Here is a 118,512-nt window from a genome sequence, read left to right on the forward strand (position 1 = left end):
ACAAGCACTTAGTTACAGCATGTTTCATTGTATCCAGACACAGCTAGAGACACATCTACAGCAGCATCTCTGTGCAGGACAAACGACAGCTGACGAAGAAACATCGAAAACTTCACTTCACTCCTCTACAAAACGTTGGTTCCTTTGTTTAAAAGGCCAAAATGAATCAAGGGAGATCGAGAAGAGGATCGGCGAGTGCTTCACCTCACAATACAGTACAGCTGATTCATTTTAAATTTCAAATGATACAGGCTGAAAATGTCAAATTAAAAGAAGAGGCAGAAAAATCAAGAGGAGAAGCTAAAAATTCAAAGTTTGAAACTGAAGTAGTATTGCAGGAATTACTGGATGTGGGTCTCAAACTTAAAGGAGAGAAGATGAGAAAACAACAGGCAGAAAAGGAGAATGAAAACATGAAGAAAGAACTGTTGGGAGCTCAAAAAGCATTGGAGGAAGAGAAAAGCACAGCACAAGAAGCCAAAAATAAATATCAAACTGCAAAGAAGGAGGCAGGAAATGTGATGCAGGAATTACAGGAAGTGCAGGAAGCTTCTGGAGAGGAAAGAAGGAAAATGCAGTTGGCAACACAAGAAGCTGCAAATGTAATGGCTGAAGCTGAAACACTAAGGAAGGAATTACTGCATGTGAAGCAGCAACTTAAAGAGGAGAAAAAACGTAACCATGAGGCAGAAAATGAGATTGAAAATATGAAGAAAGAATTGTTGGAAGCTCAAAAAGTGTTGGAGGAAGAGAAAATTAAAATACAGGAAGCAAAGAAAGAAATGGAAAATACAAAGAGTTACACTCAAAACATGAAGAAGGAACTGATGAAAGTGCAAGAGGAACTTGCAGAAGAGAAAATTGAGGTGAAGGCGTTCAAGAAAGAAATGACGGTGACCAAGAAAGGCTGCAAAGCACTTAAAGAAATACGAAAGCACAAAAAGGAAGCTAAAGAGCTCCTCAAACAGAAAGTGAAACTGGCCAAACAGCAGCTGAAAGAAACATTTAAAGATGCCGAGGAGCAGCTCAATAAAACCGTAAAAGAGCTGAAGGCAAAAGAAAAGCAAGCCGAGGACAGGAGGGGATTCTGGAGCAGACTGCTGAGAAAGAACTGACCCAGCAGCATCAAGTTTGAGGACATCAATAGTTTCTTCCCCCTCTCTCCACCTTTCTTTCACCCCATCCTTCTTCTTGGGACGTTTGTTTGTTTTTTAAAAACTCTAATCTAAATACATGTACTGAAATACACAAATAAAATTGCCATAACTTGACCTCATGTTGCCTGCTTCTTTTCTTGTGTGTCTGTGGATGTAAAACAGTAACACACTTTCTGCTCTGTGTCTTTAACTGTAAATAAATGCAATATGTTTTCATTTTAAAATGCAGTGCAAAAAACTTCTGCTCTAAATCTTTTTTTTTAGAAAAAAGCTTTTTTTTGCCTGTTGTGGAAGTTTTCCATTTAAATAAAGCCTGCAGACGAGCGGTGAGCGGTAGCTAACATTCTTTAATCAAACACACAAAGAACAGACAAGCAAGCTTGATGAAGTCCCTGCATGACCGCGGGACAGACGGTCAGCAGAGTCTCCCTGAGCCTAGCATGGCTCTCAGTTAAATACCTTCTCCAGGAACAAAAGGCAGTACACAGCTGTTTCACACCTTAAGGTTCACACTCTCTTGCTACCTCCCAGAGTCCTCGAAGACACAAAAGACTCTTCCTGTGGAGTTGTCTGCTTCCCCCAACTTCCTTACTACACCCCCACCATTTGTCTTACTGTATGAGTGTGAGACATGTTAAAATCCAGTAGCACCAAGGCATCATACAATAAAATAATGTGATTAATACATAAGTAAAAGAAATTCCTATACATGTCCCTTCCTGATTTCTTATGTTTTAACATGTTTGTTACACTTACATGTTTCCAATTTCAAATGTTAACACAGATGTTCAGAGTAAATACAGATTGTAGTTTTTTAAATGATGATTTCATTTAGTTTGGGGAAACAGCTCCAACTTTATCTCATGTAGAAAAAGTCATTTCCTTCTAAACCTAATAAGTGGTTTTGTCATGTAGAAAGAACTGCAATCAAGCATTTGCAACAACTGGTGATGAGTGTGTTACAGCGCTGTGGAGGAAATTTGGTCCTCTCTTCTTTGCAGAATTGTTTTCATTCGGCCACTTTGGAGGGTTTTCCAGCATAGGCTGAGTTTTTAAGGTCATGCTAAACCATCTCAATCTGATTGCAGTCTGCACTTTGACCAGGTCCATGTTGTTTGTTGAGCCATTCAGAGATGATCTTGCTGCTGTGTTTTGCATTATTGTCCTGGTGCACTTGAGCTTCAGGGCACATTAAATGAGACAAGTGAGGCCTTCAGGTTTTCCACATTTTCTGGATTAAGGCCCTCATCGTGGTTCGATTCCTAGCTACGTTAATCTTACTGTAAAACAATAACACAAGGAACAACCTTTCCCATGCTCCTAGGATGTGGGGGTGAACGCCAGAACACCCTGGAATGTTACAGACCTCCTAGGATGAGACATTCTTTCAATATGCCACCAGCTATATACTTCTAAACACTAATGATTACATGCAGTATTCCACCATATGCAAACTTATATCATTAAAAGACTATACTGACTACTAAGTACAATTTTCCATTGACGTGGTCTTAAACCTTTGATCAGCTGTAAAACAGCCGTTTTCAGTTTAAGCGTTGTTTTCAATAAATTGCATGCTCAACAAAATGTTTTGTCTCACTCTCATTTCTTCTTGTTGCATGTTGAAGCTCTACGTGGAACCTTATTGAGATCCAACCATTTTTTGCCATTTTTCAAGTGGTTTAAACTTTTATCGGGACTGTAGTGATGGAAAAAAATCAAATGTGGTTTGTTTGTTTTTTCAATTACAAACACAAATTAATCTAAAACATCTTAACGCTGTCATGGTGATGACCCAGCTGGAATTAAGTTGTACTTGCACAGGTTTAAGATTAAACATATAAAAGGATTTTCTTTAGTACCAAAAAAGAGAGAAACAGAGCAGTTACTGACTCTGCTCTGAATATTTCTCCAGCTTTTCGTATTAATAGTTCCTCAGAACTTGCAAAAGGTTCTTGCAGTTTTTTATCAATAAGATAAACCGGCTTCGACCGGCTTGATACTGTTGGCCAAAGCATCTTGATCTCGCGATTGGAGCATTAGATTGGTTCAGGTCATACCTGCTTGACAGGACTTTCTCTGTGAGCTTCTGAGATTTTATGTTTCCCTTTAGCTCCCCTTACTTGTGGTGCTCCTCAGGGATCTATGCTGGGGCCAATTTTATTCTCTATTTATATGCTGCCTCTAGGTCTAATTTTTAGGAAATATAACATTTGTTTCCATTCATACACCGATTACACTCAGATCTACTGTCAAGTGAAGCGAGGCTGTCCTGCTCCACTAAAACCCTTACTTAAATGTCTCCGTGAAGTTAACGCCTGGATGTCTTGATGCATTCTCAATCATCCAGGTAAGTAAATCTCCAAAAGTTGATTCTGTTCATCTGGACGTTTTCAGTGGGAGAAACGTTTCCCCAACTCTCTGTCAATGGTACTCATGGCCATTGATCAGGGGTCTTTGATCAGTGGTTGTTGAATTTGCATAATTATGATGAAGGGGACCTCCCAGCCTTCCTTCAGTGGGCTGGTTTCAGTCATTATGCAAATGTCCTGTTTATAAGATTTGGGGAAACCTGCAGACAGCTGAGACTGAAGAAGTCACCTGGATGATCAGGAAACGTTTCTGAAAACGTCCAGATGAACAGAATCAACTTTTGGAGACTAACATCTGGATTTCCTCTAACTTCCTCAACTTTAATGAGAACAAAACTGAAATGTTTGGACCAAGTGGCAGCACTTATCATTTTAACCTGCACAGTCTTGAACCTTTTATGAAGTCGAACGTTAAATATTTGGGGGTTATAGTTGACAAAAATTGAAAAACAGATTAGCTCAGTTGTACAGCGGTTTTTTCTTTCAAACTGAGGCTTATATCAAAGGCGAGTTCATTTTTGTCTTTTAAAGTCTTTGAACGGGCAATCCAAGCTTTTATTACATCCCAGCTGAACTATTATAACTCCTTATATGTTGGAGTTAGTCGGACCTGCCTCGCAAGACTCCAATTGGTCGAAAATGCTGCAGCTCGTCTTCTGACACGAACTAAAAGACGTGAGCATATTTCCCCGATGCTCGCCGTTCACTTCAGAATTGATTTTAAAATACTATTGTAGACTTACAAAGCACTGAATGGACACGCTCCTGGGTATTTGTCTCTTGCAGCCTTATGCGCCCTCTAGATCTCTTAGATCAAATGATTTGTTGCTTTTAGCCGCACCAAGGTCGAGGCTGGTTCACAGAGGCCATCAAGGGTTCGTAGCCCCTAAATGTACCCCTACACATCAGACAGGCTCCTACTGTCAGTCTTTTCAAATCTAAAAACACATTTGTATTCACTGGCTTTTCATACAGTACAAGTTATTTGATACTATTTTGTATTTCTGTACAGGACTTTGGTCAGCGTTGCTGTTGTATTTAAATGTGTAAATAAGAACGATAATGATACAAAAGCAATCAATTATGATCCAATTAACAGCTGCTGTCTGTCGTGTTTTGTTTTATTCTTAAGCTGCTGTGTGTAATGTTTCTGCAACATCAGTTTGTCAGGAGTGTGTGAAGCTACACAGGGTGGCAGACCCACTGCACCCTGTGCATTTAAGGCCTTCATAATGACACATATTGTGTTCCATATATGAATGAAATATGAATAAAAATTCTTATTTGCCAGGTTCTAACACTGATTCTGAAGCAAACTGAGAAAACAGAGCAGCATGAACATGCATACAGTCATACATGAGGAGCATGCATTGCAAACAGTTTTATACAGTGGAAAAAAACACGTTTTGAAGGATGTGACCAGGGACGTGTTGTTTCACGGAGACGCAACAGAAACACAGAAGACAAAAATAGTTTATTTAAGACAAAGAAGAAGTTGGTGTTTGTAAAAAATAAAAAGGAAACACACAGCAGTCTCTGCATGCAGACCCACGTTGGTCCCTGTGTTTGTAAGCAGAGAATAGTTGGTTGTGCCATGAACTGTGTGGTAGAGCTGGAAAATAAAACAGCTGTAGCCGTTGTCTTCTTTAGAGTTCAATAATTTTACAGTTTCTGTTCATAACCGTCTTCATTACAAATCAATAAACATTACCAGCTGGAGCGTGTTCAGCAGTGCATGTGACTCGTCAGAGTAGCAGAGCCCTAAAACAACAACACATCATATAAAAATCTGCACGTAGAGCCTTAAACCACAAGCTCTGAATAAGAATAACTTTTTATTTTTCATGCTTTGCATTCACATAATTAGTTTTAAGGTTGAACTGGTGCAACATCCACAGAGTGCAACAAGAAAATGAACCCAAATCACTTTATATTAACATGTTTTCTAACATGCTTTGGTTGAACAGTAGAAAAAATCCATGCTCTTGTGAAGTGCAATAAAAATAATATAAATATAGTTAACAGGACGCTTCAGTTAGGTCTAGTTTAAAACATTTTCTAAATGCTTTTTAATTTTACAAATATCTCGAGGAATTATTTTATTTTTCTCAAATGGAAATGTTGATAAAAATATCAGTCAATTAGTATTTTGGTGTAACTTTGTTAAAACACATAAAAGCAGTCATGTGTGGCCGTCCCTGTCAGACAGCCGTGTGCAGCGGGGTTCCTGCGGTGTGTGTCGGGGAGTGGTCCGAGGAGGACGACAAGGAGTGGGATGAAGCCTCTCTTTGCAGCTCCTCCACCCTCCTCTGGAGCTCTGCTCTCAGGATCAGCAGATCCTTCAGAGTCTGGTGCACTGGTACCTGAAACACAATCACAGCGTGAGGAGCTACAGTCTTTCTCCAGCAGTCCTCAGTAGACTCAGCTCGGCACAGCTGAGACTCTTACTGTGAGCTCTGTCTGAGTGTCTGCTGTTTGTGAGTGAACTCCTACACCACCAGGAGATAAGCAGCCAGAACTGAATAAAAAAGAAGATGTTTTCTTCTCTGTATTATAAAAAATAAGCTCCTTCGTCTGGGATTATTTGATCAAAATTTTATCTTCCCTTCTCTCATCAGGTCCCGTGTCCTGTGTCCCGGCATGACCAGGTGACTGAGAGCAGCTGTGTGGCTCAGCGTCCCGTGAACCCACTGCTCCACCCTCCCCTGCAGCTGAGCCACAAAAATAACATCCACAACTGCACCAAAGAGTAAAACAGTGAAATATAGAACTTAGACATTAGTTCTCTATCATATCGAGACTCCACTCTCCAGAGATTCTTACTCAGAGAACCAAGGTCACAATGTAACCGTACGGTCTCTGTTGCTCGGTTAGTACATGAATCAATAATTGATCAGCCCGCAACCCTGACAAGGAGAAGCAGAAGCGGGTGGATGGATGACTAAATCCATCACGAGAGCTTTCTTGTAGATCTTGTTTCTGTTACCTGTTGTTTTCTGGTAACATTTATCTGTGGTGAACATCTCAGCCCTAACCAGACTCCTTCACCAGCTACCACCAGCGTACCTGTGGCCTCATGCGTGGGTTCCAGCGGGCATAGTAACTGGTCCAAAGCTCCAGGTGTCTGGGCGAAACCAGCGGGTAGAGAACGTGGTTTTCATAGTCCACGTAGAAGGGGTTGGTGAAGTCCTCGGGCTGGCTGTCAGGTAACAGCATCAACCAGTCAAAACCTTTCAGTAATCTTGTCCACTCACGCTTAACATAACCAGTGAGGTCATTAACGTACCTGTTGATGTACGACCAGAGAGACACAGTCTTGGCTGGAACCTCCTGCACAAAACAAAGTTAGACTTTGAGCTGAAACAGCTTCTATGACCCTGTTGCATCAGGACACGAACATACCTGGTTGGCCCGCTCCTGTTCACTGCTGTAGAGGAATGTACCAAACAGACAGCTGTACAGATGGTCCAGCACGGTGATCAGGAAGAGCTCATTGAACTCAAAGGCTGCTGGGAACTGCGCTCAGAACGAGTCAGAGAAATGATGTAAATACGTACACACAAAGACATACATGCCAACTCCTGAAATCAAGAAACGAACACGATGTGCTGTTGAAGCCGGAGTCCAGGACCGACCTGTCGAGTCATCTGCCAGACGCAGTCGATAAACTGGACGAACAGAGGCGAGCGCTCTGAGTTAGCATGGTTCTCATCACCGTGGCCCACGCGCTTTAACACAGGGGGAAAAAGTAGTTATAAGCATCTGTTCAGCCTGCCTGACGTCCTTTCAAATCTTCATATTTCTTACATCTGATATGTTTAATATGAAACTAGACTCCTGCATCATTTCTGAGCTTTTACACAGAAATATACAACGAGTCAAATGTATGGATGTTGTTCCTTTATTTTCATGAGTGTTTACACTGTAGATTCTCACTGAAGGCATCAGAACTATGAATGAACACATGACATTATGTAGTAAACAAGAAAAGTGTGAAATAACTCAGAACATGTTTGATATTTCAGGTTCTTCCAAACAGCCTTTGCTTTGAGTCCTGCTTTGCTCACTCTTGGCGTTCTCTCCATGAGCTTCATGAGGTCGTCTCCTGAAACGGTTTCCGACAGTCTTGAAGGAGTTCAGAGATGCTGAGCACTTGTTGGTCCTTTGCCTTCACTCTGAGCTCCATCTCATCCCAAACCATCCACACTGGGTTTAGGTCAGGTGACTGTGGAGGCCAGGACCCATCAGACCAAAGCACAGATGTCCTCTGGTCTAATGTCCACTCCTTGTGTTTCTCAGCAGCTGTTTGACCATAAAGGCCTGATCCACACAGTCTCCTCTGAACATGTAGAGATGTGTCTGCTACTGGAGCTCTGTGTGGCATCTATCTGGGCTCTGATCTGAGCTGCTGTTAACTTGTGATTTCTGAGGCTGGTGACTCGGATGAATGTGTCCTCAGCAGCAGAGGGGACTCCTGCTCTTCCTTTCCTGGGGCGTCCTCATGTCAGACAGTTTCATCGTGGTCTTGATGGTTTTGGTGACAGCACTTAGGGACACATTCAAAGCACAACACACCTGATGGTCCCAACCTCATTAAGAAGGCAAGAAATTCCACAAATGAGCCCTGACAGGCTCACCTGTGAGGGGAAACATGTCAGGTGACGACAGCATGAAGCTCACTGAGAGAAGGCCGAGGGTTTGCAGCGCTGCCAACAAAGCAAAGGCTGGAATCTAAAATATAAAACATATCAATTTTTCCTTTGCTCTGCATTTGCCGTTCAGTTTCCTGCCCTATTTTCAAATTATTAATTAGTATTATTAATTAATTTTGCAAACTATCGGACAGACTTCTAACTGTGGAGCTGGCGAGGTAAAGAATGCCTAATGTTGAGTCGTATCATTTGCTTTCTCATATACAACTAAAAGCTTCCTTAATAACAAGGAATGCATATTTAATATGGTGCAGATTTTTATGACAGATCTTCTCGTAAGTATTTCTCCTCCTGGACTCGGAATCTCTGCATGTGAAGCAAATGCATCACTGCACCTCTAACTTGTTTACATATGCAGCAACACTGGAGCGTGTACATGAAAAGCAAAGGCCCGTGAATGTACTTCATTCCAGGTAACTATGTAAATGACTGCATGTTGATGCCAGATTGTTATGTTGTTATGTAAAAAATAGGGACATAAAGCAAACCAACAAATAATATACGTAGCAGACTCTTACAGCAGCAAACTTGTGTCCAAAACTAATCCACTCCTTCTCCACTAAAACCTGCAAACACAAGCATATATATGTTTAGTACATTACTACATGCAAAGATGAGGTCTGGAGTGTGTACTTGGTGTGTGTAACCTGGAAGCCTCTCAGTGTGCGATAATAACTGTCCAGCATCAGCATGGCCAGAGAGGTAAGCTGGGCTGTCCTGTCCCAGCCGTCGCTGCAGTGAACCACCACCGACGTCTTCCCAGACTCCAGCTTATCAGCTACCTTTGCTGCTCCTGCTAATAACAGCTAAACACAGCAGGGCCGTGTGCTTAAGATCTATTCTTTGCATAAGGAAACAGCTTGTTCCTTCTTTTATGTGGCGTGCGTTTGTGCAGTTTACCCGTATGTACTCCAGCCAGTGCGTCTGGTCGATAAAGGAGTGCCAGTGAGCTTCGTCTATGGTAGGATAAACGACATCCTTCATCTTCCTGAGAGACTCCCTCATCACATGAATGTTTGGAATTTCCAGGAAGTTTAGCTCTACATTGGGGTAGAAACTCTCGCTTTCATATCCTCCATCCTTTCCCTGCATGTGATGGAGGCAGCGGAGGCCAGGGCGGAGGAGTCCAAAAGAAAAAGAGAGATTTCCGTGTTAATAAGTGATGTAAGGGTGAGCAGTGATGAAGAAGCATGTCTCTATAGCAGTGTGGTTAAAACGCTGTGTTGCACCTTGTTGGTGATGGCCACGCTGCTCTGTCGGGCATCAAAGATGGTGAGCTTGTGGGACTGAGCGTTGGCGTCCATGATGATTTGGAGAAAGCGTTCGTCTTCTTTACAGCGACGGTCTGACGGCCCAACTAGCGGCTGGCTACAGCGTACGATGGTGGCCTGAGACTCCGGGTGGATCCAGGACAAGACCTGCAAGCAGGAAGAGCAAGACCAGTTCAAGCGAGCCAAACACACTGAGCACAGCATGAGGAAACAGCTCGGACAGAATCTAAACTAACATTCATTTTGTGTGTTCCCATAAATACTAAAGTTACAAAGCAAGATGTATGGCTAACTGACAAGTCATCAGCCAATGAACCTGCGAACATCACGGGAAGCTTGCAGCAGCCTATTGCAGCGTAACATCAGGGAGGTTTAGGGTCAGCTAATCCAGCCCTAGCTATATCTTTAATCTTAAAAGTAGAGACGCTGTCTGTCCCTCGAATCCAAACTGGGAGCCGGAAGGCTCTGCCTCCCGTTCTACTCTGAGATAAAGAGCAAAGCCTCAGATCTGTGCTCAGACTGACCGGTATACGGTGCTTGGCTCTGAACACAGCCACTCGTTTGATGTCTTCATCTGTGATGTTGGTGGGGATGACCAGGATGGAAGGATACGTGTCACATAGCTCATAGGTGCTGTTTATCTTACTGATGGTCCAGCTCTCATTAGGAAGCCCCTGACAAAAGACATGCAAGCAGAGGACAGAAACAAAGTCTGGATAATGTAGAAAACAAATCTGATACACACGTAACTTGTTCACACATAAAATGTTCAGGATGCTGGAAAAGTAAGTGCTATTAAAAAAGAAACAGAAACATTTTGCAACAAATGAGGTTAACTGGCAACACGTCAGTCGTAGAGTAACGGCGCCCATGGAGTTACCTGACGTCTGTATTCTGCTGCTGGGTCATACACCTTCCAGCCGTCCACAGGAAACTGCTCTTTGTACAGGAAGGCAAACAAGGGCTGCCAGAGGAAGTCACAGTTACAGAATTAGTCATGCAGATGTGACAAACAGTAGTTTTTGCTATAACCGCCCTCACTCACGACCAGTTTGCCTTATGGGACCAACCAACAGCCTTCTACAGCTAACTGGCTAACTCCTCACTATCCTCCAACCTTTGCTCCTCTTTATCATTTTGTATGTTGGTGCATGCGTCTGCTATCTGTCACTGTATGTTGTGAGGCAGATCTGAGTGACACGTCAGTTAAAAGCAGTAAATACAGGACAAGAGAATCAAACTGACCAGACTGTGGGACAGAGGAAAGGCATGTTTGGTCAGCACCTCCACCACGTCCGGCTGGCTCTCCTCCATCTTATAGGCAAACCTGGGACTCCTCATGTCCTGAAGCATGAAGCAGGAAACTGCTCAATCAGCAGACTCGCCAAAATAAGACATTTGCACATTTTCTGGGTTTTTCTTTTATTGCTGTTAAATAAAAATGCCTATAAGATGTTAGATGACGTGTTTTAACACATGTAATCATGCATTTGTGTGACTGCTTGTGTATTAAAGCGGTACCTTGCAGACCAGCTCCAGTCCCTTGTTGTTCTCTCCTTGGTTGGGAACACTGATGGATTCGATCCTGCTGATGACTCCCAGGTTCACATCCAGAATGAAGGGAGAGTCCTGAATGGACACACTAACATGAACACACTGGTACAGATGGAGAGCGCTACAGCACTTCTAATAATCGAGCAGACCTTTTCCACACTGATGAAGTACAGCTTGTAGTCTGTGACGGTCAAAGTCCCAGTAACCAGACCGCTGAATGGACAAATGTACATCACATCCTTGACTGTAGGAAAAGGAAAGCGCCGATTACACAGGTGTATTTGTATGACTGGACAATACACATAGAGACTAGGAAGAATGAAGGTACCTGTAGTTTGGATGGTCTCTCCAGGGAGCAGAGGAACCTGGTTCTGGAACATTTTGACCTGTGCTCCGTATCTCAGACCTGGGAGGGTCTGCAAAGATCACAGATCACTCAGTGGGACCACTACACACCTGTTTTATGCTAGCTAGTACTTGCAGACACATCGTTATCAAGCCTGTAATGAAGAGGTATTTTGCTACTGTTGCAAAATAAACTCATCAGTGTTAGAACAATAATCCTTTTCTGCCGGAGGTTTTTCCTTCCCACTGTCGCCAAAGTGCTGCTCATAGGGGGTCATATGATTGTTCAACAATACTGGTTTTAATGTTTTGTCTGATTCTTAATCAGGACCTTGTCACAGGCTGGGTCTCTGACCCAGCGCTCTGAGTTCTTTTTGTATTTTTCTCATTTTTGATATGTTAGTAGTTTTGGTGTTATTTCTTATTTGCCTTAGTTTTGGACGATTATTGGTTATTGTTTTGGGGTTTTCTATGTTTTGGGTTCTTGTATTTATTCATCACGTATTAGGTCTGTTAAGTTGTGTTGTCATGTTTAGTTTTAGTATTTCCTGTTTTATTTTGACAATGTCATGTGTTCTTTGTTCATTGTATTTAGCTTTCCTCTCCTGGTCCTGTCATTAGGTTTATGTCTGTCAGCTGTTCCCCCATGTGTCCCCACTTCCCCTGATCACCTCATGTCTGTATTTAAGCCTTTTGTTTTCTTCATGCCATCGTCGGTTCGTCTGTTTACCTCAACCATAGTCCTAGTTTTCGTCTGTTTATTCCACGATAGTCTTAGTCTGTTTCTCTCGCCAGAATTACAGTTATAGTCTTAGTCTTTGCCTGTTATTTTCCACCTCAGTTATAGTTATAGTTTTTGGTCTTAGTACCTTATAGTGTTTTTGTTTCTTAGTGTTTTGACAGTTTGCTTTGGTTTCCTGGTTTTCCCTTGCCGTCATCATTAAAGGATCACTTTTCTGTTCACACTTACTACTCCTCGTCCGTCATCTGCTTTTGGGTCCTGTTTCCATACACATCGGCGTACCCCGCCGTGACAGAACGAACCGACCAGTATGGACCCAGCGGATGTCTGCGAGGATTTCTTTGAGTTCAGCGCTCGTGTGACCATCCTCCAGGGACAATGGAACATCTATTCTGTATGCAGACAGGAGAGTGAGGCGGAGTCAGTTAAAGTTCGGCTTCGCCAGATCCTGTCTGCTTACCCTGTCTACACGGCAGAATTGTCGGAGGATGTGCAGGATTTTGTTCGCACTATTTTTTCACTTCAACAACATCAGGACTGCGAACAGGAATCACTGCCGCTGCCTTGCGAGCCTGAGACAGTTCGTGTCGGCTCGCTGAGACTCGCTGCAGCGTCCCCACCTCACAGCTTACCAGTTACCACGCCCTCATCACAGTCTCGCCATACTCCTGCCACAGTTCAGCGCGAGGAAGCACCGGACACCATAGACTTGGACGACGACGAGCGCCAATCTATATTCTACACTCTCTTGGAGGAAGAGCTCCGGTGGAAGCCGTGGCTCATTCCGGAGCACGAGCCCTCTTTCCGGGGAACTCGACTGGCTCTCGGGGGACCTCGGAGTTACCAGGGACTTCCGCCCATCGCTCCTCCGTCTGCCACTTCAAAGAAAAAGCGGCGTGCGCGCCATCGACGCTCCACACCACGAACACAAGTGAGTGACTATATCTTGGCTCCTCATGTTTTTACTCCGGAGGTCATGGACACTGACACTGTTTTTCCGGTTCATGAGCCTGGCTGTAAAGAGACTGTTTGCACAGGAAATGCTAGCCATCAGGCTCAGCTAAGCTGTTGTGGGACTGCAGTCCAGGCCGTTTTGGAGCCGGGGACGGAGGTGCAGCTTGTGCAGCCTTTTTCAGTGTCAGCTGGAGGGCCCGGGGAGCCCGTCCGGCCTCACGTCTCATCTGCTGGAGGTTCAGGAGAACCCAGCCAGCCTCATGTTTCGTCTGCTGGAGGTTCAGGAGAACCCAGCCAGCCTCATGTTTCGTCTGCTGGAGGTTCAGGAGAACCCAGCCAGCCTCATGTTTCGTCTGCTGGAGGGCCCGAGGAGCCCGTCCGGCCTCAAGCCACGTCAGCCGGAGGGTCCGAGGGGCCCGTTCGGCCTCAAGCCACGTCAGCCGGAGGGTCCGAGGGGCCCGTTCAGCCACCCGTCTCCGCTGGAGGGTCCGAGGGGCCCGTTCAGCCACCCGTCTCCGCTGGAGGGTCCGAGGGGCCCGTTCAGTCACCCGTCTCCGCTGGAGGGTCCGAGGGGCCCGTTCAGCCTCATGCTTCGTCAGCTGGAGGGTCCGAGGGGCACGTCCAGTTTCATGCCTCATCAGCTGGTGGGCCCGAGGAGCCCGTCTGGCCACCTTTTGCTTCACCACCTGTGGCTGCAGCGCCATCACCTGCGGCTGCCGTACCGCCACCTGCAGGACCACCACCTGCTGCGCTACCGCCTGCTGCTTCTGCGCCTCAGCCTGAGGACGACGCCTCTCCTGCCGCAGCTTCATCATCCTCTCCTGCCGCAGCTTCATCATCCTCTCCTGCCGCAGCTTCATCATCCTCTCCTGCCGCAGCTTCATCATCCTCTCCTGCCGCAGCTTCATCATCCTCTCCTGCCGCAGCTTCATCATCCTCGCCTGCCGCAGCTTCATCATCCTCGTCTGGTCCGGCCTCATCAGAGTCTTCATCTTCAGCCTCGTCTGGTCCGGCCTCATCAGAGTCTTCATCTTCAGCCTCGTCTGGTCCGGCCTCATCAGAGTCTTCATCTTCAGCCTCGTCTGGTCCGGCCTCATCAGAGTCTTCATCTTCAGTCTGTGCTTCGCCTGGTCCGGCCTCATCAGAGTCTTCATCTTCAGCCTGTGCTTCGCCTGGTCCGGCCTCATCAGAGTCTTCATCTTCAGCCTCATCTGGTCCGGCCTCATCAGAGTCTTCATCTTCAGCCTCATCTGGTCCGGCCTCATCAGAGTCTTCATCTTCAGCCTGTGCTTCGCCTGGTCCGGCCTCATCAGAGTCTTCATCTTCAGCCTGTGCTTCGCCTGGTCCGGCCTCATCAGAGTCTTCATCTTCAGCCTGTGCTTCGCCTGGTCCGGTTATAGCCTGTGCTTCACCTGGTTCAGTTGCAACTTGTGCTTCGCCTGGTCCAGCCTCAGCCTCAGCTTCTGTTTTGCCTGGTCCAGCTTCAGTCTCAGCTTCTGCTTCGTCTGGTTCAGCCTCGGCGTCTGCTTCGTCTGGTCCGGCTTCAGCCTCGGCGTCTGCTTCGTCTGGTCCGGCTTCAGCCTCGGCGTCTGCTTCGTCTGGTCCAGCTTCAGCCTCTGTCTCGCCCGGTCCTGCTCCAGCCTCTGTCTCGCCCGGTCCAGCCTCTGCCTCTGTCTCGCCCGGTCCAGCCTCTGCTTCTGCCTCGCCTGGACCTGCTCCTGCTTCGCTTCCACCTGGTCCAGCCTCGGCTTCTGCTTATGGTTCGTCTGGCCCGGCTTCGGCCTCGACGCCTGTGTCGCTGTCGTCAGCTCCAGCCTCGGCCTCTGGTTCTGTGTCAGCCTCGCCTGGTTCTGCAGTTGTGATGCCGTCGCCCAAGCCTCGTTTTGCCCCTTGGGATCGCCGGCCGCTTTCCGGGCCGTTTGCTGGACATTATTGCCGTCCGGGTCGGCCCCCTGAACTGTTGTTCTCTGGCCTGCTGTGCTCTCGGCCTCCGGGTCGGCCCCCGGAACTCATGGATTTTGGCCTGCTGGACTGTTGGCCTCCTGGTCGGCCCCCTGAACTTTTGGTCTCTGGCATGCTGTGCTCTCGGCCTCCGGGTCGGCCCCCGGAACTCATGGATTTTGGCCTGCTGGACCGTTGGCCTCCTGGTCGGCCTCCCGAACTTTTGGACTCTGTTTTGTTTTGCTGTCAACCTCCGGGGTGGCCGCCTGAACCGCTTCGCTGCTCACTTCTGTTCTGCCGGTTTCATGGTCGCCCTCCTGAAGCTGGGTCTCGGACTCTTGTGCCCTTGTTGTTTTTGGCCTGTGTGCTTTTGGTGCTTTGTTTTTGGTTTTGTTTCTGGCCCTCCTTCCTGGTCCCCCTCCGCCCGCCCTGGGTGGGTTGTTGTGGTTTTGTTTTTGTTTTCTGATTGTTTTCGGGCGTCTGGAATCCGCCCTTAAGGGGGGGGCTCTGTCACAGGCTGGGTCTCTGACCCAGCGCTCTGAGTTCTTTTTGTATTTTTCTCATTTTTGATATGTTAGTAGTTTTGGTGTTATTTCTTATTTGCCTTAGTTTTGGACGATTATTGGTTATTGTTTTGGGGTTTTCTATGTTTTGGGTTCTTGTATTTATTCATCACGTATTAGGTCTGTTAAGTTGTGTTGTCATGTTTAGTTTTAGTATTTCCTGTTTTATTTTGACAATGTCATGTGTTCTTTGTTCATTGTATTTAGCTTTCCTCTCCTGGTCCTGTCATTAGGTTTATGTCTGTCAGCTGTTCCCCCATGTGTCCCCACTTCCCCTGATCACCTCATGTCTGTATTTAAGCCTTTTGTTTTCTTCATGCCATCGTCGGTTCGTCTGTTTACCTCAACCATAGTCCTAGTTTTCGTCTGTTTATTCCACGATAGTCTTAGTCTGTTTCTCTCGCCAGAATTACAGTTATAGTCTTAGTCTTTGCCTGTTATTTTCCACCTCAGTTATAGTTATAGTTTTTGGTCTTAGTACCTTATAGTGTTTTTGTTTCTTAGTGTTTTGACAGTTTGCTTTGGTTTCCTGGTTTTCCCTTGCCGTCATCATTAAAGGATCACTTTTCTGTTCACACTTACTACTCCTCGTCCGTCATCTGCTTTTGGGTCCTGTTTCCATACACATCGGCGTACCCCGCCGTGACAGACCTGGCTACCACACACATTCTACATTTCCAAGAATACAAATCAGTAACATCTTTTATAAGACCCTCCCTGACTGTTGTACATGTCATTTTGCCAGGATAGCACAGCAGCACTAAGGGAAAGAAGAGTGAACGGAAAGGATGAAGCAGGCAGACCAACAGAGCGAGGAGCAAGAAAACTGAAGAAAAGTAAGAGACAGACTTGCCAAAGCATTGGAAGGATGCTCAGAGTCAATGTCTCCATGGTAACAAAGCCCTTCATCCTGTGAATCCTGCTGCAGGGAAAAGCCAGCATGAAGACAGTGAGACAAAGAGACAGAGAGAGATTATATAGTAAAAGGACACGCTTATAGACTGAAAGATGTAGTTGTTATGTGTTTGAAGATGTGACGACACAAGTGCATCACTCCCTTTGAGAGGGCGGTACAAAACAAAGTCTAGCTCGTGTGAAACAGATGAGCACAGAATTATTGGGTCGTCTATGGAAAATGTTTAAAGTAGGTTTGTCAAGTTTGTCAAGTGTTGTTAAACAGCAGGGAGTTTTTAACAGGGTTCCCAAACATCTGAGGTTTATATGATGGATGTGCACACTATGTCCCCTTTCACATAGAAGCAAAATAATTTCACAAAACCTACCAGAGTCAAAAATATTAGCTCCCCTGATGCTAATGTGGACTCTACGTGAGCACTCAAAGCATCCCTCGTTCACCAATCACGTTTTACCTCTGACAGATGCAATAAAGAGCAAGTTGGGGTTTAATAACATCGATCATGTTAAGCCGGCCGCCTGGAATCATTTTGCTGTTTCAGCTGTAAAAGTGTCCTAAAATCATCTGAGAGTTTTTGTCCCCTTTGTCAGGACGACTATTTCTTTCAACATCTGGTAGTTGTGTTGCTCTCCTGTAAACTATAAGAGTGTTATCAGGGATAATAAGAGAAAAACACAAATATTTGACAATTTATATTGAACGAGGCACTCAGAATGTACATGAATAAAAGATTTAGAACAGCCAAAAAGTATGAACTGTTAAACACTGGAAAAACAACAAGTATGTGACCTTTGACCCTGTGGAGTGTATTTGGGCATCTCTTTTTTTCTAAATAATTCCAGGCATTTTGGGCCCTGGTAGAGCTCCAGGAAGCACTTCCTGTCAAGCTTGAACCCCAGGCCTAACGACCCCACTCTGCTCCACCTGCGTGGTGGATGCACTTCCACCAGAACTTCCCGACCACAATTCACATCTCAAAACTCATCTATTCAGAATTGCATACACCTAGCGAGTAGACTTAATACAGTAATAGATAAACTGGTGCACTCAGACCAAACAGGTTTTATACCAAACAGGAGTTCTTTTAATAACCTCCGACGTCTATTTAATATAATCTATTCCCCCAAGGTGCAACAGGACCTACTTATACTTAGCTTGGACGCCGAAAAGGCATTTGATCATGTGGAGTGGCCCTACCTTTTCGCAGTCCTAGAAAAATTTCAACTGGGACAAGATTTCATTTCTTGGATAAAACTACTTTATAAAAACCCTACAGCCAGAATTCTTACAAATCAGACATTATCAACTCAGTTTAAACTCAGCAGAGGCACAAGACAAGGATGTGCTCTTAGCCCACTACTATTTGCTCTGGCTCTGGAACCCTTAGCACAGACAATCCGCACCCATATGGATATACACGGTTATGACACAACATACACTTCGAATACTATATCGCTCTATGCTGATGACATATTATTATACATAACAAAACCATTAACATCTCTCCCAGCAATTCTCTCCGTTATTGACAAATTCAGTACTTTTGCAGGCTACAAGATCAACTGGGGAAAAAGTGAAATACTGCCCATTAAACTAGAAAATAAACAATGGCTTACATCTCTTCCATTTAAAATAACTTGTGAAAAAATTACTTACTTGGGCATTACAATAACAAAAAGATACAGTTCTCTAATGAAAGAGAACTTTTTTCCCCTACTGGAGAAACTTAAAAATAACATCCAGTACTGGAGGACACTCCCTATTTCCCTAATAGGGAGAGTGAATTCAATAAGAATGGTATTCCTCCCGCAATATTTGTATCTGGTCCAAAACATCCCAATCTTCTTGCCCAAATCTTTTTTTAAAAAAATGGACGCCATCATTATGCCATTTATATGGAATTATAAAACACATAGAATAAAAAAAGACCACCTATGCAAACATAGATTACTCGGTGGACTGACACCACCTAACTTCATGTATTATTATTGGGCATCAAATTTAAGAACAATTTCCCTCCTACTGGATGAGACAGCAATACTTCCTAATGGCCTACAGATGGAGCGGGAGGATTGCCTTCCTTACTGTGTTGGTGGAATATTACTTTCTCCTATCCTTCTGACAAACTCATATTACAATTCGAATCCAGTGATTCATAACACCGTACAAATTTGGAGACAAATAATTAAGCATTTCAAATTGAAAAAACTATCAATATGTATACCCATTACAGCTAATCCCTCCTTCCGTCCATCATGTGTAGACGGAGCTTTCAATATATGGCAGGAATTAGGAATTTGTAAATTAAAAGATTTATACCTAAATGACACCTCCATGTCATTTCAACAACTAAAAGATAGATTTGGATTGCCTCATAGTCATTTTTTCAGATACCTTCAACTAAGAAACTATATCCGTACACATCTGCCACAATTCGAAAACATAACGTCCGACCCTTTGGACAGATGTCTTAGTGATGGAAGGGGGTCTGAACAGAGAATTTCACTATTTTATAACTCATTACAGGAGATGAGTATACCTTCAACTACCTCAATCAAAGAGGAGTGGGAAAAGGATCTAGGGACCCTCCTATCAGAAGATTTCTGGCAAGAGGCCTTACGTAACGTAAATACGCCTTTTACTAATTCCCGGCACTGCCTAATTCAGTACAAAATTATACATAGATTACACTATTCAAGGGAAAAACTTCACAAAATATACCCAGATTGTTCACCCCTTTGTGAAAAATGTAAGATACATCATGGAAATCTGTTACACTGTTTTGCAACATGTCCAAGGCTTCAGGGTTTTTGGTATGACATTTTTACCTATATGTCTAACATCTTTAAAAGTAAGATTGAACCAAATCCGATAGTAATCATCTTTGGGATTTCCAAAGAAACACAAAATTTACAAGACTCTCAAAAAAGGTTTATGTCATATGCACTGACCATTGCAAAGAAACTGATCCTGCAGCTTTGGAAAGGCAACGAGATCCCTGTATTAAAAATGTGGCTTACAGAACTTATAAACATTCTTCACCTTGAAAAAATAAGATATAGTATGAATGATAATGTAAAAGATTTTGAATTAATTTGGCATCCTTTACTTACATACCTTGGGAAAATATAAAGTTCTGTCTCCTTTTCTTTCTCTTTCTTTTGTTGGCAGCCGGGGGATCGGGACCCATTACGGGCGACTGCGGGTTTTTTTTTTTTGGTTTTTTTTTGGTTTTTTTTTGCTGTTTGCTTGTTTTGTTGTTGTTGTTGTTTATTACTTGCTTTATTAGTTTAGAGAAAAAAAGGAGCATAAGTTATGTTATGTGAATTTACAATAACTATAATTATACTTGCTCTCAATAAAAGATATTTGAAAAAAAAAAAAAAGAATTGCATACAGCCGCTCTGTCTTAGTCCATTTTTACTTGCTCAGCTTTTATACTTGCATGCTTGTGTTTTTCTTATTTACTTTATGTCTAAATGTTATTTTGGCATGTTTTTTATATTGTATTGTTGCGATTGTTCTTGTGCTATTGTAAGGTGACCTTGAGCCTCTTAAAGACACCTATAGATAAAATGTATTATTATTGTTATTATAAAAAACCAGACCTAGGTTTGCTCAGAAGCTTCACAGATCCATTCAGGATTCCTTCCACCCACTGGCATGATTCCCAGTTCCAGAAACACTGAATTATTCCCACAGCTTGATGCTCCCACCACTGTGATGGCCTTCACATGCAAACACTGTTTGGTAACTTTAATGTCCCCAATGGGAAATTGATTTGCAGCCAGTCCACTCATCAAACAACATCGAGTTACAAAAAACCCCACTTTAATTAGATTTTCTTATTGAGGCGCTACAGTTTGTCTGGTTGGTTTCTTTCTCTGTTGCAGGGGAGTCAGTTTCATACTTAATTAAGAATGAAAAAAGAAAGCAGAGAGGGATAAACAGGAAGTACAGTGAGCAGAGAGGAGCAGCAGCTCTGGTCTGTCTGCAGCAGGAGGCTGATTTGGTTACACACAGTAACAAACTGCTCAAATTTGCATCACATGCAATATTTATTCAGAGCCGTTACAGGTATTCGTCTAATTTGAACATTTGCTGTATCACAAGAATCACAGTCAAGAGGCAGCTGTTGCTTTATCCCAGGCTACAGAACTCCTGTGTGTGTGCAGTACACTTGTGTTGTAAATGTGTTGAAAGGACAACAACTCTTACCCTGCGATTCAGCCTCTTGGACACCTGGAGGTTAAACACACCACATGGACATGAAATGGAAAGCACTAAGGTGACACTCTGGTTCAACCCAAAGGTTATCTTTAATGTGTGGCACATCAGTCTGTGTTTATAACAGAAGGATGCAAAGAGACAAGCGCGCAGAAGCAACCTCCAAACAATGAGCTTCAAAATTCAAGCAAAGACAACAAGTGACAAACAGCCGATACAAGTTCAGACAAGCTGCAGGAAAGCTGCGCTTCTAACTTTGTTCTAATGAAGTGAGCCTTAAATCGGAGGGTTTGATCTGACACAGTGGAGGTGAATTCACTACACACATTTCATTAGATGTGCACAGAGTGGTGTCTTTTTACATTCAGGAGCTATTTGTCATTTCACAGACAGTGTACATACCACAGTGGTGACAGTGAAGTCTGTGCTACTCTGGTTACATTTCTCAAAGTTCCTGGAAATGCAACTTTTCAAAGAAATAACACAACTAACACTGTTCAGCTCACAGTTCTCAGCAGCTATAAGCAGAGTTTGGTTCCAATCTGGATTTCGGGAAGGAAAACTCCAGTTGTAGAAGATGTGGTGACACTTTTACAACTGCTTTATCATGTTTTATTGTCAGCGTTTGCAAAGATCTAATGTTATACAACCAGGGGCCACAGTTTGGTCTCTCTCTGCAGGTCTAGTGTGATGTGTTACACTTGCAAACAATACAGCTAAACCCTGCTAAATAACAGATCTATATGAGCAGCATCGTCTAGTTAATAAAGCACATTGCATATAATGTGCAATACATAGAACATTACACCTCTGCCTGATCTGAGGTCTAACAGACAAAACTCAATATGAATGAGCCAAAATGCGCCTCACTACAGAGGTGGTTGCAGAGAGCAGGCCGCTGACAGACAGAAGCAGTCGATAACTTGCTCAGTAGCGTCCCTAAACATTGACAGCAGACTTTATCATTCATATGGACTTAACAGACAAAACTAGGCGCCCACACTCAAAGCAGCTCACATGGAGACGTCTCAGACTTACCATGAAGTCTGGTCTTCTCCCAGCCTATTAGTTACAGAATACACACGGATGAGAATCACTGCCAGCAGTGTGTGTGTCTGTGTGTGCTGTGTGTGTTATCTACCTTGATGTCCCTGCTCCCAATGTCTGGTTGGACTGATCCTGAGATCTGACTGGAGATTGTGGCTGCTATTAGCTGTTTACACCATTCTACGTGAGAACCTGTTGGACTGAACACAGAGTGAAACAGTGAACTGACGTATATTCGGCTATATTCACGTTTAACATCATCACTGTAAGATGCATGTGTTAAACAGATAAACATCCTCTGTCAGTGAGGACAATGTTCAGCTGACCACATGTTACAGATGAGAACGTTCCCCCAGCTCAAAGAGCAGAACCCCTGTGTAGTAACAATGTTATTAATGCATAACTAATATTATTTCAACTGCAAATGATGATTGCTAAGAAAACCAACACTGCCACTAAAAGCTGCCGGAAATGTTGCTGGACTGAGTCTGAGTGTGTCAGACTGACACCAGCCTGCAACTGTACGGGGTGCAGTTGCCAATTGTATGCAATCTGTCTCTGATATAAACTGCATTGTGACTTCAGTCAGTCCGAGTCAGACTTTTGTAGTATTCACAGAGTATTTTCATTTATTTAAAATGTTGATTTTTGGATGCAAAATTTGATGATACTTTGCTGTATGGATTTGTCTCCCACTCCTAAGCCAGACAGTACAACATCCTGTCCCTGAGCTTTGACAGCGGTTGTCTGAGTGATGGAGACATACGGTCGGTGTCCAGGACAGTCCTGAATATCAAGCCGAGAACAATATATCATATGAAGCTTGTCGGTGACAGAGGATAAGCCAGTGTCTCTGACAGACTCAGTCTGGATTGGAGCAGCTTTGTGGTGTGAATGTCTTGGAATGTTGAGGGGGAGGAGTTACGACTGTGTGACGCGTCCTCCAGTTTTAGTACTATAATGGGGGGATCAGCATAAAGACTACATAAAGAACATGGTTCCTACCCAGCACAACACAACCCCACGTTTCAGTGTCGGCATTGTTTTAACAGGAGCAACATTGTAACATTTCTGTCACCACGTCATCTCTCCCTCAGGTGGCTGCGCCGCACGTCGCTTCCTCTGAGCGGCAGATACGGATGCGTAACTCGGCTGGGTGGCCATATTCCGCCTCATTCCTGTGCATTTCCTATATGCTGTGTTAATCACGTGACCGTATTCTGTGTTGTATGTTGTGGTTCCAAATAACACTGAGATGAAATGCTAACACACTACATCCGTGATGAGTGTTTTGTCACGTTGGAAAGTTTGTCCCAAGCACTGGTCTGTGGATCGATGCCGAGATGAAGGTGTGATCTACTACTAATATTTCATGTTGCTGGTGTTCAGTGGGAAAGCGAGACGAGCATAAGTAACAAGCTGGGCATCGACGTCACGTTTTCTCGTTAGCGAGCCTGCTTACCTGTCCAGGGTATCACCGGCTGCCGCGCCGCAAGTCGGCGAGCCCCACGGCTTTCTGTTCGCCCCTGCACCGTCCCCAGCGCCGGCACCTCCGGCCTGTTTCTCCATCTGTCACACGACTGCTTCGTTTCTGGGTCACCGGGGGTGCAGATGGATGGTTTCCTCTGATACAGACAAGGGATGCGGATGAAACTAAAGCTCGGTGTAATTCCAGTGTCCGCTCCCAGCGGCTGTAATGGATCTTTAAGGACTCCGAACGGTGTAAAGAAGCTAATCAGCGGCTCGACAGCGGATCTCACATGCAGTGGTTTCCTCTGCTTTGGTTGTTTGCACTTCCTCTTAGTCGCATCATTACCCGCAGCATTGTTGTTCGCAAACAGTGACGTCGCCACGGCTTCTACCAGTGCTAAGGATGCTGTTGCACGGTCTGACCGACAGGCGTCGCCATTTAGACAAAACTGCCACATCAGCGCAAGAAGAAGAAGAAGTCAACACGGAACGAAGAAAAATGTAACGAGAGGATGTGGGTGTCAAACATGTTCATCAAATAATAACACAATACAAAAAACACACGAATAAATAAATAACCACATATTCTACCTTAAATTAACCTGTCTGAATTCACCACATTTAGGACTGCTGGTAGAAACGGGGGTAACTGCTTAAAGGATGTTTCATATAATCTTTAAATGCAGAAAAGTTGGAGCAACCGCAAAAAATCTACATCATTAAATAAAATATTAAATGGTAAATGGTCTGTATTTGCATAGTGCTTTACTTGGTCCTAAGGACCCCAAAGCGCTTTACACTATACACAATCATCCACCCATTCACACACACATTCACACACTGATCAAGATTCTATCACAGGTATTCTTCAAGACCAATAATAAGCATAGGATGCACTGATATAGCATGTATACAGCATATATATAAAGAAAATATCTTCTTGAGTTTATTTTTTTTATTTATTTATTTTTTACAAAAACTCTAAGCTTTACTAACATCAACCTGAAAACTTCATCACCCTGATAATTATCAGTAATTGTCTTAAAATGAACTACTTTCTTTATGGGTAATAAATGAAATGACAATTAATTGGTTTTCACTTTTTCTCCACACTTGAAAAATCTATGAAATGATATTTTTTCCTTTTTTACAGGAAGAGAAAAACATGCTTTTGTAACTGGTAATCTCGCGATTTTTTTAAACACCTGTGCTGTCTGGCAGGTTTAGCAGGTACAATCATGGTCTGAGTAGAGCAGTAGACAGACCAGGTCACCTACTAGCTCTATCTCCTGCTCTACATCCACTCCAAATATAATGTATTGAGCAGTTTGATGATGGCTGATGGATAAAAAAAAATCAGAGTGAAGGTTGGTGGTTCAATCTCTGGCAGATTTAATATGCATGCCAAAATCTCCTTGAGCGAGACACTAACCCCAAGTTGCTCTCTGATGCATCCATCAAAGTGTGAACATTAGATGAAGCAAGTTGTGTTTGAGTGCTCAGAGTAGAGAAGCGCTATAAAACAGACCACTGACCTTCCCTCAGTACGCAGTTAGTCAGAGAGCCTGCTGTGTTGTTGTTCTGACTGACGGTAGGGGGCAGTGTTTTCTCCAGTAGGCTACATTCTTTTTGAAATATTTAAGTTACATTAACATTGTGTGACGCTTTGCTGAATTGTTATTTCTTTTTGATCTTTGTGTCACATTGCTGAGACACTGATTTGTACAGTCAAGCACAATTATTCATAGCCCTGGCAAATTTTGACTTAAAGTTACTTTTATTCAACCAAGTATTTTTCTTCTTTTTTTGGGACCGGAAATGATGGTGTCTCCCAAAAGATAAGACTATGTACAAAATGCATCATTGTGGGGAAAAAAAATTATAGATCTCAGCTTTTATTTACATTTGAGCAAAAGGTATCAAGTCCAGAATTATTCATACCCCTCTCAATAATCAATAGAAAAGCCTTTATTGGGTATTACTGCAATCAAACGCTTCCTATAATTGCAGAGCAGCGTTTTGCACGTCTCCACAGCTATTTTTGCGCATGCACCTTTAGCAATGAGCTCCACATCTTTCAGATTGGAAGGTCTTCTTCTTTTCACCTCTCTCACTGTCCTCCTGGCCAGCACAGGTGTCACTTTGGGCTTCCGACCGCGTCCTCTGAGATTTTCCACAGTGTGGAACATTTTGTACTTTTTAATAATTCTTTGCACTGTAGCTGCTGGTCCTTTAAAACATTGAGATATAATGCCCCTGTAGCCTTTTCCTGACTTGTGAGCAGCCACAATGTGCATCTGCAGGTCCTCACTGAGCTCCTTCTGTTAACCATGACTGTCCACAAACCCACTGCAGAGAGCTGCTGCTTTTCACCTGCTGAGTTGATTAAAACAGCTGTTCCCAGTTAATCAGGGTAATTAGGATGCTTTAGAACAGCTTGGACTATTTGGTAGTGATGGCCAAATGAAGCTTTCTGAAGCTTGTGTTGAAAAACGGTTCATTACTCGAAGCTTTTCAACAGTCCTCTCTGGTGACACCTGGTGGCCAAAAATATGAAGAGCAGCTTGAATCCACAAAATAAAACCAACCGCTTCATTATGATTGCCCACTCTGCAGAGAGGAGTTCTGTCTGATATTGGGCCTCCGTTGTGTTGCTTTGAACGTGTATTTTGGGGGGTGGGGGTTAAAAACGTGGTTTATTTGTTTAATAAATAGTTTTGACCAGTAAACTCTCCTTGTTTAAACATGCACCATGGTGTGGTCTTTCTTTGTCTGTGACTTCTTGATGTTGGTAAATACAATAATTGAAAAATACCACATTACATATAATATACATATAATAATGTACAACACATTATGGAGTATGCTTCTGCTGTGAGGTCCCGCCTCTTTGCACTTGTGCACAAACTATCAGCTAAAGAGAATAAATAGATTCAATTGCTGCACATTTGGCAGACTAACATTTTCAGATTAATTAAACAATAAAATATATATTTTTACAACATTACATGTAAAGAGTCAAGTGGAAGTTTTTCTAAAGTTATTTAATGATATTTATATTATCGAAGCAGATTTTTGACATTTTAAGTTTTTTCCTATTATAAGATAAAATAAACACGCACAAAACAAAAGCAAACGGCCAAACACAAAGCTGGAAAACCCACCCAACTGACCAAAACCAACTCAAAATACTCCCACACAACAGAACCTCCTCTATTCCTCGCTGGCTTCAAGTCTCTCAGTGGAATGATCAGTGTTTCGCTATCTGTCACCATCAAAACACCACAAATCAACTTACTTATAAACCATTGAATCAGACACCGAAGCAGTTAGGCTCTAAATGAAGCTTCGGGCGTCACTGATCACGTGACTCTGGCCAAACGAGTCAAGCTTCGACACAGAGCTTCTGAAGCAGTGTGTTGATTTTTCTGACACACGCACCGGAGCGTCAGCTTCAAGCGGGCCATCACTACTATTTGGACTGGTCCACAACTTTGGATTTTCCCAGAGACGACAGTTTAATAATTCTGGACGTGACACTTTTTGCTCAAATGTAAATAAAAGCGGAGAAATGTTTTTTTCCACAAGAATGCCTTTTGTACATCATCTTGCTATCTTTTGGGAGACACTCGTGTCATTTCCAGTCAAAGAAGAACTTGCTGGTTAAATAATAGTAACTTTAAGTCAAAATGTGAATAATTATGGGCTTGACTGTGCATCCAAATGTAGCACAGCAAGCTGGAAGAACTTCTTTGGTTCAAACTGAAGACAAAGCCTGTCTGTGATTGTCCAGCTCAGCTGAAACAAACAACCCTACATTTCTTTATTTCTACTCGTAATGCTTTTCTATGCTAGACTGTCACTGACTGTAAACACTGCAGAACAGCCTGAAGGATCTGGATGGATACAAATCTTTTTCTGTTATAGATAATATTTAGTATTTGTTGATGTAAACTGAACACACTGCAGTCACTGAATGAACACACAGCACTCAGCCAGAACACTTTAAATTAATTTAATCAGAATTATTTACAGAAAATGAGCCTTTCAACAAACCAATTAAAAGAAACACGTGAAATGTTTTCAGATTTCACCTTTTGTTTAGTACACATTTTGTGTGTATTCATTACAAAGCTGGCTATAATATGACACAAGCCCCTCAAACTACAATCCCCTACATAAATGAAAGCGTCTAACTGAAATGAACAATGGCAGAGGACGTCTCACAGACCAGAGTCAAGGATCCACACGGAGCTGACGGGCTGACGCCGCCGCTCCTCCTCCTCCTCCTCCTCCTCCTGGGTTCGCACATACAAAGCAAAAAATGCCCTCAGAGATAAAACCAAACACTTTGAACCGCTGGAGCAGAAATCCAAAATTTATACCAACAATTTCTGAACCAATATTACTTTCCTTTTTATAAAACTGTAAGGTTTTACACTACATAAAATATTTGTATTTTACAACAATAGAACTTTAGACAGTAAAATAGGTTTTGATTGAGGTAATTACATTACATCATGGTGCTTATACAAAGTAAAAAAAAAAATAGATTCTCATTTGTTTTTCCCAAAATACAACCAAGAGCCCAACACACACACTTCTGTCTCTTTCTGCCTCCGTGGTCACCAAATACTTCGGGTCACGTTGCACCTCTTTGCACACAGCAATCAGCTTGCACTGCCTCGCTTTTCCAGAAAAGGTTCAACTTTGGAATTTGTCACACATGCAGGTAGTTTATTCTCTTTTATCCTGACAGTTGCTGTATGTTCTCCCTTCTTACGTTAGAGCTACTTTTAGAAAAACAGTAAAACCACAAGACAAGTTCTCCAAGCTTATTACAGGAAACTGATGTGAGAACTCGCCGTGTCCTACAGCTGTCACACAATGTGCATTTACAGGCTGGACACTCTAAAGGTTTATCACCGATTCGCTCCAGGTGCTTTCAGTAACTCTGATTTTTTTGCCATATTGTGGACACGCTGGGGAAACAGAGGGGCTAAATAAAGCTGATGCAGGAAAGTGCTTTGCACTGACAAGCTAAAGGTTGGCTATGAAGTCAAAGCACAAAAGCAGCAGAGTTAGCTGAACACAAAGAGTCAGTGAGGTTTGCAGACTTTAGAATAAAACTGTGTGAGTCTTTGTTGGACTGATGATCAGCCTGTTTTGTAGTAAACTGGCATAAACATGTTGTTGTATAAAGCTCAGGTAGAATAAAACAGCATCAGCCCATTTATCGTTTACCAAGCATGGCTGAAAGATTCCTTAAAATCAAACAAGGAAAACAATTTACACGCTGCAACATGAGCTGGTTAAGCATGAGGGGAAGTTAACTTGGTCAGTCGAGGAAGGGTTAACTAGCAGAGACCCTGTTCGCCTCTAAAAGCATCTCAAATAAGATACAGCGCAGCTAAAGTCTCTCTGTAGAGGTGAAGGTGATCCAAGGCAGAATCTGGACATGAATCGACGCGTGTTAAAAAAGACGATCGTAACAGAAATCTGCAGAATGGGCACAAAATCCAATTTTGAAGACATCAGACAATCGACTTTAGAGCGTAAAGAAACAAAAAGGAGAACATGACCTGTGCAGGGTTTGTGGGTCTGTGTGACGTGGAAGAAAACACAGTCAGTTTTTCCATGAATCCATAATTTCATCGATGATGGATGAGCACTGTAGTGAGAATCCTGATAACAGTAACATTTATATGTTTGTGATTGTTAAATGTAACTGTTTGTAGGAAAGAACTTATAGGACTATGTTGCTAAAGGTATCGTCGCGAGGCGTCATCTACTTCTGCTTCCTGCATCCCTCTCAAAGACTTCCACCAGTTTCCCCTCCCACAATGCAACACTGCCAGGCTGAGATCTGCATCCAGTGCTGAGTGAAGTGACTGGTTTCAAACCCCACAGCTGGCACTGCCAAAGTAACACAACGTGATTGACGTGTTACGTTTTCCTGGCAACAAGAAGGACAGCGCTCCAGAATCGATGCGTCACCGCGGTTGGATGATTGGAATAAAGTGGAGGAGTCACTGCGATTGTAACAAACTACCATTCATCACAGTTTGTGTTAACTGTGATAAAGACGTCATATCAAATAGTTAGAATCAGTTGATGTGAATAAGAAAAACATTGCCAACATTCCCACACGTCCGAGTTGGACACTGACGGCACCTGAACATGCTGCTTGGACAGTTTTCATTCGTATCCCAGGTAGAAATTTTAAACTCGCCTGAAACAACGAAAAACGATCATGATGAGCAAAGTAACCTTTTTTTAATGATTCGATGTAATTGGAATGAGTTGATCTTTGCTGGAGAAAAGAAACCAAAACAAAAAATGACAAAACGGTGAAACAGGCGTCCAAAGGCACAGGTGATCACTCACCCTGCTCTCGAGTTGGTGACCAGCATGTTAGCACGCTGAGACCACGATGGGCCAGGACTGTACTCTGTGTGTTTAGTGAAAACGTTTAAATACAGGAAGTGATCGGGATCAGAGGCCAGCACCACGTGACTTTCCTTTACTCTCTCGAGCACCTGAAATATATCCTGTATCAAAGTTGCATTCATACGTGTTGAATGCTAATTAATTCCAACCAAAGTCATTGGCTAGAACTACATTTGCTTTCAGTGATGTAGCATATAGCAGTGGCAAACATACGTGGCTCCAGATTTCCTCCTTAGCTATTAAAAAACCCCAAATGCCCCAAAACAAGACGCAATATTTACATGTAGCTGGAAACTAAACCGCCGTCGCCTTGAGAACTCTACGTCTGCTGCGCTTCGGATCACCGTACGCCTTCAGGATAGAGAACTCAGCAGCAGGAAGTGTAAAAAGTGTTGTTGTTTGTTGGTACAGGACACAAACAGCTGTGACGCAGGCAGGAGCCAGCTGACAGACAGCAGCTTTCTCACGTCTCTCTGTCAAATGCACATCAGTTTATTTCTGACGCTAAATCTGAATCGAACAAACAGGAAGTCTCCTGATTTTGCTCAACTGACCTTGACTCGTGACAGCTTAGTCTTTGGCTACGCCTGCAACCTGTAACCTGTCTTTACCTTGATTCATTTATTTTGCCCTGCATGCTGACCTCTGTAAACTGGGTGTGGCTGGAGCTCATTAAACTCTCCTAAGAAGACCTGAGGTAAAATTTCTTGTGTAATCACGACAGGATAAAACTGAACTTCAGCTCTGCTCATCTGCCTGAATGAACACAACGGTGTGTGTCCTGTGTGTGTGTGTGTGTTCGAGCCCTTGGACTGAAAGCTGCTCAGTGTGTTTAAGGCTTCACTGTCTGAAAAGTGTGTTTAGAAAAGTCTCGAGACAAGGCTGTACTGTGACATATTGCATAAATCACCATCACGTGGTATTAGAGTTAGACAACACTAGCGCCATCAAATCTAAAACCTATTCGCAATTTTCTGTTGTTCAACAGTTAGGGCTGCACAAAACTAATTAATTCCCTGCATGTGCAAGACACAAATCAAACTGAAGAAGGTGTAAGTGCAAGTTAGCAAGTATTTCTGATATCTGTGCATGCGCGAGTGCGTCACCAGCCCTCAGAGAGGAGTCTGTAGGTGTGTGTATTGCTGTGATGGGGTGGAGGTGGAGGAGGAGGTGGTGTTGGGGGTGGGGCTGTTAGCCAGATGAGAGGAAGTGGACGAGTCGGACAGCTGCAGCTGCTCCAGCTTCTTCAAGTATTCGTCTCTGAGGGCCAGCAGCTCCTTGTAGCGCTGCTCCACTGGACTCTGCTGCTGGAACACACAGACACACACATGCACGCACACGCACAAACGCACGCACACGCATGCAAAGTCACAGGTTGTACACGGGAAACTCCATATTGCAGCATTTGCTTTGAATATTGATTCTCAGAACAGGAGAGTTTCTATAAAGTCAGTTACAGAGTTTCTATAATGAACCACATTTATAAAAGAATCATTCGTCAGGTCTTTCTGTCTGTAAATGTAAACGATGCCTTCTGATGATGCTGTAAACAGAAGTGGTCCTAGCACCGAACCCTGTGGAACTCCATAATTAACCTCAGTGTGTGAAGGAGACTCGAACGCTGCGCTGGGGTCTAACACAGAGGGGAGTCCACCGTCAGAGGCCATAAGACGATCATTTGTAACTAAAGCTGTTTCTGTGCTGTGATCTCAGAGTTCTGAGGTTGATATATCCAGATATCCATTATCTGGCAAGTGAATCCAAATAACAGATATACAGTATTTGGAGTCCTGTGCAGCCGGCCACATGTTTATCCAGGCAAGCTTACAGCATATTATAGCAAACACAAGAGCAGTCCTACCTGCTGTCGTATGCGTGGGTTCCAGCGGATGTAGTACGCTACCCAGAGCTCTAGGTGGCGCATGCTGGCAACAGGGTAGAGAACCCTGCCAGATTCTGGGGTGTAGAAGGGGTTTAAATACATATCCACCTTGCTGTTGACCAGAGACCACAGAGACACCGTCTTGGACCTCACCTCCTGCACCACAGAAGAGTTTCAGTGTCAAACATTTGCAGCTGAAGCACACAACATAAGTATGTGGACAGTGACACAGTTTTGTCTGTGTAATTTTAACTTTCTTAGGGATTTTCTTTTGTAATACTGTGTTTATTTTGTTGCATTGATTTCCATGCTTTGTAATACACTAACTTCCCAACTTTGAGTGTAAATAAAGTATTTCTAATCACATTAACAGCAGGAACTGCAGACATTTTTATACGTAGTTCCTTATTTTCAACTTAACCTTCCAGACAGACAGCAAAACCTCGAGGAGTTGCCAAATCCATGACCTGGACATGGACTACTACTAAATGAACAGCACTGTATATCCTGGAAGACCATGGATGACAGTGAAAGACTGCAGGACCTCTCTATTTCACAACATCTAGCCAGGTCAAGAACACTTCTGAGCTGACACGTGTATCACTGACAGTCTCTACAGTTAGGAGGCACCTTTATAAATATAAACACAGTACAATGTAACAAGAAGACCGGATTAGGCCAGAAAACAACTAAAAGAGTCAGTTGTGGGAAAACATCTTTGAATGAAATGAAACCAAAATAAAGTTGCAGTAGGATGAATGAAAGAGGAAAACAGGAAAAGGAAAGTTCTAGATTTTAAATGCAAACATGGTGATGGCTGGGAAGGTGACCCAAGTCACTGCTGTTAACGGCTGACATGGATGCTGACAGAAGCAGGACGATGGATTCAGCCAAATACTGAAAACCTGATTGGTGATGCTTCACCATGGAAACGGATAATGAGCCAAAGCATTCTTCAAAGGACACCCGAGAGTTTCACAAGGCAAAGAAATTCTGTATTTTACAACAGCCAAGTCAGTCACCTGACCCGAACACAACAAAACATGTGATTCAGCTGCTGAAGACAAAACTGACGGCAGCATCCAGTCAGCCTTAAAGTCTGAGAGGCAGTAAAAACTCTCATTGGGCCAAACTCTGTATTACAAGGACACAATTTTCACATTTTGCATGCATGTACATGTTATATGTGCAGGTGTTCTTACATGCTGGTCTCGTACGCTCTCGCAGTTGTACAGGAAGGTCCCGAAGCGACAGCTGTAGAGGTGATCCAGGATCGTCAGCAGGAGATGCTCGTTAAACTCGAAGGCCGTAGGGAACTAAGAGGTGAGAGTTACAATTCAAAGACTGAGTCAGTAATCTGAGACGTTAGTGAACATACAAACATTTAGCAGTGTCCCTGTCTTTTTGTTGGGATGTTTCCTTCTCTTTTGTCAAATGCATGAAGTCAAACAGCATTTTGAGTATTTTTGAGCCTAACCAGAGAGCAGAGTGGGGGAGCGTGTGCCTGAACCAGCAGGCGGCTGGTTGGTCTGTGCAGCTGGACTGAGAAGAGTTCACAGTGTGCTGAAATAAAGTGAAATCCAGAGCGTAGCAGCCAAACAGCCGAGGAGGTGAACGTGGGGTTTCACAGTGCTGTTTACCACCTTTGTTGGTTTGATCTATACAGACAGTCCCACTGAGACGTGAGAGGCAGACAAACATTCAACTTACAACAGGAACGAGCTCTCAGTGACGATCGATGATGATTTTAGCTCAACGAAGCCAAAATTCATTTTGAATCTTCTTCTTCTGTAACGAGCTGTTATGCTGTTTGTTGCACTCTTTGTTTATTTGTTTATTCTCATTCATATTTAAACTATACAACAATCTGTAATGAAATTCATCCGAAATATTTGTTTTGTCCAAACGTCTTCAAGAAATGCTGCCTCTGCTGCTGATGCAGACGAGCCTCCTGGGGCTCCGGTTTCAAACTAAGCATGAACAGAGTTAACTGACACGCTCTGTTCTCAAGTTATCGGCTCTTCACGAGGTGTCGGGTTCAGGGGTCTGCTCTATATTATTGGAAATATGGTGCCGCTAGCTTCATCGGGTGACAGCTCCAGCTCCAGTATGCAGACTGGGAGTTGGAAATGAGTGGCGTGCCCACGTGAGGAAGGGAATGCATGCCGGCCTAAATGGAGGCTTTAAAGTATTTGTGGGTCTTGTTCATTAGTGACAAAAGTAGATGAGTGATAGAAGTAGGGAGTGGTAGCTTAACAAAGTGTCTGCTGGGTCTGCAGTAATGGTGATACTCGATACCAGTCTGCAGTGGTGGAAAGAGAAGAGGTCCGTTTAGTGAATTTACTCTCCCGTTCTTGTCAGTGGCCACAGACGATGGGTAGGGGCTGAGATGAGAAGGAGAATGATGAATGAGGCAGATAAGAGTGCCTGAAATGCCCGTCGGAGGGCATCTGGGATCTCTCTCAGCGATATGTTTAGGAGCTCAGTCGGGCTCTGGGTAGAGCCAGGATTCTAAATAAAAAGGCAGAAGATTACACCGACTCCTGGCTCCTCCTAACTGAGCTATTTTTGGCACGTCCAACTGGGAGGAGGCCCCAAGTTAAACCCCGGTCACACTTGATTATTGACTAGCTTGGAAGACCTGTTATGCCAAAAGAAGAGCTGGAAGAGGAAGCTGTGGCATCTCTGTTCAAGCTTCTTCTGCTCTTCCGTGAGTACCTACCTACTTTAGTCTATGTTGATTCAGGAGCCTGCTCCTGTGTTGACAAACTCAGTGTTGCTACGACTGTGACAGGAAACCAGCCACAGAGGGTGTCGGGTTGAGGGGTCATCTACAAACTGCTAGCTGCTGTTTAACTACAAAGTGCAACATTGTTACGTTCCTACATTCACGCAGTGAGACGACTGAAGCGCTGCACGTACCTGTTTAGTCATCTGCCACACACAGTCGATGAACTGAACAAAGATGGGTGATCGGTCCTGATCGGCATGGTTTTTGTCACCATGTCCTATCCTCTGAACACACACACACACACACACACACACACACACACACACACACACACACACACACACACACACACACACACACACAGATCAGAAACGTTTCCTCCTGATCAGTCGTCTTAACTCATGCGATTGAATGTATTTCAGAAACTAGATGGTGAAAAACTTACGGAGGCAAATTTGTGGCCGAAGCTGATCCATTCCTTTTCAATCAAAACCTAAAAAAGACACAGATGAAAAAAATCACAACTTTTAAATATCAAACAGGCATCATGATGAAATGCTGTGCTCCTCATATCCTCTGTGAATGTCTAAGCTCATGTTCACGAGGGTGAGACGACTGACCTGGAATCCTCTGAGAGTGCGATAGTGGCTGTCCAGCATCAGCATAGCCAGAGAGGTGAGCTGTGCAGTTCGGTCCCAGCCGTCACTACAGTGAACTACTACTGAGTTCCCACTGGACACTTTGTCTGCAACTTGGATGGCTCCTGACAACACCAGCTGAGTACAAGGATTGGCACAATGCAATAAAAATACATTATTATAACAAGGTAATGTAAATGGACTGAGCGCAGTTATCAAATGCACGTAGAAACCTCTCACCTTGACATGTTCCAACCAGTGTGTAGACTCTAGGCTGGACAGCCAGTGGGATTCCTCCACGTTGGGGTAGACGATATCTTTGAGTTTCTTCTGGGATTCCCTCATGACGTGGATATTCTGGATGTCCAAGAAGATGAGCTCTGCGTTTTGGTACTCATCACCCTCGTAGCCTCCTCCGGTGGCCTGAGGATTGCACAAACAGTGGGCATGCATCTCTACACAGATGTGTATAATAGTATCAGTGGAATTAACTGGGTAAGAGACTTTTGTTAATGTTTGGGACTAATGATGACAGAGCTCTTTAACTCTTTTAGGGATCATCCTCCAACATAATAAATATTTATTATCCCAATAACCTGTCGCTGGTTATATTAGACTCATTAGCATTGTGTCGCAGCAGGTTCAGGTAGACAAAGGTTAAGTGTGTGATGGAAGTATCCACAAAAATGGCGTTTTATAGGACGTTTGGTTGTTTTTTAAATGTTTTATTGTTGTTTCATTTTGGCTGAGTGTTTTTTTTGCCCCACTATATCACAGATCACCCAGCATCATACATACAGGGGCTCATCCCTCTTCTAATACCTGAGCAGGTGGGACTCACAGATATGAGCAGAGCAGAGCTGGTGTGCCATAATAGCATAAAAGTGAGCGTGTCAGCAGTGCAGTGTAGGCCTTCGCTACAACCTCCTCTGTGCAGATCCAGCTGCAGGTTCAGGTATTTGAGAGTTTGCTGACTGAATGGCTTACTGGTGTTGAGGCCCTTGGACCTAGGACGCTGGGAGGCAGACACACCCAGGACCAGAAGGACTAGAGGTGAGGTGGTGGTGTGGGGTCCTCCTCCCTGCAGCTCTGCACTGGCCCAGGTCTCCTGGGTCCACCTGTGGCAGTCTGTTGTTGCAGACCTCTGTTTAATCTTGTAACTGATGTTTGTTTTGTGAGTCTTTTGTTACAGATGCAGCAGATGGAGATTTCTCCACTTTTATCCCCCCAGCCCACCTTTCTCTATTTCTCCACCACTGCTCCACCTTCACAGCGTCTGCTCCAGCATCCACAATAATGTGAATAATAACAGAGTCTCCAGTGCTCAAAGCAAGTGTCTTTGGCACAACAAAGCATCCGCCCATCACCACCATCAGACCCTGATTCTGTTGCTAAAACTGTCAGAAAGAACAAGTTAGAAAATCCTACATGTGACTGTGATGACTCAACGAGGAAAACCTGAGTGTCGGCGCCTGCAGCCAGGCTAACGACAGCATTAGTAGTTCTCTGTTTTATGTTGTGGTTTGAATCTTATTTGTACTGTGTCACTTTTTAAATATATCACCTTACTGCCATAGGCAACCAGTCAAACTGTATGACACACATTTAATGGTTCCTCTTTATTTTCATGAATGTTTACACTGTAGATTCTCACTGAAGCCATCAGAACTATGAATGAACACATGACATTATGTAGTAAACAACTCAGAACATGTTTGATATTTCAGGTTCTTCCAAACAGCCTTTGCTTTGATTCCTGCTTTGCTCACTCTTGGCGTTCTCTCCATGAGCTTCATGAGGTCGTCTCCTGAAACGGTTTCCAACAGTCTTGAAGGAGTTCAGAGATGCTGAGCACTTGTTGGTCCTTTGCCTTCACTCTGAGCTCCATCTCATCCCAAACCATCTCCACTGGGTTTAGGTCAGGTGACTGTGGAGGCCAGGACTCATCAGACCAAAGCACAGATGTCCTCTGGTCTAATGTCCACTCCTTGTGTTTCTCAGCAGCTGTTTGACCATAAAGGCCTGATTCCCACAGTCTCCTCTGAACATGTAGAGATGTGTCTGCTACTGGAGCTCTGTGTGGCATCTATCTGGGCTCTGATCTGAGCTGCTGTTAACTTGTGATTTCTGAGGCTGGTGACTCGGATGAATGTGTCCTCAGCAGCAGAGGGGACTCCTGCTCTTCCTTTCCTGGGGCGTCCTCGTGTGAGACAGTCTCATCGTGGTCTTGATGGTTTTGGTGACAGCACTTAGGGACACATTCAAAGCACAACACACCTGATGGTCCCAACCTCATTAAGAAGGCAAGAAATTCCACAAATGAGCCCTGACAGGCTCACCTGTGAGGGGAAACATGTCAGGTGACGACAGCATGAAGCTCACTGAGAGAAGGCCGAGGGTTTGCAGCGCTGCCAACAAAGCAAAGGCTGGAACCTAAATTATAAGACATATTTATCAGTTTTGTCTTTACTACATAATCCCATAGATCTTGCTTCATATATTTGACGTCTTCAGTTTGTATCTACAATGTAGAAAGTAGTAAAAATAAAGAAAAACTATTAAATGAGAAGGTGTGTCCAAACCTTTGACTGGCAGTGTATATATGGTGTACACAGGTGAAGTGCTATGAATAGTTTTTGGATGTACCGTCTTAAGTTTTTTCTGTTTCATTTCTGATTAAATTAGTAGTTCACAGATAAATGTTGCAAATGATGCCCGTGGATTGTGCTGATGTTTTCTTTTCCTTCTGACCTTGTTGGCAACTGCGTTGACATTGGGACGGGCGTCGTATATGGTGAGCTTGGTGGTATCATTTGCCTCCCTAATCAGCTCCAGGTAGCGTTCATCGTCCTTGTTCCTTTTACCAGACATGCCAACGAGAGGCTGACTGCAGCGGGCGATCACTGCTTGGTTCTCTCTGTGGATCCATGACAGGACCTAAGACAGAACAACACTTTATGATGCAGCGTCAATGTTAAGAACATCTGTCTGTGAAGGTTCTCAGTCAACCAGGTCATTGAAGTCTAAGGAGCTTGGGAAGAAAAGCATCTGGACTGTCTGCCATCTATAATCCAGTTCTGAGACGCCTTAACGTCCACTCACATCCTGGGCCCTTTGACCTCAATAAGTCACATGATAGGGTGGGGCCAGGTTTCACGATGGGTTCACCTGAAACCTTGGCTGATTGTGACCTACACCTGTTTTCACACCTTGGCTCGTTGGATTAGGCAGAGGATCAATAGGGGGTCCATGACCCTCTTGGGGACACACCCACAGGGCTTAAAATCTGGGACTCTCCACCATTTGACCCTAGAACTGAAGAAGCTTCTCAGATGAAACGTCTTCAAGAAACTTCAAGAAATCCAGAAGCTTTTCTCCTCAAACATCTGAATAGCCACAAACTATGTCAACACGTCAAACCCATTATGTTCAGTCTGAAACAATCCCTTTGTTTTTTCAAGCTCTAGTTGTGTTTAGAATCTGCAGCATGTCACAAAATACCCGTCTGGACTTCCACTGCACATCTGGATGTTTTTAGCCTGCAAGCTTCCAGTACAAAAACAAACAGGTCATTTCTGTATTGGCTGTCTTGGGTTCTGCTTCCTGCATCAAACTGTAACTGAACCAAATCTGGAGCTAATGTGTGCAAACCAGGTTAAACCTTTAAATGTTATTGGATGGTCAGTCAATGGAAGTTCTCAAACAGGTCAGTAATGACAACCAAGAAAATGCAGAAATTACAGTACAGCGGTCCCTCGTTTATCGCCGGAGTTACGTTCTAAAAACAACCCGCGATAGGTGAAATCTGCAAAGTAGCCAACTTTATTTTTTACAATTATTACAGATGTTTTAAGGCTGTAAAACCCCTCATTATACACTTTATAGACTTTTCTCAGACAGGCATGAATATTTGTTTTAACACTCTCAAAGTTCAAACCTTGGTAGAAACATAAGTCCAGTATTAAAGAATGAAACCAAAGATCAAACCCTGTTTTCAGGTCCAGAACAAGTGAATAGAGCAGCTGCCAGAGAATTCAACATTAATGAATCATTAATGAATCACTGGTACGGAAGCAGAGGAAGCAAGACGAATGAGTTGAGTAAAGTTTGACTGTTTTGTTTCGCTTAATGCGCCTTATAATCCGGGAAATACAATAATTCTACCTTCCTTTAGCATGTCCAGAAGTTCAACTTTCTGTGTGATGGTTAGCATCTTTCTCTGCCTTCTGGATGCTACCGCAGCTGCAAAATGTTTCATGGACATTGTTGTGTTTGTTGGGGAGAAAACTTACAGATATACAGCACAGCACGGAGTCACACTGCTAGGATCGAAGATTTATGTAAATGTGACAAGCTGAACTCACTCTGGACTGTACAGGAGACACGGCACCGAGGAGATTGAGTGACAATGGTCTACAGCCAATCAGGATGCAGAACACAGTACGCAGTAAAAGAAAAAAAAAAAAGTATGCAAAACTGTCCCAAAAAAATCTGCAAAAAGTGAACCGTGTTATAGCCAGGCCCCACTGAATATAGTCAGGCCCATCAGCTAACACGCATCACTTAAGCAATGCTGTGGTGGGTATCTATAGCTGCCAGTGTAATCTGGCCACCAGTGATTACTGATAATGTGACTGCTAACAAGAGTAGCAGGATGAATTCTGGGATGTACACAGCTATACTTTCTGCTCAGATTGAGCCAAATGCTGCAAAAATGATAGGAAAGTACTTCACAGTGCAAATTTATAATGAGTAAAAGCAGACTGCTAAAGCCAGAGAAGTGGGTTATTCTTTAGTGACACGATTCGCCCCTTAATCTCAACCCAATAGAGCAGCAGCTGCAGGAGGCTACAGTAACAGCCAAGCTGGAAACACAGCATCAGGCTCTGCAAAGTATTTTCATTCAAGTATTAAACAACAATAGTGATGTGCAGAGCTTTGGTAATAGACGGGGTGACAGATGAGGCGGGAGGTTCCACACACTGTGATATTTACAGACCACAGTGTGACTTGTAGTGGGAGCAGGGAGGTGTGACAGTGAAGCTGCAAGAAAAAGAGCTAGTGAAGGTCGACAAGTTTAAATACCAGAGGTCAACCATCAATGAACTGTGCAGGCAAATTCAATTTACTGTATATAGCACCAACTACAGCAGCTGTTGTTGGGATTTTCTTGCACCTCAAGGTCAAAAAAGCTTTTAGCATGCAGTCAGAGTGAAGCGAAAGATGGCAGCGTAACTGAAAGTGAAGATTTAGGATGGTAGTGAGACCTGCTGTGACATAAAAGAGAAAAAAGACAGGAGGACAAGCTGGAGTTACAGGTGCCTTTGGAGTGACCACAATGGACAGGATTAGGAATGAGTATATTAGAAGGACAGCTCAGGTTGAGGTTCGGTGGTCTGGAAACAAAGTTCAAGAGGGAAGATTAAGAAGCTTCAGACACTGCAGAAAAGAAGTAAAACAGAAAGACCACAAAAAAGGAGGACGTGGACAGGACAGACTGTGAAAGCATAGGAATAACTAATAATTAAATGCAGAGTGAGGGAAAAAGAAACACTGCATGCATCATGGGAGTCCCCGGCAGTCTACGTCTATTGCAGCATAACTAAGGGAGGATTCAGGGTCACCTGGTCCAGCCCTAACTATATGCTTTAGCAAAAAGGAAAGTTTGAAGCCTTAAAAGTAGAGATAGTGTCTGTCTCCTGAATCCAAACTGGGAGCTGGTTCCACAGAAGAGGGGCCTGAAAACTGAAGGCTCTGCCTCCCATTCTACTTTTAAATACTCTAGGAACAAAAAGTAGGCCTGCAGAGCGAGAGCGGAGCGCTCTAATAGGGTGATATGGTACTACAAGGTCATTAAGATAAGATGGGGCCTGATTATTTAAGACCTTGTATGTGAGGAGCAGGGTTTTGAATTCTGGATTTAACAGGAAGCCAATGAAGGGAAGCCGACAGAGGAGAAACACACATGAATACATGTCTTCTGCCTGCTTCATTATGACTGAATGTCAGATAGCAGCCCTGTCACGGTGAAGAACCAAGTCCAGTTTGACTCCTAACACTAGCTTTGGTAATTTTACACACCAACTGTCAATGCAAATGTTTTTAAAATGCAAACTTAAACTAATCAGCTCATCCTGTTCAGAAACACAGTACAAGTGTGTAACAGTATCTACAGCACCATGAGGAAGTACAGCACTGTATGCGTTCAAAGAGCTGGTCTAACTCAAAAAGTCTTTCCTATACTTGACAGCTTAGTCTTGCCCTCACCGGTATTCGTCCTCTTGACCGGAAGGCAGCCACTTTTCGGAGGTCCTCCTCTTTACTCTTGTAGGGTACGGCCAGCACAGTGGGGTAGGTGTCACACAGATCATAGCTCTTATTGATGAATGATATACGCCACTTGTTGTTAGGTAAACCCTGGAAGAGATAATGATCATTACTGACTCATTTCTTTGAAACTCAAACTCAGCTCTGACTGTTCAGAAGCATCAGACCTCACAGGTCATCAGGTTTTTAACATCAAGGCTTCTGAGGGTGCGTTCGCTTACTGTGGTTCAATAAAAACAGATTATCAGCCCTTATAGAAAACACTGCCATTCCTATTGTCCTGAGCATTTGTCCTGGGACCCCGATACTGCGCACGTTGTCTTTCTTACCTGCCGTCTGAACTCCTCTACAGGTTTGTAGATGGTCCAGCCAGTCTCAGCATACTTCTCTTGACTCAAATACGCAAAAAGAGGCTGGACAGAAGCAAAAGAGAGAAACATGTCAGACGTTACTGTATACAGTGGCCTTATAGAAACCGCAGCACATGCATTAGAACAGCCATTGTAACAGTAAAGCACACGAGCAGGGAGCGTTTTTCAATATTAAGCCCCATCGATGTTATAATACTCTTGGTTTGGACAGCAGGCAGTTAGCAGAACGAATGAAGGGGCTTTATTGGTTTAGTTTTTACCAGAAACATAAAAAGTCAGTTCAAAGTTGAACGAAAATTCTGCTTTTTTTTTCGCGTTCAAGCTTTAATATCTGTGAAAAGAAATATTACAGGCTTGTATAAAAGCTATCAGACGCCTAACAAACTGTGGTTTCCAACAGCCTCCAAATCAGCTCAGACCTAAAGCCGTCATCACTGTAAGTGTTTGTGCCAAAGAAGAACCTGCTGTAGTTTTACTAGATGATGCAATTTGAAAATAGAGCCTCAGAAATGCTGGAACAACATTTTTAAAAACAGCACCAAATCACAACAACAGTCACCTCAAGGCACTTTATACTGTAAGGCAGACCCAGCAATCACATGACCCCCTATGAGCAAGACTTTGGTGACAGTGGGAAGGAAAAACTCCCTTTTAACAGGAAGAAACCTCCGACAGGCTCAGGGAGGGGCGGGGCCATCTGCTGTGATTGGTTGGGGTGAGCAGAAGCCATATGCTCTATTTAAAACCCATAATGTTTATTAGGCTCTGTCAAAATAATGTGTTCTTCTTTTTCCACATACCAAGTAAAGCAGCAGCAGACGTTAGAAGGTTTCTTACCAGACCGTGTGACAGAGGAAAGGCGTATCTGAAGAGAACCTCAAAAATATCTCTTCTGCTGTGGCCTTCCTGCTTCAGGGCAAACCTCAAATTCCTCATGTCCTGGTGACAGAACAGATCAAACACTTCACTGTCAACACACAACATGTAAGACCTGCAAAACAGACACAACTAAAAGAAAGTGTTGCTGTGACAGTTTAAGCTACCAGCACATGTATGCGATGGCAGAGATGAGACTTTGTTCTTTTTAAATAAAAATCCAGTAACTGTAAAAAAGCAAATGACTTCTGAACATTAAACACACACCTTGCAAGTAATATCCAGGCCGTAGGAGTTTTCTCCTCTGCTTGACGCCCCACCCATCTTCTCCACTCGACTGATGGCACCCAATGGAACGTCCAGCGTCACCGTCACATCCTGCAACACAAAGTATCATGTGACCTCAGCAACAGGAAGCTGTTCTGTTACGCAAGGTCCAGCGTGTATTAAAAACAATGCACGACACACACACAGCTCTTATTTAAGAGCATGCAGTGGAATAAACTTTAGGACCCACCCAGCTCGTCCCCGTGAAGGCAGTGAAACACTGGCACAGAGAAACACTGGCACCCAGTCAAACTGATGAACATTTTAGGATCCTGAAAACAAGCTCCAGGTACGAGCCTTTAGCAGAGGTAAAAAATGCTCCGCCTCAGGTATGACCACGGAAATGCAAATGTAACGATCCCACTTCACACGTCACCCACTCGGCTGATTTATTGTATCAAGTACTTTGATCTTATTCATGCCTCGCAGTTTTTCCAGTCTTACCATAAAAGTGTGATCGTGTGTGATGAGTGATCGTGTCACCAAACATGATACCTGCCCTGACGGCCTGCTCTGCTAAATTAATGGTGAATAATGCATGCTGTGCCAACAGCTCATTTATTATAAATGACTTGTTCTGTAAAACTGGACTTTATAATAATCTGAGATGTGACGGCGTGAGCAGGAAGTCATACATCGTTTAACGGTGTCGCAGGAATTGTTCAGTTTTCTGTCCACCACAGAACGGTTCCTGGTACTAATGCTGTGAGTTTCATATGATCTCTGTAAGCTTCAAGACTTTATCTTCTCCAAGGATAAAGTAGTTTTTCACAGTGTTGATTACTAACATTCATGCTGATGATTAGCAGACAGTGTTGCTGCCTCACCACCTCCGCCTGCCACACTCTCACCCATCTACTCTAAGGACACTCCCAGATCATGGGCCCCGTCTACACACTGATCTTCATCATTGGCTCCTTCCTGTTTCAGACATTCAACAATCACTCCAGTAACCAAGAAGCCCTCTGTGATACCTGCAGGACACCACCTGTAGGCTGTGTGCAGACAGGTCGGGGACAATGCTGTCGACATAGAACTGCGCTTCATCCCTAAAGTACTCCGCTCCCTGTTTCAGCTTCATCTGTTATATCCTCACAAACTTTTGACGGACAGAAAGTTGAAGTCTGGGGAGAATCACATCTAAATCACTAGCACCCCTCAGTCCTCGACCGTCTGCCCTTCTACACAAATAACTTCACTGTTAAAACTTAAAGTTTGCAGACGACATAACGGTCACTGGACTCACCGAGGACAGTGATGAGTCCAGTGACTCTTATTGTAAAGCTATTAACTCTCTCTCATCTTTATTATCACTCAGTGTCAATTTGGTGTTTTACTCGACAGCTGGGAGAGGCTCCAGCGTGACGCTAAACTGGCTCAGCAGGAGAAACAACGATAACTGGAAAATAAACACATTTACTGTAAACACACAATTACAAAATTAGCAACGGACACTCGTGTTATAAATATAGACTCGAGAACAACACACAATAATGCCTATATTTACCTGGTAACATGTCACACATTCAAATTCACCATGTAAAACTAGCAAAACGACTCACAGCGTCCACAAAAAGCATCCACACTGGTCCCAAAATCAAAACTCAAATAAGTATTTTTGCCCATTAAATAACATTCAACTCAAGACTCATTCCAAGCATTTATATAAAAACAAATTAAGGTGCGACGTCGGGCGTATCTCACGTATCTCACACTGTGATGTAAGGAGCGGTCGCGGTCACATGGCTTCCCGTTGCCCTGGAGGTCCGCCCTCCTGTAGTCATGGCTACAGAAGCGCCCGGGACAGCTCAGCCATAACTTTAGACTTTGCTGCTCATACATGCTTGGACAATATTGTCACTGAAGTGTGCGCGACAGGATGTCCAATCGTGGCCTCACGTCTGCATCAGACTGGGCAGCAAAGGCAGCTCAAACGCAGATATCAGCGGTTGTTGTGCAGCCTTCATCTTAGCTCCTGTCCCATCAGGGTGACGTCATGAGCCGCCCGGCGTGTTGCCAGGCTCATGAGGCTTCCTCGTGCCGCACCGTCGACAGACTGTGGCGCTCTTATCCAGCCTTTTGAACGTTTTACATTTTAATAAGACAAACACAGAAGTGATGGCTGGGTATGATGTTGGCTCCCTATGTCATCACAGTGAAAACGGATGCAGACGTTAAACTTGAAAGCAACGTCACAGCTGCTGCTTTTTTTTTCCATTTAAGGCGGCCCGCCAAAATAAAGCCTTTTATCAAAGCAGCTTTTTCAGGCAGTAACCACAGCTTTGTTACATCCAGGCTGGATTACAGCCACACACTTTATGATGGAGTTAGTGGCACGTCTGCAGGTAGTTTCCAAAAGCTGCAGCGCATCTTTTAACTGGAACAAAAAGTCTGAGCTCATCAGCCCATTTTCATTTCACTCCACCTTTGATCCTTTTTAAACTTCTTTTATGTGTTTTTAAACCTCCTGCTGGCCCGTGACCGTGCTTCACTGTAGCTGCTCCAAAGCTGCCTCTTCTCTTTATGCTCTTTGTATGTGTGCAGCACTTTGTGAACCCTGTTTTTTTAAGGTGCTTATAAATAAATGTGGTAAATGCTAAACTTAGTCTGTAACAGCTGAACAAAGCAAAAGTGCAATAACAAGAAAACGCAGAAAAAACTCAGCGATGCTTCACAGCGATGGTGTTAGATACGGTGTCTAATCTAAATGAGTTGTCACACACACACACACACACACACACACACACACACACACACACACACACACACACACACACACACACACACACACACACACTTACAGCATCTGAGCTCTTGAAGTAAAGTCTGAAGTTGGTGATCAACACTTTGCCTTTCACGGCTCCACTGAACGGACAGATGTAGATTATGTCTTTATCTGGAAAGACAGGAGAAGAGTCAGAATATGAGAAACTTGTGGAGCAAACAGTCTTATTCATCAGCTGCACAGGACTCACCAGTAATCCTTTCCTCTCCAGGCAGCAGGGACACGTCAGATAACAATTCCATCTTCAGAGACTCTTTGCGGGTCTGCAAACACCAATATCAACATACATGACTGTATGCAATGTTTAAAATAACAAAAGATTTTTAGCTTTTATTGCAATTTAGCCCCGCCCTCATTTATTAACATTCAGTCAATCACCTGATGAGTTTGTAAGTTTGCTCATTGTTTAAATACAAACACTGTTTGACAATATTGTGAAACGTTTTTGATCGTTTCAGATTTTTCACAGATTTTCTCGCCATGTTTGCACCATCACTCTACTTCCTGCAGTACAACAATGTTCAGCTGATGCTGACGAGGCTTTGGTACCACAGTGTGTCCAGCACTGCTTACTGCAGACAGAGGGGGCTGGAGCTGTAGGAGCAGCAGCAGCTTCTGCACAGCTGCAGAGCAGCTTTAAACTGTTAGCCCATGTTGTCCCTGAGAAAGACCTTTTGTATCAGTCTGTTTGTGTAAACTTACCTTTTTTAACCTTTGTACCATCTTAAACTGTTCATGTGACTTGAATGACTTCAATTGTACCAAATAACTGGAATAATTGTTCTAAAACTTTTCAGCGGTAGTTACAGTTAAATGTGTTATTCGTCTAACTGGCAGTTAGTTATCACAGTAATAGAAGCTCAGAAAAAAAGAAAGCAGGAACAGAGATTTGGCTTCTTCTGTGTCACACTGAACTCGACATCTTTTAAGAAGCGCCTTTGACACAATCAAATGCACAACACAGACACACAAACGCATACTTACAGGGGGCGTGTGTGACTCTAAGATGTTGTACACTGAAACAGGTGAAGCCATTGCTGAGGGAGGGAGTTTCCACAGGCTGAGGAAGAGAGACAGGACTGTGAGGGCTCTCTGTTCATGATGCCAAAATATGAGATGCTAGCAACCTTGATCACAGCTCCAGGACCTGAACAGGACTTTCACAAATACTGCTCCTGCAGTAAAATTGATATATCCTAATAACTGTTCAATAAAATGAAATGTTGTTTTTCTAACACCAATTTACAACAACGATCGTCTCAGGACTTGTAATTGGACGGTAAAGACTCGACTTGGTGACAGTGGAAAGGACGAACGCTCCAAACGCAAAGACATCTGCAGCAGAGGGTCAGCAGTCTGCCACGACCGGGCAGCAGGTGAAGTGAAGGACAAACCAAACACTGAAGGGCTGAGATGGTTCAACACAGATTCTTTGCTTTCACACAAGGCTCTGTGGCGCCACTGTTACCATGGAAACGCCAACGCGAGCGACTAGAAACAGACTGTCCAAGAAGACAGAGCACCTGTCTTTTATTTGGCTTTGAATCTACTTGAGATTATTTCTATATTTTTGCATTTATAAAAAAAATAAAATGTTTGATGAAACAAACGTTGCAATTTCTAAAATAGAAGCCAATCCCAGTTTGTTTTTAAACACCAGCCTTTACTTTGAGTATTTATTATTGCTCATTAATAAGGAAAATTTAAATAACTCATTAAAACAGTCGATAGCTGCAGCCCTACTTAGCATAATCCAAAAGCTTAGCCTAACTGTATGGGGAGAGCATTCTAGATTACAGTGAACCTATTGGGTAAACACTGACTACTAAAATGTTAATGTTCAGGTGATATCCTGTATAATATGTTGTTTAAGAGACAGGCCTGTAGCTTAGGATGGAGAGCAGGTCACCTATGAACTGGAAGGTTGGTGGTTCAACCCCTGCTCCATTTCCTCGGGCGAGTTTCTAACCCCCAGGTGCTCTCGGATGCATCCATCAGAGTAGGAATGTGTGAGCGTTAGATGGAAAGATAGAGAGCACAGAAAACATGGTTGTGTAAAGCGCTTTGAGTGCTCAGAGTAAGAAAGCACCATATAAGAACCAGTCCATGTACCATTTACAAAGCAGTAAGCTAAAGTGCATTAGCTGAATTGCTGGGTCTTGTCACTCAGCAGCACTTCCTGTTATCAGGTCACTCACTGATCCAATCTAAATGTTAGAAAAAACATTTTGTTAAACTCTTTGCACTGCAGAGCTACGTCACTTACGTCCAACAAACAATCAGCCTGCGTCAAAAACATGTTTCCACAAAGGCAGGAAGACATGACGCCAGAGAGCACAGTAAAAATGTCAGATTTAAGCAGCTGATTAAAGTAACTGAGCCTCTCTACCAACATTTCTCTCAGTGCCGTGTTCAGTCGCATTGGACTGGTAGCTACACAAGTTGCACATTTCTGGGACGCCAAACAAAAGCGTGAGCAAAGATACCATCTATCCACTGCACTGCATGACAACACACAAGGGAAGATTTTATTATTTAACAATAGTGTGAAATGAATTAAACACAAGTAAAATACTTGTAATTACATAAGTATAAATTACTTATAGGCTGGTTCACAGGTTTGAAGTCTGTCAGTTGCCTAAATCAGAACTAGAATCATATAAATGCATCACATGCAGCATTTAAAATGTGAGCATTATTTATCACCTCTGTTAAAGAAATCTATTTCAAGTTTCCCCTAAAGTAAAACTTCAGTTGTTAAATGAGTCAAATCCGACTGATCGTCTGCAAACACAGAAACAAAGAAAGTGAACTCTAAAGTCGCTGCTTCTACATCCTCCTCTGACACTGTGGACCACAGGGTCCTTCTACCTCAGCTCTACACGAAACTGGATTAGAGGCACAGTTCTGACCTGGTTTGAATCAGACCTGACAAACACAAGTTGTTTTGTACAGGTGGGAGCATCGCTCACTTGTGGAGTACCTCAAGGGTCCATTCTGGGCCCACTCCTCTTTTCACTGTATGTGTTGCCTCTAATTTCTATCTTTAGAAAAGATCGGCTTTCTTTGCCGTGACATCCAGGTGTTTATGCCCATTCAGCTGAAATTGTCTTAGTGACTTTAAGTCCTGGATGAGGATAAATTTCCTACATTTTAATGAAAGAAGGACCGATTTCATACGCTTTGGTAAATATGACTCTTGTGAGTCTTTTGGCTCGTTACAGTCATGTTGCTGTAAAAAAATCTGGGCGTGACTTTTAACAGGTTTCTTAAAATGGACCAACAAATAACAGTCATCACGACAGTTTGTTTTTATCAACTCAGAGTCACTAAAGAAGTAACAGAAGGAACTGAAAATAAAGTTCTTCATGCTTCTAGCACTTGCCGCCTGGGCTACTTTAACTTTGGTGTTGAACAGTTATCTTTATCTTTAGTCCAGAATGTGGCAGCTCGCCTCTTAACAGGCGTTAGAAAGCATGCACACATCACCGCGGTCTGAGGTCATCTAACCAGATGCTCTTAAGTAATCCTGAAACCAGATTAAAACAGAGGTGATCGAGCTCCTGCATCTACAGCACCAGATCTACAGAATCAATACCACGCCACAGCTGCACAGCTCAGACACTGCACACATGTAAATCTTTATTAAAACACTTATTCTCTCGCTGTGACATCATCATAGACGGTTGCATTTTGTCCAAAATAAATTTTTAAATTGTTTTTTTCTACTTTTTTATGTTAATGTTAAGTATTGTGTTACATTTTTCTGAATTTTTTTGTGCAGACTTTTTAGAACTACATCATTTCAGTGTACAGCAACTTTGTTGTTTTAAATGTGCTACATATATAAATTTGACCTCGAGTACATCAAAACCACCTTTTTGCTGTCAGGCGTCATCGAATGGTTGCAAGCGTCAGACCTGCAAGACTCAAGGATGCTGCATCCAAGGATGCAACAACGTGCATTAATGTAGGTGGAAACAGTGACATCGCACCGCTGTGAGGCTTAGTTTAACACCCAGACTGATAATATGCAGTACAGCCATTAAAACTATGTGCAAGACTTATGATATAAATAACGATTACAGCAAACTAGCATAAGATATAAATAACTGGTGTCGTCTAGTTGAGGAGCTCTAGTCTTAGCATGATTACGACCTCACAGACTGTTTCCTCTTGTACTCCTCTGGCTCTTTCCTTTATCTTGAGTCTGACATATGTGTTTTATGTGTTTGAGTCACATACAAATGATGTAATGGCACCTTAACAGCAGGTTTAAATACAACTGACTGTGAGTCTGCACCGGCAGGCAAAGAGACTGATGCAGTGGGCAGACTGGGACCATAAGTGTCTCTTTTGTCCCAGCTCCCTCCCCTCAACCCTCACTGGTTGCAGACTGGTCCTGCTGGAGGTTCCTTCCTGTGCTCACCGGGGGTCATTTAATTGTTGGAATTGTCTCTATTATTGTCTTTACTCTACAATATAAAGTGCCTTGAGCACGTTGTTGTTGTGATTTGGTGCCAGATAATTACAACTGAACTGAATTGAACTGAGTGACGAGCAGCCTTAATTTGATAACGAGCGTGTGTCGAGAGCAGGGTTATTATCCTTACTACAACTGAAACTAAAGAAAAACCTCAAACTAGATACAATCATGCCCGAAAGACTAAAACTAGCACCGAGACTTCTTTCTTTTCTCTTTTTAGATAAAAACTGAACCGAAAATCGACTCAGGAAACCAACTGAGACCAAATTCAACTCAAAACCAAAAGTCAAAATGAAAAATGTAATAACACTGATTGTGAATCAAGATAGTAAAGAAACTCTCCCTTCTTAATCCAGCGACTTCAAAAAACAATCATGTGAATAAGTTTCAACAAATGCGTTCAAAGAAAACAACAAGACTTGAAGTTAAAATCTTAAACCCCACTATTAGAGACACGCCACCTTCTCTGTTACACTGAGTCACTGACAGCTGTGTTACAGAGACAGAATGTAACTAAACTCATCATCATCTGTGTGTCCAGGGTTGTTTGTTTGTTTTGTGAAACTATCAGTTTGGGCACTTTAGCACAGACAGAGACTTGTCCTCAGGACTCAGTGTTGCTGTTTTATTTGACGAGATGAAATCGTGCCGCGGACTCGAGTCTCAGCACCGCTGAGCTATTCTTCCTCTCTGTGTGTTTGTGGATGCTCTTCCTCCTTTCTGCTGTGTGCAGCCTCACAGCGTGATGATGCCACCACCAAGCCCAGCTTTGCCTGGTATTAACGAGCAGTGAGCAGGCCCTGATGCTCGGAGCTCTGCCAAAAACAGCCCAGCTCATCAAAACAATGAACAATTTCCCTCTTGCTCTCAGACTGTGAAATGGAGTTTGATGAAAGGGCTAAACAAGGTCCTTCACTGTGCACTGCCTAAGTGCAGCAACAATACAGGAATGTCTGTGATCTCTGCCACGGCGCTCCTGGACATACCAGAACCTTTAGGACTTTTTCAGGACGTTTCACAGACGCAGCAACTGAAAAGTCATGTTTCACTTACACTTAATCTTCACTAAATAAACCACAAAGTGTTCAAACCATTCTAAACCAGGTTTTAAAGCAAAACAGTAAGTGGACTCGAAAACATTCTGACTCAAATGTACATGAAACCAGCAGCAGTGAATGCTTCCTCATTTTGTGAAACGCCAGGACAGCAGGGTGGAGTAACAAGTAAAAACCTATGAAAAAATATAGTGTGTCATCAGTAGGTTTGAGAAAATGAGAATAGCTGCTGTGGTACGATATGTTTCAAGTGTTTTATAGCAATACATGTGAAATACTCTGCATAGGACTGAAAGTGTTAACACTACTCATTCATTTCATATTAGGTTAGTCCGTCTTTGATTCGACAGCCGGTAAGTCGGTATTTTGGGTGTGAATCTTCCCAGTCACACACTAAACAGCACCATATTTAAGGTGTTAATGATTCTAATATTAAGACAATGAACAATATTTAAAGTTGTAACCACAAACAATCCCTTTAGTTCCTAAATCTCTGTGTACTGAGAGTTTTTGCAGTGTAATAATAAACTCTGCTGCGTCCTTTAGGATCAACACCTGTGTAATTGAAACACTTGTAAAGGAGACATTAAACACTAAATGCAGAGGCTAACTGACACAATGGAGCCGTGCTCTCACAGCCTGATGCAGGTATAGCACTGTTTGTTAGCTGGATTTAACAAATAACAGCTTAAAGTCTGTTTTAGAAACATGTGGAGCTCCGTCTTCACTGGGATGATTTGTTATAACCACATATATGCTGTTCACGTTCACTCTGTGTCTCTTTAGCAGTGATTCGCTCGTCGTTGTTCGGCTGGCTGCACTGACAGCAGGAAATCCACCTGTTGGCTGGTTGGTTGAATAAATGAGAACAGAGAGGAGCCTGTTTGACTCAGGTGACAGGTGGATGACCGCTGCATCCGGCCTATCATGGAAAAACTCGAGTGTCAGACTGCAGCTTGTGGGTCTGGTGACTCAGACAGCATCTTCTCCTCCACACTGTCCTCATTTATAAACCTGAACATTACGGCTAACAGCGTGTCAGTGCAGCTAGCCAAACAACGAGGAACCCCTGCTCAAGAGACAGACAGTAAAGGTGGACAGTGTAGCCTTGGTTTTAACATAAAACTCGTTGTTGCTGCCCGGGGAAGAACAAAAGCTCTCCTTGAACTGATTTTTAGTTTCAGGCTTCTTAAATCCCCTGAGCTATTGGGTCTATTACAAGTTAGCTAACATAAGCTAATGTAAGTCTAGATCTAAGTGCACGCTCAGTCACCAAGGTAAGTAAATCTGTTCATCTGGACGTTAGCACTGGGAGAAATGTTTGATCAGTGGTTGTTGATCAATGGTTGTGACAATTTGCATATTCAATGAACAGCCCATTGTTCCTTCAGTGGGCTGGTTTCAGTCACTGTGCAAATGTCCTGTTTATAAGGTTGGAAACCTGCAGTCAGCTGAGACTGAAGAAGGACGAAACGTTTCTCCCGCTGAAAACATCCAGATGAACAGATGCAACCTTTTGGTCTGCTGATGGAAACCAACCAACCGGTGACTTAAGGATCCGCACAGACAGAAGATGGCGCTAAATATGCTTTTAAAACTTGAAGCACTTACTTCTTATTTCCAGCTACACTGATGGTTATATCTGTGTCGGTTTTTGAGAGCAGAGCTCAAGGGTGTAAACTTATGCATTTAGTGTTTCATATCCCTTTAAAGAACAAAAGAAAGGACACTTTATAAAACAAAACATGACGATATTGTTGTTTTTAAGATTTTAATAACCTAAACGACTCGCTGATGTGGGCAGTGATCCCTCTAAACAGGCCGGCGCAGTAGGTCGAGCCCACAGTCACAACAGCAAAGTTTCTCTGTCTAAATATGGCTGCTCGTTTAGATCTACAGCCATGTTTCTCCTCCAATGATTTCTGTGCACAAAGCTGTTAATTCCACGCGTGACGTGCCTGAACGTGGTCAACACTGAAGCTGCTTCTGACTTTTTAGAAACTCGGCAACTAATGATGATTAACATAACCAACAGAAACATTTTACTTAGTAAAAGCAGTCTGCATCTGCAAGTATTTTGTTTTATGTGGGAGCAGGGCGACATGAAGCAGCATTGTCGCGTAATAACGGGTTAATAAACCTGCTTTCACTCCTGCCTTGGTCAGCTGCTGTGAAACAGAACAACACACAAGGAGCCGCTTTCGGTGCCCGAAACCAGCTCAAATATTCCCAGCACAGGCAAAGTGTGGCTTCCAGTCTTTTTACAATTCAGCGCCACAACTGGGAAGCGTTCATGGAAAAATCTGAGCACTGCAGGAAGCGGAGTGAGAAACAGACAAAGCTACGCCGAAACGCCTTAAATGAACTTTTTTAACTCAGCCATTCCAACAGACACAGATGTGCACCAGGAAATAGAGCAGGCCTACACGGGAAGACAGCTCGTTCCCCCCGAGATTCACGCGTTCCTGATTAACAGAGCGCGGAAACCTGCGACAACGCCCTCCGAATAACACTTCATATATACTCAGGTGACCTCGTTCCGGCCAGATGTCTCGACTTACCCGCAAATTGCGATTCTCCCGTGGCTGAAAGTCGGCCTGTTTCCCTCAAGCTACAACAGGAACTCACTCTAGGTCACGTGCCGGCCTGTCATGGCACGGATTGGCTGGTTGTCAAACTACAGCTCGCAAAGGCTCGAGGGAAATGTAGTTTTCGGACGGCTTGGCCTACACGCCTGTTTTTTATGTTGACATGTACATACATGTTTTATACTAACGTAGATATGGTTCCTCCAGCTGAAATCAGTTAGTTTTAAACGTTATAAGCTAACTATTGTGCTGATGTCTAATTCTTTGCTTTGTTTTCTTGGACTCTACTAGATTAGCTCTATTTCACATTATCGCTTATTTATTTTACCAATTTTTCCGGTATGAATCAGCCATTTCAGCTCCCATCTCCTCCCTTTAATAGAGACACAGTGGTTCTTAACGTTGAGCGATTGTCCCTGAGTTAAATAAGCTGTTAAGAAAATGGTTCAGTTCTTGTAAATTATCACAGTGTATATACAATTAATTAGATGTGTTAATTCATTTTGGCAATAGTACGCACGTGATTAGCAGTCTCCTTGTATATGCCAGTTTAGTAAAACATGTATTAATTACTCCTGTCTCAGAGAAGCCACACACTGGACTTGGATCCTGCAAGGTGAGTACTAGTCATGAGCAGCAACGGTCACATTGCTGCTTCAGTCGGGCTGGGCACGCCTCCAACCTGCTTCTCCAGCTTAGCCAGCCAATCCTGTATATGCAGAAAAAGAAACGGCAGGATTCACTGTTTACTTTCAAAAACTCAAATACTCCACAGTCCATGGTAACTGCCACACGGGATCTTATCTTAAGCTTTTTAACCATAAATCATCCTTGAAATTTTAGCTATGACTTAAAAAGAGCTAAAAGTTCTATTGACTATAATTAAAGTTAAAGAAAAGTTACTTTTATTTACTGGGATTTAAAAAAATTTGAGGCAAACTTGCCCACTATGAGTGAATATAAATGATGGAAAACCATCTTGGTCCTGGGTTTTTGGCCCAGTTTTTGAGGTTATTGTGGTTTTGTGGTTCAGTCTTTTGGAATTCAGGTCTCAGTGTGTGTTGTTTCCTGTTTTATTTTGATAGTCTCGTCTCTCCTGTGTATCATGCTGAGTTTGATTCCTTTGTCAGGAGTGTGTGGTGCGAACTTTAGAAGTATTTGGAATTGGAGTATTCGGTTTTTGATTAACTATAGCAAGTGGACTTGATCTGCATAACAGATACTGTATTTGATAAACTGTGTAGAAGGATAAGAGGAGTGGTGTGCAGGTTTCAGCCTGTACAGGCCCAGTAAGTTGAAAACTTGCAGGCTACCTCTGAGCTTCTGTATTGCCCAAGAGAAAAACCATAAAAAGCAGCCACTGCCAGCATCATGTTAGGCTGGTTAATCACAAACTTCTGGGTGTACTATTGGAGCCAGACCCATCCGTGCAGGTGGAGAGTGTGATGGGGGAGGGTGGAATACAGCAGCGATGGGAATAATGGCGTTACTAACGGTGTCACGTAAAACCAGAGTCATGATAAATAATATATACGCGTGTTTTTCCTCAATCGTTTCGTCACGTTTACTGTCTAAGGACAGCGCAGCGAGCACTCTCTGCTTACAAGCAAACAAAATTCAGCCCTTTCGTGTTGGTGGAAAAATGCACCATGTCGACCAATAAAAAATGATATGGCAACATGACATTTGGTTCTTTAGAAAGAGGGGAAGTTTTAGGAGTGACGGCGAGTGACGGCGAGTGACGGCGAGTGACGGCGAGAGAGAGTGAGAGAGAGAGAGAGAGAGAGAGAGAGAGAGAGTTTTGAGATGTGAGAGATTTGTGACGTTTAGCATGTTTGGAGTGTGTAGTTAGTGTGTTGTCTTGTGTAGTTAGTGTGTAGTGTTGTGGATAGTTTTGTGTTGTGTGTCAGAACAATGAGGCGACTGCTGTCTCCAGGTAGAAACAGCAGTGATACACCTGCTGCTGTCAGACCTGCAGGTATCAGGCTGTGATGTTTCCTTTATAGTGGACAGAAATATTTGTGTGGCATCTTATTGAAGAACAGCTGATTGTTCTGTAAATAGTTTGAAATGGTTATTTAAAAAATCAAGGTAAAAGGTAAATGGCTGCAAATAACTTTGTTGTTTGCAAAACTTGTGCATAGGATTTTAAAATTGACAATTTATTTTTGCATTTAAAGTTCTGAAATATGATTCAATAAACATGTTTGTGGTTGTTACAGTAAAAATATAACTTTTTCTACTTGGATTTTATGTTTTCTGTCTGATTTTAGATCAATTGTGTTAATACAGTTTGTCAAAATGAAAACATGACTGTAAATTCAGACATGTGAGGTTGTGCTGAAAAGGATGAGACCAAACAAGGCAAAGGAAATAGCTTTTAACGGCGAAATGTGGAGGAAAATCAAAAGTAGTCAAAAATGGCCAATTATACCCTGGACCCCAGAGGGTTAAACGTTTTCTTCAAAGTAACGCAATAGTTACTTTTCAAGTAATTAATTACTTTTAGAGTCTTGTAACTTAGTTACTAACGCAGTTACTTTTTTGAAAAACTAACTAGTATTAATTACTTTTTCAAAGTAACTTGCCCAACACTGGAATACAGCCGGCAAAAGTAAAAGCAAAAGGAAAACCCTGTCCTGAGATGGTGACATGGATGAGCTTTCCTTTGGCTTCAAATCAAAGTGATAGGACAGGACCAAAATAGAGAGGAGGGGTTTAACGTGTTTGTTAAAGCACTGAAGATTAATAATTTGTTGGGTAAGAGTGTAAAAGTGTCCACACCAGTTAGTGGTTAAAGGAGTAAATTAAAAGGAGTAATATATAATGCATCACTTCCCGTGATGCATTGAGTTTTTCCTTTCCAGTCACCTTTCTCACTCACTATGTATAGATAGACGTCTCTACATTGAATCATATCTGTTATTAATCTCTGTCTCTCTTCCACAGCATGTCTTTATCCTGTCTTCCTTCTCTCACCCCAACCAATCACAGCAGATGGCCCCGCCCCTCCCTGAGCCTGGTTCTGCCAGAGGTTTCTTCCTGTTAAAAGGGAGTTTTTCCTTCCCACTGTCGCCAAAGTGCTGCTCATAGGGGGTCATATGATTGTTGGGTTTTTCTCTGTATCTATGAAGGCGACTTATGTTGTGATTTGGCGCTATATAAATAAAATTGAATTGAATTGAATCGAGTTATCAGAGTTATCAAACCCGTGGACAATGTGAGTGGAGCCAGACAAGTTTATGCTGAACATATAAACATATAAACTGCTAGTGATGATTCAGTGGTGGTAAGTGCAAAGTAACTACTGGTGTTTATGGTTGAAGCAATGTGGAAATCAAAAATGGCCGAAAAAAATCAAATAATAATAATTCAGATGTGGCAGGAAATCGCTTCTGCTGCAGAAAGGCTGCAAGGATGCAAGGAGATCAATCACAAGGGTTTGAATGAAAGTCACCATTTAGAATGAGACGACACAGACACAGAGGACTCGTTCTACAGAGGTTCTAATGATGACAACTAGCATTGTTTGCATAATGCTATTTGTTATGCAATGAATGCAGTAGCTGAGTGCCAGAAGGAGGACAGAAACGGTAGAGTTGCAGAGGAATCTATAGACTAACACAACTTGGTTGTTTTAAATGATGACCCATGCCCTGATGGTTCTGGACAAATCAAACAGTCTCATCATCTACTGACGTGACATTTGCATCAGCAGAACTGTTGATAAATGGGATGTACTGCATCAAAATACAAGATTCTGTTAAAAAATGTCAGTATGGTCAGCTGCAGCTCAGGTTATACCACAGAAGAAACCCGTCCAAACAACTATTACGATCCCACAGTAGGATCTGAAATGTAATCTCGCTGTGAAAGCACGAAACATGGAACCTGGTGCTAACCGTGTTAGTTTAGCAGTTTCACAAGGTACACAGTAAAGAAAGGTAAGTGCAGAGAAAAGGAGGAGAGACTAGAGCAACAACAAGGAAACTCAGGTGCTATCAATGTGATCTTAATGTTAGATAAATAGAGCCACAACGAAAGGAAAAGACACATCTCCAGGCAGGGGTGGAAAAGGATTCCAGCTATTTAAACAGTCAGGAAAGCTACTCTTTAAAAAGCTGTTAGCTGTATTTAATAATGTGTGGGGGAATGGGGGTCTTCCAAAAGAATGGAAACGTGCAATGATTATTCCTGTTGTAAAACCTGGAAAGGAGCCTAAGTCTAGCTTGTACAGGCCTACGGCCCTCACCTCTTTAATATGCAAGACAATAGAGTGAATGTTAACGGATTAGTAAAGAATTTGGAAAAGTGGGTTTTTGTACTGCACCAGAGCGGTTTGAGGTGGGGTCACTCAGCTATGGGTGCAAGTAGAAGTCTTCTTAGATACTGAAAAAGCAAATGACCGGCTGTGGAAGGAGGGCTTGCTAACAACATGTCATGATGCTGGAGGAGAAAGAATGCTAAGTGGGATCCAGAATTTCTTATGTAACCGGGCAACACAAATGAGAGCTGGCAGTGAACTGTGTGAGGAGCTGGAGGTGGAAAATGGTACTGCTCAAGGAAGTGCCATTAGTCCTTCTCTGTTCAACTGCTGAATGACATGTTTAATCGGCTGGGAAAAGAGTTTGGTGTCTCTCTGCTTGCAGATGATGGTGTCGTCTGGAAACAGGGAAGAAACCTTTATTCTCTCTCAGATTCAGAGCATCCGAGCTTTGGAGGATGTGGTTACACGGGCTAATGATTCAGGCTTTAAAATATCTGTTGATAAAACTAAGTATGTGATATTTGGACATAAAAGGAAAGTAGCAACTAAATACCTGCAAGTATCAGGAAAGTACCTTGAGAGTCAAGCAGTTAAATTTTTGGAACGTGGTTGGATGAGAGAATGACTCGGAAAATATCTGCATAAGGTGTGAAAAGATCATTAATGTGTTTAACGATAAAAAGTTTACTTTTCAATAAAGTACTGTTACATTACTCACACAGTACTAACCTGTATAAGAGAGCATAGAGGCCTGAGACTGACAGTGCTTGTGTCTGGCCTGTTTATTCTGAAGAAGACTTGTAAGTAACAAACAGCAGATGGCAGCATAGAGCATCGTTGCATCTAGCCTCCCAAACCCGAAGAAGAAGCTGTGTCCCCACCTGTGGCCTGTGCCTTCACTGTACCCCTGTGTGTGTATACATGTCGCCAGAGTCTCGCTCTGTTCCTTATCAGGTTAGCCCTCCTTGTGCTTCCATCTAACTTACTGCACTTTTCTGCTCAACTTGAGAACTCAAAGCACTTTATACAACATGCCTCATTCACCCATTCATAAAATCCTTTTTTTCAATGCTTTTTCTACCTAAGTGCTTTCTCGGTTAATCTCACTCTCTTATGAACACTTCAGAGAGTAACTTGAAGTTCACTCTGTTGCCTAAAGATACTCTGGCAGACTGGAGCAGCCAAGGATTGAAACAGGGATCGAAATCATGTAAATCTAGTTGAAATTTAGTGACATAAAATAATATACCACTCATATAAAAAGTCCAAGTATTGTTGCAAAATTAGTAACAGGGTTTACAATTTTTAAAAAAGAGTACTGTTAATTTTTTCAAATCAAATGGGTTGTTTTACATGTAACTTTTGTGTACATTTCTTATACATTACTGATTTTATACTGATTATACTGATTTTCTAACACTGGAAAATAACAACATGTTAGAAATATTCCAGTGTTAGAAGATCAGCACTGCCCAGTGTTAGCCATTGTTAATCTTCAAAACTGACTAGGTTACTTTTAAACATATAACACTGTCAAAAGTGTTAATTTAACACTCAACAGTGTTGTATTTAACACTCAGAGGAGTGGCCCCATATAGACACGCTGTAGTGTTAATTTAACACTGGAGATCTTGCTGTGTAGAGAGGTTTTGGAAGTAGGCTGTTACTCTGACACTAGCAGACACACGACTGGGAGCCTTCACAGGAATGGGGCCTCGGTCATAAATCTGCTCTTATGGAATGCACCCTTTATGCAGGTCCCAGGAGGGTCAGAGGTGGTTGCCATAGTGAAGTGGCCAGAAAGCTGGAGAAGAAGAAACCTGAGCTGACATCAGACTTGAGGTCACTCTAAACTGTTTTTGTGTTTATCGCACATAATATAAAGCACTTATTGTCTGGGTGTGGGCTTTCTGTTTGTTTGGGTCTCCTCCGTGAGCAGAGACACGGCAGCCTTTTTTTTTTAACTTGAACCTTCAACTGCTTAATACATGTAAGAAAATGCACTTTGAGCATATTTGTCTTTCCTCTCTCATAAAATGAACCCAACATTATCCTCAGTTACGTTAACACAAAGGCATCTGCTGTGATGCTCACACCTCTGATGTTTGCTGATTGTTTTTATGCACAGATATAAAAATATGGATATGTACTGAGAATGATCATAATAATAATGATTCTGACTGACTGAGTAAAAACTGAATTGAACCGGGACCTTTTGAATCAGAAATGGAATCAAATTGATTATAGAAACTGAAATCAGTACCCAGCGCTAGTTGTTTAGCTCTGTATGCCAGCTTGATGCTTGAATAGAGCTGATCCGGTGTGTTAGCTCCTCTGTTAGCGTACTTGGTGTGCTGGTGAAGTTTAGGAGACGCTGCTTTTAATTCTTGCGTCAGTAAAGTCACCTGCAATGATGAGCACAGCGTCAGGATAGTGGTTCTGCTGGTTGCTAATGCTACTGCACAGGTGTCTAAGGCCCGAGTTAGCATTAGAGGAACGTAAACAACAGTGATCATCACTACAGTGGACTCCAAGTGTTGTTCAAGAAATGCACTTCATTATCTGAACATCTGCAAGTGGTGCGACACCACATCTATAAAAATAGGTTGTGGCAGTTTGTTGAATTATTCTATTGTGTGTTGGCACACTGCCCCAGTCAATTAGACTCAGAAAAAAGACTCCCAAGAGTTAATTTCAGACATTACAGGCCACATGAAGCAAATTAATTGTGAAAAATAATGACAGTACAATTAGAAAACGGCTGAAAAAGTATGGCTTGTTTAAAAGGGCTATCAAAGAAAGCCTTTTCTCTCCAAGAAGAGCGTGTTCACATGGCTTAGTCACACCTGAACAACCCACCAGCACGTGAACAAGGCAAACGTGGCTCTATTACACAGAAATGTCTATAAACATGCTCATTTACTCCAAATATCGATGCAGTTACTTCCGACCCTCCCGTCTTTGGACAGTCAACAATGAACCAGCTAAAGAACAACAACAGATAGATATAACATGATGTCAGCTAATGTTAGGCTAGAGTGTCCTAAAAACAGTCTCCTGCTGACAGTTTGTTTACATTCTCACATAATATGACAGCTTATCTGCAATTCAACAATTTTACATTTATTTAGGTATTTATTTTATTTATTGTCATTGTCAAAGAACAATGAAATTGCGTTTGGGGCTTCCGTACAACCCGTAAAAAAAAACAAAAAAAAAACAAATACCCCTTAAAACCCAAGTGTAAATATTTAACCCAGTGTGACTTCAGTGCAATGAGACAATCCTTAGCAACAACATGAGAACAAGACAGGTAATGTTCATAGGACATTCAGACAAAGACCTGAGAAACATGACAAAATGCAACAATGCAACCCGTTCAATATTATTGTACTGTGAGATATGATGGTTGTCTATTTAAGAAAGAGGGGGGGGGGGCAGGGGGGGAAGAGAATAAAGATATAATGCACCAATGCAAACCAGTTCAGTGCTATTAAGAAGTTGGATATGGTTATTGTCCGTGAGAGGGGGGCAGAGAGGGGAGGGGGGCAGAATTCAGGAGCCTCACAGCCTGTGGCTGTTGGCCAGTCTGGATGTTCTGGCCTGTATAGACCTGTACCTGAAATCCCCTTCAAAGAAAGTCGTACTAATGCTCGCTAAGTTTGAGAGCCTGATCCAGAGTAAATACTGACAGCTGAGCCTTCACTCATCACAGATGAATGACGATCCGAGTTTCTGAGGTGACTCAGGGGTAAAAATTTAATTGCAACACATTTAATTTACACTTTTGATTGCTAAACTGATTGTTAAATGTTGATATCATTAAAACATTTTAAAATAAAGTGTGTACAAAATGGTTTTATACATAAACAGTGCTAGAACACACCATCCATAGCAGGGCCGCAGTCTTTGATGCATCTTGGTTGACTAAACTATGCGATCGTGGCTCAAGAGTTGGGAGTTCGCCTTGTAATCGGAAGGTTGCCGGTTCGAGCCCCGGCTTGGACAGTCTCTGTCGTTGTGTCCTTGGGCAAGACACTTCACCCGTTGCCTACTGGTGGTGGTCAGAGGGCCTGGTGGCGCCTCGCCTCTGTCAGTGCGCCCCAGGGCAGCCGTGGCTACAATGTAGCTGCCATCACCAGTGTGTGAATGTGTGAATGACTGAATGTGTAAAGCGCTTTGGGGTCCTTAGGAACTAGTAAAGCGCTATACAAATACAGGCCATTTACCATAAGCTTGTCCTACAGCAGCAACGTTATAAACTAGGAGGAGTAAGAAAACAGAATTCAGTTAACTGCAGTCTGCAATACAAATACCAAGGAATAAAATATCCATTGAGATTATAAAATGTCTTTTACATGGATGTTCTGATGAGAAGCAGCACAGAATCAAACCAAACAAACTGGGTGTGGTTAGTTAAGCTCTGACTGGCTGCACTTTCATGAACTTAGATTTAAATAATAACTGGACTTTGATTTTCAAACACCTGCAATGCTCATTTTAAGATTTGGAAGTCAGTTAGAAGGCTACAAAATCCATCTGCTTCCAGTCTTCCTCACAAGTTGAAATATGGTAACACTTTTATTGTTGATATAAAGGATATGTCAACTCTACTTAATGTCTAAGGAGCTTGGTAAGAAAAGTTTCTGGACTACTTTAAGTTTCCTTAAAGAAGCTGTTTCAGCTCTAGGATCAACTGTTGGAGAGTCCCAGATTAAAGCCCTGTGGGAGTGTCCCCTCAAGAGGGTCATGGACCCCCTGTTGATCCTCTACCTAATCACATGAGCCTAGGTGTGAAAACAGGTGTGGGTCCCAATCAGCAAAGCATTTGGGTGAGCTCACTGTGAGACCTAGCCCCACCCCCACCCACCCACTTGGTCATTTGTTGCTGAGAACAAATGACCAAGCATGTGAGTGGGCGCTAAGGCGTCTGGGAAGTGTCTCAAAACATGGATTATAGACAGATGGTGTCGTAGGCTCTGTTCAAAGATGGTCGCTCACAGTGGACATAGATGCTTCTTTCACTCCTCTGTCCTCTCTGTCCAAAATGTGAACATTGGCATCCTCAAAGAGTGACCTTTGACCTTTAGATGCAGATGAACAGCTGAGTCTTGTCCCGTGGAGGTGGCTCTTCCATGTTGTGCGTTTATGAAGTGGCTGTTTGGTCTGAGCATTCCTCTACACTGTGCAGCAAACACCACATTGTTAAGTTTGTGTTCAGGAGTTTTGTCTTTGTGATGAACCAGTTTGTGTGTGAGTGTGTTGCTGGGATGTTTCTCTGATAAACCTGCTACATGGTGATAACAGTGTTGTTCTGTTTGTCCTTCTGATTCTCTGTAACACTTGAAAATAAACATTTTTGCTTGGCTGTTTATTGACCTAACAAGGTGTTTGGATCAATGTTATATTATCAGTATTATACAAAAGCTTGGCTTTAGTACAGATCAGATTAGTTGGATTAAAAGCTACTTAACTAACCACACCCAGTTTGTTTGGTTTGATTCTGTGCTGCTTCTCATCAGAACATCCATGTAAAAGACATTTTATAATCTCAATGGATATTTTATTCCTGGTTAAATAAAGATTAAAATAATTGAAATAACAAAAATAAAAATCTACTCAAAGTGATCTAATGTCATGGTCTGAGTGAGCAGACGGGCATTTCCATCAGTGCCGGAGCACCCTTGGCTCCGCCCGTGGGCAGGACTTCCTCAGCTTCACGCATCTGGAGCTAACTGGGACCATCAGGCCAAAGGGGATTTAAGCTCTGCGCTGCCATCTCCTCTCTGCCAGTTCGTCAGCTACCTGATGGTGGTAACCGGCTCTCACGGTCATGCTGCTATTCTCAAGTAGATTGACTCACGCTGTTTCTTGTGCTTCAGGACCTTTTCTCCAGTGTCGACTGCTGCTCACCACTTGGATCTCGGCTCCTGTCCACCTCACTGGGAAATATTTCCAAACCTGACCTGCCTGTCCTCCTGCTCACTCACCACTTTGGATCCAACAAACCCCAGGTCAGCCGTTTCACCTTTTTCAAATTCCGAGGAAGTGCCTCACCTCCCCCCTCATTACCACACCTCCACCTCCTGCAAGTAAGCTGGAAAAACTGTTATACTTACCCTCTCTGGTTATCCACTTTAACCCAGCTCTAACCCTGCTCTCCCCATGTGATTTAACCAGTCAAGGACAAACGTACAGAAAATGCTGCATCAAGCCTTGTAATCATAGCTTTCCTAGTTTTGTTAAGCCTGGATTGACAGCTTGGTGTGATGGTTAGTGCTGTTGCCTCACAGCAAGAAGGGTCTGGGTTCAAATCCACAACCTGGCTGGTTTGCAGTGTGTAATTGTGTGGATGCCCTCAAAGGCATCCACACTATTGAGTTCCTGTTTCTCTTTATTATTCTTCATCTGCAAGTTGCTTCCGTACGTTTTTCGGCGCTTAACTACTCCCTCAGTTTTTGTGCTATTTTCACCGTTCAAATCTTAAGAAATTCTGCTCTTTCCTGCTATGACTTTGGTGCTCATAACTTCTATGCTTTTTGAGATATTGAATTTTTTATGCAATATTTTTTGCCCATTTCTTCCACATTATCATTCTGGTCACTGGTTTTCCTTGCCCGGTTGAGCTGTGTTTTAGCTCAGTGAGATGAGCAGCCGTTCTCAGACTGGGAGGCCTGGGTTGAAATCCCGCTTATGGCAACATTTCTTTCAGTTAACAGTTGAACTTTTTTAACTCTTTTCAGCAAAATTTTCAGTTTTTTCTGCTGTTTTCAGAAAAAAAAAACTCTTTTCAGCAGAAATTCTGCTTATTCACCTCATTTCTGCAAAAATTTTCAGCCTTTTCACCTCTTATCAGCACACTTCTCAGCTGTTTTTAGAAAAACTCTTTTCTGCAGAATTTTCAGCCTGATTCACCTCATTTCTGTAGAATATTGAGCCATTTCACCTCTCATCAGCACACTTCTCAGCAGCTGTTGTGGATAGGCGTAGCTTTGGGTCACGTGTTGTCGGTAATAGTGATTGTTATATCACCTGTTCACGGCCCGAGGGGAATTTTTGTGAATGAGTGGGTGATGGGGGAAGTCGACTTTTGCTGACCGCTCAAGCTTAGGTTGTGTTTGATCACTGTTTTTCTACGGATTTTAAGGATTTGATAACAAATAAAGGAGTTTTAACCTGGAACTTTGACTTACGTTTTAAACAGCGGGCGCGTCAACATTATTCCCCTATTCAGCTGCTTGGCAACTCAAAGGCTTGACAGTCGCCAATAGCAGCTTCTGCTCATTTGAGCAGAATTGTCAGTCTCTCCACTTCTTTGTAAGAATGAGTTTGGCTCAGTGGAGGGCCAGGTTTGAATCTTGTACAGGGCAACATTTTTTTCACCTGTTTTCAGCAGAAATGTAAGTTTCTTCACCGCCATACAACTTTTTGCAAGTTTTCAACTTTTTCAGCTTTTTCAGCAGACAGCTTCAGCTTTAAAGCGTCTGAAGGAAACGGTTTCCAGGGCCTACTCCGTGGATCGGCTTCCTCCTATCAGCAGAGAATGTCCCTTAGTCTGTAACACAGTCAAATATATTCTCAAGTAATATTCAAGCATGCCATTCAGCGTGTTAGTACGAGCTCGGGAGCAGCTTGGGAGAACAAGAAAACAGAGACTGCTTCAGGTTGTCTTCCCAAATTGACTCAACTTTATTCACAAGTAAAATTCATGAGACAGCAGATTATCAGTTTAAACCAGTACAGACCAAGATAAGGCAGCGTCTTCCTGCCCATGGGTGAAGAAGCATCCTTTGTGTAGTTTATCAGTTCAGCTACAATTGTGATTATCTCAGCGACATATTTTCAAGGCACAAAACAAAGAGTTCTTACATTAGTGAAATATGAAACAAACCATTTGGCCTTCAACAGGCGTCTAAAAGATTAAGAAACTAATGTAGCTGAGGGAGTGATCTCTGTGGTATTTCAACCTTGTACCAGCCTGTGATTCTCACACATCAATTCTTGGGTCAAAGAGAAAAATAACTGAAACAAAGGGGCCTTATTGAATGACAGAGTTTTCCTGTATAATGTCACTATAAAACAATATCCAGTAAATGCTACCATGGTACTAAAATACCTAACAGCGTCCACACTGCATTTTCGCAGGAAATGCAATTTTTTTTCTAGTTAGAGTTAAGTTGGTCATTCTAAATTACCCATGAATATAAGTGCAAATGGTTGTTTGTCTCTATGAAATCATCAACCCCCATATTGGTTCATTAAGGAAGACCAGCAGTAATTGCCTTGATTAACAAAGTAGTTGTTCGAACAACAAGATTTCATTGTGTTTTCCTAAAGTTGTTAACTTGTGTAGAATGAATTAAAACAAATTTCACTCTGCATATTTAAATAAATCACTTCAAGTCAATGTATGTATACTACGTTGAGCCAACGTGATCTGATTACATCAAACCACCAAATGTGTTGGTTTTACATGGTCAGAAATCAGTTACTGTACTTGGTTAAAACACGTGGAAAAAGGTGCCATGATTAAATTGTGTTTATCCAACAACGGATGTAAATCGAAATGTGGTTTTCATTAAACTTTACCATCATTACAATCATTAGTTCTCAAATCAAATTAGTAGTTTGAACTCAGCTAATCTCATGTTAAGTGGTCATAACTGGCTATTTAAGATTCAGTAAGGAAGGAGCCGTTTATTTAACATTTTGCCAAGAAACAAGTTTGAAGTGGTTTGAGTTCAAACATGGGCTCATTTATGTGTCTGCTTCTTCTGGCTGTCTCCCCAAAAGCTGTCAGAAAGAAGCTTTATGCCAAGAGTAAAGGTAAGTGAAGGAAACGGTTTCCAGGGCCTAATCCATGGATCGGCTTCCTTCGAGGCGTGGACGTCTATCAGCAGAGAATGTACCTTCACCTATCAGCAGAGAATGTCCCTTAGTCTGTAACACAGTCAAATATATTCTCAAGTAATATTCAAGCATGCCATTCAGCGTGTTAGTACGAGCTCGGGAGCAGCTTGGGAGAACAAGAAAACAGAGACTGCTTCAGGTTGTCTTCCCAAAGTGACTCAACTTTATTCACAAGTACAACAGTTTATATAGAGGGTAAAATTCATGAGACAGCAGATTTATCAGTTTAAACCAGTACAGACCAAGATAAGGCAGCGTCTTCCTGCCCTTGGGTGAAGAAGCATCCTTTGTGTAGTTTATTAGTTCAGCTACAATTGTGATTATCTCAGCGACATATTTTCAAGGCACAAAACAAAGAGTTCTTTCATTAGTGAAATCTGAAACAAACCATTTGGCCTTCAACAGGCGTCTAAAAGATTAAGAAACTAATGTAGCTGAGGGAGTGATCTCTGTGGTATTTCAACCTTGTACCAGCCTGTGATTCTCACACATCAATTCTTGGGTCAAAGAGAAAAATAACTAAAACAAAGGGGCCTTATTGAATGACAGAGTTTTCCTGCATAATGTCACTATAAAACAATATCCAGTAAATGCTACCATGGTACTAAAATACCTAACAGTAAGTGTGGTGTCTTTTTGGGAAAACGTATTACAACACACAAAGTGAGTTAAATAGTGGCTGTGCTTGTGATGCTAACACACTCTTATAACTGTTGGAAGACGTTAACTTAGAGATCAAAACTGTGTTTTTAAGGTCACACATGAGGGATTTGTTGCTTTTACAGCAGTAACTCGGTAAACTTTATAAAAGATGAGGTCGGTGGTCTTTAGCTGAGACTTCAGCCTCCTCTGATAGGACTGAGGCACAGAAGCTGCTGCTTTTTGTTTTCTTTTTCTCATTCAGAGTTTTAAAGAGAATACTGAGAAGTAAAAGCTGCACAACTGATCTACAGAAACACTTGAATCTCCAATCAGTCATATTATGGTACACAGCACAGATGCTGCTTCTAGGGTTAGGGCGAGGCAACGGGAATCACATTTTTATGAGTCGTTTGTATTTAGGTTGTTTCTGATAGTATCACTTCTATATATTGCATGTGTAAAAGAAAGCAACACCTTATCTTATAGTGAAGAACCATCATTAAACACTGGAATTCAAAGTTAAATCGAATAAATATTCTATAAATATTATTTTAAGAATTACTGTCATGTAGATGAAAAAAAGAGACAGCTCCATTCATTCATATCAGCACAGAGAGAGATAGGTGCACTGTGCTGCATTAAAATTCAAACTGAGGGCAGATTTTTCAGCTCTGACACGGTTTGCTCTTCAGTTGAGTTGAGTTTTCTATTTTTAAAAGAAAACGTTATTTGCTGCACAAAGTGACTTCGTCCTTATTCATCCATCCACAGCTCTGACGTATAGAATATATTTATACTGCCAAAATAAAAGCTAGAAAAATACATCCAGTAATTACAAACAATATGATTCTTAACAAGTTTTTTAACATGTTTTTTCCTTTACGTTACCTTTTTTTTCTCTTTTTTGTTATTTCCTCAGAAATAAACCTGAACCTGTATCTGTGAGTGTTGTGACTGTCCTGCTAATCGGACCTTTTGTGTGTAGATCTTTCCTAAATCCTGGTTACGGACTACGAGAGGAGCTGGAGTTGTACAGAAAGTATGGAGCACCTCTTACCGACCCCTGTTCCCCCATGGACCTTGGAGACCCGGACCCCTTTCCCCTGCACATTGCATATATCCACTTGGTGTTTGTTGTTCACTGTAAATAAACGCACTGTCTTTCGCCTAAGCAAAGTCCCTTTAACAAACCTTATGAACAGTGTTCTTCATTTTCTTTCAATTTCACAATTATGCACCACTTTGTGTTGCATTGTGTTTGTATCACATAAAATCCTGTTGAAATACATATAATTTATGGTCTGATAGTTATGCTAATGTTGCTGTCACTATTATTACAGAGATTCAAAGAGTGAAGAACTCACATATGGCACGCACAGTCCTCAGCTGGTACAGGACTGCACTCAAAGGACTTATGATGCTTGAAGACAGGATAATAATAATACACAGAATAAAAATAAATATCAAACATAAAGAAAGAAAATCTTGGCTGCTTGTAAGTTATTTCATTCATACTGTTTGTGCATTCTTCTTCATAGCATGCAGGTAAACGCACACAGGACTGATTATTCAGTGACTTTGTCCTCAAACTGTGGAACCCGGTTTTATTCTAATCCAGTATTAATGTTCTCAAGGATATAATTTCTGGTTTTGTTGTTTTTCAATAACACATTTCGATGATACACTGAATGTTCTGTTAGAAATAAAAAGATTCTTTTAGTTTTGATATAGTGTTTTTAACACAGTCATTACTCAAAATTACAAAAAAAATACTAATTAGTAAATAATTTTTTTTATAATTAAGTGTTAAATAACCACAATGATTTTTTTATATATAATGAATGAAACTCCAGAAAATAAAAACTCGAAATAAATCAGCAAGTTATAAAAACTGAAACGGAAAATCTAATTGATTTGTTAACATTTGTGTGACTTTAATGATCCTTTGATGTCGCCTGTTTTCATGAATTGAATGAATGGCGGTGTTTTATTCCACGCTGCAGGAGGCGAACATGACTGGATGTCCTGTCCGAGAAACTAAACAGTTCTTATGGCCGCCAACCGGATCCTTCCGGGTCACTGTCCTTAGTGAGGACCCTTCAGACCGGGAAAGGTCTGAAACACTAACAGACTTAAACATTTAAGGGGATCTGTAGTGATACACTGTTACAAAAGTCCTCTAATTGTCGCACACTGGGGAATGCGAACATTTCTGCAGCGTGAGAAGAGAAATCACAGCTCGCACCTGATTATCTGCAGCGCATCTTGACCTGAGTTCATTTTTGAGCCAGCAAAGGACAAACATGTCCGCTACACTGATGCAAAATGGCTCACTGCTGCTCCTGCTTGGAATTCTCTGCACGTCCCTGATGGTGTCAAACTCACGCAAACGGACACACAGAAATAGCGGAGGGGGAGGGGGATGCTGAGCCGCTCCAGTGAACCCAGTATGGATGCTGACGTAGGAAACTGGGATGGGCGGAGCTTGGGGTTCGTATTGAATCTCCGGGGACACCGGCTGGTCTGTGTCGTTCATTCATCGGTGGAATTATTCTGCTCCGAAATTAGCCGTTCCACCATCAGCCATCCTGACTCCTCCGAACACCGACTCTAAGGACGCTACTCCTGGCCATCCTCTGTGGTAAGACCCGAACAGCGTAGGGCTGGAGGCTCGGCAGCAGATGCTGGCTCAGCGCTGTCCTATATGTTGTCTAAAGGAAAATTACCAGCTTATACTACCATCCTATACGGGCTGCGGGGCGCGCGGTGCTCAGCAGGCCGGCTCGCTTCGTGATGACGTTTTGATGGATGCGAGTTATTTTAATGGGCAGTATTGCAGTATTCTATTTTTGGTAGTATTGTTGCAAAACAGACAACTGCATCGTGTTCTGCGTTATTATTCTTATTCTTATTGTTATTGTTGTCCCTCCACGCATATGTCCTCCCGTTAATCGGTAATACCACTGTTATTACTGTGATTACGTTTTTCTCTTTTGGAATTTCGTAATAATTTGTCCGCATGATTTAAGGCCAGGGTTTACTTATTAATCCACAGCGTCACATAAGCAGAAAAATGTATTATGCTGTAACGCGCTGAACATTTCAAAATAAAAGCCCGTATAGTTAATTTTAGAAAATTCATCTGATTTTGAGAAATTGCCACATTTCAAACATAAAACGATCTTTAGGACTTCGTTAGTGTCAACCTGCTATCTCTACTCACATCTTTTAGACGACCTATTCAATTTTTTCACAGCGAGGAACAGAGAAGTTCTGACAGTAACACAATCTGCGTCCTTAAAAAGGACAGTGAGTGACTTCATGTAGACCTTTTTGGGCGTTTCTTGCTAATATTCTTGAACATTTTTTGTTTTATTACCTACCAGCTCATTAAGGTCTAGTCTAATTCTTCTGTGGTTTAATAGATGATTGATTCAAACTGAATCAATTCAACATTCATAAAAGGTGAAAGCCTTTCTACTCTTCATCACTCTGGAAAGGATGAAGAGTGGAAGGTGGTTGATCCAGATCGTGATGCCCAGGAGAGTGGGCATTGGACCTTTTGACCACATTGTTAAGCATAGTCTTAGAGAGGGTCAGGATGCCTGAGGAATGGAGAATATCTTTCCTGGTACCAATTTTCAAAAACAAGGATGTTGTACCGTGGGATAAAGCTTATGACTCATCGCATCGAGGAAAAAGTTGTTGAGGCTATGCTAAGAAGAGAGGTGATGAGCAGTAATTAGCAGTGCGGCTTTATGCCCAGACAGAGCCCCACAAATGTGATAATTGCTTTGAGTGTTGAAGTGTAGAGATGGTCCGAAGGAGTTGCACGGTGTCTTTGTAGCTGTGAGAAATCACTCCAAGACAGGCATGTGGGAACGAGAAGTGTCAGAGACATATGTCTGGCTGGTGCAGGACACGTATATGAGGACAAGGAGAAAGCGATGAGGTGTATGTAGAAGCGACAGTTGGGTTCAAGGCGGAGGTGGGATTACATCAAGGATCTGCTCTGAGCCCCTTCTGGTTCACAGTGGTGATACAGAAGAGGCCAGGCTGGACTCTTTGTGGACTAGGATGGTTTTTAGAGATGGTGGGACTAACATAAACCAGAGGCTGAACTGGAGCTGTCAGGGGTATGACCAATGGGAATGACCAGAATGGACAGGATTAGAAATGAGCATATCAGAGGGACAGCTCAGGTCAAGCATTTTGGAGAGGCAAGGCTGAGGTGGTTCAGACATGTGCAGAGACGTAGTGGACATGTAAGGATGCTGAAGATGGAGGCAGAAGAAAGAGAAGTTTATGATTCATAGATGCAGTGAAAGAGAATATGCAGAGGGCTGGTGTGACAGAAGAGGGTGGTAGGAATAGGATGAGATGGAGATGCAGATGATCTGCTCTGGGAACTCCTAAAGAGAGAAGCCAGAAGGAGGGGAAGTTTGAATAATTATAACAGAAGGACCTTAGTAAACAGCAGGATGAGGGCTCAGTCTGCATTTTCAACCCAGCTCATCTACCGTCACACATCTCAGAGAGGGATCCACGCTTAGTTTTTGGGATTGGGTTTTTCTCTTACCCAAATTAAGGCTTCCACTGAAAAGGTGTGGCCTTTCGTTACTGAGTAATATATAGCAGCACAGTTACTTCATGACTCAGTTACGTAGTATTGATTTGTCACCAGGTTTTGGTCATCTTTCAAAAGGTTTGTTTTCTTGCTTTTTCTATTCTTTCAGGAGTAAAGGAAGAGTGTTGATGTGATAACAGTGAACCAAACTGCCGAAGTGTACATTTAACAAACATTCTTTTTTCCTCATTAAATATTTAAAAGCATTTTGCATACTGAGTCAAATAACCCTTAAAAAATAAATGAAATAAAACTGACCGAGTGTGCACAGCTCCACTGTTCCTCAAAATCAGCATTATGGCAGGTTGAAATTCATCATTAAATGTCATAGCATTTTTTTCTGTTCCTTTTTAATCTAGCACATTGTTAAGAATGATATGTTTACCATTCATTGAGTGTCTTGGTATTCAAACAATTTTCTAATGCTTAACTATAAATGAGTTGAAATTCTTGAGTAAACATGAAAAACATTCAGAGACTAGTACAAACAGCCATCACTTCACCCAGCATTCTCAGCCTGTTATAGGCCAATCTCCAACCTTCCTTTTATCAAACAAATCTCCAAAGAATTGTTAAACAGCTAACAGATCGTCTGCAGAGGAAGAGTTTCATCAGGATTCAGCTTTAGTGAAGGTTACTAATGATCTCGGCCTCTGACAGTGGACTCAGCTCTGCGCTTGTCCTGCTAGACTTCAGTGCATCGTTCGATACTGTAGACCAAAGTATGTTAGTATATAAAGTAGTGCATGCCATAGGAAGTAAAGGTGCAGTGGTTTGAATCATATGCAATAGACTCCTTTTAATTTTTCCAAGTAAAGTCACACACCAAGTTAAATTCCACAGGATCCCGTGATGGGACCAGTTCTGATTACATTATGCGTAAGAACTCGATGACCTCTAATTTCCTGCTTCTACATTTAGATAAACTGAGGTCATTGTGTCTGACCAGATACTTATTGTGCCTGGAATTAACTTCACTGCCAATAACACTGAGGAATCCTGGAGTCGTGTTCGGATCACCCTAGTGGAGCTAGGTTGCTCTAAGACTTACTTGTGGCCCCTTACTTATGAGTTTTCAGCTTTCATGACACTGTTCTGTGAAATAAGCTTGGAGTTAAGAGATAAACACGTTCTCGAGTTTCACAATTAGGCTTAAAACGTTCCTTTTCGAGTTGGGGCTGGATCAGATGATCGAGAATCCTCCCGTTGTTACGCTGCAATGGGCCTAGGCTGCTGGCTTCCCAGGTGTTTGTTGCCCATACATTTTTGACTCTCTGTGAGCTTATGAACCACTCTGCATTTAATCATTAGTGTTTAATCATCTTTGGCTCTCTTCTTCAGTTTGTCCACCAAAGATTTCTTCCAGTTAAAAAGGGAGTTTTTCCTTCCCACTGTTGCCAAGTCCTGTATTGTTGGTTTTCTCTGCATTATTGTAGGGTCGTCACATTACAATAGAAAGTGTCTTGAGGTATATAAGCTATATAAAGATAATTGAATTAAATTGAACTGAATACATTCCAGGGCTCCAAAATACAAGCTAGCTGAAAGGTTTATGTAATTATTCTGGACAGTAAAAATCACACGATGGTCATTAAAACGGGTTCAGACTTGATGATGATTCATCTCCCATATCATGACCGCATAAGATGGCTGAACAAGTATTGGTATCATCATCAGTATATTGATCCTGAATTTACATGGTATTAAATTAATACTAAAACGTCCATGATCACTAATGCTAATGCTCCCCACTTCAATCACAGATGATAATAATAAAACGGTAATAACTATTCAAAAACATAAAAAAAGGGTAAAATCCGAAACTGCTGCACATGAGATTAATGCTGCAGAAAATCGTTTACTAGCACGATTTGTGAAATAAATATTTCAGTTAAATTAATTATTTTAACGCTGCCTGCGCTATCAGTGTTATTCCCAATGAGGGAGGCTCTACTTTAACTTTAAAATGCATGCTTTTAAAAATTAACGGTGTGTGTTCTGTGCTCCAGAGGCTGCACAAGCGCCAAAGAGACTGAAGGTTAGAAACATCTATAAAAACACTTTTACATTGTCTGCATCACCAAATACAAACACACCCTGTGACGAATCAGCAGAGTGTGCATGTCATGCAGTGGTTTTAGTAAAATATGGCTCAACACTCGTACATATAAAACACCCATCAGCGATGACATGTTCCACTTAACACATGCAGAATAAAAGGATCAGTGACAACACGGCGCCTCCAGCTGATTTGAATAGAGAGAGAGCTTCTGATATGAGCTGATCTCTTTTGACAGTTTGGTATTTGGAGTTGAAAGAGAGGAGGCATTATTGTATTAATCATGCAAGTGAGAGAAAACACAACACGGACATCCTTCTCTGTCCACTTTTGTCAACAATCTTTTTAACACTGTTTCTCTGACAAAGGCAGTGGACGTCAACACGGGACGGTTATGTGGACAGAGATCCGCTCATAGTCTGCTACCCTGGGTTCAGATGGTTGAGCGTGAGCCTAACAGGTGATTAAGTCAGCGTGCACAGCTCGTTACAGTGATAGGCTTTATACTTCATGCTTGTGCTGCTTCCTCACCAACTCATCACCAATGATTCCAATCTAGTGTCTGATTGTGTGCTTGTTGTATGTTTCATAACGAATCATGTGACTATGTACATGGCTCTTGCGTAATTGGGCTAAGTGGATTTGTGCTTGTTTTAAAGGACTTTGAGACCTCTATAATATTAGCCGACAGAGACCTCATGCATAACAGTGTTTACACATTATTGATGTTCGAAGTCTTTATGTCTATACTGAGCTGAGCAGCTCACAAAGATGCAACTAAAAAGTGCAGGTGGAGGCTGCACTATACAGTGCTGTGAAAAAGCATTTCCCCCCTTACTTGCATTTTTCAGATCATCAAATAATTTGTAATTTTAAACAAAGATAACCAGAGCAAATAGAAAATGCAGTTTATTAATGGAAAAAGCTAAAAACTGAACTGTGAGAAGTCATAAAGTAAACCTATAAACTGGTTGCATTGCTCTTGGCTGTCAAGCAGTTGCTATAACTGGCAATTGATATTTCACGTGTCTGAATGAATTTTGTCCCACTATAGTTATCACAGTTATTTTAATCCAGCTGCAGTGGATTCTACATCCTGTGTAAGGTGATGTCAAAACATCTCAATCAGATGTTTCTGGGTTTCGGATTTGACTAGGACTCTCCCCAACCTTTGTCCCTTTGGTTTTTTTTCGTTTTCAGTGGTTTTGAGTAGACTTACTGTTGGGTTTTGGATCATTGTCCTGCTGCAGGTGTTTAAGCAGAAAGACAGCCCAGGAAAACAAATAAACAAACAAAAACCCATCACAGAACATCCAGCCTGTTCTCACTCCCGAGGTGTTACATCCCGATGATTTGTCACGTCCCGAGGCGTTCCTGAGAAACGCGAAAGGTGACCTTCCACGTTCTTATGCTACACGCCGGGTTATGGATGAAATCCAGTTGACTGATGCTCCCGTGGTAAAACACGTTCCAGCCATGTATTCCAGCCCAAACTCTAACCTTAACCAGCACATTAATGATGTTAGACAGTGTTTTCCCAAGACATTTAAGTAAAATGAACGTACATATTTAGATTCATTCCAAACAGTTCTCATGTTTCCTCGTTTTTCCGATCTCGTGATTGAGGGACATGTTGGGTACCCAGAAGCGTAAGATGTTGACGGTTTGTCACCCAGCGTATGTAAATGTTACACTTTGGGAGACAGAACGTGTTGGAACATCACACGACGCCTGACTGTTGTATTTTGGCTGCTGTGTACTATTGGCTCTCTTCATTAGTTCCCTTTGTGTTGCTTGGTGTCCTAGTCTTTTCTGCGTTTGTCCATTGTTTTTCCATGTTCCCCTGTGTAGCAATGTTGGCTCATCAATAGAGGGCGCTAGGACGCCACTCCCATAAAAATATCGTGAGAAACAACTATAAAAATAAGTTTTCAATGGATGAGATTGCTCGTACGTCATGTTGCCTGCCCTATTGGCCAAACATGATTACATTCTGATGATTATGTGACAGCCAAATGGGAGTCTGTGGACAGACTGCAGTTTTTTCCAGTCACAGGGGTCTGAGCCTGAGTGTCTGTTGGAGCTTTGAATTTGCCCCTCGGGCTGCAATTTTGTGCATCCCTGACCAGTTGGCATGGACTGCCTATCTTGTTTAAGAATTTGATTGGACAATTCAATGTTATTCACACATCATCACAGCAGGGGCACTCACTCGTTCGCTACTGCTTGCCTGAGGATGGCGACTTCAAGCGCTCCAGCAAGTGAAGTTGGTTAGCTGGATGTGGTGTGAGCAATGCCTTCTTTTGCATTATGTGTCTGCTGTTGATTTGTCCTGGTGCCAAATTGTTTTGGACCACTACAGGTGTACGGGGCTTAAAGCACTTAACAGAAAACTGCAAAAGACACAAAAGTAGCCACTTGGACAATTGCATAAGGCTACACCTCTTTGGCGGGTTTAGAACAGTCGAACAGCTGCATGAAAGCTGTTGAACTGGCAGAAGAAAGTACGATGAAGAGGTGACAAGAAATCAGCATATTTCTGTCTAGAGTCATAAGCTATGCAGAGCCTATGAGTTGTGTTAAGGTTCAAAATATTGGGGATGGAGACAAGAGAAAAACCACAATAACAACACTGGTCCGGTCGGGTTGAGTCAAACGATGATTTAATGATCACACACGTGGGAGATGGACACTGATGCAGACAGCCTCAAATCTCAAAGTGGTGGAGCATTGCTCAAACTCTTATAGCCTCTGGTTCTCCCATCTTATCATAAAAGCCTAAACATTCACATGCTTTCTCTCACACGGCGCCTAAGCTACGACCTTGGCTCCCTGTTTATCTGCTCGTGCTGAGATGGGGCAGAAAACTCCAGCATGTTCTGTTCTCTTCTAATCAGACAAATAAGGCGATGACTTTCTGCGAACAGTATTCCTTATAACTCAACAGTATAATGCATCATAAACAATATCATTCATTCACAATAAATCAGCAGTCTAATGCAATGCAAATCAGTTTAAATACTGCAATAGTTATCACCTTCTTCTAATTCAGGAGAATAATGCAAACTAAAACTACATAATAATTCACAATCTTTATTTCGGGGTCTAACATGGCATAAAATAATATCATAATTTTACAGTTGGCTTAGATATTAGTGTAGATATTTGTGTTTGCAAAACTGTGTTGATTTTAGATTTGTGTGTTTTCTCCTGACCTTTTGGCTGTTTTACACCTTTTGTTTCACCCGTCGGCGGGAATTGATTCGAGTTTAGTGATTCTGATTCCTTGTCGATTCTCTTGTCACCACCGTCGCTAATCAGCAATAAAGACATTACATTCATGCAAATTAAATGCATGCTGTGGGTCAAATTTTTGTGCATGATTGTTGAGGTGTTTCCCCTCTATGTTGTGATCACTGTTGGAGTCATTACTCACAATTATTACACGTATTGCACAGAACACGCTCCTTAAATGTAATGCAGTACTTTACTGAATTACTTAGAGACGCTGTCTCATAATCACCATTTAACAATATAAACCTGAGGCTACAACTCCACACAACAACACAAATCCTTAATGAGGACTCTAAGATATTTCTCTTAGTAGAATACAAAGCTGACCGCACAAAGCAAAGATAAAAGCTGTCGCCGCGGTGATTCTGCTTTAGAAAGGTGAACAGGTAGAAATGGAGGCTGCAGCCTGACTGGGTAAGGACCTGGCTGCTGGGGTCAGCTTTCACTCAGCTTTCACTCTGGGTTCTTGGCTAGCTTAGCGTTAGCATGCTGTCTTGGCAGATGCTTGCAAAGAACCAAAGTTGTGTCAGGAACATAATGCAGCTGTTTCTGCCCTGGATGCAGTTTTCCACCTTACCATGTATCTCGTTTTTTTTATGGAATAAAAATAAATGCCCTGCGACAGCCTGGGGACCTGTCCAGGGTGCACCCTGCCTTCACCCTGAGACAGCTGGGATGGGCTCCAGCACCCCCTGCGACCCTGTAAAGGATAAGCGGAAGTGAATGGATGGATGGATAAAAATAAATGTCCATATCCATGCTCTAGACTGCGTCGCTATATCCTCCTCTGACACGATAAGCGGGATTGATAGGCAGGCAGACTCATAATTCCAAGGAATTGGACTATCAGGAACCAGCTTTCTACAAGAACCAGTTCTTGATTCTCATCCCTAAGTTAGGTATGTTTCCTGTTCAGTTGTTTCTTCCTGTTTTATTGTTGTAATGTTGTTTTCTGCGTCTTGTGTTGTTACTTCCCCCCACTTCATTATGTCTATAGTTTCCAGCTGTGCTCCCACCTGCTTCCTCTTCCCGCATTATCTTATGTGTACTTATACCTATCTTTTCCCCGTTTTCTCATCTTGTTTCTGTGGTTCTTTTTTCCCTTTTCTCCTCAGCCTCCTCTGTGTATACCTGTGCATACTATTTCTTAGCTCCGTGTTCCCTACTGTACCTGTCAGGGCCATCGCACACGCAGTCACGCGCAGCGTTGTCCTTGGAAATTAATGACTGCACATGTGCTGCAGTGCAGCTTGGTCAAACAGAGAGGAAAGATGAGAGGGGGTGAAAGAGGAGAGAAGTAAAAAAAGAGAGGGGGGTAGGATTGCAAGAAGGAAGAGGAGTGGAGGTTCTTTTTTAAAGAAGCTAAACAGATGGTTCAGGGAAAGCTGAGGTTTGACAGAGTATGAACTTCAGATAAGCATTAAGACTTACACAGAAAGAAAAGAGGTTTTCATTGCTTGCAGATAGCCCTCAGTCGAGATGTACTACTGTGAAACAGTGCTTATTAAAACCGTGTGTAACTGAGCAAACTGCTTAACTCACGCCTTTACTCTTATCTGAAAATGGACAGAGCAGACCAGAAATACAAAACACAAAGCTGTCATTCCTGCAGTTTTCTCACCTTCTAGTGTTTCATCGTATTTATAACACCCACTGAAAGCTGCGGCAGTAATGACACAGATAATCCAAGCCCATCCCCCACACCAATCGCTGCCTCCCCTTGACCCTCATTCATTTTATAGACAGGCAGTTCTTCATTATTAGTCAAAAGGATTCGTTTTGTTCACGAGGTTTTCTGATTGCTTTGAAGGTTTTGCTAATGTGAGGTTATGGAGAGGTTATGATCACCCTCAAGACAAAGAATAGTGACAGAGGGATTTGCTTAGTGCTGTGTGTACATCAGACATATAATCCACTAAGGAAAGAGTAATACATTTGTTAGCAATATGGGTGGTGGTTTCCTCCATGCCAAAATATCCATGCATACTTCAGAAAACAGAAAACAATTCAAATGTAGCTAATTACTGTGACTCTGTGTAATAGCTTATCATAGGTACTTAATGGTGATGCCGGTCTTGTGCCAAAAAACGTTCTCAGTTTATAAAATTGTTCTTGAGTGGATTCTGTCGCTGGCTGATTCTGCAGGCATGTAATAAACTGAAGGGGTTAGTTAGGGGTGAGGTGAGAAGAAGAACGCACAGGAATATAGGACAAAAGATACACCGTGGAAGAGAGCCAGAGTTGAACAGTGAAGGTTTTAAGCCTAATCTTAAAAGCAGAGAGTCTGTCTCCCAAATCGAAACTGGAAACTGGTTCTACAGAAGAGAGCTGGTCTTCCTCTTCTTCTACTTTTAAATGTCCTGGGAACCACAAGTGAGCCTGCAGTCTGAGAGCCACGTGCTCTATTGGGGTGCAGGTAGCAGAGAAGAGAGGTCAATATGGGGAAATATCCTCTCCTTCTGTTACATTTGAGTCATTTGAGTCATAAAATGTTTCTTCCACTGAAAATGTCCAGACGAACATTTCTTCTTACCTGGATGACTAAACATTCATCCAGATGTATATAATGTAAATAGAATGAGTCTCAGCACTGGAACGCCATAATTAACCTCAGGGTGTGACGGCAACACTCAGCTGTCCATCTGCATCTAGAGGTCAAAGGTCACTCTTTCAAGGATGCCAATGTTCACATTTTGGACAGAGAAGACAGATGGTTTGAAAGAGGAGTGGAAGAAGCCATTTAGTGAGCGACCATCTTTGAACAGAGGGCGGGGCTTACGACACCAACTGTCTGCCATCTATAGTCCAGATGCCTTAACGCCCGCTCTCATCCTGGGCCATTTGACCTCAGTAAATCACATGATAGGGTGAGTTCAAGTTTCACAGTGGGCTCACCCGAAACCTTGGCTGATCCAGACGTCTTCAAGGAAACTTAAAGAAGTCCAGACGCTTTTCTTTCAGAGCTTGATTGTTGTCATTGGTACTGAGGTGCAGAGACAGAACACTTCTGGGTGCCAACGAGGGCAGCAGGGGGCACCTTCTGGCGATTTGGCATTAGGCTGGTGTTGTTGAAGGTGACCCACAGAAAGATGACATAGACAGACTTTATTTAATCCCACACTGGGGAAATTTTACCCTTTACAGCAGCACAAGGGACAGGAGGAAATGGGGAATTAGAGATATGTTAGAAAAATAATAAACATAATAATAGTAGTATCCTGTGTTTGTATTATACAGCTTGATTGCTGTGGGATGAAGGATCTACGGTAGCGCTCAGTCCTACAATGGGGCTGTAACGATTTACTGCTGTAGGAGCGTCTCAGGGCCTCCACGGTCTCATGCAGAGGTTGAATGTTGTTGTCCATGACGGACATTAGCTTGGCTAACATCCCCCTCTCACCCACCTTCTCTATGGAGTCTAGGGGACTGTCCAGGACATAGCTGCTCCTCTTCATCAGTCTATTAAGCTGTTTCCTGTCCCTCTTCGTGCTACCACCTCCCTAACAGACAACCACATAAAAGATAGTAGAAGTAATCAAAGTGGCATTAAAGGTCCTTAGTGGTGTTCTTCACACCCCGAATGTCCTCAGCCTGCCCAGCAGATAGAGCCACGTTTGGCCCAGAGCATGAACATTGTGTAGCCAGTCCAGTTTATTGTTATGGTGAACAGCTGGGAATTTGTACATGTCGACTACCTCGATGTCCAAACCATGGATGGTCATCAGTGTGATGGGGGCTGGTTTTCAGTTAACCACCATCTCCTTTGTCTTATTGGTGTTTATGTGCAGGTGGCTGAGTTCATACCAGATGACGAGGTCGGTGATGACCTTCCTATACTCCAGGTTGTGCTGTATACCAGTTGGCAGACAGCATGGACTGTCAAATGTCCATGCAGTCATTTGACAGTCAACCCCTGCTGATTCCAGCTTCTCCCTCAGCAGTGCTGGTTGGATTGTATTGAAGGCACTGAAGAACTCCAAAATCATGGCCCTCACAGTGCTTCTAATAATCCAACGGTAAAAGTGGTCTGTGCAGGAGGAAGATGACTGCATCATCTACATGAAACAAACTGCAGGTGGTCCAGCAGCATGCGCACCAGAGGTTGGATGTGATCTTGAACAATCTTCTCCTGGGTCTTCTTCAGGTGGGAAGTTAAGACCACAGGTCTGAAGTGGTTAGTCACCCTGGGGCATACAGTCTATGGCACTGGGACCACACAGGAAGTCTTCCACAGGACTGGGACTTTCTCCAGAATAAGGCTCAGCACCGTCAGGCCTGTTGCCTTTCTGGTTCTGAACTTCTTAAGTTTCTTCCTCACCTTGTCAGCACTCAAGGAGGGGGTGGGGTGCTATTGGCGAGGGAGTAAAGTGGTGAGTGATTAGGCGTAGAAGTGACATATGGAGTGGAGTGTTCAGGGAGGGGGTGGGGTGGTGTGATTGGTCACAGGGAGAGGGGGAAAGTGTGTAGCAGCCTTGGGTGGTGTTAAGAGGGGGCAGAGCGGAGTCTCTGAGTCAAATGTATGAATGAATATCTCATAACTGACGGATTGTTAGGGCCCGGTCTGTGTTTGTTTAGTTGTTTGTCCTACCACACTCCAGTGAAAAAGGAAAGTTTAAAGTCCTGCAGGTATCTGTCCCACCATCAGAATCAGGGTCGTGTTTATTGGCCAAGTATATGTGCAGACACATACAAGGAATTTGGTTCCGGTAGATGGAGGCTCTCAAGCACAGCAATCACACACACACACACACACACACACACACATACGTCTATATATACATTACACATGCATAGACATACATACACAAAGCTGTGTAAACCAACTATAAATAACTAATCTAAACTTCTACATAGAGCTGGGCGATAGACCTCGCCGCTCTTGTCCTCTTAAAAAAAAAAAAAAAGAACAGCCAATCCAAATTGAGTACTGCAGAGCTGAACCAGCGGCACGTCACGTGACTTGTTACGTACAGCACAAGTGCCAAGCCGCACCTGTATGTGTTTGGGAAGCAGCCAGTCACCGTGCCGCCCGGGTAATGGAGGAAATGAGTGTGCCGACTAGAGAAAAATCAACCGAGCGTGACCGAAGAGAAAACAGATGATGGTTCCAATGCCGGAGAGATTGTCGAACGGAAGAGCCACAGAAGCTCCGTAGTGTGAAGGTATTTCGGCTATTTCAAGTCTGACAAAAAGCAGAGTAGCGTGCACTGTAAATTGTGCCGAAAGCAAGTCTGGAAATACAATAAAGCGGTGCATGCTCAATCTCTGACTGGATGCGCTGATTCGTCATTCAGCTTTTGTCAGACTACAGTAACTGTTAAAACTGTTTGAAAAGCTAAGCTATACAACAAGGAGAGATTGAGAATTTCCTTTTAGTTCTCAGTTTATTTGATACTGACAAAAGTTAGTCAGTTTTGTCTGTTCTTCTGTAAAACAAACTAAGATTTATTTTTAGAATTAATATTTTGTTTCTAAGTGGAATTGACAATTTAGTCTGTTTCGTTTGTTCTATTTTGAAACTTAAACGCTTTAGCGGCTGCCTTTTGTGTAGTTTGCAATATTTGCCTTTATTTATCTGAAAAAGTCTCATGTTCCTTAAGTACATCTACCCTGTTGAACTTATTATGGGAAATAAATATTTAAATAAAAACAAGCTGCTGATTATTTCACATTTTACTTGTGAGCAACGGCACATTTAAATCTTACAAATATAATTATTTGGCTTATATCGTGATAGATATCGTTATCGCCTGAAATGAAAAAAACATATCGTGATATGAAAAAATCTCATATCGCCCAGCTCTACTGTCATCTCTACAGTCTTAAGAGTGTTCAGCTCCAGATTGTGCTGACTGCACCAGAGTACCAGCCGCTCAACTTCCTGCCGGTATGCAGACTCATCACCATCCTGAATGAGGCCAATGACAGTGGTGTCATCTGCAAACTTTAGGAGTTTAACAGCCGAGTTCTTGGAGGTGCAGTCGTTAGTGTAGAGGGAGAACAGTAGTGGTGAGAGGACACATCCTTGAGGGGCACCAATACTGAGGGACCGGGTTTCAGAGGTGATCTCCCCCAGCCTCACTTGCTACTTTCTGTCTGTCATGGAAACAAAGCTCTGCCTTCAATAAAGCAGTCTTACCCACTCTTGAAGTGGCTTGCCATGCAGTTAGCTGGACGTATGGAATCACTACTCTTCAGTGGAGGCCTGCTTCAGACTGCTTCATCCGTTGAGTCATTGTTTTACCAGATGGAAAAAAACCTGACCTATAAACAGGTCACAGGATCCATCTAGTCACATATACAGTTGTGATACAGTCTCATGTACTCAGAACATTCAGAGTGAACAATCAGTATCCGTGTAACCTTTATCTTAATTCAACTAGCTCTGCTGTACAACAAAATAAATCACTGCAGCATCATATCCTTCTATGTGAGCTGTAATTCTATCAACTTGAAGGCCTGACGATGTTCACAACTCCTAGCAGAGGTGGGACCAAGTCATTGTTTTGCAAGTCTCAAGTAAGTCTCAAGTCTTTATCCTCAAGTCTCAAGTCAAGTCTCAAGTAATGTCAGGCAAGTCAGAGTCGAGTCTCAAGTCACTGGTGTAAAAGTCCGAGTCAAGTCACAAGTCTGAAACTTTGAATTTCAAGTCCTTTCGAGTCTTTAAAAAAAAAAAAACAACGAAAAAATAATGTTGCAGTTATGCTAAATGTAAATATTAGACCATGTAATTTTAAAATCTGTGTTTTTCTCAACACATGACAAAATAGTGAACTCAGAAAATATACACAAATTGTGAAATTGCACCTCTTTAAAATGCAGCTCAATTAAACCTAGCTCCAAGAATAATTTTCACCGACAGTTCTGAGATAAGCTGCATGTTATTCTTGGATGCGGTTGTAGGACCCGCTTTAAAATCGCATGACAAAAATATCATACACATTAAAAAAACTGTATCACCAACGTAGCCTGGACAACATTTGCTAGTTAGATGAAGTCAGCTATCTCATCGTAGCATATTTATATGCATATTTATAATTATACGGTTCTTGGAGTGAGTGCATACACTCATGAAGTTTAGTAACTTCAGGTCACTGCAACAAGCCCAGGTACAGTTTACCGACGGATGGGTGCAGGACCTTGAACTGCACCGTGTAGAACGAAAGACCATCGTACGTATCATAAGTTTACCAGTCTCACAAATCGTCGTCATAAATACACATTCGTTAACCGTTTATTAATAGGACCTTTGAGCTCAACGGTAATTAATTAGTAGTGGAAATAATTTCTGGTAGCATCACAGAAATGTAGCAGTGACAATAATACTGTATGCTGTAATCGTACTGGACAATTAGTGATACAAAAAACCTGTTTTATCCTGTGAATAAAAGTATGTGTTTTTGTCAATGTACCATAATAACAGAGGCGAAACGCAATATTGTGTCAGGACAATTCACTATTTATGCACAATAAACACAATAAATAAAGGAGCATAGCGCGACAATTTCTGTTCAGCGCCAGACTTGCTTGTAACCTATATCACCAGTTATGTTATGAAAGTGACGTATTAACTACAACAACAGACTGACCTTTGTGGAAATGCTTGGAGCAGACTAACCTGTGAGCTGGAGTGTTCTGGGATGTTATATTTGACCTTTGAATGGCTGCAATCCAGGCCATCCGTCGCGTCTTTGTTACTTCGGAAACATGGCTCGAACAATTTCTCTTCAACGACGTAATCCGATAACAACCGATCTCTTTACCCGTCGGCTTCCCGTGGCTGTCATGCGACCGGCTATTGCAGTTAATAATACAACGGCTTCTTGTGTTTCTTTTTATCGCTGTATAACTGATTTCAATTGAAAGCCTGCGTGCGCTAGTACCGCTTGCCACGAGTTCCCAGAATCCTTTGCGGTTCTACCCGTGAATGACGTCACATTTTCAATCTCTATATAATATGCATGTTAAATTTTATATTTGGGGTAAAATATCAAGTCTTTTCAAGTAAACCGGTTCAAGTCCAATTCAAGTCCCAAGTCATTGGTGTAAAAGTCCAAGTCAAGTCACAAGTCTTAGAACATTTTTTCAAGTCAAGTCTAAAGTCATAAAATTAATGACTCGAGTCTGACTCGAGTCCAAGTCATGTGACTCGAGTCCACACCTCTGACTCCTAGATTTAACACTTAGCTGCATTTGGCAACTCACTGTAGCTCACTGGACTTGCACATTATGAAGATCTCAAAGAAAATAATGACTAACATGACTAAATTATTTTTCTGTTTTTCTAGCTGGGCTACAACCTCCACCATTGAACTCATGCATGCCACGTTGCATGGCAATGGTTGAGTAATTACTATCTGATGGGACTAAACATGCCAATCAAATGAATGATAACCTTCATCCAAAATATATGTAAAAACTGTGGTTAAACCCTGAAACAGAGACTATAACATTGCGGACCCCCATAACGCGCCAGCTGCAGGCCCAAGGCTGGAGCCGAACAATCACTCTCTGATAACGACTGTGTTACGGCTATTCTTCCCATCCCATGCAAGGACACCTGGGTTGGCTGGAGGACTGTTTACTTAGCCTGATAGGGCGAAGGACACTGTCTCAGCTGAACTATGGACACGCACACACACACACTTACACTGATAGGCACTCACTCATCCCCCTCCCCTTCCAACGCCTTCGATGCTTGTTTCCTGCGAGGGAACGCAGCGGCTGTGTGCCGCGCTGGAATGGTAGCGCTGTGCAGGGCGGCTGCTGTGTTCGCTTCGGATTACTCCTCACCCCCCACCCACCCCTGTGGCTTGTCATGTCTTCACAATGTTGTGCTGTGGACATTTATGTGCTTTTTGTGCAAAGGAGTTTTTTTGTTTCCTGTTCTCATGCTGTCCTACCATGGAAGCACAGCATGAGTAGGGGTCTCTTTTTTCCTCTTGTACTTTCCCCACTGTAGTGTACATTTCAATGTTTTTTTTCTCTGATTCTACCAATCTCCGACCTGTATCCCCATGTAATGTTTGTGCTATATGTGTAAGGTCGGGGGGGGGGCAACCATTTCACTGCAGGGCAACCTGCATGTGACGAATAAAGCTTTGATTGATTGATTGATATACCACAGCTATTAGTGAGTGCCCAGGTTTCTCATACTGAACGCGTTTCGGCTGTTCTCAATCCCTAGTTGAACTCAAACTCCAGGCCTCAAGGGCCGGCTGCAGGTTTTAGATCTCATCCTGGGTCAACACACCTGAATCACACGATTAGTTCGATATCAGGCCTCTGGAGAACTTCAAGAAATCTTGAGGAGGTCATTTAACCATTTAAATCAGCTGTGTTGGATCAAGGACACATCTGAAACTTTAAAATACAACTCTTTCAGTCTGCAGCTCTGCTGGTGGATTTTGGTCTGCAATGACGATTTCTGTGTCACGACGATGGCTGTCAGATACTGGAAGAGTTACTAAATCTGGACTGTCAACAGGGAAGTTACATGACTGGTCAGTCTGTGAGATTTGGTCTGGATATTATTGATCAGAGTCTGAGACACGTTGCTGGCTTAAGTCCTTGTGTCTGCCTCACAGGCTTGTCACTACTCTCTGTGGATAGATAGCCTCAGGGGAGTAGTCCTGATGCAGTCTCAGGAGTGGAGTGGAGGTAACAACCAAAGATAAGTTTGCAAACCCAGTTATTTAAGTCTTGGTGGAATTGTATGTGCTGGGTTTTTGATTGTACGTTGCTATGGCAATTGCATACTTAGTAAAGTGATCAGCAATTAAAAGGATGTCTTTAGTTCCACTTTCGTCTGGTTTGAGAGAGATGAAATCCATACAGAGAGTTCAAGTGGCCTTGTAGTACTGATGTTGCCTAACAGTGTGGCTTTGTCAGGGAACGCCTTTCTGCGCACACATCTACCACAGGTCTTTATTTCCCTCTCTGCATCATAGGCCATTCTGGCAACTAAAATGCCTGCTGGCAAGCTAATGTCCAGCGGATCCCAAAAAGCCCTTTGGGAGGGTGATATTGGTCTTGGCTGTCTCTTGATCTAAACCTTTTGGTAGATTGAGGATAACCATGAATCAGATCATTGAGGGACTTCACAATGCTGGAATAGTCTTTTAGAGACCTTCGATAATATCCAGCAAATCCAAGAAAAGATCACAATTCTCTGAGATCTCGAAGGACTTTCCAAGAACAAAGGGCAGAGATTTTCTCTGGATGTGTCAGCTCCATTTTGGGACACTACGTGCCCCTGGTACCGCACTGAGGTCTGGAGAAACACACACTTTTCAGGTGATAACTTTAATTTGAACTCTCTGAAATGAGTGAGGATCTCCAACAATCTTGCTTCATGATCTTCCAGGGTTTTAGAGAACACAATCAATTTGAGAAAAAAACTAGCACCCCTTTCAAATGCATATCCTTCATGCACTTCTCCATTAGTCTTCAGAATGTGTTTGGCGCATTTTATGAATGTGCGTGAATGTAGTTAGAAAGCACTACATACAGAGAAAGTGCTTGTGGGAATGGGTGTGATTGGGTAAATGAGTCATGTTGTATACAACGCTTTGAGTAGAAAAGCGCTGTATAAGAATCAGACAATTTACAATAAGTAGCCAGGGAGAGGGAGGTCTGGGCTCCTCTGCTTAGCCTGCTACCCGTGTGACCCAGTGCTGGATAAGAGGAAGAAAATGGGTGGAAGGGTGGATCATTTAGCCCAGAAAAAAGTTTGTTGCCCTATAAAAAAAGCCTCCGTAAAACCCATCACAGCACAGAAACAGCTTTAGTGAAGGTTCCAAATGATGTTGACCTCTGACAGTGGACTCATCTCTGTGCTTGTCCTGCTAGACCTCAGTGCAGCGCTCAGTACTATTGACTACGGATGTTCCCGGCGACTAACTTCTTAGCCGACTTATTGAGAAAAACAATTAGACTAACTGACTAATCTGAAGCTAAGAAACACTCAGATATTCTGTTACATTTAAGAACAATTAAATGGAAAATGTCTAAAATTAATAACAAAGGCATTTTATCCCATTCATCACATTCTTCAAAAATGAATCTTTCCAATTAATCGCGTGGCACCTCGCATCGTGCTAAATATAATTTGAAAGCATGTTACTGCAAAAGATGTTCACGTGTTAGTAAAATATGACAATATGCTCAAAAATTGTAAATAAACAGTGTAGTACACTCTGCTGTGCATTATGAAGGATGCCGCTGTTTGAAAATCCATAACCACTTCAATAAAAGTTACAATTTAAAATAGCAAAACAAAAAGTCATGCAGCCAAGTCAGGTCACGGGTGCAGCAGCAGAGAAGCTCAGACCTGCCTCTCACCACCTACTCCTGAGATGTAATCTCTCCAACATGTCCCGGGGGTTACTGTGCTTTCTGATACCAGCATTACATTTTGGGGGAATTTGAACCACAGTAGCACATCTGTTGAAATGGGTGACGCAGGCCAGCCTTTGTTCCCCACGTGAATAATTAAGCCGTATGCACCCACGACACTTTTAATAGTTCATCACTGCCCTTCTTTGGACTACTTTGGATTGCAAACCAGGAACATCCCACAGGAGCTGCAGTTTTGGAGAGTTTTGCATTCACAATGGGACATGTAAGGGGAGGGGGTGTGGCTATATGCTGCTGACACAGTGTTCACCATAGCATGTCTTATGTTTTATTATGCAGGTTTAATTGTGTGAAGATTATTCGGTGTTCTTGCCATGATGATCCTCTCATTTTTGGCACGTGGCGATCACATTAACCGGTCTCTGACACAGTTTATTACAAGAAAGCTAATCAGAGATTCCTTCTTATCAGGAGGCTTTGGAACCACAACGTGCTGGAAAGAGTTTAAGTGAGCTAGGTCAGAAGCATCCTTATGTTCAGTATTTCAGTCTGGTAACCCAACTGTGGCAAGTAAGAACTAAACAGGATTATCAGAGCTGCTGGAAAAATTACTGGCGGACAACAAACTTCGCTGGATAAGCTGCATCATAAGGCTGTTCTCAGGGAAGCTCGGTCTATTGTTGCTGACTGTGAACACCCTCTTTATTCTGACTTTGAATTAGCACCCACAGGATGACCTTATAGGGGTCAGTTGTGCAAAGAGCAATCGGTATACTGAATAATGAGATGCTGCGATGTGTTTTTATTGTTGTTGTATGTGTTGTATGTGTGCTTGTGTGGAAGTGTGAATGCAGGTTGATGTGAAGTTATTTGCTTGATTTGTTTATGGCTTCATGAACTGAAGACAATTTTCCACTGATGTGGATAATAAAGTTAATCTATTCAACTCTATTTTTTCTGTTTGATGAGAGATAAAAACAAAAAAAGTAAAACCCTACATATTCTGGTCTAATTAAATTACTTAACACTAGAACACCAATTGTCAATTTATCAGCACTTGAACAAATCATTTAATAAAAGTGAAGTTATGAAGCACAGAAACAAGAAGTAGAAAAATATTCTTTACTGTTGTGTTTTGTAACTCAGAAAAATAAGTGATGTTTCATCTAAACGAATCAGGTTGTAGAGCCCAAGAAAACCTTTTCTGAATTATCGATGCCGTCTTAAATATCCCATTATTCATAACCAGTGCTTTGTTGTACAGGTAGTGGGCTTAAACCATTAATCGCACATGCTAGATGGATTCAGTGAAAGCTTAGAGGAATGGTGTTTTCTCTGATGCTGGTTAAAGGCTTCTGCAGTCCTTGCCCAGGTAAGGGAACATTCAGTAAAGTGCATGTTTTACTTTTATATGTGGTAACTACTTGATCACAAAAGTCAAAATTTGTAGCATAATATGTGTTTCTATATTTCCAGAAAAAAACAGGGGCAACTGCTTTTCCATTCAAGCATGGATCCAGATGACAGAGACAGCACGGCTGCATTGTTAATGAGCCCCTAAAACCTTGCACATAATAAAAGCTGCTGCTCTATTTTCTGTTACCAAAATCAATTAAAAAAAAAACCCTTTTAAACACAAAATGTTTTGGAGTCTTTTATACTTTTCTCACATTTATTTAAGCAATTCAAAAAGCATACATAACATTCATTCACCATTTCATTCATGGCCAGGAGCCCTCAGAGTCATTTACTCTGATTTTAAAAGAATAAATATGAGTCAACTATTGTAATTTGCCCTCTTTCTGCTAACAGGCTCCAAGCTATCCCATATGGAAAAGAAATAGTAAAAACTTATGTGATTTACTCATGAAAGCGGCCACTTTCTCATTACTTTCATATATTGTTTTAGGAAGTATCCAAAACATACAAGTTTCATTATATAATTTTTCAAGGGATCTTATATCTGTTTTCACTCTTGTATGCTTTTCATACAAGTTTCACACAAGACAGATACAAACTTTATAAGATTTATATATATCTTTTCCATATGGGATGGCCCTGTGATAGTGTAAGGAACTACTGCCACTGGAACTCCAAGATGTAGTCCACCAGCATTTTAAACAATGTGTTGCAGACCAAATCGAATCTGTTAGAAAAATTACATTTATTTGAACATTTTTGAGGTTTCTTTTCAATTCTGTTTTATTTATAAAAAAATAAATAAAATCACAATAAAAGTCGCCTCAAGGTATATTATATATTGTAAGGTAGACCCTACAATAATATGGACAAATATTAGGAATCATATGACCCATATGAGCAAACACTTGGCAACAGTGGGAAGGAAAAACTCTCTTTCAACAGGAAGAAACCTCCGGCAGAGCCAGGCTCAGGGAGGGGCGGGGCCATCTGCCTGAACCAGTTGGGTGAGGAAGAAAGAGCAAAAGATGTGTCTATTTGTTCTTACCACTGACCATCAGTGATATACTTCCACATAAACATTAAAACGTTACCCAGCTGGAGGTGAAGCCCTAACTTTTGTCACATCAGCAAACAAATTAAGTTTGCTAAACGAAGTGTATTAGAGCCTAATCACTTTTAATAATGACCACTAGCCACAACATTAAAACCACCTGCTTAAAATTGCACAGACCTGCTTGTGTTGTCAAAGCAGTCAGAGCATGGGTGCAACAGATGTTGGGGGTGTTTGTTGTGTCTGGAACGTCTTCTGCTGTAGCCTGCAGATCCTTGATTAGATCAGGATCTGGGGAGTCTTTGTTGCATTTTCTTCCAGCGGAGGTGCATCGTGAATAAGCTGAATGAGACAGCTGCCATCAGGGGGCACTGTTGCTATGTGGAGGTGTGTTTGATCTGCAATAGTCTTAAGGTGCATTGTACATGTCAAAGTCACATCCACAACACTGCCAGAAACCAAGGTTTTTTAGCAGAACATAACAACATTACGGTGAGATGTTCAATTATTTTTTACTTTACCTCTCAGTGGTTTTAATATTGTGGCTAGTTTGTGTAACCCCAAACCACTGCATGGAAAGAGTGCTTCAGCGATGCGTGTGACATGGAACACACACAGACATATCTGAGCAGACTGAAGGACGAAGAATGCTCAAAGTTTTTGCATGTGTTCATATCAAACTGTTTTCCTGATCCTTTTGCATGAGGTTGCTGAATATTTAAATACGCTTTGCAAATTTGGGGCTTGTTTACTCCCCAGTCAAGCCTACAGAGCCTGCATGATTCTAAACTCTCCAAAGTTTTTTGGAACAAATAGCTTAAATTCATCAGATGCAATCTTTTTCAAAAGAATAATTTATTGGGTAAGTGTAAGAACTGCAATTTGGTTTTGATATTATGTTCATATAGGTAGTTATTTGAGGAAATTTCCAAATTAAAAAGACATTTTTTTAGGATTGGAGTAAACTTTTTTCTTGTTACAGTTGTTCAACCTCTGTGTGGTTAACATGAACAAAGTCACAGGCAGTGTGAGTACTTGTTTAATCAAGAGAACTATATTAAAAAAAAGACACTAAGCACATTCTGGTTAATTACAATTTGTCCATATATTGGTATGTCACCAGAATCAGAATCAGAATCAGAATGGGGTTTATTGCCAAATGTTGAGCAGGTTTACAACATTAGGAAACTGATATGTTTCAGTGTACTTAATTTCTGCATTATATACAGTTGTGAATTTTACATACAATTATGATGGGCATGAATTTCATAGTAGTTGTGCTTTTAATGATTTCTTTGAACTTTTATATTTCCTTGCTGGAATGATTATAGCATACACCTTTAAAAGCTAAATTAAAAATTATTTAAAAAAAATAATTGGGGCAAAAGTTAGAATTTATTTAGTACATATATATTACTCAACACTCTGAAGAAATGGTGCTAAAGGTTTTACGATGTCTTTCTGTCAATCCATTCTGTTTCGCTTATCCTTGTCAGGGTGGCGGCGGGGGGGGGTGGGGTGGGGGGGGGGGTGGGGGGGGGGGGCTCGAGCCTATCCCAGCTACTATAGGGCGAGAGAAAAAACCCTGTCCAGGTGCACCTTGGACAGGGTTTTTTAGAATTGCCAGTTAACCCAACTCCACTAACTGCATGTCTTTGGACTGTGGGAGGAAGCTGAACCCACACAAACATGGGGAGAACATGCAAACAACATGGAGAACACGCAAACTCCACACAGAAAGGCCCCGTCCAGGGCAACAGTGCTGTGAAGCAACAGTGCTAACCACCGTGCCACCGTGCTGCAACTTTATTTGGACTAGACAAGGCCAATTAACTTCTCATTAGTGATCATGATTAACCACTACTGGTAGATTAACTACTGCTTCTCTTTGCCAACATAAAGAAGGATTTTTTGACAGTACTTACTGGTTGACCAATGCTCAGATCAAAGGGAAACTCCAAATAATTCAGTAAAGATGCAAGAAGCACGATTGTAGATGTACACAAGCTTTGAAGACCTCTTGGAGCCATTTCTAAACAACTGGAGATTCCAAGACCATAATTCCAAAATTAAAATAAAAAACTGTAGTAGTTATTCAGGTGTGTCACCACTTTGCTGGGTCTGGATGAAGACCCAGACTGCCACCATAAGATGTGAAGAAATGTTTGGATGGTTCGGAACAATCCAGGAAAAAAACAGGGCTCAACACTGCTATTAACTGGAAGCTGCTGGACAACCAGTGTCATTGTGTAGGGAAGCAGGTTTTAGATTCCCAGAGACTGAGAGGGTACCAACCAAGGAAGAAGATCCTGCTCCAAAAGACATCGACACATTCTTGATTGATTAAAATTTGAAGCTGCCAGTTTTTACCAGCTGTGTCAACCAGTCTCCTCTGGCAATGCCTTGGAACCACCTGCACCACCACACCTTGCCACAAACCCCATCGCCAGTGTGGGCATGATGAGCGAGCATCCGAGGAGTTAATAGCAAAGGAAGTCAACTACCCACTGGATTGTCTGTGACTGTACTGTGTTTCCCATTATGACAGTTTCTGGGTGAAACCCCCCTCACCTGCTGGGAGAAAATGTCCCATAGCCCAGGTGCTCGAGGGATTGATCTGCAGCACGAAAGGGAGGGAGCATCAGCATTAATCAACAGCTAGCTGGTGGGAACTCGGACACAGCTGGGAGTTCCAACAGGACAATGAATGGATAAAACAGACTAACATTGGGCTTATGGAATACCTGGAAAGCCCTGAGCTCAGCGTTGGTGAAAATTTTTTGGACCATTCTTAAAAACCAAACCAGTGCTAGGAAACCAACCAACAAACTTCATGAGCTAGTCCACTGAAATAAACTGAAACTTCCAATTCTCCCATGAAGAGTCATCAAATATCCATCCAGAATTAAGCCAGAAGCTTCTTGATGACTACCAAAAACATCTGGTTGAACTAAGGGACATTTAACCAAATATTAGGTGTTTATATGAAACTGTATGTAAACTAACTCATTAAAGATGCACGCTGTACCATTCCATCCAAACAAAAAGAACAGTTCAAATAAATAATTAACAGATCTAATGCTACGATATTCATGCCAATGATAACTGCATGAAAACTTCTGACCGTATCTCTGGTCAGCACCTTGAGTGCTCTGTCTCTGCACACACACAGTGGTCCTCAGTGTCACTACAAAAAGAGGAGCATTAATTAATTGAATCCCCTCTACCTGGTCCTCAGCCTCCTTGGCACTGCAGCCCAGTGCACCACTGCAGCAGACCCAGAGAACACCCCCCCCTCACTGCCCGACTCACGTCAGAGCTGCATCGAGCCAAACCCGGGGGTGTCTGGCTTTACAACTAGATACCACCGGGCATTGAGACCCTCTAGCTCCATGAGGCACTGGAAAGTGGCCGGGGCTCTGAACAAGCCGAACAAAGTGTGACAAATTGGAACAAACCGTATGGAGTGGAGAAGACAGTGTTTTCCTTCGACTCTGGTTGGTTAAATCAAGTGTTGTGAAAAATCAAGCATTACCTAATCGGTCCAGGAGCTCATCGACCCAGGGCATGGGGTAGGCATCAAACCGTGACACTTTTTTCACCCTGTGGTAGTGACACAGAACTGTATAGACCCCTCTTTCTTCATACCAGAACTATGGGGCTACACTAAGTGCTGTGTGACTCTTCTCTCACTCCCATTTTCAGCATTTCAGCCAATTCTTTCTGAATTGGCTGAAATGTTGCTTATGTTCAGGCAACCTGAAGGGCTGTGAACTCCCGGTGACGCCAAGCTGCGTTTCAAAATGGTGCTCTATGAGCATCGTAAAGGCGGAGATCACATCTGCAAAACTCTGTTGCAATACAGCAACATCCGAACATCTGAATCACGGTCTTATTCAAGTCTTATTCAGCCGCTTCATCAGCCCATCAGTCTGATGATGGTAGACGCTGATTTAACACCCAATCATTCGTCCAGCTCTTTTAGTGTGCAAGACATGAACGACGTGAGCTGGTCTGTCAGTATCTCTTTTGGGATACCTGAAACAGCGCCTGCACCACTCTCTTTGCAGAAAAGGTGCACAGCGGCACTGCTTCTGGGTATTGGATTGCATAATCCACCAGAACTAGTACAAAGCGACAGCCATATACACTCTGGTGAAATGGCCCAATGAGGTCCATTCCAATGCGCTCAAATGGGACCTCCATTTTATTTTATATGCTGGAATATGAAGAATGGGATTATAGGATTACTTTCTTGGAAAAGTAATGAGTAACTAATTACTATTTTCAAGTAACTTGACCAACACTGGTCACATGACTGCTCCAGTGGGAAATCTCCCGTGGGGGTGAATCATTGACCCACAGCCCCAAAAGGTTCCCAAATTCAGGGATGCAATATAACTGCATTCTGCCCTTAAATTTAATCAGCAGCGGCACCATGAGATATTTGTGGACGTCCCCATGCACACATCTAACCTCCACCCACTCAGCCTCTAACAATACTCCCGGGCGAACCAGGGTTTGGTTGACCAGAGTCTGCGTGCAGCCTGTGTCTACCAAAGCCTGGTCTATACCCACTTGACACCTTAGCAGAATGCGGTAGTCCGTCTGGGACCGGGGGAGGGTGCCCGAGCCCCGGCGATGGGGAACACCTATCCCACTTCCATCAGCGGACCGTCAGGCCTCAGGTGTCCTGGCAGCCCACACTTCTAGCACTCCTCCCCCGGCATCTGTGATGCGCTCTGTTGCTCAGGAACAGTGCCGGCTGTTTCTGGACCCTGGGAAGGCAGATAGGACAGAAGTGGGTTAGTTGTCCGCCGTGGCCAGGTGATCCTCTGTGCAACAGCAGCAACAGAGCCAGAGATCACACACCCCCATTTGCCATATGTAGATACAAACGGAAGACATCAAATATATGAAGCAAGATATATGGGATTATGTAGTAAAGACAAAAGTGATAAATATGTTTTATATTTTAGGTTCCACCCTTTGCTTTGTTGGCAGCGCTGCAAACCCTCGGCCTTCTCTCAGTGAGCTTCATGATGGGGTCACCTGACGTGTTTCCCCTCACAGGTGAGCCTGTCAGGGCTCATTTGTGGAATTTCTTGCCTTCTTAATGAGGTTGGGACCATCAGGTGTGTTGTGCAGCAGTCAGGTTGGTGCACAGCTGACAGCCATATTTGACGACTGTTAGAATTCATATTATGGCAAGAACCAATCAGCTGAGAGAAACAACAGTCCGTCATTACTTTAAGAACTGAAGGTCAGTCAGGCTGTAAAACTGCTAAAACTTTGAATGTGTCCCCAAGTGCAGTCACAAAAACCATCAAGACCACGATGAAACTGTCTGACATGAGGACGCCCCAGGAAAGGAAGAGCAGGAGTCCCCTCTACATTCATCCGAGTCACCAGCCTCAGAAATCACAAGTTAACAGCAGCTCAGATCAGAGCCCAGATAGATGCACACAGAGCTCCAGTAGCAGACACATCTCTACATGTTCAGAGGAGACTGTGTGAATCAGGCCTTTATGGTCAAACAGCTGCTGAGAAACACAAGGAGTGGACATTAGACCAGAGGACATCTGTGCTTTGGTCTGATGGGTCCAAATCTGAGATCTTTGGTTCCACCTGCCGAGTCTTTGTGTGAGAGAGAAAAGGTGAACGATGGTCTCTACATGCATGGTTCCCAATGTGAAGCATGGAGGACGAGATGTGATGGTGTGGGGGGGGTTTGCTGCTGACACAGTTGGAGATTTATTCAAAATTGAAGGCGCACTGAACCATCATGGCTTCCACAGCATCCTGCAGCCACATGCATCCCATCCAGTTTGTATTTAGTTGGACCATCATTTATTTTCCAACAGCACAATGACCCCAAACACACCTCCAGGCTGTGTCAGGGCTGTTTGGCCAAAAAGGAGCGTGATGGAGTGCTGACCAGATGGCCTGGCCTCCACAGTCACCTGACCTAAACCCAGTGGAGATGGTTTGGGATGAGATGGAGCTCAGAGTGAAGGCAAAGGACCAACAAGTGCTCAGCATCTCTGGGAACTCCTTCAAGACTGTTGGAAACCGTTTCAGGAGACGACCTCATGAAGCTCATGGAGAGAACGCCAAGAGTGAGCAAAGCAGGACGCAAAGCAAAGGGTGGATATTACCAAGATATAATCTAAGATATAAAACACGAGTTATTTCACAGTTTTTTGTTTACTACATAATTCCACATGTGTTCATTCATAGTTTTGATGCCTTCAGTGAGAATTCTAAAAAAACACACACACACATACAAACACATATGTGTGTGTGCAAGGTATGCTCTTAAATATAGCAGAGGGGATTTTCTGTCTACTTCTACCTCACCAGCTTATCACCTACTTAGTGGGTTCATCAGACTTCTCTTCATTACCAGGAATTCTACTAAATATCCAGACACTTTCAAACAGCTCACTGTAAGAAAAAGCAAAAGTTTTCATGCCATCAATACACAATCATAATTAATAGTTAGTGGAAATGCTGAGGCTTTTACAAAGACTCTTTCATCTCCAAAAAAAAAAAAAAAAATCTAACAGTTTCCATAACCCCATGTATGGATCCATCTTTATTGCACTGCAATTCATTTATCCTAAAAAACTGTACAGCTGCCCCCAGAAGGCTCTTAGATGCATTTTGGAATTCAGTTTTGGCCACTTTAGTATTTAAAAAGCTTTTCGATCATTTCATCTTTATTTACTTTATTAAACTTCATTTAATATAATTTGTGAAGGTGAAGTTTCAGGTCATCACTTCTCATAGTTTTACGATAGAAATCACTATTGATCTTTGAGACTGCTCAGTCACTGGCTGTGCTGTTGGAATGTTTTTCTTTATATAGTCACCCCACAACCACAAAAATGAGAGCACTAGTCATTTGTCTGTTGAGGGACAGGAACATCAGTGTCAATATAGAACTGCCTTTGTTAATAACTTTTATTAAAATACATTAATCTCTGTAATCTTTACAAATTACAACTAGACCAGATTACGAGGCTCTCCACAGTTACACAACAACATCAGCTTAGCTGTGGCTATGATAGAAATGTGCAGTTACTTTATACATTTACTTGAATTGTTATTAATCCTACACAGAACCAGCCAGCGTAGGTGACATAGTTTGAGTGCAGGACACAGTTGTCTTAATGTCATCACAACAAGCACAGAATGATTATTGACAGATTTACAAACTAATGATTTTCTGGTGCCTTTGTGTCAATGGTGTGTTTCATGTATAGGCGGGGCTGCGTGGGAGAAACGGATCCTGCTATCATGCAACAGAGTGATATGCTAATGTCTTTGCATCAACATGGAGGCTACTGGCATGAAGCACTGGAGCCACAGATGCACCCAGGAGACATGAATCATTTTGGTGTCCATGTTGTCATCACTTGACCAACCAACTGAATCCATGGTGTGTTCCTTTGAGTTTTGTACTATTTGGGGTTCTTTTCAGTGTGATGGCCCAAACAATTCTGTGTTTAACTGGTGCAAAACACAAAAAAGAAAGCTGGAAACATTCCAAATATATTTTCTTGCTTCTTAGCAGAGAAAAAAGATGGTATGTTCATTATGAATGTATGTGACATGTGACTTCACCAGAGTGTACTGACCATGTGAGCTAACGTTTTTCATAGGTTGTTAAAGAATGTCAGTGTACTTTCTCAGTTGAGTGCAATGAGGAGGCTGCATGTTTACAACATATAACAACAACAACAACGTGTGCTGAGCACATGGCTCGTTCTCTGCTTGTAAAGAGCTGAATATGTTCACACATAGAAAATGTATAAAAATGTGTGCTGTCAGCGTTAATCTCGTTAAAATGACTTTAACACCATAACCGCAGTTTGAAACTGTTCTTCGTTTGTGAAATGCACAACGAGCTAACCGCGCTAACGCGTTGATGCCATGGTAACTCGCTAATGGAGATTTGTGGTTATGGCGTTAACGGCATTTTAATAAGCTTAGCGCTGACAGCACTAATAAAACTGAATGATAGCTATTGCTGTCCTTGCCTTTATGGAGGGCGATGTGCTTCGGTGGCATTTCAGCTTCCAGCATTTTCCAGTTTTTGCCACCTGTGCATGTGACAGCCTATACATGCTTTAAAATCGTGTATTGAGTGAATAACACATAGAGACTCCCAACAGTGGGTAAACCTCAGTACAGCTGCAGCTGTACACACTTCACTGTTAAGCATTACTGATGCATAAAAGCAAAAAGTTTGTTCACACTGTGGTTCACACCAAAGATGACCAGTGTAAGAAATTTAATACCAGGAACAGTCTTTTCAACTTATTGTCACCTTGGTTAAAATGCTGTGTATGTTTATTATAACCACTACTACTGCTCTGTGAGTGAAAGGCACACTGCCTACATTTCCAACAGCAGCCTTTTTTTTCTGAACTGAAATTACTGAATAATGCGTGTTCTTCATGACTCACCAATAAAGTCACATCATGGTCTGGTCCTTGTTTTTGTGAATCTTTTGGTTACATTTTTTCCCGCTGTGTTTTCATGCCACCAGTTCTAAAGCTCCTTTGGGCAGCTCGGACAAAAACTAGACGTAGGTCCGCACTGATAGTTGCACGTTAGATGGTCAGTCAGTGTTGCCCAATTCCATTTTGTCTGGAGAACACTGCCAGCCATTGAGAGAGAACCATTAGGAACACGAGAGAAGTGTTTGAGAGACAGAAAGGCAAAAATAAAATAGCATTCCTCTCACTGGTAGGACCAGGATACTCAGCCAAGCATGGCACCTCATCTCACAGCTTCAAAGGCATGGTGGAAAAATACCAGCGTCCCCAATGTGTACATTTCAATCTGTTGTGACCAGACAGTGTTTTCACTGCAAATGCCCTTGCAGCTCACATGGCCGATTAATAGATTGTAGGAACAAGTTTAGCATTTCTATGTTAGCCTGCACTTCCCCAATGAACTGTCCACACTCCAGTGCTTCAGCACATCACAAACCCAGACAAACAGACTTATAATAACCCAGCTCAGCCACAATAACGAAAACAATAAATATATCATGCTTTACTAGTCTCAGTCTCTCTAGTCTGCCTTCCATTAAAGACATAATTATTTTGCATCAACCTTAATTAAAAATATCACCAACGACATGAATGTGTTTGGATTCATGGAAGAAACCAGAGAACACAAAGTTCTGAGGGGTTCAAATCTAGAACATTAATCCACAAACAAACATCCAGTTGTTACACAGAAATACGACCTAATGACGGTGCAACGTTTTACTACAGGCACTGTTTATTGTTAGCGTACAAATTAAGCATTCCTCTACTTTCCAGGATTCTCTCAGAGTTACGTCTTTATACATTTCATCCATATATTTTACTTTTCTTTAAATTTTCATCAAAGGTTATCTGATTCTCTTGGGCCATTTTTGTACATTTTTGACATTTTATAATTACAAGTGTTCAGTGTGAGCAATTCTAGTAGTACAGAATTATGTACTGCAGGTGTGTGGAGGCTGAAGACAAATGTATTGCTTAACATAGCAGCTTTGTGTTTGACAGATGCTGAAATATGTGGACAGGTTGTTGCTTCTCCTTAGTGCCCCTATGGCATTCTTATGTATTCACATTGAACAATAAATATTTGTTTTTGTAATGGTAGATATTGAATCAAATGTCATTTCTTTTTCTTTGTGTGTGATTTTGTCACTTTGAGCTTGAGGTTAATCTTACTGTGGAAAAGTTGTAGTCTACAATGGGTTGTTATGCAAAGTTTGCAACTGTTCTTCATTTGTAAACTGTACATTTCAGAATTTGTGATACTGCAAGACAAGTACAACAGAGTTTTAGGGCCACATTAAGAAAAAACATGTTATTGATCATTTTGAGAATAAAGTCGAAATTTATTCAATTTATTCAATATTTTGAAAAAAAAGTTGAAATACAATTTTGAGAAAAAAGTTGAAACATGCAGATTACAGTTGTTGTTTCAACACAGACCATCACAGTCGTTATGCAAAATGACTTGTTTACATGAGTCAGTGAAGCAAATCAGCCACTCGACCAGGTTTGTGTGGTTTCTCTGACCACATGTAGCTTCTCCACCATCTTTATACTTTTCAGCACCCTGTGTTTATGTGCTAAAAGAGAAACGACGTCCTTCCTTGTTACTAAAACCGATTCTGAAGAACAATTTCACAAACTCAGAGGGTACAGCAGCTGTCGAAACAACTGTATAATCTCCACATTTTGACTTTATTCTCAGAATGATCAATAATATTTTTTTCTTAATGTGACCCCAATACTCTGTCATACAAAAGTCTAATGTTTAAAAATAGACATAAATTAAAACATACCAAAGTAAAGCGATCTATCTCCTTTCATCTCAGACAGCGCTGGCAGTAATATTAACCTGTCAGTTAACATTACTGCCATGTTGTGGCCACAGTTGGTTGTTGCCACTGAAAACTGTGCTTCTTTCAATCTCATAGAAAACTGCAGCTCTCTGTGTTTTGACGGTTTTGTCCATCTCCTGTTAACAATGACTGGAGCTGTGCAAGCTGAGAGGCCAGCAGCTTTTTTCCTGGTGGCTTGCACATGATGGCATGCCTGGCAAGCTGCCGCTGAATCTGCTTTCACTGCTCTGAGATCAGTTAGGATCTATGCTTCAGATGGGAACACAGAGAGCATTAGCCAGTAAATGATCTTCACTAATTTAGATTCATAACAGACGAGTTTGCTTGGCCAACATGTGTGATGCAGATAAGATGAAGCTTGAAAAGGTTGTAGTAATGTGGTCCACACAGGACAGCCACTACAGACTTATGATGTTTAGAATATGATGCGACATTAAACAGTATTAAAAATGAGCCATCTTCTCTGCTTGCCCTTCTGTGATTCAGCCACAACTGTGGTTGAATTGGACTTGAGTTTTCAGAACCACAGGATTTCACCACTTCTGTGTCTGTAGTTGGGGTCATAACTCTGTGGCAACGATCTTTTCATTTTCTTCACTGTAGTTGCTCGTGGTTTGATGTGCAGTCTATGCCTCTGGCTGTACTCTGCTGCGAGTATGTTATTGTACTGTGAATCATCTTTTCCAGCTGAAAGTAAACTCTAAAACCCCGTTAACACTTCTTTCATGGCAACTGCTGGCAGATTGTTGACCAAGTTGCTCCAATCATGTTCTTTCAGAGGTTGCACAATCTGTGTCTTCTGAACATACGGCAAAATCCCTCTTTTTCCCTTTGTGGTTCGGTGTTTGAGGCCTTGTGGTTTGCTGTTGCCACAGTCTTGTATTTGCCACCCACTGCTACACAAATTGACATGCAATGGTATGTCTACCGAGGTGGTTGATGTCAGGTTGATGTAAGGTAAACGTCCCAATTCATGATCACCTCTCAAAGTGATGTGCAGCTATTGTTCTTCACATTCCTTGATGTTTCATTGGTAGTAAAAGAGAGATATTTCAGTCTTTGAAGTGGGGCTGTAATTTGAAGAGAAAGGCTTCATTGTCTTTAAGCTGAATTTTTTCTACTATGCATAGTAGGACATGTTCATCTTGGATTTTGTGCTGCAATGGCCAAAACCTTTCTTCCCCAAATCTGCACTTTTTGGGTTTCTTTATAATAATTTGATGCTATGCAGGCTCTTCCTTGAACTTTTCTTCGACTGGAGTTCTTTCTCCCGATCAACACCAAAATCTTGCTCAGCTTATTTCTGGGGTTCTCTCTCTAATATAAAGCACCTATAGTGGCTGTTTTTGTGAACTATTGCAATATAAGTAAAATTGGATTGAATTGAAAAATGTGTTACTTAACATCAGAGACGTGATCCGTAAAGCATTTGAGCACTGATTGTATTTGAATGGAACCAACGATAGACCCGGTCCAAACCAGGGGCTTTCCCACAGTGTTGTGAGAAAGAAAACATGTGCTGTTAAATAATTTGGTTAATGAACAAGGACTCTTCTGGACTCTGTCCGAGATAGAACCTCTTATTTTACATGCACGGCCTCTCCACTAATGCGAAAATCTGCAATCCAATTTGCAGAAGCAATCAGCTCCTAATTCTTCTTCTCATGTATGTTTGATTTCCTATTGGTTAGTGCCTTTGAATAATGAATGTGTGTCTCTTGGTGTGGTTAATACTAAAGTGTTTAATGTTTTGTCCCCTTTGCTAAGGATGGAATCGGTGAACTTGGTTCACCAGCCATACACCTTGAGGTCTGTTATATTCTGCTTTCAGAAAATGGTAAAATGATTTACTTATCTGTGGCTAATTATTTTTGATTACGCGAGAATGACATCCCGCTCTGAAGCACAAAATATGATTTAATATAGTCCACAATAATATCTCTTCCATTTTTATCTTATCAGTTGTTCCAAGATGAAGATTGATACCAGCCTGAATATGCCCCAGCTCCCAGAGGCCCTGTCCCAGGCAGGCCTTCAGTTTACTGTGGCAACTGAGGAGGACTTTGATGAAATCATGGCTATGAGCCAGGACATCTATGGAGGCCTTGACTATCTACCTACTAGATACACTAGCTGGCTGCAGGATACCAACCGTACAGTTATACTGGCACGCAAACATGGAAAAGTGGTAAGTTCACTCAGTAGTAAAAGTTCAGTTCACTGGATAAATGGCTGTAAAGCATCACCCTGATAAATGACCCAGCCAGCCTGAAACCTCAGCAGGTTGCATTCTACATATACATCTACTATACATATAAAACATTAAAAAAAAACATATATCTGAATGCTGTTTGTTGATTGGAGCACATAATTAAGTAAATTATCTCTCCTATTAATGGACCGCCAAACTTGCTACTATGAGCTTGAGTAAAACACCCGGCAACTAGATATGACTTCCTCACAAACTAGCAGAGTTGGCCCCTTAGATAAATAAGTAATTAAAGGTATCCATGTCAGCGTGATGGCTTGTAATTTCTTGTCTGTTATCTTCCTTTGTTTGATTGCTTGGTAGATTGCTCTGGAGTCTGTCTGTGTCATCGATGAGGGGGAGACCATGCTGGTGGAAGGTCTCCGTGTTGCCCCCCAGGAAAGGGGCAAGGGCGTGGCAGGTGTTCTGCTACGCTTTTGTGCTGAGCTGGTTAAATCTAGGTATCCAGAGGTCAAAGTATGCCGCTTGACCCGTGATGATAAGCTTGGACCAAAGGACTTTGAAAAGTACCGCATCATAACTAAGCAGGTAGAGTAAATAAATGCTTTGATCTGTCCTGATGTTAAATGGCTTCTTAGTCATCATGAGCCTTTTTGGGCTGTTTGCATGCTTTCAATGCTGCCTTTTCTCTCTCCAGGGAATCCTGCTGATGCGCTTCAGAGCTGAAGACCTCAAGCTGCATCTCTCTGAATTTGGTCTAGAAGGAGACAATGAATCCACTTTGTCCACCTTTTGCTCCAGTCCTCCTCCAGTGCATCTGGACCATACAGCAATCCAGCAGCTGTACTTAAACAGTGACCTGATGCACGGGGTCCTCCCTAACGCAAACATCATTCAAGACTGGCAGCCATTCAAGCTTTTGCCCAGTAACATGGCAATCCTACTAAAGAAGGAGATTGACTGGATGGTGGATGATGTGTCCAATCCTACTGTGGCCAGCCTCTGTACCTTCCCATTCAGGGTCCCCATTGGAGATGACTGGTAAATGTTCCTTCTTCATTTATTGATAGGACTAAATGGATGTTGCTGAAGCAAGTGTACTGACAGTAACACGAACCATTGTCTATAATAGCAACTTTTAATAGTATCACTAGGGAGCACAACAATTTCACTTTTTTCTACACGGTACAGATAGTTTCTATAGAGACCGTTCTTATTCCCAACGCGTAACATACTGACGATTTGTCACGTCCTGAGGCGTCCCATAGCACCTATGATATGCACCGTGTATTGCAGCCCTAACCTTAACCACAGTCTCAATTGTATTAGATAGTGTTTCCAAAGCGATTAATGATGAGAAAGCAAAATAAATTTACATGTTTCATTCCAAATGGTTCTCATGTGTCCGACTGCGTAACATACCGACGATTTGGCACATGGCGTCGAACGTTACGTTTTGGGATGAGAACGTGTTGTTTCTATAATGTGGTCATTGCATTTACAATCATACTGCTAAGAATGGGAAACTGTTTTCACACAGTCATGATGTTTTCTTTAACCAGGTATTACCTGAACATCGACATGTTTGGTAAAGACCTCGCCCTGGCTCGACAGCAGTTCTTGTACCACCTGCAGCGCCATACTGCCACCTTGAAGGGTCATGTGATGTGCCAGATGTTCCTAGACCCACCGCTTTGGAAGGCCATGGCTGAATTCTGCCACGACACCCTGAGTGTGGAGCTGGTGAAAGAGTATACTGAGCAATGCGTGGTGGAGTGTGATCTCATCTAGTTGCAGAAGGTGGATGCAAATAAGGAGAAGTTGTCGAGGCATGACAGGAAGGAAGACAAGGGTTTAAACAACAAGAAAGTAACACAAATACAAATAAACACAACACTCTGTACTGAGGAGCAAAATCAAGTAAACAAAATGTAGTTTTAGATACAAAACAAAACCTTGAAGAACTAACAATACACAGACACATGATGGGAACTTAAAATCATCTACATCATGTAATCAACTACAATAGGTCTATGATTAATGCCGAATTTATAAAGTTTATAGTAATTAACTGGTACACTGGACGCGTTGATTTTGCTACTGAGGTGTATTTAACATGTCGTTTCCTCAAAAAACAAGAGAAGGAACAAAATAACACAAATACCTCTTTCCATGGATCTAAAATGGACTTGTGGAAAAGCACTAAAACACCCTGTTGTTTTTTTAAATGATTTTCAAAGAATGATCAAATCTGATAGAGTCCAACAGAGTCACATAGGATGCGAATACACGTGAGGATTATTGTCCTGACGAGAGGTCGTGAATTCAATCAGAAGTTAGAAAAGTTCTTTAATTTCACTGAATAAAAAGCAAACTGTTTTTGTCATTGCTATAAGTCTTGCGCGGACCCTATTGCAGTTGAGCTACAAAGATGTAAAAAAATTAAAAAGTGATGAACGTGAGGATACTTTTCCCACACACTGTCGTAAAGTAAAATTGTGCAAACAAAGTGCAACAGCTCATTTTCAATTCTGTTCTCTGTGTAAATATGGAAATTCTAAATATGTGTAATGCTGAATTGGGTTGTCAAATCTGCACATTTCTAAAGGCACTTTATTAAAACTACCCTTGAAGGTTGTGTCTACATTATATCGAGAATCAATCGTTTGGGATCAAAAACAGCGCCCTCCAGAATGTTCGGGGCAAAGACAGCACATTTTTGCAGCTTTGCCTCTAAACAGCACCACTGTGGAAATCACAAATCAATATGTTACTGAAGTGCAAGCTTTCAGGTTTAATTTAAGGGGTTTTACAAAAATTATGCATGAGCTGTATAGTATAAAATGGCGTAGTCCCCCTACCTTTCAGATGTTCAAAAATAAATGGAACAATTGACTGACAGATGCTTTTGTGGCAGGTGAGGCCTGCTTCACTGTTATTTAGTGAAAAAGAAAGCAGACATAATATTTGAAGGTTAATCATAATTCAAAGTGTTTCACTGTAAATTTACTGTAATTTTAAAACAAAATCTTGCAGGTGAAGAACGTCGACATTACCAAAGGTTGATTCTGTTCATCTGGACGTTTTCAGTGGGAGAAAAGTTTCGTCACTCATCCAGGTGACTCCTTCAGTCTCAGCTGACTGCAGGTTTCCCCAACCTTATAAATAGCAGGAAATTGGCTGGAAAGGTCCAGCCAATCCAGGAGAGAAGGACAACGGCTGACTAAGAGAAAACCTGTAGTGATCCCATATGTGTCAGGAGTATCGGAGCAGTTGATTTTTTCTAAACACCGGGTCTCTGTGGCTTTTAAACCCCAAAACACGCTGCGCCAAAAACTGGTCCACCCCAAGGATCAGAGTAACAGAGTAACATAGTGTACGCTGCTAAGTGCAGGAGGATTGTCAGGATTTATATATCGGGGAAACCAAACAACCTCTGGCTACAACACAGCAGAGCCACCTCGTCAGGCCAGGACTCTGCAGTCTATTTACTCCTACAGGCCAGTGACACTCTTTCAATGATGAGGATGTAACATCCTGGACAGGGAGGAACGCTGGTTTGAAGGCGGAGTCAAGGAGGCCATTTATGTGAAAAGGGAAAGACCATCTCTGAATTGAGGAGGGGGCCTAAGGGTACATCTGTCACCATCTTACATGCTGTGATTGCAGCCATTCCCCAACTCTCTGTGAATGGTGCTCATGGTTATTGATCAGTGGGTTTTGATCAGTGGTTGTTGATCAATGGTCATGAGAATCTGCATGATTAAGATTAAGGAACTGACCTCCCAGCCCATTGTTCCTTCAGTGGGCTGGTTTCAGTCATTATGCAAATGTACTGTTTATAAGATTGAAAGCTGCAGTCAGCTGAGACTGAAGGAGTCACCTGGTGATGACGAAACGTTTCTCCCACAAAAAAATCCACAGTGCTCATCCTTTAATAAACACACTCTTCACCAACCTTACAAGGCGAGTTGTGTTCATACAACCTGTAACGTTACTTTGAGTTAGGAGATAAAGATATGAGGTCCATCTCAGTCCATACGTCCATGTGCAAGCATACTTCTCCCACACTACAGAGAGCAGTGGCGCACACTTGTGACATCATTAACATTAACTTAAGTTGTCTTAAAGAGACACCACACAATTGTGACTGTTACACACAGCATCTGCCTAACATGGTGGAGCCAGCATCGTGCCAGTGAAACTGGGTCACTGACAACGTGACTGCTGATAGAAGCAGCAGAATTCATTGTGAAGTGTGCAGCGCTTTATTCTCTGCTCAGACCTAACCAAACGATGCTCAGACAGCACTAACAGTGCAAACAGATTAGGACCCAAATCATACTGAAAAAGCAACCCAACAGTTTCTCAAGGTAAAAGAAACGGGACGTTCTTCCATGCCCAAGTCTCACATGTCTCAACCCAGCAAGCACCAAATCACAACAGCCACCTCAAGGAGCTTTAGGTGTTAAGGTAAAGACCCTGAAACATAGAGAGCAAGCCCCAACAGTCAGCCGACGAGGAGAACAGGGCTCAGGGACTGACAGCCATCTGTTGCAACCAGCAGGGGGTAGGAGAGAGAGCCAGAGCTCAGGACACACTGTGGAAGAGGGCCACAGTTTCATAATAACTGAGGATTAAATCCAAAGTGGTATGTCAGCACATAGAGGGAAATCTATTTTTGTCTTGAGTAAAGATCGAGCTGAGCAACTCAAAGGAAACAACATTTGCTGATGTCCATTGTTTCTAGACTTCAAGCATACATTGGTTGAAAAATGCAGTCCCTCGTTTTTTAAAGTGTCTTAAAATTGATGTTAAGACATAAATTTATGTTATCCCAGAAATTTTGAACCTCTGAAAATGGGGCTTTGCAAAACAAGTCATTGAATTTTTCTGTTAAACCCTTTAAATTAGAGCTGACTGTCAGCTCATCAATCACAGTTTTTTTTAATTTACAATCCACTGTGGAGTTGTCCAAAGGCAAAACTTTGTCCCAAACATTATGAAGGGCGCTTTAGTAATTTACTAATTTTGGGTAACATCATCTTTAACCAGCATTACCTTGGGAATGTCAACAGCAGGAATGGACAGGTCAAATATGGACAGGTTTATGCTTTTTCTTTTAAACACATGTTACTGAGTTCATATGTAACTGCTGCAATACCATTATTAACTTCTTAAAAGGTAAGACAAATTTAGGCTTGAGTACTTTCTTACAACAATGCCAAACAAAAATGCTAATGTTTCAAAAATACTTCGCTGATGACTGTGCAGCTTACTGGCTTTGTATAAAACAGAGACGAACGTTATGAAAGTAAAAGTTTGCGTTAACAAATGATTTAGTATATTGTTACATTTTTAATGTCAAGTAGCCTTCAAGGATCTTTTTCAAAGATAATATTAGTTTGTGTACAGCTAGACCTCGCCCAATAAAATCACAACACTTTAAACACAAACTCGACTGCTTTTTAATGCAAAATGTTTCGATCCACAATGAGAAACAGCTTTAGTGTTACTTTTATAGGCTATTTAAGTGTGCTCTGCTGGATGTGTTTGCATGATTGTCCTGAAAAGTGTTCTAAGGAAAAATCTTTGGCTTTTGAAATCAGCGCCATCATCATATAAAGTTTTTTTGGTCTATTTTGTCTAAAATGTTACTTTACCACCAAATTCCAGCACAAATGTGTTCAATTTGGTAGAGTCTCACCTGTCTGTACTGCATTAGTGCTTTATCTACAGCATATTTCATTTTTACGAGGAAGCTTTATGGCCTAACTGTTCTTTATAATTCTTCACCGAACAGAATTGAAATTACATCTGCATCTCCACGTATTATATCTCTATTTCTCTATTTAAATGACCAAATACAGAGAGAGAGTGAGACCAGGTAAATAGTGTGTATCTTTTTAAAAATACACTTTCATTTGTAAAAACTAGTTTCCTTGCCTTGGCAAGCTTTAATCTTGACTCTGACTACCTTCTTCTTCTGGTATGCAAATATACGTGAAAGGATGACTGTGTCTGTTTTATAAGAAAGATAAATCTTTAGTTTTACACAGAATTCATCCTGCTTTTTGAGTCGTCACATCCTCAGCACATTTCTAACAAGACAGGCAGTCAGCTTTTCACTCGATAGGTTGTAACCAAAGAAAGTATATCCTCAGCTAAGCCAGTGTGCCAGAAGAGAGTAACGTTGACAGTAAGCAATGCTTTCAGCCTGGCCAACCCTATAAACGTCTGCCTCTTCTGCTGCTTCTCAGTCTTACTCATAAACAAGACACTTTGTTGTTTACTGGTGAACAAAATACTTTGTTACAATGTGACTGCTGACTGCCGGTTAATCCCGTATTCCATGTTTCCTCCACTTTTAAATCAAAATAACTGAAATTTGTTTCCCAGCTGTGACTCAACCAACCACTAGTTTTCATAATGTACCATAACTTTCTACTGCTGTTGTGTAATGAGAAGTCAGTTTGTTAGGTTGATTTTTGTAATCACAAGAAGTCATTGCAGGGAACAACTGAAAAAAACAACAATAAGTTCATTTTATAGTCTTAAATACACACTGAGACATTCAAATCTTTGAAGCATATATTAAATAAGTTGCTACGTATTTTAATCACAATCAAATAAACATTTTGATAAGCTTAAATGTATCTTTTAATAGCAACTAGGGCTAGCTTAGGCAAATAAATGGATCAAGCTTAGTTACTTTTTGTCATAAAAAAAATATATGAACAAGGTGTTTGGCTCTGAAAAAAATCGTGTATTTATTGGAAAGCGACTGCAGAGAATGTGACCACATTCATTAGCAAACTGTGCAGCTCTGCAACATGTTCCTCTCTACGTTGGTTAACAAGTTTATTAGGCCTCCTGTCAGAATAAGAACAAAACACAAATATTTATAAATCTGTCGAAACCTGTTTACAAATAAATTCATATTGTTATTTATAATAATAAACTAAATTAACATTTTTACACCCAAAATTAATCCAGCACATTGGACTTTCCTAAAAAGTCTAAAATGAATGAATCATAATATTCAACCAGTAAAACTTCTGTTCAGAAATGCAAGAAAAAAAATGTAATTTGGCAACTAAATAAAAAAGTGCATAACAATTATTACCATCATTATTATTATTTTGTTTTTTGTGTTAACCAGTAAATTTGAAAACCCATGGGTAACAACATTAATTATATTTTAACACTTAACATATAATTCTGATTACACAGCTTGTGCATACTGGTGGACTGACCAGCACAGAAACACAGAAAACAAATAATTACCAAGACTTTGGTATAAACGTGACATTTGGTGGTCTAACAAATTTGTTATACACTCAAACTCATAATTTGTTTAAATGCAAACGTTTGGGGTGTTAATTCACTGATACTTTTACAGATTTGGGCATAACATTAACATGTTTTCCATTTTGTGGTCCTCACACATAACTTCAAACTGCACATATAGGAAATGCAAATGAAGCAGTTTTATCAATGCAAACACAAAAAGCTGCGTAGTGTTAGGCAAAGTTTGCAGATCTCCACCTAAAACTTATTTCCTTATTAACAAACTAAATCGACATAATCACAACAATTTGGTTGCTGTTGAGAAAACAGCCATGATTCTTCGGTATGCTAGCTTCTGTAAAAGACAGTGGTTGCACAGTCAATACACACGATTTTGTATTTAGTTATTTGCAGGATCCTGTGCTTGGAGGTTAGAAAACTACAGAAACATACACACAACCTAAGGGATTTTCATTGTCCATGTTCCAGTGGTTCATTGCTACTTTTGGACAATTAGATATTTAAAAAGCCGTTTGTCAGTTTAAGAATTACGACACTTTACAGCTGACACTGGCACAAATCACCAGCAAGCACAAATCAAATGACATATTTAATTGTTCGGACAATAGGAACAAAATATTTTAATATCAATTCAGTCAGCTTAAGATTGGCTTCAGCACCTGTGCTGCTTTCAAGCCTGAGGATATGAATTGGGGACAGTATATTAAACGACTAAGTCATAGATCAGACAGGCTTCCATCGTTTTCATGCCTTTTCTTTGCTTAGACTCATTTACGCAGTAAATACCACACAAAAAGAATATGTTCAGGCGATTTCGTGCTCATGACTGAGCCGTGTGTGCAACAGGAAAGCTGGAAAAAGTGCCAAATTTCATGCTGAACTGGTTATCTGAATGAATTTATGAAAGAGCGGCAATTTTTGTTGTTGTTGTTGTTGTTTTCAATGCAAGACTTGTTTGAAAATTCATTTAAACTTTGCCTGGTTTGTTAAATAACCTATAATAACCTATTTAATTTGAGGTCAGTTATATCACTTTGTCTTAAAGATGTGAGGATTGTTTACTTAGTATACAAGTAAATAAACAAAGACAAAGGCATTATAGGGCAAAGTATTATATTAATGTATGTTTTATGAATTGCTGTATATGCCATTAAGTTAGTGGGTAAGCAACATGCACTTTAATTGTCTTTGGCAATAATAGCTAAGCTCCCATCATATGTAAAGCAGTCTCAACCTCACGTTCTTGTCACACATCTCAATGTGCAAAAACAATGATGCAGCGTCATAATGTAAAACGTCAAAACTCTGTCAGTCTGTTCCTTCGAACGTGAACCACGTCACAGGAGACATGTAGAGCAGTTACACATGAAAATGAAATCATATATTTTATTCTCTAAACAGACTAACAGATTAACAGAACAAACATTGTTTAACGTGTGCTGAAACTATGATGCAGGTTTGGGTTTATTATAAAACCAGGAGATAACAAAATATACTCGTACATTTAGTGTTGTAGCTACTTTATGTGTGTGTGATTCCATTTTGTGAAACCCAATAAGTTTTCATTTCAGAGGAAAATATTATTCTTTTTACTCCCGTACATTAACAGCTGTGTTGTCATTAGAAACCTTGAAAACTAATAATGTTACATGCAAAATAGAAATAAGATACATTTTTAAGAAGTTAGATTAGCAATTGTGATGCAAAAATGTGTAGTATTCAAAAAACCTTTTCTTTTCATGTGTTCAGTGATGCAAATCTTGACTATATGTACTTTTCAGCCTTCCCTGTGCTTCATTTATATTGCTTGCTTAAACATGTCTTGAATGATAAGGCCTGGGACCTCTAGAATGACATGAACAAACCTTTCTCATTTGTTGTATTTTAAGTAAAGGCAAGTAACGAGTCTGTGTTTTCTTCGACATTATTTTTCTCTTTCTGTTTAAGATGTTTTTAAATACTCTGAGGATTAGCGAATAGCTGATATCTGTTAAGAAATAGTTCCACATTTGAAGGAGTCGTGTTATTTCCTGTCTTTAGAGAGTGAGGTGACAGGAGTTTAAATTAAAACACAATTTAGCTGGCTTTATTTTAAGGCTACAAACATCAAGCACATCTATAAACGGAAAAGCTTTCTGAAGGTCATTTGCTGCTTTTTGTTTGTGTTTTCTAATTTTCAGTCTTATAAGCAGCTTGTTACAAAAACACATATTTTCCCTTCTTTAGTCAAATCTACAAAAAATACCAAAGATAAAAAGGTTTGATGGATGTAACATTGTATTTTTATACCTGCAAAGGGATTTCTACAGCGCTGGACAAAAACTTCTTAGAACCTAACTGGTGATGTGTTTATTAAAGTATGCTGGCATGTATACCAACACACAGAGGGTGGATCTGAGTAGATACACTAACCCAGAGCTATCTACAACAATGCTATTTATACAGGACACAAAAAGCAAGAGTGGAGTAACTTAGAAGAGTGGAAGGGACGCTAATTATATGCAAAGAACAAAAGGTAAGTGAAAAAGTGTCCGGGCAATGACCATGAGGTATGCTGAGTGAGGTGGGATAGAAGTCCTCTCATTACATCTGAGAGAGAGACAACAGGACTTAATATCCAGGTAATAGAGCGCTATAACATCTATCTGCATGTGATCATGACAACAGTTAATCCTGCTCAAATCTAATCACAGTATTATTAAGAAATAAAGAATAAATATGATGAGTAAGAAAATTGGCACTGTTATGGCAACGATGTGTCCCTGTCTCTGTGTGTGTTTGGGAGCATGGTAGATATGGTGTGTGTGTGTGTGTGTGTGTGTGTGTGTGTGTGTGTGTGTGTGTGTGTGTGTTAGAGAGAGATTGTAAAAGACAGTAAGATGTAAGAATCCCTGACTTTTAACATGATTTTTAAAAATAAGTTGAGGATACTGTGACTGACAAACAGAGTAAGGTGAGGAAAAGCATTCCTGTGTAACTGAGCTAAAAAGAAATCATGTTAAAATGATTAAAGATGATTTTAATGAAGTAACCTCTGCTGTAGTTAAAGTGGTGAAAAGTCAGAGAGAGAGGATAATGTGTCTGGACACTGGGTGATTGTCATCTCAGGAGATGTGACTTTCAGAGAGAAAGAGGGGAGGAGGAAGACGAGGGTGCATGTGGGCGAGTATAAAAGAATATGCCTAGGAACATTTGGGGTTTCCTTACATGAGGAAGAGGACATAAGCGCTGCCCTGGGACTCCACAGCTGGAAATTACAGCAAGAATTGCTAGAGGAGCAGCCATCGCCCGAACACTGTGGACTCACACAGTAGTTTTATATCTGTGTCTGCTCATTGTTGCCATGTTGGCGTATAACCTCAAAGGAGTTTTCCACTGGATTACAGCTTCCAAGGATTTGCCTCCTTTCCTATTTCAGTGTATCTACAAGGAACAGAGATAACTGTGTCGTGGACAAAGCCCTTCTCTCCCCAACCTCCCTCCTCTCAGCATCAGATCAGACCTGGAGGGGCGTGACTGGGACCTGATCTGAACTGGAGCAGTGCTCTGTGTGCAGGGCGTGGTCTGCAGGGGAGGCAGACTCACCTGCACGGCATACAATACAATACAACTTTATTTATATAGCACATTTAAACAAAGTGCTTTACACTAGAAACAGCATCTGCACTCACACCTCGCCGGCCTAAAGTCTGTGTTGACTGACTGTTGTGGTTGTTGTTGGTATGTGTCCGGCAGTGAGCTGCAGAGATGTAGCCGTGTTGTGTGTAACAGCAACCGTGGTTTATAAAAGTATGCTGAAAAGCATGAGCGAGTGGTCGTGTCTGCCGTGCGTCTTTCACACTCTGTTATTGGACTTCTGTGGAAACTACAGTTTTTCCATAATGAACACCATGTTTGAACATAAGGGTGGCATCATATCATCAGATCTGCTGTCATATGTCGTGGACAATTGGGTGAAGAGAGGGGCGGAGCTGTCAACTGATCACCACCTGGTGGTGAGTTGGATCGGGTGGCAGGGAAGACGCTGGACAGACGTGGCACGTCCAAAGCTATAGCAGGCCTCTGCTGGGGACGCCTGGCAGAGGCCTGAAGAGCTTTGGTGGTATTTTTATGGAGGCTGGGGACACTGAAAGGACCATATTCAGCACCTCCATTGCTGAGACTGCTACAGTCAGCTCCTGTCACAGTGGTAACCCCTGAACCAGACGGTGGACACCAGAGAAGGGGGCCATCAAGCTGAGGAGAGCGTTGAATCAGGCTTGGTTAGCCTACAGGACTTTGGCGGTAGCTGATGGGTACTGGCAGAATGCGGCTCAGGCAGTGGCTGAAGCAAAAACTCGGGTGTGGGAGGAGTTTGGTGAGGCCAAGGGAAAAGTTTAGATGCCTTAAAGCCATCCTGACAAAACGTCAGGCAACTCAGGGATAGAAAGTGGTGCTCTGCATGCTGAAGTGGCAGTTCAGCCCTTTGATTCATGTTACAGCAGCTCATGAGTGAATGAACATGGTGCAAGTATTTTAAAAGTACACTTTTCCTAACACTTAAATTTACTTGAGTAGGGTTAGAGGCTGCCACGTCAGCATGCTGTCAAGTTCTATACTCTAGTTAATGACTTACGGCAATAATTTTATTCAGGTGTGTTGCAACAGGGACACATGGAAAGGTTGCAGGACAGCAGCCCTCGAGGACTGGAGTTAGTGACCCCTGCTACAAAGGGACCCTTTGTAGGGTCTCAGCCTTTGTCAGTGTTAAAAGGATCATACCTATACTGCAGCAAGCCACTAGGGGGCAACTGTGATATTTTATCCATATTTGTGAGGCTGTCAAGTGAGGAAACTGATGCCACTGGAAGACTGACATCCAGGCCGCTGGTGACGCGAAGGCTGCTCTAAGTGCCTTTTGGATGGCTTGTCCCCAAAAGTATGACAAATATGTATGAAGCTTATGTGTAAATTCAATTAGGAAGATCTATGGCCTACATCTGTCCGCTCTCAGGTGCTGCTGGATGAATCTAAGGTTTATCACATTGACTTTCTCACAGTGTCAAGCTGTTTGTGTGTCCAGGCTAATCACCTTCTCCAGGCCAATCAGCATCCATGCTGTGTTCTCGAGATCTTACTGTGCATCTGTCTTTTGCACACACATTTTGTCCAATCCACCTCATCTCCACCTCTCATCACTCAAGCTCCATTCAAGCCACCTTCATCTCCACCACCAGCATGTAGGCTCGGGGGGATCCTGCTCTAATCCTTTTCACAGCTGGAGCTCCGTTCTGCTGAGACGGGCCATCGGAGTCTGTTATCTTTATGGTTATATATCTGTATTCTGTTCATCAACAAATGATGGTGATTCTGTTGCTGCTGCTGTTGTAAATTTGGTAGAATAAAAATGAAATTAATTTGGTGAGTCAACAGCAAAGGATGAGGGGCAGTTTTACCAAGGTTCATCCTCCAGCACAAACTCCGAGTTATTTGACAAATGATGAATTTGTCCTTGTGAACTTTAGGTTACATGAGCAGTAAACCCACAGAATAATCGGAGACCTTTTTTTTTCTCGGTGATAAACTATAGAAATATATTCGTTTGAGCAATACAGTCTTTCAGAGAATGTTCTATAGTTCTTTCAAAGCATACTTGCTGTAGTCCTTTGCTGAGACTTGTTCAACTAAACTTAATCTTTCATGGTGCCTCAGTTCTCCAGAGCTGATGTTGCCAGCTTTTGTCTTCTCTCCGCATCAGTTTCTATCTTTCCTGTCTTTCTGTGATCGTTTGAGGTTGTCTGTGCTCCTGAGTGACACTCATTCCAGGTAGACATTATTTGGCACCTTAGCTTTTTGCCTTAAAGGAACTTTCTTTGTTGCTTCCTGTGTTCAGACCTTCCCTGGATTGCCTCCTTTTACCTCTGGGGTCCCATTTCCCCTGCGATTTTGTAGATGTCCTGTTGAAACACTGGGGGAAATGCACTGAACTTTGATTGTCTCAAGGTCTGCTCTTGAGTCCACTCCATCATTTATAACTGCCATAATTATTACATCATTATTGCATGTGTGTTTTGTTTAAATACAATTTTAAGTAAGCCTATTTTTATGAATAATAATTTATTTGTGTTAACACTACATGAGAAAACGCAAATATGTTTACATTTTGTGTTGCCTGGGGGCCTGTTTTAGTGTCGCACTGCATTCCTGCCAGGAGTCAATATTAAATGTGGGAGGAGTTTACAGTCCACAAAAAAATGAATTATGCTTAACCCTTGTATGGTGTTCGGGTCTGTGAGACCCGTGTTCAGTTTTTTTCAAAAGAAAAATTAAACAATTAATTATTTTTTCACGTGTAAATGTGTTGTGTCTTTCCACTCACTCCACTTGATTATAACTGATTTATTTATAACATTTTATATAAAAGAAAAACGAGAAGCACATTAATTCATAAATGTGATCTAACAAAGGTAAAGGGAAAAAATTAACCATGTTTGCTGTTCATATGTCTTGTAATTGGGATGAAGTAAACATCTGTTGAGTAATTTAACATAAAATTGTTTGATAGTGTTAATTTGGAAAGCCAAAACTCTTGCGGGTCCACCAGACCCATGAACACTGGCTGAGTAACAAAAATACGAACACCACACAAGGGTTAAGGGGACATGGACCGCAGATCTAAGTCAAGAAGAGCTTTGCTCTGCAAACTGACTCATTCCCTCTTTGTTGTGTGCAGCAAGGTATGTTTGTTTATTTGTTTATTCTGCGTGGCACACGTTTATAGTTCAATTTGTGCCGTCTGTATGATGTGATGCATGCTTGTTTGTACAATATGATGCATTTTGCACAGTTTGATGGTGAATCTGATGACAGTGATGTTAAAGTGCCAGGTAGCAATTAAATTAATCAGTAACTTGAAAATCCTAGTGTCATGTATTTCTTGGAGGGAGTGATAATTGAACTTGGACCTGCTGAAGTTTCTGTAACCTGCCCGCACTCGATTGTCAAGATGACAGTCACAGATAAGACACTCTTTAGCATTAAAGACACACAAGTCTAACAGTGTGTTATGAAGAAATCTATAAGACAGACACTGACATTCGTCCTCTGAAGAATAAGACTCTGAATTCCCTAATAACAATGTATGAAGATGCTCTCCTGGAGTACTCAATGCAA

The 118,512-nt window shown here is 42.0% G+C and overlaps 3 protein-coding genes and 1 long non-coding RNA gene across 20 annotated transcripts; 2 read left to right on the forward strand and 2 right to left on the reverse strand.

The window, feature by feature from the left end:
* Positions 1–4,984: 4,984 nt before the first annotated feature.
* On the reverse strand, positions 4,985–23,689 carry mtmr1a (myotubularin related protein 1a). 11 transcript variants are annotated; one of them, XM_026160795.2, is made up of 20 exons: positions 23,264–23,689; positions 21,896–22,001; positions 21,793–21,816; positions 20,746–20,769; positions 16,465–16,530; positions 11,395–11,482; positions 11,216–11,310; positions 11,034–11,141; positions 10,758–10,856; positions 10,393–10,476; positions 10,037–10,186; positions 9,471–9,659; positions 9,142–9,327; positions 8,889–9,047; positions 8,760–8,807; positions 7,165–7,257; positions 6,932–7,045; positions 6,816–6,859; positions 6,596–6,728; positions 4,985–5,892 (listed from the first exon to the last, which is right to left on the reverse strand). In XM_026160795.2, exons 1-20 carry the CDS (start codon positions 23,368–23,370, stop codon positions 5,731–5,733), a joined length of 2,079 nt encoding a protein of 692 aa, XP_026016580.1. In that variant the 5' UTR covers positions 23,371–23,689; the 3' UTR covers positions 4,985–5,730. The 11 variants fall into 11 exon arrangements, with proteins under 11 accessions (XP_026016580.1, XP_026016578.1, XP_080154304.1 ...); XM_026160793.2 differs by having other exon boundaries at positions 16,465–16,533; XM_080298178.1 differs by lacking the exon at positions 21,793–21,816.
* Positions 23,690–27,270: 3,581 nt separating this feature from the next.
* mtm1 (myotubularin 1) lies at positions 27,271–54,441 on the reverse strand. Of its 5 annotated transcripts, none has more exons than XM_026160900.2 (16): positions 54,308–54,441; positions 46,643–46,718; positions 45,849–45,921; positions 45,675–45,769; positions 42,814–42,924; positions 42,508–42,609; positions 41,629–41,712; positions 41,240–41,389; positions 37,724–37,909; positions 35,213–35,395; positions 34,955–35,110; positions 34,780–34,827; positions 34,526–34,618; positions 32,806–32,919; positions 31,583–31,759; positions 27,271–31,028 (listed from the first exon to the last, which is right to left on the reverse strand). In XM_026160900.2, exons 2-16 carry the CDS (start codon positions 46,691–46,693, stop codon positions 30,834–30,836), a joined length of 1,818 nt encoding a protein of 605 aa, XP_026016685.1. In that variant the 5' UTR covers positions 46,694–46,718; positions 54,308–54,441; the 3' UTR covers positions 27,271–30,833. The 5 variants fall into 5 exon arrangements, with proteins under 5 accessions (XP_026016685.1, XP_026016686.1, XP_026016682.1 ...); XM_026160901.2 differs by lacking the exon at positions 54,308–54,441 and adding an exon at positions 53,761–53,894 and having other exon boundaries at positions 27,271–31,025; XM_026160897.2 differs by lacking the exon at positions 54,308–54,441 and adding an exon at positions 53,761–53,894.
* A 9,133-nt stretch (positions 54,442–63,574) lies between these two features.
* On the forward strand, positions 63,575–69,089 carry LOC145425226 (uncharacterized). Of its 2 annotated transcripts, none has more exons than XR_013905897.1 (2): positions 63,575–64,146; positions 68,592–69,089. It is a non-coding gene; the product is annotated as an uncharacterized LOC145425226 (long non-coding RNA). The 2 variants fall into 2 exon arrangements; XR_013905896.1 differs by having other exon boundaries at positions 63,575–64,068.
* A 975-nt stretch (positions 69,090–70,064) lies between these two features.
* Positions 70,065–113,268, forward strand: nat16 (N-acetyltransferase 16). 2 transcript variants are annotated; one of them, XM_026160981.2, is made up of 6 exons: positions 70,065–70,247; positions 98,686–98,861; positions 103,803–104,028; positions 104,413–104,637; positions 104,747–105,090; positions 105,612–113,268. In XM_026160981.2, the coding sequence occupies exons 3-6, from the start codon at positions 103,813–103,815 to the stop codon at positions 105,838–105,840; spliced, it is 1,014 nt and encodes a 337-aa protein (XP_026016766.2). In that variant the 5' UTR covers positions 70,065–70,247; positions 98,686–98,861; positions 103,803–103,812; the 3' UTR covers positions 105,841–113,268. The 2 variants fall into 2 exon arrangements, with proteins under 2 accessions (XP_026016766.2, XP_026016759.2); XM_026160974.2 differs by lacking the exon at positions 98,686–98,861 and having other exon boundaries at positions 70,067–70,247.
* The last annotated feature ends 5,244 nt before the right edge of the window (positions 113,269–118,512 follow it).

The sequence above is a fragment of the Astatotilapia calliptera genome, chromosome 3 (assembly GCF_964374335.1).
Source record: "Astatotilapia calliptera chromosome 3, fAstCal68.1, whole genome shotgun sequence".
NCBI classification, from domain to species: Eukaryota; Metazoa; Chordata; class Actinopteri; order Cichliformes; family Cichlidae; genus Astatotilapia; species Astatotilapia calliptera.

Bases quoted from the DNA above. Each gene is read 5' to 3' on its own strand.
- mtmr1a (XM_026160793.2), bottom strand. From the start codon at position 23,370: ATGGAGAAACAGGCCGGAGGTGCCGGCGCTGGGGACGGTGCAGGGGCG. The intron at 20,770-21,792 runs GTAAGTCTGAGA...TTTAACCTCCAG, and splicing joins GGAGAAGACCAGACTTCATG to GTGTCCAAGAGGCTGAATCG. The intron at 7,258-8,759 runs GTAAGAGTCTGC...CCTGTGTTAAAG, and splicing joins TTGGACACAAGTTTGCTGCT to CGCGTGGGCCACGGTGATGA.
- mtm1 (XM_026160900.2), bottom strand. From the start codon at position 46,693: ATGGCTTCACCTGTTTCAGTGTACAACATCTTAGAGTCACACACGCCC. The intron at 32,920-34,525 runs GTACGTGCAGCG...CTCACCTCTTAG, and splicing joins TGTGGCAGATGACTAAACAG to TTCCCTACGGCCTTCGAGTT. The intron at 31,760-32,805 runs GTAAGAACACCT...TCTGTGGTGCAG, and splicing joins AGAGCGTACGAGACCAGCAT to GAGGTGAGGTCCAAGACGGT.
- nat16 (XM_026160981.2), top strand. From the start codon at position 103,813: ATGAAGATTGATACCAGCCTGAATATGCCCCAGCTCCCAGAGGCCCTG. The intron at 104,029-104,412 runs GTAAGTTCACTC...ATTGCTTGGTAG, and splicing joins CACGCAAACATGGAAAAGTG to ATTGCTCTGGAGTCTGTCTG. The intron at 105,091-105,611 runs GTAAATGTTCCT...TTCTTTAACCAG, and splicing joins GTCCCCATTGGAGATGACTG to GTATTACCTGAACATCGACA.